The sequence below is a fragment of the Homo sapiens genome, chromosome 17 (assembly GCF_000001405.40).
Source record: "Homo sapiens chromosome 17, GRCh38.p14 Primary Assembly".
NCBI lineage: Eukaryota > Metazoa > Chordata > Mammalia > Primates > Hominidae > Homo > Homo sapiens.
The window spans coordinates 70,405,446-70,549,624 of record NC_000017.11 but is presented as its reverse complement, the minus strand read 5'-3'; the positions used below and the strand labels follow the sequence as shown (position 1 = coordinate 70,549,624).

Below are 144,179 nucleotides of genomic sequence, written 5' to 3'. Positions count from 1 at the left end.
GAAGCCTCAGGAGCCGATGCGATCAACTGGAAGAAAGGGTATCAGCAATGGAAGATGAAATGAATGAAATGAAGCGAGAAGGGAAGTTTAGAGAAAAAAGAATAAAAAGAAATGAGCAAAGCCTCCAAGAAATATGGGACTATGTGAAAAGACCAAATCTACGTCTGATTGGTGTACCTGAAAGTGATGTGGAGAATGGAACCAAGTTGGAAAACACTCTGCAGGATATTATCCAGGAGAACTTCCCCAATCTAGCAAGGCAGGCCAACGTTCAGATTCAGGAAATACAGAGAACACCACAAAGATACTCCTCGAGAAGAGCAACTCCAAGACACATAATTGTCAGATTCACCAAAGTTGAAATGAAGGAAAAAATGTTAAGGGCAGCCAGAGAGAAAGGTCGGGTTACCCTCAAAGGAAAGCCCATCAGACTAACAGCGGATCTCTCGGCAGAAACCCTACAAGCCAGAAGAGAGTGGGGGCCAATATTCAACATTCTTAAAGAAAAGAATTTTCAACCCAGAATTTCATATCCAGCCAAACTAAGCTTCATAAGTGAAGGAGAAATAAAATACTTTATAGACAAGCAAATGCTGAGAGATTTTGTCACCACCAGGCCTGCCCTAAAAGAGCTCCTGAAGGAAGTGCTAAACATGGAAAGGAACAACCGGTACCAGCCGCTGCAAAATCATGCCAAAATGTAAAGACCATCAAGACTAGGAAGAAACTGCATCAACTAATGAGCAAAATCACCAGCTAACATCATAATGACAGGATCAAATTCACACATAACAATATTAACTTTAAATATAAATGGACTAAATTCTGCAATTAAAAGACACAGACTGGCAAGTTGGATAAAGAGTCAAGACCCATCAGTGTGCTGTATTCAGGAAACCCATCTCACGTGCAGAGACACACATAGGCTCAAAATAAAAGGATGGAGGAAGATCTACCAAGCCAATGGAAAACAAAAAAAGGCAGGGGTTGCAATCCTAGTCTCTGATAAAACAGACTTTAAACCAACAAAGATCAAAAGAGACAAAGAAGGCCATTACATAATGGTAAAGGGATCAATTCAACAAGAGGAGCTAACTATCCTAAATATTTATGCACCCAATACAGGAGCACCCAGATTCATAAAGCAAGTCCTGAGTGACCTACAAAGAGACTTAGACTCCCACACATTAATAATGGGAGACATTAACACCCCACTGTCAACATTAGACAGATCAACGAGACAGAAAGTCAACAAGGATACCCAGGAATTGAACTCAGCTCTGCACCAAGCAGACCTAATAGACATCTACAGAACTCTCCACCCCAAATCAACAGAATATACATTTTTTTCAGCACCACACCACACCTATTCCAAAATTGACCACATAGTTGGAAGTAAAGCTCTCCTCAGCAAATGTAAAAGAACAGAAATTATAACAAACTATCTCTCAGACCACAGTGCAATCAAACTAGAACTCAGGATTAAGAATCTCACTCAAAGCCGCTCAACTACATGGAAACTGAACAACCTGCTCCTGAATGACTACTGGGTACCTAACGAAATGAAGGCAGAAATAAAGATGTTCTTTGAAACCAACGAGAACAAAGACACCACATACCAGAATCTCTGGGACGCATTCAAAGCAGTGTGTAGAGGGAAATTTATAGCACTAAATGCCTACAAGAGAAAGCAGGAAAGATCCAAAATTGACACCCTAACATCACAATTAAAAGAACTAGAAAAGCAAGAGCAAACACATTCAAAAGCTAGCAGAAGGCAAGAAATAACTAAAATCAGAGCAGAACTGAAGGAAATAGAGACACAAAAAACCCTTCAAAAAATCAGTGAATCCAGGAGCTGGTTTTTTGAAAGGATCAACAAAATTGATAGACCGCTAGCAAGACTAATAAAGAAAAAAAGAGAGAAGAATCAAATAGACACAATAAAAAATGATAAAGGGGATATCACCACCGATCCCACAGAAATACAAACTACCATCAGAGAATACTACAAACACCTCTACGCAAATAAACTAGAAAATCTAGAAGAAATGGATACATTCCTCGACACATACACTCTCCCAAGACTAAACCAGGAAGAAGTTGAATCTCTGAATAGACCAATAACAGGCTCTGAAATTGTGGCAATAATCAATAGTTTACCAACCAAAAAGAGTCCAGGACCAGATGGATTCACAGCCGAATTCTACCAGAGGTACAAGGAGGAACTGGTACCATTCCTTCTGAAACTATTCCAATCAATAGAAAAAGAGGGAATCCTCCCTAACTCATTTTATGAGGCCAGCATCATTGTGATACCAAAGCCGGGCAGAGACACAACCAAAAAAGAGAATTTTAGACCAATATCCTTGATGAACATTGATGCAAAAATCCTCAATAAAATACTGGCAAACCGAATCCAGCAGCACATCAAAAAGCTTATCCACCATGATCAAGTGGGCTTCATCCCTGGGATGCAAGGCTGGTTCAATATACGCAAATCAATAAATGTAATCCAGCATATAAACAGAGCCAAAGACAAAAACCACATTATTATCTCAATAGATGCAGAAAAAGCCTTTGACAAAATTCAACAACCCTTCATGCTAAAAACTCTCAATAAATTAGGTATTGATGGGACGTATTTCAAAATAATAAGAGCTATCTATGACAAACCCACAGCCAATATCATACTGAATGGGCAAAAACTGGAAGCATTCCCTTTGAAAACTGGCACAAGATAGGGATGCCCTCTCTCACCGCTCCTATTCAACATAGTGTTGGAAGTTCTGGCCAGGGCAATCAGGCAGGAGAAGGAAATAAAGGGTATTCAATTAGGAAAAGAGGAAGTCAAATTGTCCCTGTTTGCAGATGACATGATTGTTTATCTAGAAAACCCCATCGTCTCAGCCCAAAATCTCCTTAAGCTGATAAGCAACTTCAGCAAAGTCTCAGGATACAAAATCAATGTACAAAAATCACAAGCATTCTTATACACCAACAACAGACAAACAGAGAGCCAAATCATGAGTGAACTCCCATTCACAATTGCTTCAAAGAGAATAAAATACCTAGGAATCCAACTTACAAGGGATGTGAAGGACCTCTTCAAGGAGAACTACAAACCACTGCTCAAGGAAATAAAAGAGGACACAAACAAATGGAAGAACATTCCATGCTCATGGGTAGGAAGAATCAATATCGTGAAAATGGCCATACTGCCCAAGGTAATTTACAGATTCAATGCCATCCCCATCAAGCTACCAATGACTTTCTTCACAGAATTGGAAAAAACTACTTTAAAGTTCATATAGAACCAAAAAAGAGCCCGCATCGCCAAGTCAATCCTAAGCCAAAAGAACAAAGCTGGAGGCATCACACTACCTGACTTCAAACTATACTACAAGGCTACAGTAACCAAAACAGCATGGTACTGGTACCAAAACAGAGATATAGATCAATGGAACAGAACAGAGCCCTCAGAAATAATGCCACATATCTACAACTATCTGATCTTTGACAAACCTGAGAAAAACAAGCAATGGGGAAAGGATTCCCTATTTAATAAATGGTGCTGGGAAAACTGGCTAGCCATATGTAGAAAGCTGAAACTGGATCCCTTCCTTACACCTTATACAAAAATCAATTCAAGATGGATTAAAGATTTAAATGTTAGACCTAAAACCATAAAAACCCTAGAAGAAAACCTAGGCATTACCATTCAGGACATAGGCGTGGGCAAGGACTTCATGTCCAAAACACCAAAAGCAATGGCAACAAAAGCCAAAATTGACAAATGGGATCTAATTAAACTAAAGAGCTTCTGCACAGCAAAAGAAACTACCATCAGAGTGAACAGGCAACCTACAACATGGGAGAAAATTTTCGCAACCTACTCATCTGACAAAGGGCTAATATCCAGAATCTACAATGAACTCAAACAAATTTACAAGAAAAAAACAAACAACCCCATCAAAAAGTGGGCGAAGGACATGAACAGACACTTCTCAAAAGAAGACATTTATGCAGCCAAAATACACATGAAGAAATGCTCATCATCACTGGCCATCAGAGAAATGCAAATCAAAACCACTATGAGATATCATCTCACACCAGTTAGAATGGCAATCATTAAAAAGTCAGGAAACAACAGGTGCTGGAGAGGATGTGGAGAAATAGGAACACTTTTACACTGTTGGTGGGACTGTAAACTAGTTCAACCATTGTGGAAGTCAGTGTGGCGATTCCTCAGGGATCTAGAACTAGAAATACCATTTGACCCAGCCATCCCATTACTGGGTATATACCCAAAGGACTATAAATCATGCTGCTATAAAGACACATGCACACGTATGTTTATTGCGGCACTATTCACAATAGCAAAGACTTGGAACCAACCCAAATGTCCAACAATGATAGACTGGATTAAGAAAATGTGGCACATATACACCATGGAATACTATGCAGCCATAAAAAATGATGAGTTCATGTCCTTTGTAGGGACATGGATGAAATTGGAAACCATCATTCTCAGTAAACTATCGCAAGAACAAAAAACCAAACACCGCATATTCTCACTCATAGGTGGGAATTGAACAATGAGATCACTTGGACACAGGAAGGGGAATATCACACTCTGGGGACTGTGGTGGGGTCGGGGGAGGGGGGAGGGATAGCATTGGGAGATATACCTAATGCTAGATGACACGTTAGTGGGTGCAGCGCACCAGCATGGCACATGTATACATATGTAACTAACCTGCACAATGTGCACATGTACCCTAAAACTTAGAGTATAATAAAAAAAAAAAAAATTAAAAAAAAAAAAAAAAAAAAGAAAGGCTTGGAAGTGTGCCTTCTTAGCAACCATTCTACACCATGAAAAAGAAACAGAAATCTTTGATAGGCAGGTGGTCACCCTGGCCATGACTAGTTGTGGTAATCTTGTTACCCTTTTCCAAAGATGTATTGATGGTAGCCATGTGACTAAATCCTGTCTAGTGCGACTTAAGAGGAAAGTTCCTAGGAATGTTTTTTGTTTTTCTCATAAAAGGGAAAGACTCCACTAACATGACTTTTAACCCCTTTTTACTTCCTCTTTTCTCCTCTCTGGAAGGAAGATGCAGTCATAGAGACATAACAATCATCTAGTAACCATGAGGGAAATGTAGAGAAGCCAACACACAAAACATAGTGTAGTTTAAAAAAATAAAGAAAAAAATTCTGTTCTTGATTGTGTCTCTCAGCTACTTAGTCTTGAATATTTATCCCTAGAACTTTCTATCCCTAGAATTAATCCTGACCATTACTTAAACATATAACTCCAATTTTTTAAAATATATTTAATGTATTAGTCCTAGAAGATGGTAGTCGACAGATCATAATTTGACAAATACTGATCCAAAGCATTTCAACCCACCCTGACATCCAACATGTGGTAGACACGACATGGGAAATGCTACCTAGCTGTTCTATGAAATACACACAGTGCAGGTCCATGTACAAAGCTTAAGTGGCCTAAAAGGACATCTTATCCCAGCTATAAACATCACTTCCTATTGACTTTCTTGACTAACTTGTGATGCTATCCTATATTCCAGTGTTCCACTCCAAAAATCTTGGATGGGGAAGCCAAACAGATTGTCTAGGAACTGCAAGAGCCATGGAAACATCATGAAGGACTTGGTTTGCTGGGGTGGGGAGGAATGGGGGATTGAGGCATAAAATATTAGCAATCATGGGAAAAAAATCTTCATCATAGCAAATATTTGCCAGTAATCCTGTCCATTCAGACAACTCTGACTGGGATGAGAGTCGTGAGATGAGAGAGGATGCGTACTGAGTGTGGATATGTGTTCCTGTTTTTCCAAGGTGGACCTGGCTCCGTATTTCTCTGCTTTGTGGATCACATCCACTTTTGCTGTCAAATCACATAGTTACCCCTTTGGATCCACGGGATATGCCTTATATGTGCAGGGAAGACTCCATCTATATTTACAGAAACTATGTTTAAAAATTCCAAATCACATGCTCTTCGGTTCAGAGAATTCTTTCAGTCCTCCACATGCTAGCTGCATGTAGTTCTAGATGCCCTAGGCCAGGGCTTCCCATGATATCCCAGAGTAACAAGCAAACGATTTTAGGTACATGGTACCCTGTACTCGGGAAAAACAAATGAGACTGAGCAAGTCTCATTGCAAGATCCATCCCAAGGGCTGAGCGAATCAACATCTCAGCATATTTGAACCCGCACTTGGGCATCCTATGTACCATACGCACTGGAAGGAAAGCTGTGCTGTAGGCTCACATCTTGTCTCCACGTCCCTCAATATTTCCAGTTAGTAATATTTCTCCTGAAGGCCTGATTCATAGTTAGAAATACCCTAAGTAGGGAACCATTACCAGAATAACAGACTTCAGACTACTCAGGCCACCACCTTGCCCTTTCCAGACATTATAACCCACGTAGGTCTCCAGCTCTGGCTGATGAAGGAGGTCCAACGAAGCCAATTTATGCAACGGTGCTGCAGGTGTTCCCCTTTCCTGCCAAAGTTAAAGAGTAGCAGTGCCTTTTGAAGATAAAGCTTCAAAGGAATAATTCACTCAAAGATGGTTTTTCAGTTGCCTTAGGCAAGGCTGAATTTGTCTCGCACCATTTACATAAAACTAAATAAAAATGTGTCTTCCTTCCTACTCATAGGGACTATTTTACAACTAAACTTTTCAAAAGGCCAGAAGCTCATCATTTGGCTCTAACGGGGCAAACTTTGTTACTCCTTGTCTATTTCAGCAATCCCTGCGCCTCAGTTTGATCCTCTGTTGATTTAAGGATTGGATTAAATGTTTCCAAAATTTGTGAGAGGAGGTAGAGTGTATTTGGGCTTGATTTCAGTTTTGCCATTTAGTCAGATGGTATGTAACCCTGGAAAGTCACTGAATTTCTTTAAGTGTCCATTTTCTCATCAGTAACAAAATGAAGATAATCCACATACTTATCCTATGGATATGTAAGAATCATAAATCAATTTGCTAAATTGGCTGAATGTAATAGGACACAATTGTTACAGGAAAGGGGTCCCAATCCAGATCCCAAGAGAGGGTCTTGGCTTTCGCTCAAGAAAGACGAATTCAGGGAGAATCCAGAGAGTAAAGTGAACGCAAGTTTATTAAGAAAGTAAAGGAATAAAAGAATGGCTACTCCATAGACACAGCAGACCCAAGGGCTGCTGGTTTCTTATTTTTATGGTTATTCCTTGATGACATGCTAAACAAGGGGTGGAGTATTCATGCCTCCCCTTTTTAGACCATATAGGGTAACTTCCTGATGTTGCCTTGGCATGTGTAAACTGTCACAGCACTGGTGGGAGTGTAGCAGTGAGGATGACCAGAGGTCACTCTCGTGACCATTTTGGTTTTGGTGGGTTTTAGCCAGGTTCTTAATTGCAACCTGTTTTATCAGCAAGGTCTTTATGAACTGTATCTTGTGCCGATCTCCTATCCCATCCATCATTTAGAATGCCTAAGCATCTGGGAATGCAGCCTAGTAGATTTCTGCCTCATTTTACCTAGCCCCTACTCAAGATGGAGTTGCTCTGGTTCAAACACTTCTGACACAATTGAAAAGGAGTCTCTAAAACTATACACCAGGGGCCAGGTGCGGTGGCTCATGCTTGTACTCCTAGCACTTTTGGAGATCAAGGCGGGTGGATTGCCTGAGCTCAGGAGTTCAAGACCAGCCTGGGGAACACGGTGAAGCCCCTGGCTCTACTAAAAATACAAAAAATTATTCGGGCAGGGCAGTGCGCACCTGTAATCCCAGCTATTCAGGAGACTGAGACAGGAGAATTGCTTGAGCCTGGGAGGCAGAGGCTGCAGTGAGCCAAAATCACACCATTGCACTCCAGCCTGCACAACAGAGTGAGACTCTGTCTCAAACAAACAAACAAACAAACAAAAACTATATGTAGGATCTTCCTTATGTCTCCCTTACATTTATCATTATGTTTAGCTCTAAGAACAATAACATATTTTAATTGTTAGAAATTCCTATCCAGTGGAAAAAAAATAAACAAATGAATAAATAGATATCACCCCCACCAACACACACATATATAGATACCAGTTCAGGCCCAGTTTGTGGTCTGTAGGTATTAGGGAGAACTGTAGCTCTTCCAGACATGTCTGACCCAGAGTAACTTTGTCTTTAGCTGTTTTACATTTAAACTCCTAGGAAAAATGTTACTTCGATAAATGTTGCTGTAGCTAATAACATTCGGAGTCTAGAGAATTAAGAAGCATCACTATATAACATATCACCTAAGCCAGGTACTTTTGAGGGTCCTGGGAAGTAGCAGAAAAATTACAAGACATCACTGTAATTCAGGACTGTCCCAGGTAAACTGGGAATTACACATCGTAGGTTGAAGTGGAGGTATCAGAATAACATTCAGCAGTGAATCTCAGAAACCCAAACTAACAGTGGCTTAAACAAAATAGAATAAAATTTTGTTTGTTTCTATGATTAATTTTTAACAATCCTTTTCTCAAATGATATTGTCCATGGCTGATAATATGAAGCCATGCAGATCCCATGTTCATTTCTGGTCCGAAATGATTGATTGTACCCCAGCCATAAAGGATGAAGATCTTGCCCTAAACCTTTGAAAAAATGTTGCACATAACACTTTGCTTACATTCCATTAGCCAGAACTAGTTACAATACCATATCTAACTATAAGAAAGTGATTCTCTGGCTATAAAAGTAAAAGAGACAATATTTGTAGAAACTAGTATTTTTTTTTTTTTTTTTTTACATTATAACATTTACTATTAGGTATGTGAATGGGCCAGATGTCTACTCAATATTACAGAAAAAATGGCAAAACCCTGTCTCTACTAAAAATACAAAAAAAAAAATTAGCCAGGTGTGGTGGTGCGTGGTCTGTAATCCCAGCTACTTGGGAGGCTGAGGCAAGAGAATTGCTTGAACCCAGGAGGCAGAGGCTGCAGTGAGCCGATATCACGCCACTGTACTCCAGCCTGGGCAACAGAGTGACTCCATCTCAAAAAAAAAAAAAAAAAAAAGGCAGGTAAGAAAGTGTAATTTGGTCCTTTTAATTATTTTACAATGTTCACTCTAACATTTGTTGCTACTCTCAGATGTTCAGTAGATGATAACTATTATTGAAATATAGTTCTTTTTGTTCAAAAAACTTAAAATACTTGTAGTGAAAGAAATTAACAATGCATAACAAAGAAGCATACACACGCAGACCACAGACACACACACACACACACACACACACCGTGCACGGAGTGTGCGATGTATCCTAGGTATTCCAGGGATGAGATAACATATTGTGTCCTGAAAAGGAAAGTGTCTGCTAGTCCTTGGACTTTATTTTGGACCTACAGAGAGAATGCTTCGGTTACAAGAAGAATAAGGAGGCAGATAATAAAAACGGGAGCAATAACTGAGTAGAAGTACAATAGCAAAGGGAGCCCAGTGGGAGAAAATAATGAACTTAGAGCATAGAGTACTTGTTAAGAAGTGGAGGTGAGGCCGGGCACAGTGGCTCATGCCCATAATCCTAGCACTTTGGGAGACCAGCCTGGGCAACACGGTGAAAACCCATCTCTACTAAAATACAAAAAATTAGCCGGGTGTGGCAGCGTGGGCCTGTCGTCCCAGCTACTCGGGAGGCGGAGGCAGGAGAATTGCTTGAACCCGGGAGGTGGAGAGGTGGAGGTTGCAGTGAGCCAAGATTGTGCCACTGCACTCCAGCCTGGGTAACAGAGTGAGACTCCGTCTCCAAAAAAAAAAAAAAAAAAAAAAAGAAAGAAATAAGAAGTGGAGGTGGAAGTAAAAGGAATGTAAAAGGAATGCATGGATAGAGCAGACTTTGATTCTCCCACAAGTACCTGTTGGCAGAGCTTTTGCATATATCTACATAAATTATGCAACCATTTGTGTGCATTCTGGTCACCAAAATAAAGAAAATAACTTATCAAACATTTAAATATATGAGAAAATTCCTAACGTTTTTCATCAATGGAGTTCTGTATCCATTATCATGTGAATAACTTTATGTACAGTGATCTCACACACATTTTTTAAGTAAAACATTCCCCTCTGCTATTTTGGAGACTCATATCTTCTAAGACGTGTTCTGAGATGAAGAAAAAGTTGTAGGTTGAAGGTTCTGAGATGAAGAAAAAGGTTGTAGGATGAAGCCGAGATTCTTCAATGCCTTTGCTTGGCAATTTGTCAAACATGTTGTGCAAAGGAAAACTTCTCAAGATGTGGTTGGAGAAACTGATTTTGTAGAGGAAGCAAACAGAAATAACTCCCACATTCAACGACAAGAATAGTTAGTTCAGTCCTCTCAGTCCTGTTTTTGCTCATTCTGCCAAAATCAAGAAGCTCCAAGAAATACATTTTTGAAAACCTAAAGAGAAATCTCTCTTTTTTTTTCCTACTGCTTTACATTTGAAATTCAATTCCATCTTTTCTTAGGCTAAGTAATTAAAATGCTACACGCAAACATGGATAAACCTAGCTTGATATTTTGGGTCAATAAAATCAGAAATAGGAGAACAACATTCAAATACTAACTTTAGGGTCACACTTGTATCTTCTATGAATATTTGTCTACATTACTTTTTAATTTCCACGAAACATGGTCATATTCTTTCCTTAATGGATCAGATACTTTTCCAGGAAATAATTCCCAGCTATTAGCCAACAAGAAAGGCAAAAGTGAAATGGCAACATCAAAGAATCTCAAATAAGAAATTACATTTTTCTGCTGCAGATCAAATAAAATTAAGTCATTTGACACACTGCATTCTGAATTATGATGCATATCTTTTTCTCTTCCTGGTTTAAGAAGCGGTTTTTTGAAAAATATTACAAGGCCAGGCACGGTGGCTCATGCCTCTAATCTCAACATTTTGGGAGGCTGAGGCAGGAGGATCACTTGAGCCCAGGAGGTCCAGGCTGCAGTGAGCCATAACCACGCCACTGCACTCTAGCCTGGGTGACAGAGTGAGACTGTCTCAAAAAAAGGAAAATAATTTTAAAAGAAATATTACAATATTTTAATTTTAATGTTATTTTTGCTTATTTGTTGTTCAAGAGGCAATTATAGCAATTTGTTTCTAAATGTAAAGGTTATGCATGTTATTCAGTTTCATGTTATCGTTCAGTTTCAAAATCAAGACATCTACCTCCTTTTTCTAAAGATGATTATTTTGCAATAAATATCCTTAATGAAGAGGGATTTAGTGGCAAAATACATATGAAACTAGTAAACTCTCAGCTTTTTAAAAATGTATTAGATTAAAAAATTTCACTTCCTATTGAATTGTCACCTAAACCAGCAATATGGTTTTTTCTAGTTTAGAAGCAAAGTATACATGTGTTTTCAAAAATGTATTTGGATTTTGTTTTGCATAAGGTATTCTGAAGCATTTATTTTAATAAAACAAAATGAAGTAAAAATAATGAATACCTGCCTGCTTTGAAGCACAATATGTATGAAATACTGGAATTTAATGACCTCCCTATAAAAAGGTTGGCTAAATTTTCAAACTGCCAAGTTATGTGGCAGAGTTTCCTGAAATGGCAATGCTTATCGGCTTTTACTATTATCTTGGATTACACCCCCCTTTCTCTTGCACCCCTCTGCAAAGCAACTTCAACATTATCCTCTGGGGCAATTGAACCATGCACTATACACCTGAAATTGTCCATGGATTTTTAAGGAATTTGCCTTTTAAATTGAGGGATAGAGAAAGAAAATCTTGCAAAACAAAGACAAATACCTATGTGGGAAGGAAACAGAAATGATAGCTTGCATCTTTGGTCTAGATGAACATCATTTACTCCCACTGAGAAGTTACACTGGGAAAGGTATGCAACCAACCAGAAAGGGAATCAACCAGAATTTTAAAGATATTAGCTACATATATCTGCATCAGCCACCGCTATGGTGAAACAATAAATGCTTTAGCTTATCTAAAACACTGTAACTCTGGCTTTCTTTTTGCTTTGTCTTTCAGTCTTTCTGACTTCACTAAATTGTTGAGAAAAGAAGATGAGTTGACTGACCTGCCTGTTCATGAAAGGAAGGCTCTGATAAGAACAGACCTATAAAAGTTTTCTTGGTTGCAAATGACACTGGCGGCCAAGTCCTCCAAAGAAGAAAATCTAGGCTGAGAGTGGCTTATTGTTTTTTTACTGAGTATAGGTCCCAGAATACCTTCTTAGTCATGACAACTTGCCAAGTCAACAGCTATGTTTGCCCTTCAGCTTCCTTCAAATTTACCACCATAATATGTTCTATCAGAGCCAATATATAAGCTCATTTTCCCCATTTTTTTAATTACACAGGAAACTACCATCACATGCAAATATACTTGCAAGATATTAAACATCACGTTTATTTAGCCAGATTTCAGAGTGAGAGAGAGACATGGAAAAAGTTGTTTGACTCAATGAATTCATTATAGTCAAAGAACTCTATGGCAAAGGCTGATAAACATGATGTATGATTCTGTTTTTATTTTTCTCCAGCTTAGAATGCATCAATCTGCTGAGGCATTTTAAGGATTTGAATTGCTTTGCCAATATTTATTTGAGATGCAGCTAGAACCTAAAAGTGGATTATGAAGCCAGGAAAAGTAGAACAGCAACATTTACTGGGCTAAATAGATGCAGGACAAGTCAACCCACAAGACAAAGACAAAAATAAGTGAAAATAGGTCGGGTGTGGTGGCTCAATCCTGTAATCCCAGGACTTTGGGAGGCCAAGGCAAGCGGATCAACTGAGGTCAGGAGTTTGAGACCAGCCTGACCAACATAGGGAAACCCTGTCTCTACTAAAAATACAAAATTTGCCAGGCGTGGTGGTGCATGCCTGTAATCCCAGCTACCTGGGAGGTTGAGGCAGGAGAATCACTTGAACCCGGGAGGCAGAGGTTGCGGTGAGCCGAGATCACACCATTGCACTCCAGCCTGGGCAACAAGGTGAAACTCCATCTCAAAAAAAAAAAAAAAAAAAAAAAAGTGAAAATAAACTGTTAGTAACGTGTTATTTAGTTCACAAATGCAATTGTACGTTTTCTTAAGTTGAATATACAGCATTCTATACCAATATTACATATATCATTATAATTTTTTTAGGGGTGAATATTATGCACACTGAAAATAATTGTGCAGTGAAAAGAAATGAGGTTTTATGCAATTTTGGATAAAAAAGACCTGGGGATACCTTCTCAGTATAAGATCTTCTTCTAAAATGTATTTGACTGAAATTAATTTAAAATGTCTTAAAAAATAAATAAACCTAGCACTTTGGGAGGTCAAGGCAAATGGATTGCTTGAGCTCAGGAGTTCAAGGCCAACCTGGGCAACAAGGCAAAACCCCATCTCTACCAAAACCACAAAAATTAGTCAGGCATGGTGCCACATGCCTGTGGTCCCAGCTACTCAAGAGGCTGAGGTGGGAGGATCACTTGAGCCTGGGAGGCAGAGGTTGCAGAGAGCTGCGATCACACCACTGCACTCTAGCCTGGGTGACAGAGTGAGACCCCACCTCAAAAAAAAAAAAAAGACAAAACATAACAAACTCTTCTGTCTATTGCTGATCTGTTTTCTCAGTTTATATTACTGTAATGTCATAGTAATTTGGTGGAACATCCAAAAAGGAACCCTATGTTAAAGCCCCCCAAAAAAAATCTAACTTTGCTGAAAGAAATGGAAGGTACCCAAAAAATAGTGATATAGTTTGGCTCTGTGTCCCCACCCAAATCTCATCTCAAATTGTAATCCCTACATGTCAAGGGAGGAACCTGGTGGGAGGTAACTGGATCATGGGAGTGGTTTCCCCCATGCTCTTCTCATGATAGTGAGTAAGTTCTCACAAGATCTGATGGTTTTATAAGGGATTCTTTGCCCTTCACTCACTCTTTCTCTCTCTGGCCTGCTACCAAGTAAGATGTGCCTGCCTTCCCTTCTGCCATGATTGTAAGTTTCCTGAGGCCTCCCTAGCCATGCGGAACTGTGAGTCAATTAAATCTCTTTCTTTATAAATTACCCAGTCTCAGGGAAGTTCTTTATGGCAGTGTGAAAACAGACTAATACAGATGGAGACAGATGTCAAGAGCAGTTGGCTGAGATGGACTTCATTCCTTCTGGGAAAATAGAATGTTGTGATTTTTCTATGTCTGGAATTGGAAGAACTGACTATGAGAAATAGCTTTTACCCTAGCCAGGCATGTAGAGGTAGTGTTCTGATTAAAACTCAGTAATGGGGTCTTCATCCAGTTATACAGAAAGGAAAATGTGGGCAAACAGAGCGCTGATGTGGGAAAATGTGGGAAACCAGAGCACATCAGAGCTTTGCAAGGCAGGGCACCCTGCAGAACCCAGAACCAGCCTTCAATGGTCAGGGAGAGACCTCAGTTTGGTTATTAGCCTTTGTCTACATTCTAAATGGAATGAGAATTCCTGAAAGTTATTGTAATTCAAAGATATTGAATTTTCTTGCAAAGCGTTTTTCAGGGTTCCTACCCAGGCCTAGCTTCCACCTGGTATGTATGTGGCCAACATATCCAGACCCATTATCTCCCACTCATATTGAGTAGTTATATTTCGGTAGCAATGGTCACAAAGCATTCCTGAGACTCTTTTAGGTTAATGATCCAAGAAGAATTACCACTGCTATTTGAGAGTAAGAGGCCACTGAGAGAGATGGAGACAGGAAACTATAAAGCACCCCAAACATCCATCCCCATTCCATACTTAATTTAAATTCCAAGAGTTTATTGTTCCAATTGTCCAGTTGGTGAATTATAATAATTACAATAATAACAATTAGAAGAGTTTTAATTTAAATCTCTGTTGTAATCTTGAGGTTCTGTGGCTTGGACAACGCTTCTTACCATAGATAGAAGTTATAGCTAGTGAAATTCTTGAATTCATTCAAAGTGCAATTAAAACCAAAGAAACTTCATATAAATCCAATTAACATTAGCATTAGAGTTGGGCTCAGTCACTTTTCCAGTACAAGTCAGCTACCACCTGAAGTAATAATTCCATATCTAAGTGGAATATAATAAATAATAACTACTCATAAAAAGTTAATATATGTAATACATCCTGATATTTATAAACATCTACTGAGGACCTGCTCTGGACCCAGTGTTGTGAGTCTGGGGATAAACACACCAGATTTGAATACTCTTGTTCTGAAGCTTATATTCTGGTTGTAGAGACAGAAAGCATGGGAAGAAATATATAAACCAAGACATTTCTAATTTTGCTTAGTGGTATAAAGGAAATATATGTGTAGAGAAAAATTGGAGGTAAGGCCATAGGATGATTGAAAATTCTGAACTGCCCCAGTAACTTATATTTACTGGTTTGGCAATTGGGTAGGACTAGAGATAATTTACCTGACTTGTAACAGAGACTATGAAAATAAAGAATAACAAAAATGTTTACTGAGAAAATATTATTTGCCAGGAGCTGTATGTTATCTCATTTAAATGTATTATTACACCCATTTCATAGATGAGTAAGAAGCTCAACAAAGTTAAGATCCGAGGTACAAGAGAGTACGTGATAGAACTGGAATTTGAATTTTGGTCTATTTTATGTCCAAATTCTTCACATGATTCCTCCTTTCCCATGAAAAAGAAAGGAAACAGTTTCATCAGTAAATCTTATTTTAAACCTATAAAAATGATGACAATTTGGGGTTTCCAGCACAGTATATATTTATGCAAACATATATAAATTAACCACCTCACTATCTGACAGCATAAAACTTAATTGAAAAAAGTAGTCAACAAATTACGTTATGAAGTTTGAAAATTGTAGACTACAGCTGTTCTTCCTACTTGGGTGCCCTTTTCAAAAGACAAATGATAAAACTTCTATTTGCAGACAAATTCCAAAGAGATAGCTCTGAGATGACGCCTGGGTTGGTTTATGTTAAAATAAACTGTTTTAAACAATTCTTTCTTTATTGAGGAGGCAAGTAATAAATATAGACCCAGAGGTTCCCTCTCTTTCTTTTTTCTCTTTTTATGTTAAGTATCACATTTTAATTGAAGTGTTAAATCCCCAAGGTTGACAAACCAAATATGGAACTTTTTATTAAGTAAACTACTTTAGAAGGATATAACACAAATTAGAAGTAACTACCGATTATAATAACCCTTTTTCATTGTTCAAGATGATTTCAGGACTTATCACTAAATTTCCTTAGAAATACAAAGCTCCAGCCAGGCGCGGTGGCTCATGCCTGTAATCCCAGCACTTTAGGAGGCCAAGGTGGGTGGATCACGAGGTCAGGAGATCGAGACCATCCTGACTAACACGGTGAAACCCCGTCTCTACTAAAAATACAAAAAATTAGACGGGCATGGTGGCGGGCACCTGTAGTCCCAGCTACTTGGGAGGCTGAGGCAGGAGAATGGCGTGAACCCGGGAGGTGGAGCTTGCAGTGAGCCAAGATCACACCACTGCACTCTAGCCTGGGCGACACAGTGAAACTCTGTTTAAAAAAAAAAAGAAAAGAAAGAAAGAAATACAGAGCTCCTCCACATCTGAATTTTCATCAAACAAAAACTTTGCTGACTCTACCATCTTTTCCCTAATTAATTCATGATATATCTGATATCTATTAATTATCCTCAAGGAAAGCAATGGAAAGTTGAGGGAGCCAGTAAGCATTTCAGTCACCACAGAACTTTTAGAAACTTTCATCAGCTACATTAGCCTAAGTCTCTCCAAATATACCTATTTTATTCTCCTTTACCAGGCATCTTTATTATGTATATTTCCTCTCCTCTGGTAATATTCTTTTTCATATGAATTAATTCCATAGGTGACAACAGAATAGAACAACATCAAGAATAACACCTATTGCATGCCCATTAAGGCAAGCAGACTGCATATCTATGTACCCCTCAACAACAACAAAAAAGAAAAAGAAAAAAAATGTATAAAAGAAAAGGCAATAAAATTTGTTTTCTATAGTAGGGTTTATTTCTACTATTTTAGTTTTTAGGCAACTGAAGCTCAGAAAATTTTAAAAGACTAAGTGATTTTCCCAAGAATATGTAGCTAAAGTGTTATGAAATCAGAATTTAAATCAACATCTGCCTGGGGCCAAAGACTGACATTTTTAAATCATACTGAACTGTCTTTCAGATCTGTAAAATATATATAATAATGTGCCCCTTGGGTAGTTGTTAAGATAATTAAGATGTTTATAAAGCACTTAGCTTAATTCTGGAAAATGGGAGACATTCAAAAAATGGTAAATCGATTTTGGTATCTAGAAATGGAGAGTTGCTATATGAAATAAATGCCAAAAATGTAGAACTGGCTTTGGAAATGGGTAAGGGGCAGAGGCTGGAAGAATAATGAGGAGTATAGTAGGAAAAAAACTTGTATTATCTTAAAGAATGTCTAGATCATTGTAAACAGGGTCGTTAAATTGCTGACGGTGAAGACACAGACAGAAGTGAGGAGTATAGTAAAGCTGTATCATCTTAGAAAGTAACTAAATCATCACAAATAGAGTTTTAGTAGAAAGATGAGTGTTAAAACACTACTAGTGAGGGCTCAGAAGGCGACGGAAACTATGTATTGTGAAGTGGAGGAAAAGGCATCCTTGCTACGTAGTGACAGGAAATGCAGCCAAATTTTATCATGAGGTTAGGTGGAAAGCAACACTTGTAAATGATGACTTTGGATATTTACCTGAAGAGATTTCCAAGCTGTGTAGAAGGGGCAACCCAATTATTTCTCACTGTTTATGATAAAGGATGAGAGGAAAGCATAAGTTAAGGAAAAGTCTGTTAAGCAAACAGGAACCAGGACTTTATGATTTGAGAAATTATCAGCCTCTACAGACTTCAAAATATCCTAAAATTAGTTTTATTGCCAGGAACATGAGCTCTGAAGAGAAACTCAAGGGTCGAGCTGGATAACACTTTGCCAGTGCCTGACAAGGATCTGAAAGAGTATTCAGTCAAATAAAAGGATCTTTGAAGAGATTAGGCGTGTGGATAATGAATTCCACCAGCCATCTCAGCAGAAGCCAAGAATGGAGATGTGATTATCCAGAAAACATTGGTGAAGAAGCCTTGTGTCTAATGAAGTGAATCTCCAGATATAAATGGGAGATCCATAAAGCTTTTGATAATGTTATAACAACGCAAACACTGCAGGTTGTACAGAAAGGGACAAAGTGAAGATGAAATGAAAGAAGGCTGCGGAACCACCCCACTTCCCCCCATCCTCCACCCCTCCGCCCCCACCTTCCACCCCCCCCACCCTCCAGCCCCCACCCTCCACTCCCACCACCCTCCACCCTCCACCCCTCCACCCCCAACCCTCCACCCCACCATCCCCACCCTCCAGCCCCCACCCTCCACTCCCACCACCCCCACCCTCCACCCTCCACCCCTCCACCCCCCACCCTCCACCCCACCATCCCCACCCTCCAGCCCCCACACTCCACTCCCACCACCCCCCACCTTCCAACCCCCACCCTCCCATCCTCCACCCCTCCACCCCCCCACCCTCCAGCCCCCACCCTACACCCCCACCCTCCACACCTCCACCCCCACCCCCACCTTCCACCTCCCCGGTCCCTGGCTATTGGCAGGAAACAGGCTGATAAAACTACTCAGCCGCAAATACCCTTCAAAAAAAAAGCAAGGATAACACCAAGGGCAGAGCCACAGGCCCAAAAGGCAAATACTCAAGCTATGGAGGTTTATTTCCAGAAACTGGATTCTTGTGGTATTTGCCCAGCTGGATTTTAAAATTGCTTGGAACATGTGACTTCTTTTTTCCTTCTATTTTATCTCCTTTGGATCAGAAATGTCCATAACTGTTATCCTATGCCTGCTCCACCATTGCATTTTTGGGAGCAGATAACTTGTTTTTTAGTTTCACAAGTCTACAGATGGAGATAAATTTTTCCCCATTATGCTTTATACCCAGAACCTCATCCAAACCTAATTTAGGTGATGTAGATGATGAGATTTGGAACTGCAGCGACTTTGAGAATTTGACCTGAAAAGACTTAGATAAAGATTTTGGATTTGAGTTGATGGTGTAATGCATTGAGACTTTGGGGTACCTTGGGAAGGAGCAAGTGTATTTTTATGTGGGGTGAACGTGAATCTTTTGGGGCCAGATTGCATCCTGTGGAGCAGGCTGAATAATGATTCCCAAAGATGTCATGTCCTTTTCCCTGAAACCTGTGAATACATCACATTACATTATAAAACGGGCTTTGCAAAAGGGATTAAACTAGGATTTTGCGATGGGGAAATTATCCTGGATTATCCAACTGGTCCCAATTAATCATGAGTCTTTATAAGCGGTAGGCAGTAATTCAGAATAAAAAGGAATGATGTCATGACAGAAGTAGAGATTGAAGTGTTGTGTTTTGCAAATGGAGAAAGGGATCACAAACCAGAGAATGCATGTGATCTCCAGAATTTGGAAGAGTTAAGACAACAGATTCTCCCATTTAGCCTCCAGAAGACACGCAGCTCTGCAGATATCTTGATGTTAGTCCGTAAGACCCACTTAATAAGACTTCTGACCTCCAGAACTGTAAGACAATGAACTTGCGTTGTTTTCAACCCCTAAAGTTGTAGTAATTTGTTGCAGTGATAATAGAAAATGAATACAATATAATTGTTATTGTGCCTTGTAATTAATACACTTAGTGATTGTGATTGATATCCTTTTATATACATTATTCAGATTATTATTTTCTTTCTTTCTTTTTTTTTTTTTTTTTTAGATAGGGTCTTGCTCTGTCACCCAGGCTGGAGTGCAGTGGTGCCATCACAGCTCACTGCAACCTCCGCCTCCCAAGCTGAAGCCCTCCTCCCACCTCAGCTTCAATGAGTAGCTGGAACTACAGGCATGTGCCACCACTCTGGCTAATTTTTATATTTGTAGTAGAGATGAAGTTTTGCCGTGTTGCTCAGGCTGATCTCAAACTCCTGAGCTCAAGGGATCTGCGAACCTCAGACTCCCAAAGTGCTGGGATTATAAGCATAAGCCATAACACCTGGCTTACTATTTTATTAAACAGAAAATACTGAGCAGAAAGGGGACATTTCATTATGAAAGATCCTGATTTTGTTTATTGCCTGATATATTGTGCTGCAATAAAGTGAGATACATATTAATTGGCCCCAAATAGAATATTTTAAAGATTTAATATTTGGTTTCTGTAAGTTTTTTAAAAATATTTTCATCCATATCAGTTCAAACTTCTTGCTAACATCATTTTGCCTCCAGTAGTCCCTTTTTCCCCTCGCAATTTAGAACAAATCTACAAGTATTTGAGTAGCTACAATAGCAGAGTTACTAATTATTTTTCTAAAATTGAAGTGGAAATACAATTTTATAAGGAAATTTTTATTTGACTAAATAAAATTGACAAAAATGTGTGTAAAATAAAAAATAGACATGGTGAATTTTTGAAAGATATCTGTATATGGAACTTTGGAGGTGGTCTGAATTACAGAAGCTAGATGTCTTAATAGCTGAAACGTTCTTCTTAAAACTTCTTGGATTGCACATTCCTACCACTACATACTTCAAGCACAACAGAATATATAAGAATGTAAATTCTTATATTTACATACTATATACACTTATTATGTTATGCATATTATATCTCATATACACAAAAATTTAATGAAAGAAATAAAGAAAAATTGAAATGAACCTCTTTCCTATTTTCTTCTCATACCCCTACAGCTCATGTTAGAAACCTACAGGAATGTACACAGCCAGTTGGAAGATTGCCGTTTGTAAAACTTGGAGGTAGAGGCAAGCAGTTCTTGTTTTATATTGTTTTTTTGAGCGAATCAATTCACTAAAAGCAGATCAAAGACTCAGCATTGTTTCTGGAAATTAGAAAGAGCTTAACAAACTTTAAGGTAGTAGTTGTGGTTATTATTTTTGCTTAAGAAAACTTATGAGACTTTTTAATTGTGATATTTTTCCTGGGTTTCAGTTCTACTTGAGGAAAAAAAGTGACTTTAGGAGAAGCCAAAAATTCATCATTCTTGAGTAATGCATTTATTTTAAATTTTGACAGACTTTCCCTACCTACGGTATCTATCTCAGTCACACTGACATTGTTCTGATCACTCTGCCTTCCATCAACATTTGTGATTTTCTTGTTAGTTCCGTTCATATTTTAATATAGGTTTTGTATTTGCGTGTTTTTCCATGAGATAGTTCTGAAGGACAGAAAAGCATTTCTTTATTCTATACACTCCCAGTCCTGTTTGTAACATAAGCTAAAATATAAATGTTTTCTTAGTCAGGTTTTAAATTATAACAAGCATTTCTTAGGATGATGAGATACTATTGCTTTAGTGAGAGGCACACTTGACATTTATGAGAAGAAGAGAAAAAGGAAAGAAAAGGTATTCTCCTCTTTTCTCCATCTTCCATGCCTTCTAGGTTCTCAGCAAGCACTATCAATAAACCGTTATTTATTTTTAAAAGCTATAGCTCTTTATTAAAAAATTTCTGTAATAGTTTGCAATTTATTAAGTGTTTTCCTTTTGTGGTAAGAGTCCCATCAGTTCACTTAATGGTAGCAGAATGTTTTAGTGGAAAGAGAGATTGCTAGCTTCTAATACTTGAGTCTAAGAGATTTTTAGTCCTTTGTGTTTTGAAACTAGCATTTCCTTCTTTAATCTTCCACCCCCTCCTACAAACACACCCACTCAGAGCAGTCAGGTGTAAAATTAGAAGGAACAGAAATAATAAAAGAATGGAAAATATGAGATAACATTTCTAAAAATAATTCTTGTTACAGAAGCAGACCATTTTGAAACCAGTAAGAGGGCGTTAAGCCCTCTCCAGACTGAATTTCTCAATTGTCCTTCATGGGTGCTGCCATTAGTGGTAGACTGGGACCTTGCATTTCTCAATAACCTTCCGGTGTCAATCACCTGTGATTTTTTAAGATTGCCTAACATGTCAAATTTCTTTTTATATCCAAGTTAAGTACATGTTCCCACTGTACTTCCTTCATTGCTTCTTTCTTCCTCTTACTGCCACTCTTTACCCCTGCCTGATATGCAGCGTCAGCCTTTAGTGAAGTTGTGAAATTTGTAAATTATCTTTAGACTTCTTCATTTTTTAGCACTTCCCTACAGCAAGTTGATGAGATGTCCTATAGGAAAATTATTAAGCTCGTTTTCTGTATTTCCTAATAATTACAACTGAATAAGTTGTAGAGAAGTGTTTTTTGTTGTTGTTGTTTTTGTTTTTTGTTTTTTTTTCTTTTTGAGACAGGGTTTCATTCTATTGCCCAGGCTGGAGTGCAGTGGCATAAATATAGCTCATTGCAGTCTCAACTTCCAAAACTCAAGTGATCCTCCTAAGTAGCTGGGACTACCGGCACACACCACCACGCCCAGCTTATTTTTTATATTTTGTAGAGACAAGATCTTGCCATGTTGCCCAGGCTTATCTCGAACTCCTGGACTCAACCAGTCCTCCCATCTTGACCTCCCAAAGGGCTATAATAGGTTTGAGCCACTGTGTCCAGGAGAGAGAAATTACTGGAAAAGAGAATTTAGATTAGAAAGAGAAAACCCTGTTTAATAACAGACACCATCCAAGAATAAGAAGCCTGACCCAGGTAAAGTGAGAACACAAAAGAGTTTCCAAGTGACTACTTAAAAGGGTAGCTGGGGAGGGTTTATGTAACACATGTGAGCTGGAACCCAGGAAGTTAAAAGACATATACATTGCACTGTACTTATTAGGATAGTAATGCATTCTCACTGAAAAAAGTAAAATAAGTCAAGAGTTGCAGGAAAAAAGGGAAAAAATAAAAACTAAAACATACATTTTCTTTTTTCTGTCCCCTGAAACTACAACTCATTTAGTGTGTATCAACTCACCCTTTTTCTTTTCTTTTTTTTTTTTTTTTTTTGAGATGGAGTCTCACTCTGTCACCCAGGCTGGAGTGCAGTGGCGGGATCTCGGTTCACTGCAACCTCCACCTCCCGGGTTCAAACGATTATTGTGCCTCAGCATCCAGAGCAGTTGGGACTACAGGAGCGTACCACCATGCCCAGTTAATTTTTTGTATTTTTAGCAGAGATGGGGTTTCACCATGTTGGCCAGGCCGGTCTTGAACTCCTGACCTGAGGTGATCCTCTTGCATTGGCCTCTCAAAGTGCGGGAATACAGGCGTGAGCCACCATGCCTCGCCCATCTCACCCTTTTTCTACGTTTATATAAATATATCATATTACAACAGCTAGAGGAATCATTGTCAAGCACAGTTTACTAGTCTTTTGTTCAAAACTTCCCTATGGCTTCCCGCTGCATGCAGAATACAAGGCAAAGTCCAGGGAGGAGTTGGCCTCCCTACTACAAATGACCTCATCCCCTGCCTCCCAACCTCACTTCCTCTGCATTAGCTGCACTATTCCTCAAGGTCTGGGACACACAAAACTCTCTCCAGGCATCAGGCCTCCTGCAAGTGTTGTTTCACTCTGCCTGGATTACTCTTTACTCCAGTATTCATCTTTATCTTTATGTAACCCCTTCATCTTTATGTCTTTGCTCAGATATCATTTTATCATTGATTTTTTGGTTTTCCTACTCTTACTGTTCTACCTATTTTTATAAAGGGATTCAAAACCTGTGTCACTGCTGCAACCATCTTCCCAGAAACTTACTGCTTGCTTGCTTGCTTTTAATTCAACCAATAGATAGGACTCATGCTAATATAATTCATGTTCTGAAATCTTTTCTTCCAGCAAACCCTTTTACAATTTCACTTGGCCTTAAGATTTTATCATGGAGTCATTCACTTGGCAATATCTTCCTTTTCTCTCCTTTTTATTGACGTTCTCGGCTTGCCATTTTTCCTGACCAGAGCCCCTCTGATGGTGATGAAGGGCAAGTGAACCCCCAAATTGAGACTCGGCATGGGAGGGATTTTGCCTCTGCCCAGGAAGGAATTCAAGGGCAATCCAGTGGTGTTAGACAGCAACTTTTTTTTTTTTTTTTTTTTTTTTTGAGACGGAGTTTCGCTCTTGTTGTCCAGGCTGGAGTGCAATGGTATGATCGTGACTCACTGCAACCTCCGCCTCCTGGGTTCAGGTGATGATTCTCTTGCCTCAGCCTCCTAAGTAGTTGGGATTACAGGCATGTGCCACCATGCCTGGCTAAATTTTTTTGTATTTTTTTAGTAAAGATGGGGTTTCTCCATGTTGGTCAGGCTCGTCTCAAACTCCCGACCTCAGGTGATCCGCCTGCCTCGGCCTTCCAAAGTGCGGTGATTACAAGCATGAGCCACCACCGCACCCAGCCTAGACAGCAACTTTTATTGAAGTAGCAGTGCGCAGCAGCAGCAGAGGTCCTGCTCCTAGCAGAGCAGGCCTACACCATAGCCCATGTGCCCAGGGAAGCAGCTCAAGGGCAGTTCTGCAGTCAAATTTATGCTCACTTTTAATTACATGCAAATTAAGGGGCAGGTTGTTCAGACTTTTCTAGGAAAAAGCTTGTATTTTTCAGGTCATTGGCTTGGAAAGGGGTGGTAAACTCTGGGTGTTGCCATGACAATGGAAAACTGAGATGGCACTGGTGGATGTGTCTCCTGGAGAGATGCTTTCACCTCTTCCTTGTTTCAGCTATTCTTCAATCTGGTCAAGAGTCGAGTCCCCACCTCCTACCTCAACTGTGTGTTTTGTGCTAGTCTTGCTGATTATGGATTATGTCTTTCTGTATTTTCCTTCCTATCAAGTATATCTGTTTCTGTGGAAAACTTTTCCCTAATGACAGATCCATTGAGGAAAAAAAAAAATCTCAAAAACTCACCTATTATCTTAATAATCCAGAGGAATGCATTTCAAATGGTGGGATTCAGACATCAAAAGCAGGCATTTCTCTTGCTTCCTATAACGTATTTTTTTGTACCTACCAGCCAAGGAATAGAGAAAGACCTTCAGTCTTGGAAAATATTTCCTCTTTCATTACATCCTTGGAAATTCACAAGATTTGGGATCCATCATGATTTCTCAAATATTCGCTATCACTTAAAGTACATGTTGCACACAGATATGAAAGGTCAACAAGAAAGATGGCTTTCCGGTCCTTAACTCTTTTGGAGTAGTTACCTTTTCATCCAGTTCCTGAAAGCAAGAAACCAGAGAGTAAAAACAGTGTGTGCTCCTGACAGCTGCAGTACTGAGATAACTGCAATTCCTCAGGAAGAGACACGTCATAAGAATTGATACAGTGACTTGAATTAACTGAGGTAATCTTGACACTGATCATCGTGTTATCTTCCTAGAGTTACATACTGCTGAATTCCTTTTCTTATATTTTAAAATGTTAACTAATTTAATATTTCTTCTTTGCCAGAGCAAAATTAGAGAGAAGTAAAGTTTTCTTTGACCCCTAGCATCTCTCTGCTATTCTTTTTGATAATATTTATAGTTCTGTTGGCCTCCATTACAATAATACCCCCTATTTTTTTGGGTAAATGAAATAGAAGATCTAATACTAATACACTGACATCCATGATGTTTCCAAGATAGGGAGGATTATGAGAGAATTTATAAATGTTTTAAAATTAGGCAATAATACTTAAGATTATTTTTCTAAAAAAAATAGAGCTAATACCTTGATTTCCTAATATGAAGTAAGAATTTTTTTTTTTTTTTTACGTTTCAACTGTCAAATAAAACTCTCAAATTTTCCTGGTGTGTTAGTTCAAAATAAATGTGCACTTGTTTCATTATCACAAGATTCTCTAACTATCCTCTCCATATTTATTTCACTAATATGATAAGCATTGACGTCAATACTCTTTCCTTGCTTCCAACTCTATTCACTCCATGATGGTATCAAATCGTTTCCTGAATGAGAGAAAAAATCATAAATATTTTATTGTGGTCGAATCATGATGTCAAGTGCTTCCTGATTGTCTCTTTGAACTGTTTATTTTTTGCTTTTTAATGGGCCGTGGTTTGGTAAGAGTGTGTTGAATGAATGAGATTTTTGGATGTTGACATTAGTCATGCCATTTGGAATATTTCAAACATGAGTTTAATTTTACCTGGCCTAATATTTTTATTTTCTGCAGGTTGCAGTATATTACTTCTAATATACAGCAAATATTCATTTGTTTTATACTTATGAATTATATTTTCACTTTGTATCCAACTTAATGTCTATTGAGGTATAAATTAGTTGTTTTTAAGGTACTCTGTTCAATGGCCTGTACCAGCCAAAGAAGGCTTCTAGCTATTTACCTTTGACTACGGTATTTTACTCCAAGAAATTTCAAGTTTAGTTTTAGGAGAAACAAATCTTCTAGACCCTTGATAGCTTCTAACGGAATTGTTCAGTATCATAATATACTAGCTAATTCTTAAAAGGCAGTTTGGAACATCTTAGGATTCAGAAAAAGACTATTTAAAATGCAAATACTAAATACTACTCAGCATTTATCTAACGTTAATGCTAACACTAGACCTCAGCATGAAAGTTCATGCAGCCAAGCTGGGACTGAAAATACCTGTAAAATATTCACAGTAGTATAATTAATAGGATGATTTTTAAATAGGGCACATTTATTTTAAAATTATAATAATAATAATTATTACTTTTCAAATAAAGCTCTCAGTTTTGCTAAATCATAATAGTGGATTCTTCTACAATAACCTTCATTCGAAAACATGTACATGTCTAAGAAGTAAATTAGATTTCTGTAAATTACTCGGTTTTCACTTTATTGATATAAACTCTAAAATTGATAATTAAATCAGAATTCTCTGTTAAGAACTATATCTAAATTAGTGATGGCCTGTTTGATGGAAAAATGGACTTTTTACTGTTCAAAAGCAAAACATAAATTTTAAAGGCTATTCTCACAAAGCACATAAGTCATAAAATACAGTACAGAGTCAAATATCCAACTCCAATCCATATCAGTCCTCTAACATAGTTAAAACTCAAAGATCCAAGTTTCAATTTGTAAAACTCTGGGGCCCCTTACAGCAGTTTTAGGGATTATTTGAATTTTAAAATGTTAAATTCTGACTTTACAATACTAGCAAGAACTGTAGTTTATGAAAAATAAATTGAAATTCTGGTGTGCTTGTCCACCATTATTATTCACTCCTTATCCCTCCCAATTCACTCTCTGCCTGCTTTCTGCCTAGGGAGCTTAATTCTAAGGACCGCACAACCTAGGGTCTTTTTCATTGGTTTTTGCTGAGATCACCCAGTGAGAGTTACCAGGCAGAATAAATAGTAGTCATATATCCCCTTCCACTTTTTGGCTGGGTTGTCTGTCTTTAACCGTAGCTTTTGCAGGATAACCCTTCTCCATCGTCTATAACTGTCATAAGATTTGAGTAACACAACTTTCTCCCCTCTTATCTGCAGGCTTAGGAAGTTTCTGGCTGAGCTTCCTACTATTGGCGAGTTTCTGGGCACTCTGCCATCCCCTCATGATTCTGTTGAACCTACCCTTACATCAGCAAATATTTCTTTTATTGAACTCTCTTCAACTAGCTCTTTGAGTTAATTAATTGTGTCATCTGTTCCCTGCCAGAACTCTGCCTAGTATACCTGGTTTGGTCTTCCTCATTGCCACCCCCAGATAAATTGGTCACTCAGCCACTCAGCACCATTCCTTCCATCAGTAGTGTAATAATAACAATAATACCAGCAAAATGATACTAGCTTACTACATGCCAGAGTGAGTGGTTCAGGCATGCTAGAAAATCTGCCAGGTATTTTATCGTTATCAATTACATGCTCACAGGCATCCTAGGAAACAACTACAATAGTTATTTCCAATTTACAGATGAAGTAAGTAACTTAACTGAAGTCTTGGCCAGTAAATTGTGAAGCAGAGCTTCAACCCTTGAACACTGACTGTAAAAATTATACTTTGAACTGCTTGACTCTCATTCTTGTCTGTAACCAGCTTCCTAAATGGCTGAAGTGACTGGTGAAACGAGGAGATTTTTACCTTAAAATCTGAGCATTCACTTTGAATCTAAGCATTCCCTTTATCTTAAAAAACCAAGCATTCCTTTTATCTTAAAATTTTATACCTCCATGATTAAAATATGACATCCAAAATACTAAAATTAAACGAAGAAGCATCTCTACTATGAATAAGATATATTATCTACAAATAGTTGGTAACTTGGAAGCACAGAGTGACTGGCATACAATCTGAACATATGTGCTATTGGACAGAGAAGATCTCATAAAAATGACTATTTCTGACATAAACAAGGATGGCAGCGACGAGACTCAGACTTGCGGAATGTAGCTAAAGGCTCCAAAGTTGTAGGGGAGTAGTGGAAAAAGGAAGGACAGACCAAAAGAGAATCCATCAATAGCAGCTCTTCAGAGTTTGATAGCCTGGGTCGGAGGATACACACCACCTGTTTTGCATACTTATCCAAGGCCTGTCTTTCTAATTCAAGCTTCCATTTTATTTTCCCCAATATCATCCACAACAGTATTTGTGAGTTTAATGAAATGCTGAAGGACTATATTCTTTAGAGCAATGGCCCTGAGAGATTTGTATTATCATCACCAAGAATCACTTTTAGCCTAAGGATTTTAGAAACAGAACCAAAATTATCCACTGCTTTGGGTTGGACTGGTATCATCTTTTTAAAGAGTACCTTGCAATTCTGTACTTTAAGACTTTCCTTATTCATTGCATTCTTTCAATTTTTATTTTCCTTTCTATTTTTTTTCCTTTCTCTGATTTACTTATTCTCTCATCTTTAAATCTTTCTTTCCCTGAGCCTCAGCTGATAGGAGTTTCAGGAATCGGAGCTATCTATCAGTTGAACTCTTCACCGATGACAACAGTAATGACAAGAGCACCTGGAAGTCCTGTTCTCCAAGGTGAGTAATGCTATCCCTTATTGTGTTCCCAGCCTTTTATGTTCTCTCTTCTTATCAGGAAACAATGTTTCTCATTCAATTTTAAAAGTCAACAGATTAGAATGGAAGTCAGACAAAAGCAATGCTGTGCGACCGTCCAGTTCCAACTCAGCTTTCATGACAAGGCCTTCGTACCCCTTGGACAAAGGTGTATTTAGAATTTGAATTTAGAAATGTGCCTGTACTAATACGATTTCCATCTGATGTAAACAAGTATCGTTCCCTCAAACAGCACTTCTCTTTAAAATAAATAGTAGCATGATATATTTAAGGATTTTTTTTTTTCTGCTTTGACTATTAGAACAAAAAACAAAGAGCTGCCTAGATAGTCAAAAAACAGTGGGACATCCGTTCTTGCCAGTTAAGGCATCTCTTTAATCACTTAGGAAGAAAAACACTGACGATAATTTTTAAGACACGTTGTCAAAAGTGTTCAAATGAATAAAGGCTTGGGAGTACCTAGTACTAAGGAAAATGGCGTGAGAGCCTAAATCAGAATGGAGACTCACAGAGAAAACCTCACTTCTCCCATCATGTGTTAACCAAGTGTTTCCAAAAAGGCATAGATATGCCTTTTTGATTATAATAGGTGTTTATTTTAATGAGTTTAAGAAAATATTTAAATAACCCACTGAATTTAGGATTTCACTCTACTGAGGTTATGAGACAAAGAAATAATTTACATTACATTAAAAGTTTCACTTTAGAGAGAATGTCAGTACCCACGACATTAACATAGAGCAAACACATGATTGTATATGGTTGACAGAAATTTAGGCACCATGTTCTATCCTAAGCATTAGATATACATTGCCACCTAATTTTAAGGCAAAACAAACCTGCTCTATTATAGGAGCATATATTAAGATATTCTCCAGTGAACACACGTGTTAAAGCCTCAGTTGCATTGTCATGCTTTAGTGTTTCATTGGTTCACAAATAGTGATTCACACACAAAAAGTCATTCATTTTAAGAGAAAATTATGTTTTCTTTAAAAAAAATCAAAAACAGGAAATAAAAACATTTTATTAGAAACAACAGCAACAAAAAATTTCCTTGGTGGAATGCTTGACTGCTGGTCTTGTCATGACGTCATAAAATCACTCTTGCTTTTGTGGAAATGGTTTTTCCACAGTGCAAAGATCTGATCTGGTTTATTTCAAAAGGTCAGGCTTGATTTTTGAACACCAATGTCTGTCTTTCTGTCTGTCCACCAAAGCACTGGACTTCATTTTTTATGTGAACAAAATGAAAATGAATGTGGAAGAAATGTGGAAAGGGATGAGCGGTACGTCATTCTTCGCTCTTCCAAGAAATAAAGATATTCTTCCACGATGGTTGAGGGGCAAACAGTTGGTAAAATTCCAGAATACCAAGTCACAAAGCAGAGGTACTGGGGATTTTAGATGTTGATAGAATCCGGAGTGAAAAAAAAAAAAGTTGGCTGCAAAGGAAGAGGAAAGGAAAGAGAATCCTGTGACAGTTACTGTTCCAAATAATTCCAGTGGCCACCCTTTCCTCACCCACCCTCGTGTAGAAAAAAATGGGGAAAAATGCAGACCGCTGGGCAGCTCATCTCAGCTTCTTTGGGCTGAAAATCTATGGTGGAAATTTCATATAAAAGTGTTATTTTATGAGATTATCTGTCTTTTATTTTTATTAAAGTGGCCAAACATTCCCCTAAATAGACCTTTCCCTGGAATCTTGGAGTTTGGATTCCTGTCCTGGAAGCAAAATGCATAGAGACTGATTAAAGTGGAAGACACACACACACACACACACACACACACACACACACACACGCGTCTCTAAACATTACCCAAACTTTGATTTTTTTAAAAAATTTTCTGTCTTAGATAGTTCCACTTCATTCTTTTTCATTCAAATCCTGAAGAATTCTAAAATATTTTATATCATAAATTGGCCTGAAAGGAGTCTATGTTGTGTATATTAGTTTGGCATTATACAGAATCCCAAGAAATAAGATGTATTTGCATTTATTTCTAAAAGGTACTTATACTTCAAGGCTGGGCACAGTGGCTTGCACCTGTAATCCCATCACTTAGAGAGGCCAATACAGGAGGATTGCTTGATCCTAGGAGTCTGAGACCAGCTTGGGCAACAACGTGAGGCCCCGCTTCTACAAAAAATTTAAGAAACAAATTAGCCTGGCATGGTGGTGTACGCTTGTAGTACTAGCTACCCAGGAGACTGAGGCAGAAGGATCAACTGAGCCCAGGAGGTCGAGGCTGCAATGAACCATGATGGCGTCACTGCACTCCTGCCTGGGCAACAGAGTGAGACCCTGTCTCAAAAAAAAAAAAAAAAAAAAAAAAAGTACACTTTCAGAAAGACTTCCAAAATTGTATCAGGCTTCCTTTGTTTTAGACCTTTAAAAGGTAGAATGATATTTATACATTTTAATTTGTGATCTGTTACTACCAAAGCATTATAAAGACATAAAGTCCTAGTTTCTATTAATGTCTCTTTATTTCAGCAATGATTGATTTTTCTAACTTTAAAATTCCCCAACACAATAAAAGACACACTGTCTTGTCATGAGTCATGTTATCACTGTGATTCAGGAAGTTTATTACAAAACTAACTAAAGACACACAACATATACAAGGAAATGATATGCTTGTTTAAACAATTGCAGTTAGGAAAAATGGGGAAAATACATTTGTTTGTCATTGGTAAACAGCAGTCTCAAAACACAGATGATCAATCTTTGAAATAAATAGTAATTCTGAGAACTATAAAGATAGGAGAACAAATTTTCTTTCCATCCATCCTCTGGACAATCATTTTCCTAGACTCTTCAGAAAATAATATGTTGGATGTTGAAGATGGATGTAGTACATATGGGAACCAATAAGGCTAGATTGGAAAATGATCTTAGACTTTTTTCACATTGGGTATTGAACTGTCCTGTAATGTCATAAAGAAGGATGTGTGAAATCCAGCTGCTGAAACAACGTCTGGTGGCAGGACTACTCCTGCACTCCCCTGCTATCTCTCTACCCAGTTCTTTTATGCACTTGCCTCTTTGATCCTCTCATTTTTAAATCCCCTTCCACTTAAGGTATCTTTGCATCATGTCTCTATTACTTATTAGTGTTCATCTTGGAATATCTCAGTTTTGAATTGTGTGTGTGTGTGTGTGTGTGTGTGTGTGTGTGTAAAAGAGAAAGAGAGCAAGACAGAGAGAGATTCCTGCAGTATATCTAAGGTCCTTAATATGACACCTGGTCTGGTTCAGAGCAATGAATAAAGAGGGATCATACTAAATCCCGGAACAAAGCAACAGAGTGTGGTGCTATAACCACGTGGCATGAAATTTCTTTCTGAGCACCCATCTTGAAAGGGTGGGAACATAATTGATAGTATCTTTATAAATCAGGGACCTAAGTGCTGGTGGAGTAACCTTCCTCATGAAGATTCCTGGGAAACAGAGAGTGAGGTATTCATTGGATTTTCATTGTATAAGTATGTCAAATGATGGTGCTAAAACCAAAAATCACTACCTGGGTTCTTTTATCTTTCTTTTAATTTTAATTTTTAGTTTTGGGGTACTTGTGCAGGATGTGCAGGTCTGTTACACAGGTAAATGTGTGCCATGGTGGTTTGCTGAACCTATCGACCCATCACCCAGTTATTAAGTCCAGCATGCATTAGCTATTTTTCCTAATGCTTCCTTTCCCCACCCCACACCCCAACAGGCCCCAGTGTGTGTACCTGAAGTTCTTCAGTGTTATAAGGGTTAGGTACATGACCTGATAATTCCAACAATACTTTCCCACTTGTTTCCACTCTAATTTTTACTATTTTTTGCTGTCCTTTCAACCTCTATACCCCACTGTCTCGGTTAGGCAACCTAAAATAACATACTGGAGGATGTTATTAAAGAAGAATTAGACCACTGGGAAGTTTATATTCACATTTACTGTGGGGTTCTTTGGGAATTTAAAAGCTGATAGATATCACTGGATGCCACTTCAATTTCATGGATGCTCTGTAAGTTACTGCAATTTTTCACCATTTATATACAGCAGGGACTGAGTGGATCATGGCACAGAAAGCCAAATAGTAAAAGTAATAACTTTTTCAAGGTAGTTTCATAAGACCATTTTTTTCCCCACTAACTTCCCAGAGGCAATGATCTTACCAATCTGCTCCTTCAATCTTTGCTGTTATGTCCACTCACTTCCCCTGTCTGCAGCTTTTCCTTCCCAGTTTATAATTCATCCCTGGGCTTACAGATCTCATGACCAATCAAGGCTTATAACTTTTTTTTTTTTTTAAGCTGGAGTCTTGCTCTGTCTCCTAGGCTGGAGTGCAGTGGCACGATCTGGGCTCACTGCAACTTCCAGCTCCCGGGTTCAAGTGACTCTCCTGCCTCAGCCCCCTGAGTAGCTGGGATTACAGTTGTGTGCCACCACACCTGGCTACTTTTTGTATTTTTAGTGGGGATGGGGTTTCACCTGCCAGGCTGTTCTCGAACTCCTGGCCTCAGGTGATCCACCCGCCTCGGCCTCTCAAAGTGCTGGGATTACAGGCATGAGCCATCAGGCTCAGCCCAACGCTTATAACTTTTGCCAAATTCTCCAGTTTATCAACTTTGTATCTACTTCAAGACTTTTTAATCCATAAGTAATGAAGATATGCAATAAAAGAATAATGATCATCATCATTGTTATATTAATATAAGATTAGCTGTATGAGTTTTAGGAAACATATTTAGGCTCAACGGGTGGGACCACATGCTAATATATCCCTAATCACTCACAGAGAGTCTTTAATTCACAGTGGTTTCCCAGTGGGTCTTGTTCATTTTAACGTGATTTCACTATTAGCTAGCTGCAGAGTATGCATTATACATTATTTACCTGCTACATTACTTAAACTATTACTTTTAATAAACATTAAAACTGGAAGAGGGCAGAATGCAAAATAGTATGTAGTCCAAAAAGGCTGTGATAAAAGCATTAAGGAAATACATAAAGCAGTGGCTTACAGTCCAAATCTCTATACCATCTATGTTCCGATTTATGATACTATTTAAATTGGTAATTTGTTCAAAGGAACAATTCTGGGGGGTTCTAACTTGCGAGGTCCAGAAGGGAAGGTGTAGTTTAGAAATCTGTATTTGGAAGTTTCCAAGTTTATTCTAATTACAGTCATTCAAGGAAACGCTGGTCTCAAGTAAAGGACAATGCCGAGGCTGAGTTAGAAAACACACTGGTAGGTTTTAATGATCCATTGTTTAACAAGAGAGGACTGGATGCCTGGAGAGGCGTACCACCCCCAAAAATAGCAAAAGCAAGGAGAGGTTAAATACTGACAAATTTTACCTAATTTGTACTTTTCATAGTAGCTGATCTCATTATGTTATGTCAATTCTTTTGGTTTACATAGTTTCAAGGATGAAAGTGAGCCTTAGGTTTAGCTACTTGAAACTCAGATACTATTCAGCCTATCATACCAGTCTGGGCAAATTATTCATTTGATAAGAAAAAAAACTACCAAATGATCACATAAAATGGAATATTCTGTAAAGTGCACTTAGCATATTATGTCCCTGAATATAATCCCACTGGAAAATGTAATCAGAGGGCCTTTTAGTAACTAGAGGACCAAATAGCAGAAGCTTGTTTAATGGAACCAAAATAGGCATAAAATTCTTTAAGACTCTGTCTCAAATGCACCATGCAAGGATGCACTCTGCTCATGTATATTTCTTTTTATTTATTTATTTTTTTAGAAGGAGTCTCCCTCTGTCGCCCAAGCTGTAGCACAGTGGCGCGATCTAGGCTCACTGCAAGCTCCGCATCCCGGGATCAACGCCATTCTCCTGCCTCAGCCTCCAAAGTAGCTGGGACTAGAGGCCTGCGCTACCATGCCAGGCTAATTTTTTTTTTTTTTTTTTTTGTATTTTTAGTAGAGATGGGGTTTCACTGTGTTAGCCAGGATGGTCTCAATCTCCTGACCTCATGAACCACCCGCCTCGACCTCCCAAAGTGCTAGGATTACAGGCCTGAGCCACCGCGCCGTATTTCTAAGACTCAATTTCTTCCGTGTTCTCAGGCTGAACATTTTTCGTTGTTCTAACTGATGTATTTTTTATATAGATTTTAATATTTTATTTTAATTTGTTTCTTTTTCCCTTCTTAAAAAATGTCCCATTCTGCTTATGTGTAGATTGTAATATTTTATATTAGACTAGTGGTATGGTCCATAGAAACATTCTGACTTGTAAATATCTCCACCCTGATTTATTTTGTATTTCTCTGAAAGCATAAATCTCTTTGTCATGTTAATTTACCAACATCCCAAGGTTAAATTATCTCATGTGCTTGTAAAGAGAACATTAAGGATAAATCCCAGAGTAACTCCCCTCTTGGCTTGACATGGTCCCAAATCTACCAGGCAGGACCAGCTACATAATTTGCAAGGCCCAATGAAAAATGCAAATGTAGGAGCCCTAATCAAAAAGCAGAGAAAAAATGCCTTGGAGATATTAAAATAGAAATTTTTTTCTTTAAAATATATAAACTTACAAAATGTAATAGGGATAATAGCGATACATGAGTATATCATAACAATGTAAACTTGTGAATTACAAAAAAGTGATTTTGAGGTCATAATTTTATATAATAAACTAAATAATAATACTTTGTAATGTGGTATCTTAATAAGAAAATGTTTTTGGTTCACTTTTCTGCAAAAATATTTGTTCCTTAAAATGTAAATACTTTTAGCAGCTACATTTTTAACTGGTATGATTGAAAGCAGCATTAGTTCCTCTTGGAAAATTCAAGTTTGCAAATATTTTTTGAAAATTTTTAATTTTGAGAAGAATCTCTCTGCTAGCGTAACTATTACTGGAGCTGTTAGAAGTATTTTGTAGGCTGTGACAACTTGAGGATACTTTTAAAATAAGTTATTTCAAAATATAAATTATCCCAGAAAAATCCTCCTTCAAAAATTTAACTATTCAGAGAAATCATTTTTATGGAAGTTTGAATTTAATTTAAATTGTGAATTTTATTGTGAATTTATTCAATCGCCTTGTAATATATTTCCTTTGATGTCCTACAATTTGTTGAGTCTTATAAGCTGAAAGTGGCTTCATGATTTGCATATAATTCAAAATTCCTACTTATGCATTCTATCACTTTATCTTGATTAAAGGAAAATATTAAGTTGTCCTTCTTGTTAGTAATTGATCCATAGGAGCTTCAAACAAAAATAGTGCTCTTTTCAGCTGAATGCAATAATCTTTCAATTTAATTTCTGTTATTGGCAGAATCGTGTTCCCTCCCAAATTTACATGTTGAAGTCATAAACCCTGTAATTCTTAATGTGACTGTATTTGGAAACAGGGCCTTTAAAGAAGTAATTAAGGTAAAATGAGTTCATATGAGTCCTTAATTCAATATATTTTGTGTCTTTATAAGAAGAGATCAGGACACAAGCACACACAGAAAGAAGATCAAGTGAAGACACAGGGAGGGGAAAATGGCGCCTATAAGCTGAGGAGAGGGGACGTAGAAGAAACAACCCTAAGGATACCTTACTCTTGGACTTCTTGTCTCCAGATTTGTGATGACATACATTTTTGTTGTTTCAGGCACCTGATTTGTGGTACTTTATTATAGCATCCCTAGCAAACTAATGAAATTTCTATTGCTAAACCTATGGATATTTGCTTTGAAATGTTGCAGCAGTTTGCAAACCTGAAGATTTCCTACCTTCTTTAAAGTAACAACTATATACTGTTTATGTTCTTAGAATCTTGGTTCTTAAAAATAACAGTGCAGTGTCAAAAGAATGTTTTATATGTTCATTTTCTCTGACACTAAAAATCATATTTTATTCTTGTTAGCATACCATAAAAATTCACACACTGCTGATATTTATATTGAAATTGCACTGAATCTATAGAAGAAACTGGGTAGAATAAACATCATTAGAATATTGATACTTCCTATCAGTGAGATTGTCTCCCTTTATTTAGGTTTATTTTAATATCTGCATATTAGTTTTACAAATTTCCCCTTAAAGGGCTTTTGTAGGATCTATACATAGATAACTGTTGATTCTCTGAACTACATATCTTGAATTTTTTTGTCTGTCTCAGGTGTATACAATTGCATTTGATTTCTCTCGTCAGTTATAGATCCAACAAAATTGTTTAAGTCTCTTTTCATAATTTTCCTATGCTTTTTCTCCTATACTTTTATATAGCCAATTATAGAATGTGTTAATATAGCAGATGCTATTCCTTTTCATTTTTATAACATTTACATTCTTTTTTATTTTATTTATTTTTTCAAGATGGAATCTTGCTCTGTCACCCAGGCTGGAGTGCAGTGGTGCGATCTCAACTAACTGCAACCTCCGCCTCTTGGGTTCAAGCAGTTCTCCTGCCTCAGCCTCCTGAGTAGTTGGGATTACAGGCATGAACCACCACACCAGCTAATTTTTGTATTTTTAGTAGAGGTGGGGTTTTGCCATGTTGGCCAGGCTGGTCTCAAACTCCTGACCTCACATGACCTACCCACGTCGGCCTCCCAAAGTGTTGGTGTTACAGGCGTTAGCCGCCGCACCTGCCTTTTTTATTTTCTTAAGTGCCTTAGTTAGAACCCCAACTAGAATGTCAAATAGAAATGATAATGATAAACATCTTTGTTTTGTTACATATTAAAAAGGAAATATTTTTAAAGTTTCATTAGTAAGCTTTTTATTTCTTAAGATATAGGTTATACCCTGTAGCATGTTTTAAGATTTTAACGTTTTCCCTAGTTTGAAATCAGAATTTTCTTCCATGATCTTTAAGTTTTCAATTGACATATAATTACTGTGTATATTTATGGCATACAGAGTTATGTTTTGATACATACAAAGTACAGTGATCAGATCAGGGTAATTATTTTTTTTCTCTTCTTTTTTTTTTTTAGTATACCCATCATCTCAAATTTTTATCATTTGTGTGGAAACATTTAATATCTTCTAGCTATTTAAAGGTATCTATTACTGTCAACTACAGTCATCCTAGGATGCTATAAAACACTAGAACTGGTGCCTTCAGGACCTTTTATTCTTATTGTAGAACTGAGGGGCAAGAGGTTTAAAGAGATTACATGATTTGCCTGAGTTGAAACCACAATTTCAAAAGGATATTTTCAAATGCAAATCAGCCATTCATTCTTGGGATAAACTTCAATTGGTCTTGATGTTTTACCTTTTTCACTTAATGTTGCATTATATTAGCTATTTTGTAAAAATTTATGAACTTATGTATATATATACGATTGGCCTATCTACCATAGAGATGTCATTTTCTCTTTTCATTTTGTTTATTATATTCTTCAATGCATTACTAGTTTATATTTTATGATTCAAAGTCTATCAGTATATTCCTTTTTAAAATCCATTTGGATATAATGCTTATAAAAGCTCTCTGAAGTCCAGAATTATAAATTCTACTTTTTTTTCCCAAATACTTTGGTGGTTTTATATTTCTCCTTACCATTTTTATCTATATCAGGTCTGTAATTTAGTCTTTGGTGAAACAAAATTAATGGATAACCTCTTTATTCCCACTGAAGCGCAATCCATATGATTATTAACCCTTATATATAGTCATGTACTACATAATGACATTTTGGTGAACGACAGACTGCATATACTACAGTGGTCCTATAAGACTGTCATATCATATGTTTACTGTACATTTTCTATGTTTAGATACACAGATACTTGCCATTGTGTTGCAATTGCTTATGGTATTCAGTACAGTAACATGCTGTACAGGTTTGTAGCTTTGGAGCAATAGGCTATATCATATAGCCTTGGTGTGCACTAGGCTATATCATCTAGGTTTGTGTAAGTACAGTCTATGATCTTCACACAACAAAACTGTCTGCCAACACATTTCTCAGAATGCTCTCCTGTTATTAAGTTATGCATGACTGTGTATACCTGGGTATATTAGTTACCTGTTACTGCATATAGCAAGTGATGCAGAAGAAAGCGTGGCAAAAGCCATAATGTCTTTCATGGCCTAACACCAGAAGCCACATGGTCATTTCAACAATATCCTATTTTTCACGTGGTCAGCACTATTCCAAGTGGGAGGAGAAGACACCAGAACATGAACAAACACCAAGAGACAAGGAGCATGTGGGGGCCATCTTGAAGGCTGGCTGCCATGTTGTATTATTAATGACTATCCATTCTTTTCCATTAAACTGAATACCCATTGTGAGTCCAAACATACAGTATTTTATTACTTAATAAGATAATTTCTCTCAAATTATTTCTTTGTTGCATTATTCATTTACTTAGTCTTTTAGATAAATTTTAGAATCATTTTGTCAGTTGTAAAAACTTGGGAAGAAGTTCTTACATATAAAATTCACATATTTTAAGTGGGTGAGGATATTTATTGGCACTGCTCTGACCTATATTAAAATATGAAGAACTGACATCTTGAGAACATTATGGCTTCCAACCCACAACTCGAATATCTTTCCCTTAATTTTTCTATTTGATTTTTCAGTTCATTTTATTTTCATTAGTTAAATGAATTTTTGTTACATTTATTCCTAGGTATTTTGTATTTGCTTCCATTGTGAAGGAGATTTCTTTCATTATTTTTGTAACCTTTAATATTGTTCTGCAAAAAAAAAAAAAAATCTATTGCTTTTTCAACTGCTTTAGCGTTTGGAATGGCTTCACGTATAAGCCTTTTGAATTTTCCCAATAACTCTATTATCTACAAATTATGATAATTTTATCACTGACACTTCATTTTTTAACCTATGATTTAATATTAAGTTCCCATAAATTGAACAGCACTTTAGGAACAAAATTAAATGTGTTTACCATCTGCAACTTCCTCTTTTCTGTTATTAAGAGGTAATGATTACAACTGAGAAACACTCACATAGCACTTATTTTCCAGGAGGCACTTCTTTAACTACTATACGTTGGTTAACACTGTATTCCTAACCATAACTTTAGGAGGTGAACACTCCCAATTTTACAATGAGAAAATGGGGGCACCGAAAAGTAAGGTAATTAATTAAAGTCACAGACCTATTAAGTAGCAGAGACAAGATTCCAGTCTTAGCAATCTGGCTCCTTACTTGGTTCCTGTAACCATTAAGCTATGTCACCTCTCAAGGAACTATCTCTGTGGCATCTGAAATCTTAAGAAAGGCACCCAAACACTCGTTTGGGTGTAAAGAAGGTGACAACTCCTGCTTTGTTAGAAAGTTCATTCCCATCTTAAAGATGTATTAGATCAGAAACTGAAACTGAAGGGAACCCTAGAGACCAACTAGCCCTACCAGGTAGACTACAGATGAGGGAGAATTAAGAAGAAATCCACAGGGAAACTGTTTTTCCTAAAGTCTTACAAGTACCTAATGGAAGCAACTGGGCTATTTAAAGATGACTGAGGTGGAATTATAACTCATGCATTTCTACTGATGTGTAATTAAATGCTCTTCTCCTATTCAGAGTGATAAGTAATCAATAGAAATGATGGGAGACTGAAATCTAATGGAAAAGGATGGAAAGATTTGAATTCGTGTTCCCAGAGAGAATAACCATAATCCCTGGGTCCTTAAGAATGGGCAGCACAAACACTCTTAGGAGATTTTAAAGTTATAGCAGTCTCTACTTGTGCAGAAGCGTCAGCTGTTTCCAAAGTATGTGAATGTTGCTTTTATTTTAGGCAGAGGATACAAAACAAAAATAAAATACAGATAAACACAAAACTTTTAAGTTGTCTTAAAAAAAATCTGCGCTTATTTAAATTTTCAGACAGAGCTAAGCTTGATATTCCAGCTTTCAATAAGGTTCACAGTGTTGGTTGTGATTCTTGATTTTTTTTTTAACTTTTTAATCACAATTTTGATCATTGTTTTTTTGTTCATAGTATTTGGTGAGGAGGGGGAGTTTTACCAGTCCTACTGGAAAGAACGTGTTGTTCTTTCATAAACACATGGAAATTCTTATTTTCACTAACTTGCTTTTTCTTTCCATGGAAGACTCTTTGGAAACATAGCATCTCATTTGGAATGGCAACTAGTGGTGGAAATCCGTTTTTAGCCTTTAGCCCATCATTTCTGCATGGCCAATATTCAACTCTGGAAAGATGGCATCAACCAATTCCTCAAAAAGCAGCCCATGTTCCTTAAAATACTTCTAGGTTACCAATCTCTTGTTACCATTTATTCTTATAAGAAGGAAGGGGTTAATTATTTGACTCTATTTTCTTTGAGTCTTTCTAATTCAATTTCCAGGTGTACAAAATTGGCTCTTAATAAACAAGTACTGCAATGATTACTGGTTTTCCATAACCTATTTTCTCCCTTTACTCTAATTTGGATTATAAATTAAATAATAAACCTATTAGTAATCTCACTAGAAACAAGTGTAAAATGGTCAAATGACATACAGTTTTGATTTCCTCAGTGCATAAATTAGATCAAGTACGTGAATTGATTGGAATATTCTGAACTTTTCCCCTTTAAAAAGTATATTAAGGGAAAACAGATTTGGATAAAATTCTATGTTTAAAATATTCTGCATTAACAATTTAGACAACTTCTTTGGTAAAGAGAATGGAAAGTTGGCATGGAGCTCCAAAATATATACTGCAAACCGTGGCAAAATATCCAGTCTATTTTACACGTTGTCCACATATGGACATGCAGTATTTTATAGAGTTTTATGAAATTCCCAACATTAGAGGCAATGTATATTTTTGTAAGTGACAAGTAATAAGTCATTCTTTGCATATATTATGAAAAAGAACATTAGAAACTGGATATTGTGGGTTTTTCTAAACTCTGGTCTGTATAGAACTGCAATAAATATTCAGTTCATTTTTCAGGTAAAAAGTAACTCCAAAATGAATAAAGTAAACCACAAATTAAAAAATTCACTAGAAAATTTGAATTGTGTAGGCAATTGATCTTTCTCTTTGTAAAACCACTTCCTTCACATAGTTTAGACTTTTTCAATAATTTGGTTGTGTATGTGTGCACATATGTACATGTGCATGCTTTAATTAGCATCAGCATTAGCATTTTCAGCAGATAGAGAGACTTGTATTTGTTTTGGAGAAATATCTGTCAATCAACAAATATAATTAGACTAAATATTCTCTTAGATCAATATGTGTATGTGTATACATTTAATCTGTTTGAATATCAATTTATTGGTATGTCAAATCCTTAGCAGAAATCACTTTGCTTTAATATAGTCCACTTGTTATGAGTCAGATACCTTTACTTTAATGTTCAGTTTATAATGTGATATGAAGGATGTGGTGAACAATCTCTTTTCACAGATCAATGGTAGGCTAGAATAACATTGTGTGTGTATATACATATATATACACACACACACATGCACATACATATACAATATTTTATGTATATATACGTATATACATCTGCCTAAGTTATAGGATTTGTTATATAAACATATAATTTTTATTAAACATGTAAACATGGAGAATTTACAATGTTTTTCAGAATTTCTAGTGATTTGTTTGCCCTTTGTGCTCATTAATATTCCCCAAACACAGAAATGTAGCTATTATTCCTAGTCTTAAAAACCAGTAGTCTGTTACATACACTTAGCAAAATACAAAGTATAAAATGTAAAGGGATGAAAATTAAAACACAATGGAAATACCCCCATTTTTCTATGCTTTGGAAGATGTGAAACAAAGAAACAAACAAACAAAATAACAACACTGTAAGAGTCCCCACTTCTATAAACATTACTGACAAGGTAAAGATGTTATCATCAGCAGTGCCATCACGTTTATACAGAATTGGAATGGAGGTATAGATTGATTTTTTTAATTGTATTATCTATAAACAGAAACTCTTAACTTCCCAACATAGTATCAATAAATTAAAAGAATCAAGTAAATCAAATAGTAAATTTGATTTTCTATCTATATAATATTTCCTTTTACTTTCCAAGGTGCTTTTATGTAAATCAGTTATTTTGTATCAGCTTTCTTAGATAAGTAATATAGATATTATCAATATTCTGGATTCTAGGTATTGTAAGTGGATTAAAGCATCTTTATAAAGTAAAGCAATGTAACTATGATTGCTGAACTTTCTACAATTATGTGACAAGGAGAGAGAAGGTATTCTCTTGTCTTTAGAGAAGAAAACAGAGGTTTTGAGTAGAATAGGTTGTGTGGTCATGTGTGGCCAAGCTAGCACTAGAAATGTAGTCATCTAACCTCCAGTCTAATTTCCATTCTCCAGAGTTTACCCAAATTTCATTCCATATTTCTCCAAAAGTGTATAACCTATGTTAGCCAAAGATAAACTAGCTTCTTCCTCAGAATCCTTTAGGCCCTCAATGTGCATAAGAATCTCTGAGAGAGGGAATTAGCATGAAATGGGATCTTAAAAACTTTTTTTTCTCCTTCTCATTGACTTCCTGTTAAAATCTTGTGGAACTGGTGTTTAGCTAAGAATGATTTGAGAAAGAAAGCACTCTATCTTTGGAAGTAAAAATAGAAAAAACCATTTTTTCTTTTAAAGTGTTTTGTTAAGGTTTTGGAAAAGTAGTGTCTGACGTGCTGAAAGCAAATAATGAAAGCTCAAGGGCATTGTTCCCACTTTTTCTGGAGCTGTTGTTTTCTGAGAAATCCTGAGAGTTCCTTGGAGATACTTTCAGACTCCTAGACCTGGCTCCGGAGTCCAGAGAAGCTCCTCTTTTGTAGAATTTATTCTTATTATTACCTTTTTTCAGCATCTGTATTGTTTTCCTAGGGTTGCCATAGCAAATTACAACAAACTTAGTGGCTTAAGACAACAGAAATTTATTCACTCATAGTCGTGGATTGTAGAATCCGAAATCAAGGTGTTGGTGGGCCCACACTCCCTCTGAAGGCTGTAGGGAAGAATTCTTCCCTGCCTCTTCTTAGCTTCTGGTCGATCCTGGCAATCTTTGGCTTTCTTTGGCTCCTAGTTGCACCTTTCCAATCTCTGTCACTGTTTTTGCATGGGCTTCTTCTCTGTGTGTCCTCTACTCTTCTTATAAAGACACCAGTCTTGGATTTAGGACCCACACTTACCCAGTGTGAACTCACTTTAATTGGCAAAGGCCCTGTTTCCAAATAAGGCCACATTCTAAAGCTCCAAGAAGACATGAATTTTAGGGGACACTGTTCAACCCACTACAGCTTCCAAAATGCATAATTAAAGGAAAGTTGCAGCAACTAAAAATAAAGTTTAAAAATGATAGTTTTAGACAGAGAAAGCAGAGGCAACTTCTTAAATTATCATGCAGCAAAACAATAACAAGGAGAATTCATTTAACTACATAAAGAAATGGGACATTGCTGGATATAATTCTGTTCATGTTTTGCTTAAAGGAGAAATATAAGTTCATACTAAGATCCACATTATCTTTGCCTAAAACTTTTCACTGATGTCTTTGAATGGCAAGTAACCTGTTTTTTGCAGTGATTTTCACATTGCTTAAAAATGGACACTATTGTCCATCAGTCATCATGTTATTTGCCATGTCAATAAAAATGATTTACTAATCCAAAATGCATACCAGAAGAGCAGAATTTAACCCTCTCTTTCTTAGATAGATAGATAGATAGATAGATAGATAGATAGATAGATAGATCATAGATAGGTAATGGAAGACGTTGTTGTGATACAGTTGGTTCAGATACAGAAAAGCCATCTGCACAAGCATTACAGAAATCTTAGCATTGGGAGTTATTTGCATAGAAATATAAATCACAAATAAATTATTGGGGAATTTTATTGAATAGAAACTGTTATTTCCTATTATTTCTTGATATAATTTCTCATAGAGAAACATAAGGGAGTATAAATACATTATGTTTCTTGTTCTAAATCAGTGGTTTTCAAACTTGAGCCTGCATCAGATTCATACAGAGAGTTTGTTCATGACAAGATTGCTGGGCCCTACTTCCAAAGTTTAAGATTCAGTAGATCTGGAGTGGAGCTCAACGATTATTTGCCCTTCAACAAATTCTTGAGGTGATGTTGATGTTACTAGATTGGGACCACACTTTGAGAACCACTGGTTTAGCTGCATCAGTTAAACATCAAATTAAATGGAATAAAATAGCCATGAAATACCAACTTAACTTTAACCCTTTCTGAGGATTTCTTAAAATTGTCTTTCCTCCATCGAGATGATAAAAACTCTAAATTGCAGATGTCAATACTCAATAGTAACGCAACTCAAGAGCTGCACAGAGACATTTGAAAAGGATACTCACAGGGATTAAAAAAAAAAATAAGAAGAAAAACCTCATACAATTTCCACATTTTGGTGAGATCTTTATGTTTCTTTAAAAGTTCCATAGGTAATTTTTTTTTTTCCAGATAGAGTCTTGCTCTGTTGCCCAGGCTGCAGTGCGGTGGTGTGATCTTGGCGCACTGCAACCCCTGCCTCCCAGGTTCAAGTGATTCTCCTGCCTCAGCCTCCCAAGTAGCTGGGATTACAGGTGCACGTCACCACACCTGGCTAAATTTTTTTTGTATTTTTAGTAGAGACGGGGTTTCACCATGTTGGCCAGGCTGGTCGCAAACTCCTGACCTCAGGTGATCCACCCACCTCAGCCCTCAAAGTGCTGGGATTACAGTGTAATGTTTTTTAATGGTATTAACTGTAAATTAACTCATTATTGAGTGAATCATTAGCAAATGCATGAATACATGCAAAGTACTAAGAAGGGGGTCCGGCAAATAACGAAAACTTTGTGTTAATTCTCATTATGGAAATACTCATACAACATAGACTATTAAATAAATCCTTCCTTCGATTTCTCCTCTGCTTCTGCCAATCCTGCTTTTCATATACAGAATGTTGGAAGTCTGCCATGTATGCCTCTAGATTTTATCACACACTTACACACACACACACACACACACACACTTGTTTTTCTATAGTTGGGTTATTTAAAATATTTCTATTTTTGCACCTTGCAGTTCTCACTTAAATATCATGACACCCTTACTTGACAGTAAAATGTTCTTTTTATGTAGTTTTATCATTATTTTTATGTAGTTATTATGCTAACTTTATTAGTATTACATAAAATCAATGTGTACATATATTTTTAAAAATAAGTGTGAGGGGCCGGGTGCAGTGGCTCACATCTGTAATCCCAGCACTTTGGGAAACTGAGGTGGATAGATCACGAGGTCAGGAGTTCAAGACCAGCCTGGCAAACATGGTGAAACCCCGTCTCTACTAAAAATACAAAAAAAATTAATCGAGCATGGTGGCAGATGCCTGTAGTCCCAGCTACTTGGGAGGCTGAGGCAGGAGAATCGCTTGAACCTGGGAGGCAGAGGTTGCAGTGAGCTGAGATCGCAGCACTGCACTCCAGCCTGTGCGACACAGCGAGACTCTGTCTCAAACAAACAAATTAAAAAAAAACATAAGTGTGAGGGCTTATATAAAATGCAATAAGTTTCCTTTCTCTTCCACTTCCTCCCCAACCATGGCGCCAGCCTTTCTGACAGAAGCAACCTCAGTTTTAGTTTTTTTCTTTTCTTTTTAATAAAAGCAATTAGCACACTGATATTTTTCTTTTTTAAAAAAATATATTGGTGATATACCCTAATTTCCTGATTTTGTAGAATTTAATCAGCCAATGTTGGACTAGTGTAATAATCTTTTTTGGATGGCCATATAACTTTAGAAATGTAACCCCTCTGGAGAAAAACTGCCAATTCCAAACAAAATAAGCTCTCCATCGCCATTTCAAATAGGACAAAATCCTTTGTGAAAGATACTTTCTTAGTGTAGACAGAAAAAAGAATCAACCTTATTCTTGACCACCCAAGCAGTTAAAAGTAAGAATAAACTTTGAATTATACATTAATGTTTATAAACCTTCTAGATGGACTTATGTGTCGGGTTCGTGTGAATGAAGAAAAATAGAATCAAGCTTTTGTAAAAAACCAAAAACATGATATAGATTCTGTTTGGCTTCCAGAAAGTGAATAACAATTACACTGCAGCAGAACATAAGTGCAATAAATCTCAACTTTATTTCAAGTTTAAACTTTCAACCAAACATGGCAAAGTATAAATATAATTGCTCTTCAGGCCTTAAAACCTTGTTGGTTGAAATGAAAAAGAGGAAAAAACAAGTCTTTAATTTTGTTTTATAAACATAAGGAGAAAAATGGAAACCTTTTATCTGAAATTATTATGACATTTTTACGATATTTAAAGTGGGGGTTCTCAAATGCATGACTGAAGTTCATTCCAGCAAATCGAGGGTTTACACAGGTTAAAATGTCTGTGAGATTAGGATAGTCTCTTAGACACTCAGGTTTATCTTGTAATGTTCAGGTAAATTTACATAGCAGAGTTCCTTGAAATTTCTAGATCGTCTTTTTCTTTCATCCCAACCTCAGTGGAATCCTTTCATATCCACTCCAACCCTCTTTATCTGGACCTGCATGATAGAAAAGCTTGATGTTTTGACAATGTCTCCTGTTAGATACAGAAAAGAGAGATTAAAAAAAAAATCAGAGCTGGATGATACATGGGGGAAGGGAAGTTGTCTTAGATCTAAAAACCACAGCTCAATATTGTAGAACATAATGGTTTAAGACCAACATTTTAAATAAAACTTTGTTACACTTTTTTTTTCCCCAATAATATATGTGCTGGTCTATAGCTATATAGTCTTCATAGTAGTTTAGTTTCTTCTTATCCTTTCTTCCTGTAATTTAGTCTAATTGTTAAGAGTCTTATGATGTCAGAAAAATTTTCCAGGTCTTGGAAATAGGTGGGCATGAGAGACTACTGGGTGCCCTTTCAGTGGAGATCTGGGCATTGTCTTGAGGCCCCTCCCTAGGGATTGTCTGATTCTACAAAGGTGTGCATGTGTGATTGATTTGCCATTATTAGCTATTTGACCATTTTGAAGGGGTAGAAGTTAAGCTGTGGGAAATCAGAAGCAATGCAAATGTTTCCTGTTCATTGCAATGCAAATTAACTTTCTCTGTTAGAAAATATGCATTCCACGAATCACGTTCTCATTTGAACCAGTTTTAACCTTTTAGTATTTTCATCATTAATTAATGAGTAGAATGAAATCTTTTATATGTGTTTACTGTATATGTAACAATTTAACTTTTTAAGAACACATACTTTAACAGTTGTCAGTCATTGGAGGGTCTATATTTCTTGAAGGTTAGAAATCACTTACTAAGCAGCTAATTACAGGACACAGAAATCATAAAAGCTGAACTTCTCAGTTATTCTTTGGACTCAGCATTTCTTGTCTTTCAGGAATACAATTGTCTAGCACATTTATATTTGGAAGCAATTCAAATCTTAATTTCAAGTTTCTTTAGAAAATGAAAAAAGGAGGCTACGACATTCTTAATGCACAGCTAAACTTCTAAATATTATCTTTCTTCTATCTCTGCCACAAAGGTGAGATCTCTGTCTTTTTGCTCCTCCTCCCCTCCTCTCTGCTTTCAAGTCCAAGCCGTTGCAGCAGAACAACTTAGAACTCAAGCACTAGCTCTAGTATCCCCACACTCCAGGTCTGGCTCTCAAAATCAGCATTAGTTTGGTGCAAAAGTAATTGTGATTTTTGCATTAGTAACAGCAAAATAAAATACCATAGTAATGGCAAAGCAATTACTAATGGCAAAACCGCAATTGCTTTTGCACCAACCTAATAGCTGTAAGTCTTTAAGAAAACTGCTTAACTACCCTCTGGCCCAGTTCCCTTTCTGATTTATAAAAATGGGATGATGATGATAAAAATAATAGTAACAATAATTCTGTTGTCAGAAAAATTTAATCAGCTACTAAATGTAAGTGCACTTCGAGAAGTACTTGATGCATTGAACCTCGATGAATGGGAACTGTGGCTTAGGGCTCTTCCACTAGTAAGAATAGACTAGAATGTATTTTCCATACAGGATCTTCTAATGTTCTATGTCTGAATATATGACTCTAATCTTGAAGAGGCATCTTTCAAATTTAGCAATACTTTTATCAGTCCTGGATCAAGATTGTGATTTCTTAAAGTATTTAACCAAAATAAATCAAAGCTCCACAACTTCTAAACTAATGCCCAAACCCTGACAGGTAACTTCTTTATGAAGCATCACTCCTGTATCTTAGTGTCTTGTAAGTGCAAAGCTCTTTAACGTTAACAAAATTTTCAACACTTAAAAAAATTACTGCACCAAAAATAAAACCAAGATTTTCTCATTATCTTTGACTCCACATAAGTTCTGCAATTGTGCCTTGGTTCTTTAATTTATATTTTAAATAAACATAGTTTCAGTCACATGGTTCCTCTTGCCTCAAATATTCAGTATTAAGTCTTCTGCAAGTTTTCTGTCTACTTCTTTCTCTATGCTCTCAGAAATCTTTGTACTTCTTTAATTCTAGCATATAACAGTTTTTCTTCTTTGCATTCTCAATAAGTTTTGTTGCTGATTCCCTAGGGTGAGGACTTTGTTTTCTGATCTGCACATAATAGCAATAAATATTTGTAGATTGAATACAGAGAGGAGAAGGTGGATACATGAACTATGGGACTAACATGATTTCTATTCCTTTTCCTATGCAAATCTCATCCTCCCTTTGATGTCTTTTTGGAATTTCAACTCGTAAATGAAGACCTCCTTGTTTATCTCAGACCTCAGGAATATTTTTTCCTAAAAATTTCTCCAGAATTAGAATCCACATTTATTTTTCTCCTTCTCTTCCTTCTTTGTATTATTATGATGATGCACTCTTGAACTGAATAAGTCTTCCTTCTACCCAACCCCTGGGAAGGTTTATAAGACTATAAGATTCAGGTGCATAAGGACAATGAGCTATAACTTGGTACCATCCTCAATTACTCATGCAGTATTACATTCAGTGTAGGCATTCAATAAGTTCAGGCTTAGTGAAGGTTGTCACTGAAATCCCATCAGCTCAGCAGGGAGCAAGGAGCCTCTTTGAAAGTAAGTAGCCAGGACTCAGGACCCTCCAAGGAATGTGTGATTTAATTAAACTTTTCAAGCTTCAGAGTAATTAGTTGCTGATCAGCAATATTACTATTTTGAGTTTCCAAATTATAAGCACCATTAACTACAAACAACTACATTCTTAGAAAAAAATAGAGGAGGAAGTACAGGAAAATAATGCAGAAGTTAAGAACGTAGGAACACACAGGCATTCAGTGCAGATGAAAAGACAGAAGGCGCAGAGTACATTTGAAACTAACATTGAGAAAGTGACTGCTGATAAGCAGATGTGCACAGAGCCTTACTCAATAAAAAGAGAAAGTTATGTTTTGACTGTAGGAACATTTGTTTTACAGAACTGCTGTACTTTTGAAAGTCTTGGATTATTATTTACAAATATACTTACATAGTATAAAAACAAAATGACACACAGGAAAAAAAGCTAAGAAGTAGTCTGGCTCCAGAGCCCAGGTCTAAGTTCTGATTCCTAAGCTCTCTTTTGTTCTTTGGGTTTAGATTGTTTTTCTTTCAGCCAAGGGATGAAAAAGAGTAACAGACAGGCAAGCTTCCCATTTTCCCCACAAAATGTAGGATACCCCACTACCATTAACTACAGTATACTTTCTGTATTTCTTTTTCAAGAGAAGTGTTGGATTAAGAAATGTACAGGCTCATCAAACAAAGACAGAATTCTGGCTACCATTTGGACCTCACAAGATATTTTTGGAAAGAAATCCTGGAACTGTGAGTGGAAAAAGGACAATCTAAGAGCAAAACCCATCAATGAAAACCAAATCCACAAGCACGTTTGATTCTGAAATCCCATCTCCGGTCTATAAAGTTTTTTTAAAAAGTATTTTTCATTTTTCTTGTAGTATGTCAATCACTTGTTAGACATCAGAAAATAATTACCCTTTTTATTTTCAAAGTTTCTGCAATTATAAAGAGAAAACTGAGTAAAACAACAACAGGCCTGTTATTTGGCAGAGGATAAAAACATGACTTCGAAAAATAGTAAGACCTTTAAAAAATGTGAAAATGAAAACAATGCCTAGACTAGGACTGAGACACAATCTTTCACAGATAAACAATTTCATAGGCTTGACTGCCCTAACATTCATCATTTTCTTAGGTTGGGCCTCAAAAGTCATGGTAAATATAAATCTATGTCAGCCTTGCAGCAAAATGTAATTTTTTAGAAATAAGTTAAAAGTAAAGCTCTTCAAATTTTTATACTTTATTTGGCATAAATGACAGCATGCGATTCTTTTGAGTTTTATATTTTATTTTACACGTTTCGGTTTATTTATCATTGAGTGAGTACCCATTGCTTCTATTATTACTTAATTGAAGAAAACTTTTAGACATGTGTGTCATGAAACCATTACAATATTTCTTATGCATCAATGCCAATTTCAAAAGCTTCAACTGCCTGAATTTGGATAAAAATGCAGTTTCAACATCATTACCATCATTATTACAATCATTGTGTTTAAAAAGAATTAAGATACCGATGTAGAAAGAACATTTATGAAAGAACTGAGAAAGTGGCAGCCATTCCTTCAGATCCCACTTAAGATGTTTCTGCTTTTGAGATGCTGACTTTAAAGGTGTATTAGTTGATTATGTTATTAATCTGTTTACCCTTCCACCCACAGTTGAATGTAGAGAGAGCCTCAGATCTAGTGACCTGTTCACCCATCCTTAAAATAGCTTCCTTATATTGCTTTTAGAATGAAAAGCAATAGGAACAATGTACTGGAATGAGGATGTGCTATGGGGTCAGACTGACCTGGAAGCAAAGCCCAGCTCTTTTAACAATTACATAATCTCTCTCAACCTTAGTTTGTTCATCCGTGAAATTGGGATATGAAGACTGGCCCTGCTGCAAAGTTTCAAGGGTTTGAAATAATGTAGGTAGTGTTCAGTAGATAATAAGCAAGTTTTAAGATAGCATTTCAATGTGTTTGGTCACAACAATTGATTGATTAGGTAGAAACTTCTGTTCTCCATGATTCTACTGTGCTTATGTCGGTCTAGGGTTTCCTAGACAAGATAGTATATGAAAGTCATCAAACATCCCTTCCTTAAAGATGAGTTTCCTCTGGAGATGTATGGGAATACTCCCCTGAACACTGGTACCTTCAATTGCTGGCAAAAAACCATCAGACTCATTTTATCAAAATAATGAAAATAATGTAATCTAGAAAGAATTTCTGTTTTCCCCAATGCCTCATTCCCTAGAAAAGACAAAATCTATTGCCAAACTGTAGTATTGCTAACAAGCTATGGGAAAGAGAGGAAAATCCAGCACCTTCCAGAAGATATTTTACAGATAGTGGAATCACTTTAATTATTTTCAAAACAAAACAAAAGGTCTGCAATATTCCCAGGAAGTATATTGGGTGGGAATATTTAACCCACTTATTGAATGGATAGTTTGGACCTTTGCATAATCTTAACAAAAAATTTAGGTGTACTCAAATTTCCAAGTAGAAAACGTGGCATAGGAATTCTACCTAAACTTGTGAGGCACATGAGCAAACTTTTGCAAAGAATAGCTAAATATATCTAAAGAAATATAATTTACTGCATGTTATAACATATATTACATAATTCTTGAAAACAAAAATATTTAGATTTGCCCAGCACCTATGAATACCTCTAGGATTATCACAAAGACACAAAGATGTATCATTTTCTTTGTTTCTCAGTTTAATAATATAAAGGTAATTGGCATCAAATGTCAATCTCATCAAACATAATTGATTTGTTTTTCAATGCCTATGATAAGAACGAACTAGTGCACACATTTACCTCTTTAATTCATATTGCCCTGAAATTTTCAGTCATGTGTATTGCTATTTCAGAGCAATTAATTTACATCTAAGATAATTCCTAAGAGTTATTGAGAATTCTCAAAATTGATGTAGCCTATCAATCACACCACCTTCCAAAAACAAAAACAAACACCTTAACATTTGCAGAGTATTAGAAGCAGCCTAATTTTAGAGAGATTATCCATAATCCTTTATGTGAGTTGTTTCCCTCATAAAAAAAAAAGAAGTGAATTACTATATTTCAATGGGTCAGTGAAAACTTTCTCTGAAAACTGTGTTGCTATATAAACAAAAATGGGTTTATCTACTTAATTGGCTTAACATATATTTTTATCTTTTGTTTTTTTATTCAGTGTTATTAAGGTATAATTGACAAATAAAAATTGTAGACTATATATTCAGGGTGTACAAGGTGATGTTTCAGTATATGTATATATTTTTTAATGATTAACATAATAAAGCTAATTAACATATCCATCACCTTACAGTTAACTTTTCTTTGGGTAAGAATATTTAAAATAGAATCTCCTAGCAAAATTCAATTATACAATACACTATTATTAACTATAGTCACTACTTTGTAAGCTAAGTTCCCAGAACTTATTCATCTTGTTAGTGCAAGTTTATACCTTTGACCCAACACGTCCCCTTTTCCCCCACCCCTCAGCCTCTGGCACCCCCCATTCTACCCTCTGTTTTCTATGAGTTAAACTACTTTAGATTGCACATGTAAGTGAGATCCTACAGTATTTGTCTTCCTGTACCTGGTTTATTTCACTTAATATAAGGTCCTCCAGCTTTATTCATGTTGTCACGAATGTCGGAATTTCCGTCTTTTTCTAAAAGACTGAATACTGGTACAGCCATTATGAAGAACAGTATAAAGATTTCTCAAAAAATTAGAAATTGAACCGCCATACAATCCAGCAATTCTGCTGCTTGGTGTGTGTCCTAAAGAAATAAAATCACTAACTTGAAGAGATATCTGCACCTCCATGTTCATCGTAGCATTATTCACATTAGCCAAGATATGGAATAAACATGAGTGCTCTTGAGCACATGAAAGGATAAAGACAATGTGTGTGTGTTGTGGGGAGTATGTATGCGCAGGTATAGAAAGATTACTCAACTTTAACATATACTTTAAATGAAGTATAATTTGCAAACCTGAAGCAGACATTCTATTTAACTGTGTTTCAAATGTGGTCCAGAAAAAGAGAAATGGAAGGACAACTGCATGAAGGATAAGTGAAAAGCATCCATAGAATAAAGGTAAAGAAGGAGAAAACTAAGTTCACTGCAGAATGACATTTTTTTTTTGACCACGTCTTCAGAGTTTATGGATTTAGGAATATGCCAAAGGAGAAATGTTACCATTTGAAATGTCCATGTCGGTTCTCAGCCTGCAGGTGCCTGTTCCTCAGAGAACCTCATGTAGATTTATGTCCTCCTCATTAGGCCACATGATGCCATGTTCTATTATGACTAACATCCTTATAGTGTGTACAAAATATGTGAGACAAAAGTCCACACCCCCTCTTTGATTCTAATTAACTCTGTTGCCTGGGACTTAGCATTAAGACTCTGGCTTAACATCCCTACTTTAAAATGGAAATAATGACGTATCCATAAGACGTAGGGACCACTCTGAGGAAAAACTGTAAGTATTCTCTAGTTCCAGAGACCAGTGACAGTCCCCTGTTACAGTTTCAATGGGATTCTTTTATCCATTTTATTTTTCCTACCTAACATTAGGATTCAGTTCTCATTTTCCCCATGGACACCATTTTTTATAGTGACATAAATATATTTTCTCTTTCTTTTAAAATTGTTTTCAGGTTTTTTGTTTGGTTTTTGAGATAGGGTCTCACTCTGTCACCCAGGCTGGAGTGGAGTGGCATGATTATGGCTCACTGCAGCCTCAACCTTCAGGCTCAGGTGGTCTTCCTGTCTCAGCCTCCTGAGTAGATGGGACTACAGGCATGCACCACCATGCCTGCATAGTTTTTATTTTTTTATTTTTTTTTATTTTTTGGAGAGATGGGTTTTGCCATGTTGTCCAGGCTGGTCTTGAACTCCTGGGCTCAAGCGATTCCCTTGCCTTGGCCTCCCGAAGTGTTGGGATTACAAGCACGAGCCACCACACCTGGCCCATTTTCAGGTTTCTTAAGTTGCAATTAACAAAAGTTATATATATTTATGGGGTACAATGTGATGTTTTGCAACATGTATATATTGTGAAATGATGAAATAAAATTAATGAACATTCATCCCTTCACATACTTAAATTTTGCAGTAATAACATTTAAGATCACTCTCAGCAATTTTCAAATATACGATACAGTATTACTAACACTAGTGACCATACTGTCACTATGTGAATAGATCTCCAGACCTTATTCACCCTGCATAAATGAAACTTTGACGCCTTTGACTAACATCTCCCCATGTCCCTCCAGCTCTTTGCCAGCCTCTGGCACTCACCATTCTACTTTCTTTTCATGAATTAGACTTTTTAAGATTCCACATACAAATGAGGTCATGTAGTACCTGTCTTCTGTGTTGGCCTATTTCTCGAATAACGTAATGTCCTCCAGCCTCCTCCATGTTGTTAACAATGTCAGGATTTTCTTCTTTGTAAAGGATAAAAGTATTTATTCCATTGCATACACACACGCACGTGTGTGCACGTGCACACACACACACACACACACACACTGCATTTTCTTTATCCATTCTTCCCTTGATGAACATTTAAGTTTACTCCGTATTGTGGCTTTTGTGAATAATTATGTAATTAATGTGGAAGCCCAGGTATCTCTTTCAGATAGTGATTTTATTTCCTTTGTATGTATACCCAAAAGTGGAATTGCTGGATCATATGGCAGTTCTATTTTTAATTTTCTTTCTAAATTCTGTACTACTTCTCCATTTCTGTGGTATACAAATTACAATAGTTCTCTTGGCTGCTGAGGACATTTTCTTGGATTCATTTATAGATTTGACAACGCCCACCTTCTTCCCCAGACTCTTCATATATATTGCACACCATGATAAAGCATTTTGAGCAATTGAATGGAAGGACTCCTAGATAACGCAGCAGGCAAAAAGGAAACTCATCTTGGATGGAAAAGAAAATGAATCATCAGAGACAAGATAAATGCATACAATAAATATAATATTGTACCCCAGGGGACAACAGAGGCATTGCACCTAATGGCCATAGAGTATAATAAAGCCATAAAAATAAAATAAAATGATGCACTATTCCCAGTGCATCGACCCACCCACAAGTTGCTAGCAGCACTACCAGAATAGATGACATTTCCATGATGCATGGACCACCAATGAGGCTCACAGAGATATGATGTATTTATGGTTTTCTCATTTATCTTTTAAAGACAGCATAGGAATGTGACTGTGAATGTAGAAAGTACTTTCAAAATCCTAGGAAAACTTAAGCTGCATAAAATTTATAGTCAAACAAGCATGCTACTACTAAGACCTAAACTGGCTGTTATTAAAGGAGAGGTAATAAAATGAATGCGTCTTAAGGATAATTACCTCTTTTCAAAAAAATATATAGTTTCCAAATACATGTATATACACATACACACACTTTAAAAATTTTGAAATATAATAAAGAAATAAATATTGCATAAACATAAAATAGTGTCATATTCAGTTTAATGGACTGCAGAAAAGAAAATCTGTGTAGCTTACACCCAAGTCAAGGAACAGAACATTTCTGTATTCCAGAAGCTTCCATGGGTCCCTTCCCTATTATAAATCACTCCCTCTCTCCTAGTGGCAACGACGTTCCTAATTTTTTAATAGCTTCATTGAGATGTGATTAACTACACATATTTAAAGTCTGCAATTTGATCAATTTTGACTTGTAAATCACTGATCATAATCAAGACAATAAACATATACATTAGCCCTAAACCTTTATTCATGCCCCATTATAAACCTCACTATCCCTTTTCCCCCAAGTCCCCCAGGTATTCAGTAATCTCTCTTCTGTCCCTATATTTTAGTCTGAATATCCTAGAATTTTCTATAAATAGAATTATACAGTTTGTACTCCTTTCATTGTCTGCTTCTTTCACTTGGCACAATTGTTCTGAGATACAATCATGTTGTTGTATTTGTTAATAGTTCATTGTTTTTCATTGTTGAATGATATTCTCGTGTGTGTGTGTATGTATGTATGTGTGTGTGTGCATGTGTGTGTGTGTATTATCCATTTACCTGTTAATGCGCAAATGTATTGCTGCCAGTTTGGGATCCTTATAAATTTAGGTATATATGGACACATGCTTTCCCTTGGGTAAATACCAAGGAATGCAATGGCTGGGTTATATTGCAAACTAATTTTTAAATATTTAGATAACCATCAAATGGCTCTCCAATGTAGTTGTATCTGTTAACATTCCCAGCAGCAGTGAATGAGAGTTACAGTTATTCCACATCTTTGCCAACAATTGGTATGGTCAGTCTTTTGAATTTTAGCATACAATATGAAATATTTTATTGAGAGTATTTTTTATTTCAAATGTAAATGTAGTCCTAATTATTCAGTTCTTTTGAAGCCCAGATCCTAGTAGAGAGATTCATTCTTTGCTTCTCCCACCTACTGTACATAGCCCTGTTCCAAGTGGATTACTCTTGCCAGTCCACCTTTCCAGACAGATCTCTTAGTTCTAAGTTTTAAAATTTAAATCATTGTTCTACCTCCCTTTAAAAAAATCTCCTGTCTCACCAATCACCATAGCTCTTACAGTGTGTGGGATGATGAATTCACTATTTGCCGTCACATCCTATAAGTCTCATAAATCATCTGTACATATATCATATTATTACAACAAAAATTTGTGGATGAAAAATATAAAACAATTTATCATCTGGCTGTATAACATTTATTTTAATATCTCAAAATCAGAATAATAATAACACTAGTGAAAACATGGAGATGATATATTAGGAGAATAGGAAGAGTATTTTAATTTTTTCTAAAACAATTGCTATTTTAATAGAAATATGACTAAAATGTATTTGGTTCCATATATTGAGTGTATATTGATATTCACACATTTGCTCATAATTACTTTCTAAAACTACCTATAAAAATTTAGCCACTGTATCAGATTATTACAAGAGTTGGACACTGCAATTAGTAGAACAGTGAAATTATTAAGTGCAGAGAACATATATACCTTTTTTTTATCAAGAGAATAATGAAGGTTCAGTTTTATTGTTGCTATAGAGTTTCCATTTGTTGGCTTTTGATAAGAGCTTGGGTGATATATTCTGACCTCCAAAAGCAGGGTATAAATCTTCATTTCAAAGCTCATAGCAACAAATGTTATTGTCCTACATATTTAAAAAGCTTAGGAAAAACAAGACAAAGTTAAATTTCCTCATGATAGAAAAGAACATATGTGCCCTTCCAAACCCATAAAACTGAGATGAAGAGGCTAAGAGAAAGCAAAGTCTTTTTAAATTTAAAAGATAAAAAAATTCACGTTCACAATGCCAGACCATATTTTCCTGCATTCTGTAAATTATTTTCCTAATTCATATAAATTTTACCAGAGTTATTCCTTTTTAATATTTGTGATAAAATCATTTACCTAATCATAACTATGAAAGGAGGGTCCAATGACCCTCCTTAAGATATATAAATCTTAAGACATTGTGATGTCCAAAGAGATGCTAATGTTAAGTTTGTACATGTTTGCTTATTGTTGATGAGTCCATTTAGCCAGTAAATAAATTTCATTTCTCTACCTTTGATATCCCAATTCGTGGGCTACTTAAGTGTTCTATACTTTATGTGATTTGAAAAGGAAAAACCAATATATAAATCTTGTCCAGGATTTATATATTTGTCCAGGATATCTTAAAAGTTAAAAGATACGCTTAAATTATTAAATTTTTCTCATCTTACAAAGGATTACAACAAAATACAGATAATGGGCTTTTTCCTAACTTAAAAAATTAGTAGGATTTTTTTCACTGCCGCCTTCATTAAAACTAGCATGTCTAGAAAGAACTGTCTTATCAAATATCTGAAATAACCATAAACTTCTGTATTGTTTTTAGTCATATTAACATGAAAATATTTAAAAAGTAAACGGACTAAGCACTACTGTCTATTTCTCCAGAATAACACTTTCATAAACAAGAAATGCAAACAAACATCTTTAAAATCTGAGTTTCGTATACCACTTGCTTTATGCACATTCTTTCAGTAAGTTTATTTTAGAGCTAAAATGACGATAGGAGAATATGTCTCCCTGGAAAACAAAATAAAGCACTATTTTGCAATTGTAGGACTTTTCTGGGGGAAATGCACGAGAAGAAAAAAACAAACTGTGATAAAAAAGTTGACAAGAAATTTAAGGTCTACTGAAGCAAATGTGAACAGACGTAAAAAGTGGTATTTTACTGGATAAAGATGTATTTTGGTAAGATAAATTGAAATACTTCTGTTAAAATAATTACATCCCATCTAAATGAGTAATATTATTAATTAATGTGAAGAACATAAACTTTTGGAAACAAAAGACCTAGATCTGTAAATCGTCTTTTATTATCAGTTGTACAGTCTTGACAATTTATTCCAGAAAATATAATTACATCAGTGCATGTAAAGAAAAAAATCACACCTCAAATTGGTTTGAATAAAAAGACCGAAAAAAAAATCACCAACAATTTAGAAATAAGAAAATCCTAGGGTGGGGTTGGATCAATTTTCAACAATATCAGGTCAGATTCTTTCCAGCTCATCTGACACACTTCCATTCTCAGAGTGTCAGCTTGTCTTTAGGAAGGTTTCCAACAAAGACAAATCATCACTACAGCAGTTTAGAGAATCATATCTAGAGTTAACCATGCCCAGTGAAAGAAAAATGAACACTGGTCAATAAAAAGATGAATAATGTGTTTTTAAGTCAAAAATACTCTCTGTGAGCACTGAATTCAAATTAACTATAGTCCCAAGGTTAAAACAAATGGACAATTGTAGTTATAGACAGAAAGTAGATATAGACCAAACAGCACAGAAACAATGAAATGAAAACCAAGTTGGGAGGGGGTGGGGGAAAAATTGGGGTTGAGAACATTTATAATATTTTTTGTTTTATTTATTAGGTTAGCCTGGTATCATCTGAAAGTGATCAATAATGCAAAAGATGTATATGTTAAGGTATAAAATAGAACACAAAAATAACTGAAGATTTGAGTGGCAAGTAAATGTCTAAATGGAAATATTGTTTATCTTATTGCTAATAGAAGAAATCAGTATATATTGTGTAAAGATATAGAATATAAACTGCATCATGTATAATGTACTATATATAATTATACTTAACTATTAAAATGCTTTCCAAATTATCAGAAAAAAGCCACAAACAAAACATTATAATCAAAAATTTTTAAAAACAGAATATATAAAAGGGGAATTAAAAACAGAAAGCAAAGCATAAATGTGATGACTGTCATAAGATCAACTGTGTCTGCTTTATCAATATTTTATTAAAATGATAATATAAGAAAAAATAGATTAAGTCTCAAAGTGAATACTGTATGTGATAAGCAGAGGATCTTTTTAAAGGATTTTGACTTAGAAGGCTGGGAATAAGAGTTTGTACAGAGGCCTAAGAATAAAGACGTGTCAAAATAAGCAGCAAATGCTTAAATTCTCATTTAGCTCTCCATCTTAATCTACCAATTAATCTTAGCAATAACTGCACGATTTTAACCTAAACCAAAACATAATGTATCTTATTACTTCTAAGTAGTTCAGTATTTTCATATTATAAAAAAAAACATAATCTCACATAATACTTTTTCCAAAAGAAAAAATGGAAGGAAAATGCCTCTTCATTGCTCAAATAAAATGTAGTCACTGCACATGATTTAGGAAGTGGTGCATTATTCATTTTTTGTGGTGAAATATATATCATTTATACCATTTGCTTCTATTGGCTTATGAATATTTTTGTTCTTCTTGGATTCTTAAAAAATCCCTCTATTAGATGAATGATGATTGCTAGGAAATTCTAATAAGAAGTAACATTACAAATGGTATTACAATTGTAGTGATATGGATCTAAAATTCCTATTGTCCATTGATCTAACAAAATTGCTTATATTGACATTTTGATGATGGCTGTAGTCTCACATCTGTTGAAAAATAAAACAAAAGTAGGAAAAAAAAACCTCCCCAAACACATCCAGTTGCTCCCTTATTTGAATGTTTACATTGAGAAGAAGTCAAAAAAGAGCACACTGAGCGGCTCAAATTTTAACATCTCCAAAAGCTGACCAAAGGCAGATATTAAGAAATTCAACTATGGGGAATCTCTTGTAGACTCCATGCTATTAAAACTCATTTTTCCGATAATGCTCATATTATGTCTTTGGTCTTATGAACATAAATCAAGCTGGACATAAAGAATTACTTTATGACATTGCTGTATATATGTAGTTCAAGCCCACTAGAGACATTTCTGCCACTCATTGTTTTCCAGTGATAAAAATAAATGTAATTACTTTCTTGGCTGCAGCTCACTATATGTATTTTTTTCTAATTGTCAGGGTAATACGCTTTTCTAATAATGAGTTCATGCTCCAATGGTGGTTGGTTCTAGACCATTTCTTGGAGAACACAGGAAATGATATACAATTTACCTATGTTGGGAACTCAGAAAATAATTTTGTGAAATGACAACGTTAAGGTCCCAATGATAGCAAAAGTCTAAATCTATTGGAAGGTTATCATATTGTTGAAACATTGGATGCATCATCATTATCCAAATAAGAGTGTTTTTTTAAAAAGACTAAGGTGGAAAAGAGTCAATGAAAAAAAAAAGTTAAATTCTACAGCCTAGAAGAAAAGCAAGAAAACATAGAGAACAAAAAAGTGATGATCATCATATCCTATTACATTTATTTAGGGATATTATGTATTTATAATAAAAGTAAACCTATTATTTCTCCCAAATTCAGAGTGGCAAAAACTAAGGCATGGAGAAGTTATGTGTCATATAGGTTTTATTGAATAGAAAGAGAGCCTGAAACAAGGATTCTGGTGTATGTAATTTATGGAGGAGTGCTCTCAGAACAGGGGTGAACAAATTAAGAAAGGAAGGAAAAAAAAGAGCCAATCAAGAATGTGGTGTCGCCCAGAGATGAATTTTAACATGATCCTTAGTGGCCTTCTGGGGCATAAATTACAGCCCAGAGATGGACTTAATTTGAAGCATGAGCACTAGTCTTATATGTCGCCATCTCAACCATCAGGTGAGATGGCTCTCACTTATCTGAAGGCAGTTCTACAGAGAAGGGGCAGCTTTGTGGTATTAGTGGCTAATGCTCACAGTAGCTGGGGACACTGGCTCAGAAAAGGAGATCTTGTTGGTGGCACAGACAAAATCCATTCCATGAGATGATTTGCTCAATGCCACCAGCTAGTTAGCAGTGGAGTTAATATGTAAGTGAAGCATTCTGACTTCAGATCTTGAGCTCTTAGCCACCAACGTAAATACAAAAAGTCCTTAATAGGACTTAATTCTTATCAGCATACAATTTAGTAATTGTAAAAAAATGACTTTCTAACAGCCAGATGCTCATCATCAATGGTATATAAAAAATTACCAGGAGGCTAAATGTTCATGTGCATTTACGTGATGGCAGGAATAATTTAGATCAGAATTTATCTCATCATTATTTAATAAGTATTTTTTATGCATCTTCAATATATTATGCACCATTCTGGGTACTGGAGATTCCATGGTAAACCAACTGACAAGGTTTCTCCTTTTTCTAGAATTTATATTCTATCGAGAAAACAATAATAAGTCAAATAAATACATATATGCAATATAATATAAATAAGATATTTTGAATCAAAATAAAACAGTGTAAGGGGTTAGAGAATTACTGTGGATTTTTAAATTTTAGGAGTGAGAAGAATATACTAGGAAATTTTATCTTTGTTTTCTTTCCAACAACTCTGGGCCCGATGGAAATATATTTTCCCCCCTAGAGCAACGCCTAGGAAATTATTTTATCTCAATATCCCGAGTGCTCAATTCCCTATCATCAGCAAGATAAAGGTTATGGATTCTTGGAAATAGTCAAATGCAGTGTTTCACTATGGAACTAATTTTTGGTGGGAGTTTTCCACCAGCTGTTGACAGTATTTCATCAATGCATTCAGAGTATTTGAGAAAAAATATGAAACTCTTCTTTCAATCAATTAAAAATAAAAATCAAATTCCAATTTCTCTTTAGGGAAAATAAAATAGATTACTATGTCCAGTAATCTACCTTGGAACTAATGCTGTTTCAGTTGGAATTCAGGTTTCAGGCTATTTATGATGATCCAAGACATCGGTGATGATATGATCAAGTTGTCTTTGAAAGAATATCATGTATAGCTATTTTAAGTTGATAGTGTCAGTAGCCGTATTTTTTTGTTGTTGTTTCAAATAGTTAATCTATAAAGTAGTGAGGTGAAAACTGAAGACAGTGTGCAAGGAACAAGAAGAGTAGAAAATGAGTCTATTATCTGGACCTAAAATTATTTAACTATGTTAAAGTAAATATTTATTATATTCTCTTTAGTTTGAGAATCACGTGATGTTATGTAACAGAAAACCGTAAGCTTTTAGCCCATTAATTTAGCTTTGCTGAGAGATCATCAAACTGAAGCCAGAATGAAAAAACACATACACAAATGCACACACACATGCTTAAGAAAACAGATTATGGCATAGGCACTTTAAAGAGGTAAAGCCCCGAGCTGTAGCCTGCTTATTATGGTTAAAAACTAGAAACGTTTGCAAACTATTCACCTTGAAAACACTAGGCATACAAAATAAAATCCCTGTTGGAGTCATTTCCTATCCAATTAATATTTGTTCCATATCTTGTTACCATGAAAGCTTTACAGCTAGTTTACAAGATGTACCCTTGAGACATCTTGGTTTTAAGAGATTTTTAGTAGTTGCTGTGAAATGTAACCTACTTTTTATGACTCCACTTATGGGACTCTGTGACTTAGCTAGTATATACATGATTTGAATTTACCTACTCAAGAAACATCAAAGGGCTTTTTCTCCCTTTTTCCATTCATGTTTGATTGTAATAAAAAGTATATTCTTAGCAGATCCCTTTTCTAAAAACACAAATAATAAAATATTTTATCCAACAAAGTAACCTTTTAGATACTCTATTTACTATTTGTTTGCATCTATTGGTGTAAACATCTTATGATAAGGGATGATACTCCATAAGAAAATATGTTTAGAAATAATTAGATATAGAGAAAATGTTTCTTTCCTAACAGAATGTCAATAAGGAAGAGTCAATTATAATCTATGCTGCTTCAAAAAGCCAGAAATAAAATAATAGTTAAAAGAACTAGAGCTAAGATAAGAGGATCATTATTTAATGAAATCATGTTTGCAGTGCCCTGACCAGAATCCCAGATTCAGGACCCAAACATATTCCTGGTCTTCATTCTAGGTGTTGGATGCGATGACTGCAGAACAACTGAGTTCTTTCCCAGGATGGCCCTTGGCTGAAGAGAGCTGCCTCACCCAAGTTTATACTTTCTCCCTGGGAAAGCTCATTCCAGGGATTTATCTATGCAGTAGGTCTGCTCTCTTTGCCCTGACTTCAGGTTATCTTTTCTTTTTTTTAAATTTATTTATTTTTATTTTTTAAATGGACAGGTAAGATTCTATGTAATTATTGTGTACAACATGATATTTTGAAGCATATATTTACAAAGTCAGATGACTAAAACTAGCTAACTGACATGTGCATTAATCACCTCACAGAATTATTATATTATTTTGGGGGGAGAACACTCAACATCCACTCTCTTAGCATTTTTAAGAATATAATATGCTGTGATTAACTACAGCTACTGACGGCAGCGGCGGGCCATCTGGAATGGCCATGACGCTGGATGCAGACGGGAGGCATGGCCGGGCCCCCACTCTCCACTGAGCAGGCAGAAGCCTCGTCCTCCTCAAGTTCCACTGAAGATGCCCTGGTGGGCTCCAGACTTTGGAGTCTCTGAGCTTTGGGGGGCCTGGGAAGTCCCCCCCTTCCCCCCACAAGCTTGGAAGTGCCTGCTCCCATTGCCTGGTTTCTCCCTGCTGTCAGTGCCCATTTTGATTTCAGAGGCATGGTCAGAGCTGTACACTCCACAGACCCTGTGGGAGCCAGGGACAAGAGGGAGCCCTGCCCTTCTAAGTTGGCTGGACAGGAACTCCCCAAGTGTGGGTGCAGCTGCAGCCTATCCGAGCACAGCTGTGGATCCAGACACTTCTGTGCTCTTGGGGCCCCAGGAAGGACCCCCTTGCCCCCCAGCAACAGGTTCATAAGTGCCTGCTCCCACAGTCTGGCCTCTCTCCACTCCAGGTGCCCACTCTGATCATGGAGCAAGGTTGGGGCCAAGCCCAGTGTTGTCACAGCCCAGCTGGGTAGGCACACACTCAAGATAGTGCTGAGACACCAGCCCTCAGCTGCCTCGTCTCCCTCTGGACTTTGGGCACCAACAAGCGTGGGAAGTACCTGAGGGCAGCTAGGCACTGGCCTGCAGGTGCCCCTTGGTGCAAGCAGCCTGGGTGCCACGGACAGCGGCAGGAGGCAGACAGGCTCCTGGGCAAAAGTGGGTGGTCCCCAGTGAGGCCTGACCTTGAGCCCAGGGAGGGCCTGAAGGGGCTGGGGGCCAGGCTGCCAGTCCTGCAGACTGGAGTGGGAACTTGTGGTGCCTTTTGAGCATGCCCATGGACCAAGTGGCATGTGCTTCCACCCCTCTGAGGCCCATAAAAGCCCCAGGCTCAGCCACAGCAAAGCAGACATCTGGACGACCAGCTGCAAAGAGGAGCTACGCTCTCCAGGGCCTCCTCCCTGCTGAGAGGAGCAGATATTGGGACAACCAGCTCCGGAGAGGAGCTACCCTCTCCAGGGCCTCCTCTCTGCTGAGAGCTGCAGATAACAGGATGGCCAGCTGTGGAGAGGAGCTGCCCTCTCTGCTGAGAGCTGAATACTTGGGAAGACCTGCCCACAGAAAGGAGCTACCCACTACAGGTCTCCTCTGGGCTGTTCTAACATTCAATAAAGCTTCTCCTCATCTTCCTCACTATTCACTTGTCCGCATACTTCATTCTTCTCGGATGCAGGACAAGAGCTCTGGCAAAGGTGCCACCAGCCACAGAGGCTTCCAACCAGAAAAGCAACACCCCAAAATCCCAAAACATTACCATGTTGTATAATAGATCTCTCAAACTTCCTCCTATCTAAATGGAATTTTGTATCCTTTAATTAACATCTCTCTAACCCTCCTCCCCCAACCACCCCAGCCCCCGGTTACCACTATTCTATTCTCTATGTCAATAAGATCAGCTTTTTTAAGATTCCACACATAAGTGAGATCATGCAATATTTGTCTTTCTGTGCTGAGCTTATTTTATTTAACGTAATGTCCTCCAGGTATATCCATGTTGTCCCAAATGACAAGATTTGCTTCTTTTTATGGCTTCAAAATATTCCATTGTGTGTATATACCACATTTCATTTATCCATTCATCTGTTGATGGACACTCAGGTTTACTCTACATCTTGGCTGTTGTAAATTATGCTGCAGTAAACATGGTAATCCAGATAGCTCTTCAACATACTGATTTCATTTTGTTTGGATATATACCTAATAGTAGAATTGCTAAATCATATTGTAGTTCTATTTTTAATTTTTTAAGAAAAATCCATACTTTTTTTCATAATGGCTATACTCTTTTATATTCCCACAGTGTGCAAGAGTTCCTTTTCCTTCACTTTTTTTTTTTTTTTTGGAGACTGAGTCTCACTTTGTCACCCAGGCTGGAGTGGAGTGGCCCAATCTCAGTTCACTGTAGTGTCCACTTCCCAGATTCAAGCTATCCTCCTGCCTCAGCCCCTCAAGTAGCTGATAATACAGGTTCACACCACCACGCCTGACTAATTTTTGGATTTTTTTGTAAAGATGGGGTTTCGCCATGTTGCCCAGGTTGGTCTTGAACTCCTGGACTCAAGCAATCCCCCTACTTGATCCTCCCAAAGTGCTGGGATTATAGGCATAAGCCATCATGCTCAGCCCTTTTCTTCATCTTTAAGGAGTCATTCAGGCTTTGGAGCTCCTGTGGGGTTGGTGGAAGCCATTGTTGTACCTACATCTCTTTTCCAACTTGCCTTCTGCTTACTCCTGCTATCCTTGTTTCTTACAGGTGACAATCTCAAGAGATGTCCCCAGTAAATCTTTTGAATACAAATCTTCATCTAAGAGTATGTTTCTTGGTGAATTTGACTTACAAAATATGAATTATATGAAACAGGCAGCACTTAATCATAAACATATCTGACTCACTTTTCATCTAAGATTAAAAATATCATTTTTGTCATAGAGCACTTGTTTTAATCAGTATGCAAAAATTGTGCTTGCCACCATTCTCTACATCAAGTTTTCATTCAACTCTAAAAATTGTGGTAAATTTTATGACCCTAAGAGAAACTAGTGTTTTCAGTGCTCTGACCAGAATCCCTGTGTCAGGACTCAGACTTATTCCTGACACCCATTCTAGGTGCCAAGAATGATACCTAGGTTGCCTTAGTTGTAGTCAAATGGCTAGAAGCCAGTTGCAGGTCCCAACTGTACTACAAGAGTGCTAATACTAGAAGACAGTAGTTATTAGGGAGAGAGGATTGTTCTCAGGGTCTGTCTACCACAGAGACTATGGTTCACTATGTCACGATTCTCCATTTTTGGATTTGAGTTCCACCCCTGCATTCTTAGAGCCTCTCAGATTTGTTCAAATATGAAACTCTAGCCTCTTGGTCAGGGTTGGGTTGGGGAGGAGGGCGAAAGACCATTACCTGATTCTGCAAGCTTTGGAATTTCAAAGGTTTTCTGTCAAGTGCAACCACTTTCTATATATTCAGTATTACACCTTAACTCACCCTAGGAATTACCTGTTTTCTCTAAGAGGCTGAGTTTGCATGAGCTTTTTAGGGTCTGGTGGCCTACTTCTTTATCAAATTCCCATCAGACACCTAATATTGTAGATTCTTATTCCCTGCTGAGTCAGTTCCTCTCCTGCATTTGTGATTTAATCAAAGTCTGCTGAAATTTCTGAATTGTAGTTGAGTCTACTTCAATTCCCTTTTGTCTTTGTGGGGTTATTCCTTCTTTTTATGTTGTTTTGCCATTATTTTAAAGAGGCTAGTGGTGGGGGAGACAACATAAACATGTATGGTACATGTGTCCTATTTAACTGGCTGTTTCTCTTTCAAATGTTGTATTTTGTCTTTCTTCATGCTGCTCCAGTTTTCCCTGTACCCAAATGACCCCTGGGACAAGACCAGGATCATTTCTACATAACCCCACAACACAAGAAGCATCTTTAAATATTTTTGCCTTATCAAATACAGAAGTAAAATTTAAACAAACAACAATGACAAAGATGAATAAATAGCTGCAACTGGGTGTGGAAATATTTAGGGCAAGGAGCAGTTACGGTCAGAGCCAGTATCATCTTCAAGAGGAATGTGATGGGGAGCTTTAAAGCCTGCAATACCTATGTCCTTCTGAGGAAGCCCATTTCTAAGCCAAAGAGATAGTCCTGCCCTCTGGCCTTCAATAGGTCACTATTACATATGAGGCAATAGTTTGTCATATTTCACAAAATTAAACTATGCAAACTTTGTAACAACACATGATATATCAATAAGGTTGAACTGTTACAAGCGGACTGCTATCCTTTTCTAAGTACGAGAGGATCAATAGGACTGCATTCCTTTTTATTGTGTATCAGCAGCTCTGCTCAAAATCACAAATGACCAAATGTATAATATGCTCATAATCATGATCTTCCCTTTAAAAAAGGCAATATAATATCAGTAAAGGAAACGCAAATCAAGTAAGAGGAAAAATGTTTGTGCAGACTTAGTTCTGATAAACATAACCAACTTAAAGTGCTAGAAACTCTGTATAATATGTCCTGAGTACCCTCTGTTTTGGTCAGTTTGGGCTGCAACAATATGCCATAGACTTACAAACAACAGAAATATATTTCTCACAATTCTGGAGTCTGGGAAGTCTAATATCAAGGTGGTGAAAGACTTAGTGTCTGGTGAAGGTCATCGGTAACTTCAGGTGGTAGAAAGGGATAAACAAGCTCCTTTGTTCCACTTTTAGGAGGGCACCAATCCCATTCATTAGGAGACACCTTCATGATCAAATCGCTTCTCAAAGGTCACACTGCTGATACCATCACCTTGAGGATTAGAATTGCAACATATGTATTTTTGTGGGGACATAATTATTCAGACCACAGCACCTTCCTCACTCCAAATCAACTGGCATGTACTGGGTTTGAACTTACGTAACTAAAATCCTATTGAGGTGAAAGTTTCATGGTACACAAGCAAGCCAGGTGTCCCAAAATAAATTCAAGTTTCCATTTCTTGGGCTAGAGAGAATGCTTACAGATTTAACATGGCATTTTTTCTAGGTCCCAGTATTAAGGATTTTTAAATATATTGAGATCCATTCTCATTCATTGTCTTAAGAGTTATGGTAATATATGCAACATATGGGAGTATGCATGTGTGTGTGAGTGTGTGTGTGTGTGTGTGTGTGTGTATTTGAGGAAAGTTTATCTTTCAATTATTTGCTGACTATGCATCTAACAACAATTATCTGCATGTTTCATATGAGAACAAAGGAAGAAATTCAAGAACATGATTTGGCCAAGTTGGTGCTACTCTGATTAAGTCCTCTGGTTCCAATATTTATAGTCTTATCACAAATAGTTCAAGGCTCCTAAAGAGATGGGTCTAAAAAAAACCCACTATTCTGCTTTTGTAATTAACATAAAGACTTATAGGGACCATAGATTATTCTCATGGTACCCTTGTGAGTAAATAGTCTCAGACTGATTCAGCTGACCTGTGGCAGAAGCTCAAATTGAAACAAGAAATTATGACCCCAGGTCGGCATCTCTGTTAAATTGAGAACGTTCTGTTTTCTATTTGCTGTAAGCTACATCTCAAAACTTCAAAATGTACTTTAAAAATTTCTATGTTCTTATTCAGCAATTTAGAAACCCTCGGATGATTTTTTTTTCTGTTGACTATCAACTTCATACAGTGAATACTAATCTTAGTTTTAGAAAAAAATGCAAATCCTAGCATTTCTTTAATCTGGTATGTCTTTTAAGTGAGCTGTTGAAACTTAGGAAAAAAAGTGACTGCACCCAGTGATTATTTGGAAAAAAGAATGACCTCAAGAACTTGAAATTAAATGCATGAAAGGAAATACATCATATATTTTTTTCCTCTGGGTGATGACAGGACTTAAAATGCAAAATGCTACACTTGCCTGGAAAAACTACCTATTTAAAAAAAAATTAGATTTTAAACGATCTCCTGGGTACTACTATGTTACTCAGGACTGTCGACACAGAGAAATGAGGCATTCTACTTACTGAAATGTTGAGAAATGGCCCAAACGGTGCCAAGTGCATGTCCCTTACTGTGAACCATTCCCCCATTCCCTGCACTCTGGCCCAATTACGAGGAATAGCCATTACTATGCCAAATTTGGAGAGTTGAGCTGCCAGGCCAGAAGTGTCCCTTGATGGTTTCCTGCGTACTCATTCAAGAGAATGAACATACAATTGTTTACTGTGATAAGATGATACTTTATTCACTCTTGTAAAAGCCATCTAAAACAATCTTCAAACTTTCCAGCACCATTTGAATAGTGATATGTATCATTTAATCTGTGCCAAACTCAAAGTTACAAAGCCTTATTCCTGGCAATGACTACAAAAAATTTCCATTTACTATGAAAACTAAAAGAACACACAAAGTTTCAGTCTTCTTCTCTGGGGTGTTTTCAATGGATTAATACAATGTGTTATTTCTGAATAAATACATCCTTCTGTTCTTTTATGTAATCCTTTTTTATATTAGAATCACAAATAATGTATAAGGATAGTTAAAATTAATATTATTTAGTGCATAAAACTCTACTCATAGAAAGAATATTAAAATATGTATTTTGACTGATTATAAATGATCATTTAGTATGGCAAATTTAGAAAACAGAGGAAAATAAAAATATGACAGCAAAATATAACCTGAAATTCCTACACTAAGAATTAGAAGCCGTGTCATCATTTCTGTGCATTTATTTTCAAATGTGTGTGCATGTGTATGCACACATTCTTTGTATATATGCTTCTATGTATTTACATCATCACAATTTTTAAAACCACACTGTGTAAATTAATATTTAAGTTTACATTTACAAACAAAATTTTTAAGGTACCTGAAATCTTGTGTGCAGATAAATTTTGCAAAAAGCTTTAGTCAGAAAACATTTATTTATAATCATAAATAATGGTCAAACAATGCAATAAGCATTGGTCAAGCAATGTTATAGAGTAATGTATATGTAATGACTTAAAAAGTCTTTATATCCTAAGGCCATTTTATTCAGATCAGAATATTTGATTTAATGTATAGAAGTTCTGACCTTCATTTATCTGCTTCTGTAAGATAAATCAAATAAGTTGAAGACATCACATATTTTTCTTACTAGGCCTCAATAGATTCAAAACATTTCTTTATTATTATACAATTTACATACACCAAATTGCACCCATTTTAACTATCAGTTCAATGAGTTTTGACATATATGTACAATTGTGCAATCACCTCCCTTACCAAGATATAGAATATCTCCATCATTCCAAATAGCTCCCTTATGCCTCTCTGCAGTGACTTTCCACCCACGACTAGCCCAACGCACTACTGGGCTGCTTTCTGTCATTATATATTAGTTTTACAAAGGACTTGTGAAATGCAGTTTATTTTATAAATAGTCCCAGATGGACCCCTAATCAAGAAAGAATTTCAGTTAAGCCAAGAGGTCACTATGAGAATTAAATTCTAAAAGTAAAGAGAAATATAAAATTTCTTACTGTTCTTTCCAGCATCAGATATTAGCCATTAGAGAAAAATACCATTTTGTGAATAATAGACAAGAATATAAGGATTTGCCTTGTTCTTATTTGTAGTCTCCTTTAATACTTAATGATGAAACAATGCATTATTTTAATAGTCTACAGATAACATATAATCTTTATTTCTTCTCAATAAGTTGAATTTTGAAAATTAGTAATTTCAATTATTACATTAGACAATGGTGGGAAGACATGTTTTGCCTCTGGTTTGTCCAAGTCTAAAGTATTTCACCTTTAGTAGATACATTTCTCAGCGACAAATGTCACATACACACACACACCCTAAAACAGAATGCAACACTTTAAGGCAACGAAAAGAAACGTTTGTTTGCTTTGGGAGTATGATTTCTAAACCATGGATCCGTTTAAATTTTTGATGAGATAATTCTTTGTTGGGAGTTGAGGGGTTGAGGAAGGCAGGAAGTTTACTACATGCCTGGTCTCTACTCACTAGATGTCCATAACTAACAAGCCCCCACCAGCCACGCTAATCAAAAATGTCTCTGGATACTGCCAGTTGCCCTTTGATAGCAAAATCACCCCTTTGGAGAACTACTTTATACAGTGTTGGGAGTGTACTTTTCCTTTTTTTAAAATTATATTAGGATAGCAATAAGCCAGGAAATGTATAGAATCAACATGCAGCTTATAAAAGTATTACATTCATGTTCTCATACATTAACATTCTTTGCATACAAAGATACTAATGGTATGCTCATAAATACAGTGGCAATATGTACTGTGGGAATGACAGATAAAGCTGGAATTATTTAACTTATCTATTTGCTTTTTAATAAGAAGTGTGATGGAAAGATTTACTGCCTCTCTTAAAATTCATTAGGAAAAGCTTCCAGAAGGCAGAATAATAATTTTTTTTTGTGCAGCAATAATATACAATAAGACAATCATAAGACAGCAGATTTCCCCTGACTTGGCCCACTATGTACAAAGGTAACACGTTCAGTCATTGCAGCGCAAAGCACTTGGAGAAACAAACAAACAAGAGCAAGCCACTGAAATTTTGCGATGGAGGAAGCCCTCTATTAGATCACAAAAGTCAGTATCAGCAGCTTATATTTAGCAAATTGTTCAGAACAGTGCTTGTGACTTCATATCAGTACAAACTAGAGATAACCTTTCACTATAATAAAGAAGCAATTAGATCATCACTCCTGAAATACACATATGAAATTAAGATTAATGTCCATATTTTAAATTCCTTTAATACATCTCTATTTTTCCCTTGACTCAGAATTCAAATTATTTTACCATGAGAGGAAATACTTCAGGACAATTTACACTCTTGTGATTGATAACTAAGGTCTTCTGAAATCCCCCATTGGAAATTGACTTATTCCTTACCAAGTAAATAGGGTGCTGAGAAATGTATTTTACCCTTTTACTCAAGATGATCATGTTTACCCTCAGCAATTTCCAAATAAGAACTTACTCATCTTGGCCGGGCGCGGTGGCTCACGCCTGTAATCCCAGCACTTTGGGAGGCCAAGGTGGGCGGATCACGAGGTCAGGAGATCGAGACCATCCTGGCTAACACGGTGAAACCCCGTCTCTACTAAAAATACAAAAAATTAGCCGGGTGTGGTGGCAGGTGCCTGTAGTCCCAGCTACTCGGGAAGCTGAGGCAGGAGAATGGCATGAACCTGGGAGGTGGAGCTTGCAGTGAGCCAAGGTCGCGCCACTGCACTCCAGCCTGGGTGACAGAGCAAGACTCCATCTCAAAAAAACATAAAAATAAAAACAAAAAAATACTATGCTCCTATGCTGTTGTCATAGTTGCCATCTCAATATACCGAGAGTAGAAGTGTCCACATCATTTTTTTCGTAGAGTAGCCTTTTTAGTAAGTTATTTTCCATTTAAGTCTTCATAATGATCTTAAAGTTGCTACATGGGAAAGAGTTCAATGTTCCAACTTTATTTTTCTTCTAATTCCTGATAATATTCTATTAATAAAAATAATTTAAAGAGCATTTCAAACTTCCACCTCCAGTCACACACACACACAATTACAATTTGATAGTCTGTTTTCCCTTCTCAACTCTTTTGCTTGTATATACTAATTTAAATACCAAATTCACAGACTAAAGAATTAATGGTATGCATTAATAAATGTATTAATTATTCACTCCTTCATGAAAAACTAAGACTATTTCTTTTACTCTTAAAAGCATAGATAGCCTTAAATAGAATGGATTTATATCAAAGGGGATTCCCTAACATGTGACATGACACTTTACTCTGGCTGTTTTTAGAATTTCCTTTTTGTCTTTGAATTTTGACAGTTTGACTATAATGTGACTCAGACTGTACCTTTTTGGGTTGAATCTGTTTGGGAATCTTGAGTTTCCTGTTCCTGAATGTTTATATCTCTCTAAGACTTAGAAAAATTTCAACTATTATTTTATTAAATAGGTTTTTGATATAGTTTGGATATGTGTCCCCACCCAAATCTCATGGCAAATAGTAATCCCTGATAAAAGAAAAACTTTAGCTGAATTAAATTTAAAGGAGTTTAATTGAACAATGAATGATTCACAAATTAGGCAGCCCCAGAATCACAGCAGATTCACAGACTCCAGTGCAGCCACGTGCTGGAAAAAGATTTACAGACACAAAAAGGGAAAGGACATACAAAAATTGGAAATGAGGTACAGAATGGCTGGACCGGTTACAGGGTGGCATTTACCTGATTTGAACACAGTTTGAGCACTTAAAAGTGTATGAATGGTTGAAGTACGGCCACTCGGAATGGCCAAGACTCGGCTATTGTTACAGGTGCATACTCCTCAGTTAAGTTTTCAATTTTGTCTACCTATTAAGTGAGATTGCCGTTCGTCCACAAGGACTCAACTATAGAAGTAGAGAGTCCTTCTCAGGCCATAGTTTACTTTAACATCCCCAGTGTTGGAGGCTGGGCCTCATGGGACGTTACTGGATCATGAGGGTGAATTTCTCATGAATGGTTTAGCACTATCCCCTTAATGCTGTTGTCATAATAGTGAGTAAGTCCTCATGAGATCTGATTATTTAAAAGTGCGGACCAACTCCTCCCTTGCTCTCTCTCTGTCTCCTGATCTGGCCTGTAATGTGTCTGCTCCCCCTTCACCTTCCACCATGATTGTAAGTTTTCTGAGGCCTCTCCAGAAACTGAGCAGATGCTACTATGTTTCCCATACAGCATCTGGAACCATGAGCCAATTAAACTTCTTGTCTTTGCAAATTACCCAGTTTCAGGTATTTCTTTATAGCCACGTGAATATGAACTAATACAGTTTTCTACACATTTTTTCATCTCTTCTTTTTCTGGATCACCCAAAATGCAAATATTTGTTTGCTTAATAGTGTCCCATATGTCATGTAGGCTCTTTTTTTTTTTTAATTATTTTCTGCTTTTTTTGTCTGACTGTGCTATTTCTAAGGGCCCATCTTCAAGATCAAAAATTATTTCTTCTGCTTGATCTAGGCTGCTGTTGAAATTCTCAATTTTATTTTTTATTCCATTCTTTGAATTCTTCAGTTCCAAGAATTCTGATTGGTTATACTCTCTTTCTCTCTCATACACATATATATACACATACACACACACACACACATATATATACACATATATACATATATATACACATATACACACATATATATACACATATATAGTGTGTGTGTGAATATATCTATCTATATATATATATCTTTGTTGAATTTCTCAAATTATAAATTGTTTTTCTATTGTCACTGAATTGTCTATCTGTGTTCTCTTGAATCTTGCTAAGTTTTTTAAGATCATTATTTTACATTCTTTTTTATACATCTTATAATTTTATTTTCTTTAGGGACTATCATTGAGAAATTATTAGGTTGCTTTGGAATTGTCATGTTCTTTTGCTTGTTCAAGTTTCTTATAACCCTACATTGACACCTATGCATCTGATGTAATAGTCATTTCTTCCAGTTTCATGAGGTAGGTTTTTTAGGGAAAGATTTTTTCCTGTATATGTGTTTCATGGTGTCTGTTAGGTAGGATGTTTTTGCTTTGGTTCTGGGTAGACAAAGTAATGTGGTATCCATAGAATTTTTTCAGCTATAGTCAATGTCAATAATGTTTGTTAATGCCTCACAGTGGCCTAAGCTCTGGTTTTTTGGTGAGGGTTGTGGCCCAGCTTTGCTGGGGATGGGAATGCCAAGTAGGCTGATCCTCAGGCTCCTGAGTGGCATGTGTATGTGCTGGTGGTGGCAGTGCAGGCCCAGGGTAGGTTGGTCCTCAGGCTCCCGGGTGTCACATGAGGATGCAGGGCAGTCCAACTGCTGGAGGGGCAGGTTCACTGGCAGTGTCGGCAGCAGGCCCTGAAGCCACTGTTTGGTTCATGCACATGCTGGTGGTGCAATGGAATGCCCAGGCATCCAACTTCTTGTGCCCCTGGGTGGTGTGCATGTGCACTGGCGGTGTGGCAACAGGCCCTGAGAAGCTGGTCCTTGAGCCTCTGGGTAGTGTGTGTGGGCATGCAATGTTCCTGCCACTGGAGGTGGCAGGTTTGCAGGCAACGGTGGTGGAGAACTCCAGGTAAGTTGATCTTTAGGTCACTGGGTGACATATGTGAATACTGGTGGTGGCAGTGGTGGGCCCAGATAAGCCAGTCCTTGGACCTTCAACCACACACACAGTTGTGTAGTAGGTCTGCCACTGGAGGGTGGGGCCTTGGTGGCTGGCAATGGTGAGCTCTGGGCAGGCAGCTCTCAGGCTCTGGGGAGCCAGGTGTTGGCTCCCTCTATACTTGGGGCAGCCTCCCTGCTGTGCTGGACCACCTATTTCCCTAGGTGTAGAGTGCCGTGGAGACTCAAGTGTTGTTGTAGATGTACCTCTACGTCCAGCTGGTTTCACAAGGCCGCAGCCTTCCGTGTAGATGTGAAGGAATGCTGGTAGGGCCCCAAAAATATGGAGATGAAGGAGATATTGGGCCCAGGGTAGGATGCACTCTGGTGGTGCTTCTGTTCCCAAAATTCAGACGTGCTACAGCAGCCTGGATCCTGGGTGTAGGAAGGCCTATCATGAATTTCTTCTCTGAAGAAATGCAGTTGCATGAACTTCAAGCAGCTCCCTGCACTGGTCCCAGGGCCATGAGCATTGAGGGTCTCACCCATAACTAGGATTGCTTGTCTCTGTGGCAGGAACTGGGTTTCTGTGAATCTCCTGCTTATCTTTTCCCTGTGATGGGGAATCCCTCAACTATGCTGCCATTTTGAATTTTTGTGCCTCAGGGAGTCTTGTCACTTCCTTGCTGAATTTCAGTGTTCTCCCCTAGACACTCAATTCAACCTGTGGTTTTCTGTTTCTTCTTTTGGTCTTTGCGGAGAAGGAGATGCACGCAGGGTGCCTCTAGTCAGTCATCTAGATCTTAGAAATAATTTTTTAAATTTTACCAAATTAGATAAACCAGAAGTGAACTGGAAATTATAATGTGTCAAAAACAGCAGCCATAATGGGGTCACCCTTTAATAAATTTTTATCTAACCTAGTACCTATGAATGAGAACCATTAACACTGCCATGATAATTCAGGTCTGGGAAGACACAGCTGTTGGTTTGAAATTTTAAGAAAAGTTTCATGGAGGTAATTGGACCTTAAAGAATCATAGGGATTTCAAAGTATCAAGAAAAGATGTTACGAAAGTCTTGGAAAGTGGCAGGTAAGAAGGAAATAATGAAATTTTAAAATCATACCAGGGCCATTCAGAGGGCAGATGAGGGGAGGAGGGAGAGGATTAGGAAAAAATAACTAATGGGTACTAGGCTTAAAACCTGGGTGATGAAATAATCTGTACAGCAAACCCCCATGACACAAGTTTACCTATGTAACAAACCTGCACTTGTACCCCTAAACTTGAAATAAAAGTTAAACTATAAAGCAAATACATTCACAGAAACTAAAAAAAAAAAAAGCCTGTGTTCTACTTGAGAAGATATTAACTAGACTTTAATTTTTGGCTTCTTTTATAACCTGTTCACGATAAGAGGAAAACTTGTTAAAATTAAATCTTCTAAGCATAGGACTTGCAGATGTGGAAAAAATGTAATAGAAAGATATTTTCAATTCCTTCTTGGCTAAATGTACATACTTGTAGCCAATATTCAAGAAAGAGGAGGAAAGAAAAAAAAATTGTTTTCTTATGCCTTAGAGTAAAAAGAATTATCTCAATGTTCTCTCTTCCAACAAGTGGTGACCTGGCAGTATAGAAAGGTGCCTCCTGGTAGAACACATTCTGCAAGACTTTTGTACTTACATAAAATGAAAAAGAAAGTCTATGGTTTAGCGACTAATGTTTATATGAATCCAGATTTTATGATGCCACATGAATTACTGCTGAGATGACAATAGAACTCAACCTATGTAAATACATTTTACCCCAGTCCTCTGAAACAGAAATTTGTCTCAAATTAACACACTGACTTTGTTATCTGCGAAGATCCATCATCTTTGAATTAGATGTTATCATGGCTAACTAGGGAACTGAATTCAAAATAACGTCATTTCTGAAGCAGAAAAAAGAAATAATAGAGACCTATGTTCGTTTCCACTACACCGTGTCATCTACAAACAATGGAAAACAGCCCACAAACTTGAATTTAAAATAACTTTTTAAAAAAATATACAGGTAACTAGTCAAGAGAGAACAATACCAGACAGGCCAGGAGTGTTAAAAAAAAAACAAAACAAAAACAAGAAAATTACTCTTTTGGAAAATGTAACACCTAGAAAATAGATCTTATAAAATAAAAGACACAAGAAATAAAAACCTAACTAGACTAAATCTATACAAGAAATAAAAGCCTAACCAACAGTATGGTGGCTCCAATTGGAAAGATCATATGTCGCCTTTCTACAGATTTTAAAAGCAGAAATTTCAGGGAATGTAGGTTGGGAAGAAAAGGATTCAGTACTCGTCACAGCAATTAGACATAGATCAGATTAATATTAAAGTAGCATTCCCCAAAAAATTTGTGGTTTGACTTACCAATTAATTGTAACTTTTCAAGATATTCTACCCAAATATAGTATTTTAAATTATAACTCTGATGGATTAATATGATTTAAGATGGATTAACATGATTTAAGAATTATTCAATAACCCTTACTATGTGCAAGTTATTGATAAAACTATTAATTGTTTAGAACTTGTTACTCAAAATTGCCACTATGTATAACATTTTTATTTTCATTTATAAAAACTGACTTAAGTCAAAGCGATTAATTATTTTCTACAATGACCTGTGTTAGCGAAGTATATTTAGGTTATTATCAAATAACCTAAATATAGTGTAACCTGAATCAAGTGTAACTAGTTTAAGGTTAAAATAAAAAATAAGAGTATCTTTGGGAGTCCAGAACTAGAATGTTGCAAAATGGAACTAAGCAATAGAAACATTAAGGAGGTGAGGGAGACATTTGTTATTTTTCTGGACTTGTTTCTCATTTTCACTTTTTTACAGATAGGCATTTTTTGCTGCTATTAAATTGAGATGAGACGCCATACCATCTCAGAATTGGGACACGGCAACCTCAGGAACCCTTCCTCGCCTCTCTTCTGATAGCAGCCCAGGCTGGAGATAACCTCAGAGCCCTCATTTCAAGCTTCACAGGGAGTAGGTCTCTACCAGCTCCACTTTTGTCAAGTGCTACTTTCATCCAATCAACTATGTTCTACTTTGGATGGGGAGACATACTCCAATGGGTAACAGGAACAGAAAAAAAAAAAAAAAAAGCTATTTGTAGCTAAGCAAACATCACCAATAGTGTCTCTTTTTTTTCAAGTTGAAAAAAAAATAAGACTCAGGCATTTATATAATTGGTCAAGACCCCACAGTTGGTAGCAGAGTTAATTTTAGTCTAATATTCTTACTATTACAGCTCCAACTTCAAGATGCCTGTTTATTAGTGAAAGAAATATGTAAAATCATACCTAACCTAAGATAAATTGTTGCTCCTGCTTTCTTTTGTCCAAAAAGTTGATATCTTAATATTGTACAAATTTACTTATTATATCAGAAAGATTTAGCTCTTTTTCCCTCCCTTTCCCACTCGTGTCTGTGTGTGTGTGTGTGTGTGTGTGTGTGTGTGTGTGTGTGTGTGTGTGTGTTATGGTTGAAGAGGAAGAATGTGGCTGTTTTGAAATATTTATCATTGAAATAATATTTATCACGGCATTATCAGCAGGTGACCTGTTAGGTGTTCTTATCACCAAAGTACAATTCAATTTCCTTTAGACTTTAATGCAAATGTGGAGTTTCTATCCTCAAAATGGTATTTCAAACATATATTTGGATATCTTACTACTTATTTAAAAAAAGATGAAAAGACAAATTCCTTGACAGCACAATTTAAAATTCTAAATCCTAAGGACATGATCCTGAAGCTCCCTACTAAAAAAAAATTTTCCTAGGGATTTTACAGTATTTGGTAAATCCTCTTTGCCTTTTAACATGGTGCATGAGTCTACATTTCTTAGCAATTCTGCTTCTACGGATATTGGGGATTTAAGAATGTAAACATAGGAATGGACAATAAGTATAGTTTGTTAAAATATCCAGATCTTGAAAGGTAATTTTGAAGGATTATTCTGCCAATTAGTAAGTATTTCTGAAATGACACAGCAGACAGGAGATAATTCATTGAAATGTCATCCATCCACCCTTTCCCCTTGTGTCACGAGGTGTTTAAATAACTTTGTGAAGGAAGGAGGAAACAGCTGTGCTAAAATTGTGGATTTTATGTCTTTCACTGTTGTGTGTGAAGCTGCCAAAATGAAAGTGTTAATGAAATTAAGACTATGTGAGATTAGAGTATGCAAACGAGCTCATTCTTTGGGTGGGGGCTCCAATGTGCTCTTTTTCTTTCTCACTGTTCACACTGAATACTGAGGGCTAATATGACAAGAACTGTATTTTTTAGCTTAACTCCTAAATCTGGAGTCATGATTGAGCAAAACTAATAGAATAATTCAGTATAGAGTCTGGCCAGTAGCTTATTTTCCCTATGGCTATTCTACTCATTGAATATAAATCGAAAGCATGTAAAACACTTTCAGTGTATTTGGGTGGGTGGGGTACAATTTAGTACAGGGACAGGAGAATAGTTTCTAAGTAAAATAATAGATCTCAAGATACTCTAGGGTTTTAAGATCAGAACCACAAAACTAGACACATAAGATACATACATACATATATCCATATATACATACATACATAGAAAATGAATCAATGGAGAGGTTTATAATGATCACTATAAAATGAGAGTATAAGAAAAGTGAGGTCCCAATCTCAATAGAAACAAGTTTAGCTTCCTGGAATCTTAAATCGCATCTCCAAAAACAACATTCAACACCCAGTGAAACAAACATATTAGCCAATCTTCAGTGCGAATACACAAACAAAAATAAAAGCATTTAATTTAGAAACTATTTAGAGAAGGCATCAGCAAATTTTAGACTAATATCCAGTGGTTACAGGATTATAGACTTTTAGCACCAATAAAAAGCTTAGAATTTAAGCCACCACATCATTGAAGATGGGGGAACCATAATTCAAAGAATTCGATTTACTTAAACAAGATCATACAGCTGCTGAATGACAAAGCAAAATTTATATCTTATGTCTATTCTATTTCCAGTGTTGTTTCTATAAAACTGGTTGATGTTTGATGTCTGGCACTACACTTTCCACTACAAGAAAGGCAATACTTCAAGGAGAAAATATATCATATATCTTTTACTACTGAGATTTAACAGACATGGAGGAAAGGTGATTTTTGTTATCAAATTTACAATGTATTTGGGTATATAAAGAAAACAAAATAAGTACTGGTAGGATCCAGAAAAATGAGTATCATAAATCTGTAGCTACATTATAATTTGTTTAACATTATTTTGTTTGCCTTACTTTCTAGTTATAATCAGTGTTTAGAACTGAAATACTAATCTAGTAGCTAGGTGTGGTTGAGTGAGTAATTCAAAGAAGAAATAGAGAGAATACTATAATGATGTCAATGCTTACAATTGACCAAAAGAAAAATGAAAAAAAAATTAGCCTGCTAGAAGAAGTTGATCTGGAATTCATCCCACAAAAACTAACATGCATTTATCCTCTTCATTCCTTCTTCCTTTTAACACTTAGAAAATATTGCAAAAAAATACATATACAATAATTATCTAAAGAAAGACATTGGGATTACTGCCTAAGAAAATGACCAAAAGTACATTTGCAAACATAAATCAACAGAAGGCTTGTAAAAACACAAAAGAAGGACTGCATTCTTGGGCATCAAACCAGAGGGGTGTTGGTTGCTTCAGAAACTATTTCTCCATTGTGTCTTTTAAATTACCAATGACCCCGGCCATACACTTTTCAAACATCAATAACTAAATGCACATGTTAATGTAATCTTGAAACACGAGAAACGAAATCAGGCAGTTTGATATACAACATACCTTATCTATGCGAAGCAAAAACAGAAAGGGTAGATTTTTAAAAAAAAAACTAGCAACCATTAAGTATATACTATATGTCAGACATTTAGTCCTCAAAACACCAACTATAATATCCACTTCACAGAGAAAGCTCAGAGAGCTTGCGGGTTTTCTTTCCCCTAGAGTTCATATAGCAGAAAGTTGATGTCAAGATTCAAACCTAGGTTCACTTGAGTCCAAAGTATAAGGTCTTTTCAGTATACTTTTTTGTGAAATGATAGATAAATTTCTGGTCTCTCTCTGTCTTTTCTTGCAGGCTTGAAATGACATGGTGATATTTTGAAAAGAAGTTATTTTATTCACTCTAGGTAAATTCACAGTTAATAAGATTTCCTTACCAGAATGATGGAATTAGGAAGCTAACAAATCATTTCCTCAAACAAATGTGAACCATAAAGCTGAACAAAACTGTCAATCATTTCAGATTGCTAAAAATCTGGAAATCAAGCAAAGCTGTATATTAATGTAAGAAGCATTCATGCTTGAGTTCTACTATATTTGGGTAAGACTGGCGTGAGCCTGTGGTGCTCTTGCCCAGGACTGCTCCCATGCCCCTACTATCTCTGTCCATGATATTCCAACTAGGGAGGGACAGGCTGTGAAAACCAGCAGTGTCCCTGTTCTGCCAGTAAGGGCACACAGGATTTAGAGCACTTAATTATTAAAGGTGTGTGATGGTTAATATTACATGTGAAGTTGACTGGGTCATGGGGTGCCCAGATAGTTGGTTAAACATTATCTCTTGGTGTGTCTTGAGGACATTTTCAGAAGAGATTAGCATTTAAATCATTAGACTGAGTAAAGCAGAGTCCTCTTTAATGTGAGTGGGCATCATCCAAGCTGGTGAGGGCTTGAATACAACAGAAGGTGGAGAAAGAGAGAATTTCTTTTCTGCCTGATTGCTTCAGCTAAGTCTTTAGTCTTCTACCCTCAGACTGGGATTGACATCATTGCTGCTCCTTGTTCTCAGGCCTTTGGGTATGAACTGGAACTACACAGATCCTGGAACTCCTCAGCCTCTGAAGTCTGGTAAAACACTCCTTACAATAAAGCTCTCTCTCTTCCTTTCTGTCTCTGTCCCTGTTTCTCTATCTCCATATATATACAGATGGATACACAGATAGATAGATATGTGGAGATATATAGAGTAAGTCCTCACTTAATGTTGACAGGTTCTTGGAAACTGCTACTTTAAGTGAAACAATATGACAACACCAGTTTCTCATTTACATTATAACTAAAAAACATTGAAAAAATGAAGTTCTTTGAGAATCTGCTATATGTATTCAAGGACCACTATATATATAAAATGTATATCTATATATATGTCACATGTATATACTGTGGTACATATATATCTCACACACACACACATATATATACTGTGATATATATGTATATTTATATATATGTGCAGGTGTGTAGGTGTGGTATGTGTGAGATATACATTTAGTCATGCACTGCATAATGATGTTTTGGCTAACAACAAACTGCATATACTATGGTGGTCTCATAAGATTATAATGGAGCTGAATAATTCCTATTGCCTAGTGACTGTAGCTATCATAACATCACAGAGTTACACATTACTCATGTTTTTGGTGATGCTGGTATAAACAAACCCACTGTGCTGACAATCCTAAATAGTACAGCACATACAACTATCTACAGTACATAATACTTGATAATGATCATAAACAACTATGTTACTGGTTTATGTATTTACTATATTAAACTTTCAATCATTATTTTAGAGTATACTCCCTCTACTTATTAGAAAAAAAAGTTAACTGTAAAACAGCCTCAGGGAGATCCTTCGGGGGATGTTCCAGAAGAAGGCATTGTTATTATAGGAGATGACAGCTCCATGCACGTTATTGTTCCAAAAGATCTTCCAGTGGCACAAGATGTGACAGTGAAAGACAGTGATATTGATGATTCTGACACTGTGTAGACTTAGGCTAATGTGTGTATTTGTATCTTAGTTTTAAACAAAAAACTTTGAGAAGTAAAAAAAAATAAAAAAAGTTCATAGTACACAAAATCTTTTTTTTTTTTTTTTTTTTTTTTTTTAATTTAAAACTTTTTTTTTTTTTTTTTTTTTTTTTTATTATACTCTAAGTTTTAGGGTACATGTGCACATTGTGCAGGTTAGTTACATATGTATACATGTGCCATGCTGGTGCGCTGCACCCACTAATGTGTCATCTAGCATTAGGTATATCTCCCAATGCTATCCCTCCCCCCTCCCCCGACCCCACCACAGTCCCCAGAGTGTGATATTCCCCTTCCTGTGTCCATGTGATCTCATTGTTCAATTCCCACCTATGAGTGAGAATATGCGGTGTTTGGTTTTTTGTTCTTGCGATAGTTTACTGAGAATGATGGTTTCCAATTTCATCCATGTCCCTACAAAGGATATGAACTCATCATTTTTTATGGCTGCATAGTATTCCATGGTGTATATGTGCCACATTTTCTTAATCCAGTCTATCATTGTTGGACATTTGGGTTGGTTCCAAGTCTTTGCTATTGTGAATAGTGCCGCAATAAACATACGTGTGCATGTGTCTTTATAGCAGCATGATTTATACTCATTTGGGTATATACCCAGTAATGGGATGGCTGGGTCAAATGGTATTTCTAGTTCTAGATCCCTGAGGAATCGCCACACTGACTTCCACAATGGTTGAACTAGTTTACAGTCCCACCAACAGTGTAAAAGTGTTCCTATTTCTCCGCATCCTCTCCAGCACCTGTTGTTTCCTGACTTTTTAATGATTGCCATTCTAACTGGTGTGAGATGATATCTCATAGTGGTTTTGATTTGCATTTCTCTGATGGCCAGTGATGATGAGCATTTCTTCATGTGTTTTTTGGCTGCATAAATGTCTTCTTTTGAGAAGTGTCTGTTCATGTCCTTCGCCCACTTTTTGATGGGGTTGTTTGTTTTTTTCTTGTAAATTTGTTTGAGTTCATTGTAGATTCTGGATATTAGCCCTTTGTCAGATGAGTAGGTTGCAAAAATTTTCTCCCATGTTGTAGGTTGCCTGTTCACTCTGATGGTAGTTTCTTTTGCTGTGCAGAAGCTCTTTAGTTTAATTAGATCCCATTTGTCAATTTTGTCTTTTGTTGCCATTGCTTTTGGTGTTTTGGACATGAAGTCCTTGCCCACGCCTATGTCCTGAATGGTAATGCCTAGGTTTTCTTCTAGGGTTTTTATGGTTTTAGGTTTAACGTTTAAATCTTTAATCCATCTTGAATTGATTTTTGTATAAGGTGTAAGGAAGGGATCCAGTTTCAGCTTTCTACATATGGCTAGCCAGTTTTCCCAGCACCATTTATTAAATAGGGAATCCTTTCCCCATTGCTTGTTTTTCTCAGGTTTGTCAAAGATCAGATAGTTGTAGATATGCGGCATTATTTCTGAGGGCTCTGTTCTGTTCCATTGATCTATATCTCTGTTTTGGTACCAGTACCATGCTGTTTTGGTTACTGTAGCCTTGTAGTATAGTTTGAAGTCAGGTAGTGTGATGCCTCCAGCTTTGTTCTTTTGGCTTAGGATTGACTTGGCAATGCGGGCTCTTTTTTGGTTCCATATGAACTTTAAAGTAGTTTTTTCCAATTCTGTGAAGAAAGTCATTGGTAGCTTGATGGGGATGGCATTGAATCTGTAAATTACCTTGGGCAGTATGGCCATTTTCACGATATTGATTCTTCCTACCCATGAGCATGGAATGTTCTTCCATTTGTTTGTCTCCTCTTTTATTTCCTTGAGCAGTGGTTTGTAGTTCTCCTTGAAGAGGTCCTTCACATCCCTTGTAAGTTGGATTCCTAGGTATTTTATTCTCTTTGAAGCAATTGTGAATGGGAGTTCACCCATGATTTGGCTCTCTGTTTGTCTGTTGTTGGTGTATAAGAATGCTTGTGATTTTTGTACATTGATTTTGTATCCTGAGACTTTGCTGAAGTTGCTTATCAGCTTAAGGAGATTTTGGGCTGAGACGATGGGGTTTTCTAGATAAACAATCATGTCGTCTGCAAACAGGGACAATTTGACTTCCTCTTTTCCTAATTGAATACCCTTTATTTCCTTCTCCTGCCTGATTGCCCTGGCCAGAACTTCCAACACTATGTTGAATAGGAGCGGTGAGAGAGGGCATCCCTGTCTTGTGCCGGTTTTCAAAGGGAATGCTTCCAGTTTTTGCCCATTCAGTATGATATTGGCTGTGGGTTTGTCATAGATAGCTCTTATTATTTTGAAATACGTCCCATCAATACCTAATTTATTGAGAGTTTTTAGCATGAAGGGTTGTTGAATTTTGTCAAAGGCTTTTTCTGCATCTATTGAGATAATCATGTGGTTTTTGTCTTTGGCTCTGTTTATATGCTGGATTACATTTATTGATTTGCGTATATTGAACCAGCCTTGCATCCCAGGGATGAAGCCCACTTGATCATGGTGGATAAGCTTTTTGATGTGCTGCTGGATTCGGTTTGCCAGTATTTTATTGAGGATTTTTGCATCAATGTTCATCAAGGATATTGGTCTAAAATTCTCTTTTTTGGTTGTGTCTCTGCCCGGCTTTGGTATCAGAATGATGCTGGCCTCATAAAATGAGTTAGGGAGGATTCCCTCTTTTTCTATTGATTGGAATAGTTTCAGAAGGAATGGTACCAGTTCCTCCTTGTACCTCTGCTAGAATTCGGCTGTGAATCCATCTGGTCCTGGACTCTTTTTGGTTGGTAAACTATTGATTATTGCCACAATTTCAGAGCCTGTTATTGGTCGATTCAGAGATTCAACTTCTTCCTGGTTTAGTCTTGGGAGAGTGTATGTGTCGAGGAATGTATCCATTTCTTCTAGATTTTCTAGTTTATTTGCGTAGAGGTGTTTGTAGTATTCTCTGATGGTAGTTTGTATTTCTGTGGGATCGGTGGTGATATCCCCTTTATCATTTTTTATTGTGTCTATTTGATTCTTCTCTCTTTTTTTCTTTATTAGTCTTGCTAGCGGTCTATCAATTTTGTTGATCCTTTCAAAAAACCAGCTCCTGGATTCATTGATTTTTTGAAGGGTTTTTTGTGTCTCTATTTCCTTCAGTTCTGCTCTGATTTTAGTTATTTCTTGCCTTCTGCTAGCTTTTGAATGTGTTTGCTCTTGCTTTTCTAGTTCTTTTAATTGTGATGTTAGGGTGTCAATTTTGGATCTTTCCTGCTTTCTCTTGTAGGCATTTAGTGCTATAAATTTCCCTCTACACACTGCTTTGAATGCGTCCCAGAGATTCTGGTATGTGGTGTCTTTGTTCTCGTTGGTTTCAAAGAACATCTTTATTTCTGCCTTCATTTCGTTATGTACCCAGTAGTCATTCAGGAGCAGGTTGTTCAGTTTCCATGTAGTTGAGCGGCTTTGAGTGAGATTCTTAATCCTGAGTTCTAGTTTGATTGCACTGTGGTCTGAGAGATAGTTTGTTATAATTTCTGTTCTTTTACATTTGCTGAGGAGAGCTTTACTTCCAACTATGTGGTCAATTTTGGAATAGGTGTGGTGTGGTGCTGAAAAAAATGTATATTCTGTTGATTTGGGGTGGAGAGTTCTGTAGATGTCTATTAGGTCTGCTTGGTGCAGAGCTGAGTTCAATTCCTGGGTATCCTTGTTGACTTTCTGTCTCGTTGATCTGTCTAATGTTGACAGTGGGGTGTTAAAGTCTCCCATTATTAATGTGTGGGAGTCTAAGTCTCTTTGTAGGTCACTGAGGACTTGCTTTATGAATCTGGGTGCTCCTGTATTGGGTGCATAAATATTTAGGATAGTTAGCTCCTCTTGTTGAATTGATCCCTTTACCATTATGTAATGGCCTTCTTTGTCTCTTTTGATCTTTGTTGGTTTAAAGTCTGTTTTATCAGAGACTAGGATTGCAACCCCTGCCTTTTTTTGTTTTCCATTGGCTTGGTAGATCTTCCTCCATCCTTTTATTTTGAGCCTATGTGTGTCTCTGCACGTGAGATGGGTTTCCTGAATACAGCACACTGATGGGTCTTGACTCTTTATCCAACTTGCCAGTCTGTGTCTTTTAATTGCAGAATTTAGTCCATTTATATTTAAAGTTAATATTGTTATGTGTGAAGTTGATCCTGTCATTATGATGTTAGCTGGTGATTTTGCTCATTAGTTGATGCAGTTTCTTCCTAGTCTTGATGGTCTTTACATTTTGGCATGATTTTGCAGCGGCTGGTACCGGTTGTTCCTTTCCATGTTTAGCGCTTCCTTCAGGAGCTCTTTTAGGGCAGGCCTGGTGGTGACAAAATCTCTCAACATTTGCTTGTCTATAAAGTATTTTATTTCTCCTTCACTTATGAAGCTTAGTTTGGCTGGATATGAAATTCTGGGTTGAAAATTCTTTTCTTTAAGAATGTTGAATATTGGCCCCCACTCTCTTCTGGCTTGTAGGGTTTCTGCCGAGAGATCCGCTGTTAGTCTGATGGGCTTTCCTTTGAGGGTAACCCGACCTTTCTCTCTGGCTGCCCTTAACATTTTTTCCTTCATTTCAACTTTGGTGAATCTGACAATTATGTGTCTTGGAGTTGCTCTTCTCGAGGAGTATCTTTGTGGCGTTCTCTGTATTTCCTGAATCTGAACGTTGGCCTGCCTTGCTAGATTGGGGAAGTTCTCCTGGATAATATCCTGCAGAGTGTTTTCCAACTTGGTTCCATTCTCCACATCACTTTCAGGTACACCAATCAGACGTAGATTTGGTCTTTTCACATAGTCCCATATTTCTTGGAGGCTTTGCTCATTTCTTTTTATTCTTTTTTCTCTAAACTTCCCTTCTCGCTTCATTTCATTCATTTCATCTTCCATTGCTGATACCCTTTCTTCCAGTTGATCGCATCGGCTCCTGAGGCTTCTGCATTCTTCACGTAGTTCTCGAGCCTTGGTTTTCAGCTCCATCAGCTCCTTTAAGCACTTCTCTGTATTGGTTATTCTAGTTATACATTCTTCTAAATTTTTTTCAAAGTTTTCAACTTCTTTGCCTTTGGTTTGAATGTCCTCCCGTAGCTCAGAGTAATTTGATCGTCTGAAGCCTTCTTCTCTCAGCTCATCAAAATCATTCTCCATCCAGCTTTGTTCTGTTGCTGGTGAGGAACTGCGTTCCTTTGGAGGAGGAGAGGCGCTCTGCGTTTTAGAGTTTCCAGTTTTTCTGTTCTGTTTTTTCCCCATCTTTGTGGTTTTATCTACTTTTGGTCTTTGATGATGGTGATGTACAGATGGGTTTTCGGTGTAGATGTCCTTTCTGGTTGTTAGTTTTCCTTCTAACAGACAGGACCCTCAGCTGCAGGTCTGTTGGAATACCCTGCCGTGTGAGGTGTCAGTGTGCCCCTGCTGGGGGGTGCCTCCCAGTTAGGCTGCTCGGGGGTCAGGGGTCAGGGACCCACTTGAGGAGGCAGTCTGCCCGTTCTCAGATCTCCAGCTGCGTGCTGGGAGAACCACTGCTCTCTTCAAAGCTGTCAGACAGGGACACTTAAGTCTGCAGAGGTTACTGCTGTCTTTTTGTTTGTCTGTGCCCTGCCCCCAGAGGTGGAGCCTACAGAGGCAGGCAGGCCTCCTTGAGCTGTGGTGGGCTCCACCCAGTTCGAGCTTCCCTGCTGCTTTGTTTACCTAAGCAAGCCTGGGCAATGGCGGGCGCCCCTCCCCCAGCCTCGTTGCCGCCTTGCAGTTTGATCTCAGACTGCTGTGCTAGCAATCAGCGAGATTCCGTGGGCGTAGGACCCTCCGAGCCAGGTGTGAGATATAGTCTCGTGGTGCGCCGTTTCTTAAGCCGGTCTGAAAAGCGCAATATTCGGGTGGGAGTGACCCGATTTTCCAGGTGCGTCCGTCACCCCTTTCTTTGACTCGGAAAGGGAACTCCCTGACCCCTTGCGCTTCCCAGGTGAGGCAATGCCTCGCCCTGCTTCGGCTCGCGCACGGTGCGCACACACACTGGCCTGCGCCCACTGTCTGGCACTCCCTAGTGAGATGAACCCGGTACCTCAGATGGAAATGCAGAAATCACCGTCTTCTGCGTCGCTCACGCTGGGAGCTGTAGACCGGAGCTGTTCCTATTCGGCCATCTTGGCTCCTCCCCCCACAAAATCTTGTAGAATAACAATATATGGAAAGAAAATATTTTTGTACAGCTGACCATGTGTTTGTGTTTTAAGCTAAGCGTTATTACAAAAGAGTGAAAAAGCTTTAAAAATTAAAACATTGATAAAGTAAAAATAAGTTGCAGTAGTGATATGGCTTGGCTCTGTGTCCCCACCCAAATCTCATCTTGTAGCTTCCATAATTCCCACGTGGTGTGGGAGGGATCCAGTGAAAGGTGATTGAATCATGGGGGCAGGTCTTTCCCATGCTGTTCTCGTGATGGTGAATGGGTCTCATGAAATCTGATGGTTTTAAAAATGGGAGTTTCTCTTCACAAGCTCCTATTTTGCCTGCCACCATCCATGTAAGATGTGACTTGCTCCTCCTTGCCTTCCACCATGATTGTGAGGCCTCTGCAGCCATGTGGAATTGGAAGTCTAATTAAACCTCTTTCTCTTGTAAATTGCCCAGTCTCGGTATGTCTTTATCAGCAGCATGAAAACAGACTATTACAAGTGGCTAATTTATTATTGAGGAAGAAAAATACTCTTAATTTAGTGTTGCCTAAGTGTACAATGTTTGTAATGTCTACAGTACTGTATAGCAATATTGTAGGCCTTCGCATTCACTCACCACCTACTCACTGACTCACACAAAACAACTTCCAGTTTTGTAACCTCCATTTATGTTAAGTGGTCTATACAGGTGTACCATCTTTTATACCATATTTTTACTTTACCTTTTTAATGTTTTGATATGTTTACATATATAAACACTTACCATTGTGTTACAATTGTCTGCAGTATTCAGTACAGTAACGTACTGCATAGGTTTGTAGCCTAGGAGCCATAGACTATACCGTACAGCCTAGATGTGTAATAGGCTATACCATCTAGGTCTGTGTGAGTACGCTCTATGATGTTTGCACAACAAGGGAATCACCTAAACAACACGTTTCTCAGAGTGTGTCCCTGTTGTTAAATGATGCATAATTGTACACACATACATACACACATATATGTGTACATACTATAATGGTTAATTTTATGTGTTAATTTGATGGGGCTAAAGAATGCTCAGATGGCTGGAAAAATGTTACATCTAAGTATCTCTGTGTGCGTGTTTCTAGAAGAGATCAGCATTTGAGTCAGTAAATTGAGTACAGAAGATCTGTTGTCACCAATACTGATGGGCAGCATCTAATCTACTGAGGGCCCAAATAGAACAAAAATGCAGAATAAGGACAAATCCTCTTTCTCTCTCTCCTCTTGAGCTGAGAAATCCATTTCTTCTTTCCTTGGACATTGAACCACCCGGTCCTTGGGCCTTTGGACTCTGGCTTACACCAGTGCTTCCCCCAGTCCCCATTTTTAAAGTCTTTGGACTTGGACTGAATTACAACTCCACCAGATTTCCTCTTTCTTTGGCCTGCAAATGGCATATCATGGGACTTCTTGGCCTGCATAATTGTGTGAACCAATCCCCACAATGAATTCTCTCTGTCTGTGTGTCTATCCATCTAGCTATCTCCTATTGGTTCTGTTTCTCTGAGAACCCTGACTAATGTGAGTGGTTATCTTGGTGGCAAGTGAAAAGGGAGGGCCAGTAGCTCTGCTAGCTTAAATTTGAATAGCTAGACATTAAACAAGGAGCTCCAGTAAGTAAGGCAGACTTAATGGGATTGGTAAATGTTCTGCATAACCAGCTTTAACCAGAAGTTGTGTGCGTGTGCAGTAGAGGCTAGAGTGAACTCAAGCAACTCACATATCCCTGGCTTATGAAGCCAGTGCACATGCTCAGGAGACACACAAGTGAGCTCGATGGAAAGTAAAATGGGCAGACTTCTTAAAACAGCCTGATGTTTGAACGTGCTCTCCAGCCCATACAGAGTCATCAGCAGGCAGTGGAAAGCTTTCCTGGCTTTAGCTGTTTGAATGTAACCTCTAACTAATCTTCAGCAGAACAGTAAACTGTGCAGACACCGGGCCACCCCAGGAAAAAAGGCTTAAACATAAAAACCAGACAAAATAATAACATCAGAAAAAAATTCCAGTAGAAACAGCAGCCATACATTTTGGCAGAGACAGACCTCTCCGATTTAAAAATGAGAAACAAATAAAAGCCAAAAAAACACTAATGAAGGAAAAAAGTAAAAATCAATAGCAAATATTAAAAGAATCAAAAAGCAATATTATACTGCTATATTATCTAAAAATATAATCCTCAATTAAAATTATGTGAAGAAGAAAGTGTGACTCATACTCAGGAAAAAACAAAGCAATCAATGGAAAATGTGTGACTGAACACCCCACCACCACCAACCCACTGATTTTGGATTTAGCAAAGACGTCAAAGGACCTATGTTAAACATATGTTAAAATAACTTTATAGTATGGCTATTTTCATGATATTGATTTTTCCTATCCATGAGCATGGAATGTATTTCCATTTATTTGTGTCCTCTCTGATTTCCTTGAGCAGTGGTTTGTAGTTCTCCTTGAAGAGGTCTTTTATTTCTCTTGTTAGCTCTATTCCTAGGTATTTTATTCTCTTTGTAGCAATTGTGAGTGGGAATTCATTCATGATTTGGCTTTCTGCTTGTCTACTGTTGGTGTATAGAAAAGAAGACATTTATGTGGCCAAAAAACATGAAAAAAGCTCAGTATCACTGATCACTAGAGAAATGCAAATCAAAAGCACAGTGAGATACCATCTCACACCAGTCAGAATGGCAATTATTAAAACATCAAGAAACAACAGATGCTGGTGAGGCTGTGGAAACAGGAACACCTTTACACTTTTGGAGGGAATATAAATCAGTTCAACCATTGTGGAAGACAGTGTGGTGATTTCTGAAAGACCTAAAACCAGAAACACTATTTGACCCAGCAATTCCATTACTGGCTACTCACCCAAAGGAATATAAATCATTCTACTATAAATGAACATGCACGTGTATTTGATTGCAGCACCATTTACAATAGCAAAGACATGGAATCAACCCAAATATCCATCGATGAAGACTGGATAAAGAAAATGTGGTACATATACACCATGGAATACTATGCAGCCATAAAAGGAATGAAGTCATGTCCTTTGCAGGGACATCGATGGAGCTGGAAGCCATTATCCTCAGCAAACTATTGCAGGAACAGAAAAGCAAACACCACATGTTCTCACTTAAAAGTGGGAGCTGAATAATGAGAACGCATGGACACAAGGAGGGGAGCAATGCACACCGGGGCCTGTCAGTGGGTGGGGAGAGGGGTAGGGAGGGTGCCAGGAAAAATAGCTAATACCTAGGTGGGCTTAATACCTAGGTGATGATGGGTTGACAGGTGCAGCAAACCATCATGGCACACATTTACCTGTGTCACAAACCTGCACATCCTGCACATGTATCCTGGAACTTAAAATAAAATAAAACAAAATAAAAATAAATAAAGTAACTCTAAAAAGCATGTTTAAAGAATTAAAGGCAAGTCTAATGATAATGACTCAATGAATAGAAGCTCTTATGAAAGAGATAACAATTACAAAAAGCAAATGGAAATTTTGATGTGAAAAGTAAAAGGAAAAATTCAAAAGAAGCTCCATTAATGATTCATGTGGTCAGGAAAAAAAGAACCAATCATTCTGAAGACAGATCAGTATAAACTATCTGAAAATAAAACAGAAGAAAAACCAGGAAAAATAAACAGAATCTCAGAGATCTGTGGAACATTATTAGGCATACATATGTGTAATAGGAGTCCCATAACAAAAGAAGAGGGTGAAAGCAGGGAAGTATTTGAAGAAATAATGGCCCCAAATTCCCAAAATGTAAGGAAAGTCAATAATCTGCCAACCCAAGAAGCTCAGTTAACCCTTCTTTTCTTCTTCCCTCCCTCCATCCCTCTGTCCCTCCCTCCCTTCCTTCCTTCCCTTCCTTTCCTTCCTTCCTCCCTCCCTCCTTCCTTTCCTCCATCCCTCCCTTCCTTCCTTTTCTTTCTTTCTTCCTTCTTTCCTTTTCTTTTCTTTTTGTTTCTTCCTTTCTTTTCCCTTCCTTCCTTCTTCTTTCCTTCTTTCTTTTCTTTCTTTCTTTCTCTCTCTCTTTTAATGTAAACTTTACATTTTTATAGGCATCTGTAAAATAATTCAGGCACGTATACCAGGCTTACAACTATTTGCAAAATATGTAGGCAGATATATTATTGGATCAAAACACTCAATGTCAAAGAAATAGCTATTGAAGAGGTAAGATCATGGTACATCTGTTTATCTGTTTCCACTGGACATTACCACCAGCTTTTCCTAACGTTTCCTCTTCAATGCAGAGGAGGAACTGGGAGCTACATTTTCCAGAATTTGCTTATGCATATGGTTCCTGAAATAGAGCTAGAGTTTATGAAAGGCAGAGGTTGAAGTCCAGTTGGGAAGTCTGGAAAGAATAAGAGGCAGGCGGATACGGGACTAGACAGAATGTTTGAAGCGGTTTCCAAGTGAACTTTTGATAATCATCCACATTGGAGCCTCAGACTGATAAAAGTACATTAGGAGATACCCAGGAGTTCTTGAGATTTGCAGAAATTTTATGTTAAGCTATTGAGAATCACTTACTTTGATGCTGAAGCTAAGACTTTGGATAATAGTTTCTTTAGGCTTCATTTGTCTACCCCTTCACTAGTTGTTTAAGCCTCTAATCTCTTATATTAAAACTCTTCATAATTTGAAAAAATGCAATAATACTTCAGTCTTAAAATCATAGTTTATTTTACATTCACATAATTCATACAATCCCTCAATTGTTAGAATGCCTCTAAGTCACCATTACAGGAATAACCATCACTATACTTTCCACATGTAGGATAGAAAACTCCATTTCAATAAAGATAAGATCTCCAGATCTTGTAACGAATGCCATCCTTAAAATGAGGCAACTTAAGTCACCATATTTTTTTCTCCTGGAGAATATTTATTTTTTCTAAACATAGTATACAAATGGCTGCTCTAATTCTTCACTTCATTTTATCTCACCATGTAAATTTTGGCCACAGGAGTTTTTTTTTTTTTTTAACTATTTGAATTTACCCAGAGATGCTAATTTTGGAGATGACTAGAGCTAGATATAAGCAAGTAGCAAAGGCAAAAATCTGAGTTCTACAAAAGGTACAGGTTTTAAAATAAAACCCATTGGTGAGAATTAAAATTCCTTTTTCCACAATATTTTAAAATACATTTAAATTTTCAATGTCCTGTAACTATCAACTCTGTTTCATTTGCCATCTCTGTATTAGAATGCAAGTGAAGAGAAGGCAGATGTTGATGCGTTTGTGTTAGAGAAATGCATAGGCAATAACCAGAATAAACACTCCATAACGCATCTACTCATTGCCAGCTTCTATGAAAAGGAATGCTATTATTGTAACTCTGTTGCTTAATAATTTTGAATAATTAATAATTTATAAAGTTCTTGAATTCTCAAAGCTAGTACTTTATTCCTTCATCATAGTGTGATAGAAACTGAGGTAATAAAAAGGTGTTTTTTCAATGACTTAAGGACAATGTGCAAGGAAAAATCTATTTAACCACTTGGACTTGGAGAATCTGGTCATTACTTCTCAAGACAGGTTGACAGAGGCCAGGCGCGATGGCTCATGCCCGTAATCCTAGCACTTTGGGAGGCCGAAGTGGGCGGATTGCCTGAGCTCAGGAGTTCGAGACCAGCCTGGGCAACAATGGTGAAACCCCATCTCTACTAAAATACACAGAATTAGCCGGGCGTGGCAGCGTGTGCCTGTAGTCCCAGCTACTCGGGAGGCTGTGGCAGAAGAACTGCTTGAACCCAGGAGGTGGAGGTTGCAGTGAGCCAAGATCGCGCCACTGGACTCCAGCCTGAGCAACATAGTGAGACTCCGTCTCCAAAAAAAAAAAAAAAAAAAAAGGTTGACAGAGAGAAGTTAGTAGCATTCTCTTGCAATTGCTATTTATTATGAGCATGTTGTGAAGACTTTTTTTCCCTTTTAAATAGACTTTATTTTCTAGAGTTGTTTTAAGTTCACAGAAAAAAATGAGCAGAAGGTACAGAGATTTCCCATATATCCCTGCCTTCACACACACAAAACTTCCATCACTATCAACATCCTGCATCACAATGGTACATTTGTTACAACTGATCAATCTACACCAATGCAGGATTATCACTCAAAGTCCATAGTTTACGTTAGGGTTACCCTTGGTGCTGTGCATTCTGTGGGTTTTGACAAATATACAATGATGTGTATCAACAATTTATAGTATAATACAGAAGAGTTTCACTGCCTCAAAAAATCCTTGGTGCTTCACCTATTCATCCCTCCTTCCACTTCCCCTGGAAACCACTGATCTTGTTATGGACTCTACAGTTTTGTCTTTTGCAGAATATCGTATAGTCAGGATCACACAATATGTTGCTTTTTCAGATTGGTTTCTTTCACTTAGTAGTATACATTTTAGCTTTCTCCATGTCTTTTCATGGCTTGACAGCTCATTTATTTCAGCACTGAATAATATTCCATTGCCTGTATGTACTACAGTTTATTTATTCATTCAGCTACTAAAGGATATCTTGGTTGCTTCTAAATGTTGGCAATTATGAATAAAGCTGTTATAAGCACCAGGTTGATATGTAGACACAGGTTTTCAGCTCCTTTGGGTAAATACCAAGAAGCATGATTATTGGATTATACAGTAAGCATATGTTTAGTGTTGTAGGAAACTGCCAAACTGTCTTCGAAAGTGGCTGTACCATTTTGCCTTCTCACCAGCAACAAATGAGAGTTCCTGTTACACCAAACCCTCACTAACATTTGATGTTGTCACTGTTCTGGGTGGCCATTAAAAAACAGAGGTTAAGAAATTTTAATGAATTCTAAAAACTTTCAAATTTTGCCATGTTTCTACTTTTCTTTAAATCAGAAAGAATTATAGAAATACCCTACCCTCAATCCTTGTATAAAGGATTGTATAAAAGTAACATATTATCATAGGAATGTCATGTTTCCTACCCCCAAAAACCTAGGAATCCAGGTTATGGTAGTTTGGCTGTTAGGAACTTGAAACAAGTTTGCTTTGTAAATCTTCACATTCTAGAATATTTTACACAGAAACACTAGCTTAAACCTAAAACAAAAAATAAAAAATAAAAATAAAATTAAAAAAACTTCCATAAATTATTAAAAAAAAAATAACCACAACCATGGCTGTTCTGACTCAGTTTGCAATTTATGAAAGATGTCAAAATTTTATCTTCCAGCCAGGAACTATGGCTCATGCTGTAATCCCAGCACTTTGGGAGGCCTAGGCGGGTGGATACCTGAGGTCAGGAGTTTGAGACCAGCCTGGCCAACATGGTGAAACCCCGTCTCTACTAAAAATACAAAAATTAGCTGGGCATGGTGGCAGACGCCTGTAATCTCAGCTCCTCAGGAGGCTGAGGCAGGAGAATTGCTTGAACGTGGGAGGCAGAGGTTGCAGTGAGCCGAGATTCAGCCACTGCACTCCAGCCTGGTCGACAAAGCAAGACTCCCTCTGAAAAAAAAAAAAAAGTATCTTCCCTACCATATATAATTCATTCTCCAAACAGCATAATAGTAGTATAAAATCAATACTAAAAACAAATATTATTATGTGTATATATGTATATATATTTGAAAAAAAAATTCTACAAAGCTATCAGAAACTAACATTAAGAAACATTTAAATCCCAGCTATGTCCAACCCTATTTTGAACACTTCCTTCCAAAAGAGAATGACTAGGCAGGCATTCAGAGCATACTTTATAAGTATCAAAAAGATGTACAAGACCTGCTCAAATAAAAATTACTTTTCTGGAAACTGCATCAGGTATGAATAGGTGGAATATCACTTATCCCCTAAATGGCGTTATAAACCTCAGGCTGGTGTAAATTTAGTAAAATTAGCTTATACATTTAAGGAACAGTGTAAATTGGTAAAGCCCTTTAAAAAACAATTTAGAAATGTATATATGCAGCCATGAAAGATGCAAATTTGTGGGGGGGGGGCAATAATTTCACTCTTGTTCTCTTCCAAAAGATTCAGATTTGAAAATTCTAGAGTGTAAATTAAAATTCTCCCATCCTCCATGCTGCCAGTTACCAAGGCTGTCATGCTATTTGGTGTTACTTCTATTACCTTTCATAAAAGATTTGACTTAGCAAGGAAGCACATTTCTTAACTGCTTCACTTGTAAGTAGGGTAAGTTGTGGTACTTTGCTATTAGAATGACAGTGGTACTTTCAACATTGCCATAAAGACAGATTTTGTATAAGCATAGCTACCATATAGAAAATAGGGCACTTCTGTTCAATGGCCCTCAGAAATCTTTATTTACTAAGGTTTATCATTTATTTATAATTTTTTTCAAAAAAAATCACAGAACAATACTTTGGAAAGAATAAAGTCCAAAAATTCTCAAGGCTGAGCTGAAAATTTTGCCTTCTCAATGGATCCCCTCCCCTCCCCCACTTCCCACTCCCCACTTCTTTCCCTTACCTCTCCCCTCCTCTCCCCTCCCCTCCACTTCCCTCCTTTTATTTTTTGGATAGGGAGCTAGGAATGTGAGGCAATTCATTTAATTTCTTTTATTTTTTTGGTTGAGGGGCTGGGATTGTGAAGGCAAGTCATTTAACCTGAACTTTAATTTCTTCTCCTGTAAAAGGAGGTAACAAAATCCACCCTGAGCAAACTTGTTGTGATGGTCAATAAGCTATTAGTTCTGAACTCACTGTGATTATTCTTAAGAAAGTGAACATTTAAACGTTTCTAAGTAAGCAAACTGGACGTTTTGCAGTTATACTGTGCTTATAAAAAGTGTAGAGAACTGCTGTAGGTACTCAGTGTCCTTAGCAGATTATTCCTTATCATCAAAGCTAGGAAATGGTGCAGAATTCCAAATACAATTGTTTCCATTTTTTTAAATTTATTCTTCCAGGAAAGGCATAGTGTTGCATCTGTCATTAAAAATTAATTAAAATTTTTTTAAAAATCTTAAGAAACATGGGGAGCTAATATGCAAACACAAGTTGTTTTAAATAATTCCCTGATTTCCCCCTCTGCTCTTCAGCTTTAGGAAAGCAATAAAAGGTCTAAATCCTTTGCCCAAGAAAAACTTTCTATCCCTAACGTCCCTTTGACAGTGACATTGAGATTCAACTGTGACGAGGTATATTAGGATGTCTTTTATCATGTAGAGTTGCTGTACTCATTTATGTGGAATCCTAGAGCAGGCTCAGGCAAAGCTCACAGGACATCTTGTTCTTTCTAAAAAGGCTTCAATTAAATGTTGGAAATGTAAAGGCAATAGCTCAGTTCCCTTAGATGTGGCAGTTCTCATAGCTATAGGGTTGGACTCACTGTTCTTTAGTACATAATACCATACTTACAAAGTTATAATTTTCAGGGTTCTAAGGACTGATTTCATATTAAACTGTTTCCATGCATTTGTGTTAAAATAAACACTTTAATTTTCTGATATTTCCAAGGAGCTTCTATATACAGTCTAATGGGAAAAGATAACAAAATTCAATAAATTCAATTAAATTCAATGTAAGAAGGTCCTGGGGCATAAGCCTATCCAATATAATATTGGGAGATAAGGAGAAAGGGTATTGGGAATTAAATAGACCTGATTTCAATATGGACTCTATGAGGCTGTTCTGGTTTATCAGGTGCTATGGGGCTGAATGTTTATGTCCCTCCAACATTCATATGTTGAAACTTAACCCCCAAAGTATTAAGGTGTTGGTTTTAAGAGGTGGTACCTTTCAAAGGTGATGTGGCTTGGCTGTGTCCCCACCCAAATCTTATCTTGAATTCCCATGTGTTGTGGGAGGGACCCAGTGGGAGGTAATTGCATGGGGGTAGGTCTTTCCTGTGCTGTTCTCATGATAGTGAATAAGTCTCACAAGATCTGATGGTTTTATAAAGGGGAGTTTCCCTGCACCATCTCTCTTCTCTTGTCTGCCCCCATGTGAGATGTGCATTTCACCTTCCACCATGATTGTGAGGCCTCCTCAGCCATGTGGAACTGTAAGCCCACTAAAGCTCTTTCTTTAGTAAATTGCCCAGTCTCGGGTATGTGTCAGCAGCATGAAAATGGACTAATACAGAAGGTGATTAGGTCATAAGGGCCCCATCCTCATGAATGGGATGAGTGCCCTTATTTTAGAAAGGCTGAGGGAGCTTGTTTTTTCTTTCTGCTAAGTGAGGACTCAGAAAAGAAAGAGCCATCTGGGAGACCCGGGGTCTTACCAGACACCAGATCTGCTGGTGCCTAGACCCTGGACTTCCCAGCTTCCAGAATTGTGAGCAATACTTTCTGGTATTAAAATTTCTCAGTCAAAGGTATTTTAATACAGTAGTCAAAATGGACTGAGACCCCAGAGATTAAAATTTCCTGGAAAAAAATTTTCAGTGCTAAAACCTGGAAAATTCTAAGCAAATCAGGATGAGTTGGTCACCAAAACGGCACCACTTTCTTGGGCTTATCTCTTAACCTCTTTGAATGAAAACTGTTCTTTCATTTGTTAAATGGCAATGAAGTATACTTTTGTTTCCTTGGGTGATTTTGAAGACGAGATCAAACTAATAACCACAGTCATTTATTACGTGCTGTGTATCACGTTCTGTCAGTATTTATGTCCTTAATTTTATTTAAACCTTAAAGCTTAATAAAGTGGCCAAGGGCTCCATTCTCTCTGCTTGTGTTTGAGTTCTGGCTCCACCAGTCACTAGCTGTATAATCTGGGCACAGCCTCTAGCCTCTAAAACATTTTTCTCAACTGTAGAATTGTAAATCTCAACTGTAAAATGGTAATAGTTTCAACTTCAGTGTTGCTGTTTGCACAGAGAAAACAGACATGATCCCCATCCTATGAAGCTTACTTTTTCATGGGGAGACTAACCCCAAAAACTAAAAAGTAAATAGGTAATTCTGGAATGTGATAAGCACCTTGAAAAAAACATACGTTTTGTAATAGAAAACCACTTCTAATGATGCAGTGGAGGGAGGGGCTACTTTAGAGTGTCATGTAAAGAGAGCCTGTCTGAATAAATAATATTTGTACTAAACTTGAAACATGAGAAATGGACTGGTTATAGGAAGAGCAAGCTGATCATTTCTGGCAGAAGAAATGGCAAGTGAAAAAGGCCTGAGGCAAGAATACTTTTACTGTAGCACAGGAATGTCAAAGAAGCTGGTAAGGTTTGAATGTTGACCAAAGAAAGGAATGCCATGCCATCTTGGGAATATGGTTTGGCAACGAACAGAAGCACTGATATTTAATGACACAAATCATAGGCAACAGAGGATCAGGCCTTCTTTCTGTTTATCCCAGACAGTGAAATAATTCTCAAACAAGCTAGGTAGCCAAGTGTCAGCAACATCTAATATAAAATGGCCCAGAACTATCTACAGAAATAGATACAACTTATCAAACTTACACACGCAGCATTACCTAAGCATTTGGGGAGGAGAGTGGGTGGGATGTGTGGTGTGGGTGAAGGAGCTATAAGAACCCACTCTCCTCTTTCACTTAAATATGCTTAACTCTTTTTACCAGGATAAAATAAAAGCACTGGCTACTTCTGAGGAAGCAAATAGAAATTGATGTTTTGTTTTGCTTTCTTAGAAATTTTTCTGATTTTAGGGCTGGACACAGTGGCTCATGCCTATAATCCCAGCACTTTGGGAGTCCGAGGCAGGCAGATCACTTGAGGTCAGGAGTTCGAGACCACCCAGGCCAACATGGTGAAACTGGGTCTCTACTAAAAATACAAAATTAGCCAGGCGTGGTGGTACATGCCATTAATCCCAGCTACTCAGGAGGCTGAAGCAGGAGAATCACTTGAACCCAGGAGGCGGAGGTTGCAGTGAGCTGAGATCGTACCACTGCACTCCAGCCTAGGAGATAAGAGCAAAACTCTGCCCCAAAAAAAAAAAAATTCTGATTTTATAAACTATGAACTTTAATGCCTCAGGCTTCACTTTTTCTAAAGAAAATATCATTCCATTGCTCCTCTCTCTGCCGAAAAATTAGATTTCCAATAAAAAGCAAATATATGTCTTTTATTATGGAGGTATGTGCTCTTGGGGCTAATATGCAATAATTAGCTCTCCCCTCAGAAATTTACATCAACCAAATATTACAGCAACTGCCATTCCACCACTAGCGATCACCTGAGGCTAACAGAGGATTCTCCATAAAAATGCACATAGTACTAAGTTGACACCTAAAATCTATTTTTAGTTCTAGGCCAAAAATAGATTTTAGGTGTTAACCTAGTACTAAGTTGAAAGTGAGCTGCTCTCTGATGACAACAGTAGGTTGGAAGAAGCTGAAAGAAGAATGAGAAGCATCTTAGAGAGATGGTTTAGATAAAGAGTGCATAAAACACATTTCAGAAAATGAAGGTAGAGAGTGAGTCAGATGGTTCTTAAAATGAGGGCAGCAGATGGGAGATTAAAGGAGATCCAGGGCAAATGGTTAGTGTTTAATTATTCATGTAAAATCTTATTATATCAGGCAAAGCTGTTCTAAGGTTCCTGACAAACTTGAAGTCTCTGATACTGTGATTCTGTGAATTACAAACTCTCATTTCCAAAATCCTCACTGGGTTTTAACCTTCAGATGTTCCTATCCTTTACCAAAAAAAATATTAGTAGCAGTGATTAACATGACCTAGCCATTTCCAGAACCACAGATACACACACACACACACACACATGTATGTACATGTGTATGTTTTTATGTGTATTTTTTGAATATCCGTCATTCTAATACCTGTTTTGACTCTTCTATGTTCTTTTAAAATTTTTATCCAAATGTTAAACACCAATTATTTAGTTAGCTGTAGATATGATAAATCATAGTATGGATTCATTTTTAACTTTTGACTATGATCTAATTTCAGACTTTTAGAAAAGTTGTAAAATTAATACCAAATCTTCCCATAACCCTTCACTCAGCATCCCCTAATTTGAGCTTCTTACATAATCATATTAAAATGATCAAAACCAAGTGTAATACTATCAGTACAATACTCTAACTCAGAATCCCACATCATACGGCTCCTTCATTACTTCCAGCTGTAACAGTGCTTCATCTTTTCTTGTCTTTTGTCATCCTGACACACTTGACGACTACTGGGCATTTATTTTGTAGAATGTCTCTAATTATGAGTTGTCTGAAGCTTTTCATGCTTGGAATAAGGCTATACACTTTTGGCAGAAGTAAAGTTGTGTCCTTCTCAGTGCATCATATCATGGGATTTGTGATACTATGTCTTACTGGGTGATGTTAACCTGATCTCTTCGTTAAGGTGTTATCTGCTGGGTTCATCCACCATAAAGTTACTATTTTCCCGTTGTACCTTAGGCAAGATAATAAATAATCTGAGGAAGATACTTTGAGGCCATGTAAATATTCAGTTCTCAAAAATGTGCTCAACAATTTTAGGATTCGTAGATTGGTCTTGTCTGCAACAATAACTATGGTGTTTGTCCAGTGGTAATTTTTTGCTTTTCCTCTTTTTATATGTATCAATAGAATTTTTCCGTGACAAACAACAGACTCCTTTCTGCAATTTCTTTACTTGTTCAGTTATTCAGATTAGTATGGGCTCATGGATATTTATTCTGTCCTGTGGCTTATGGTCCAATACTATTAGTTGTTTTGTTGCTCAGATTGTTGTTCCATATTTGGCCATTAGAATTCCCTTCAAGTTGGCTCCTATGTCCTTTGCAAATGTCTCATCATTTTCCAAAAACTCCCTTATTATGGCATTGCAAGTTGTTCCAGCTCATCTTGTACTTTCCTGGCCCAATCCCTGGAATCAACCACTTCTGCATTGAGCCCTGGTTCCTTTGACAGAAGAATGGTGTTTAGGGACCAAAATCTGGATGCTAGTTGTGCTCATTGTTCCTGGAGTTTCATTGCTCCCAGGCCTCTCAGCAGAGCTATGAAATGTATGTGTGTATGCCAACCCACACATGCACACACACACACAAACACATCTGTATTTGTGTGTACATATGTGTATCTATGCACATATATTTATGTTTGTGCAGATGTGTTATGTGTGCATATTTGTTATTTGACTATGATGTACACTTAAAGTTGTTATAGAAATGCTAACCCACACTTCTGTGAGAAATATAGAGCATTTGTTTATAGATCTGTTTATCTCTTGACTTACAGAATCCAGTCAAAACATTGTTTCTAAAGTTATTTATGTCAGTTATTGTCTTCTCCATTTCCCCAGTGTGGACTGTATTTGTAATATAGTCAGACTCATTTGGTACTGTTTTATTGCATTTCTAGGTTCTTGCTCTATATTGTGGTTGATTTTAATAAATACATAATTGGGAGATATGTGACATATTACTGTAATTCTAAGAGCCAGAGCTCTACAAAAGAATACACACAAAGTTGTGCTACTACCTCCTCCTCTCTACTACCCCATACTCACTTATCACTTTTTTCTATTACTTTCAATGACCCCTCTTTATGTACCAACTTTTTAATTTCTGGTTTATTTTTTCTATATTCTCTGTTGTGTAAATGAGTAGATTCACGTGTAGTTTTTTCGATTTTCTTCGTTACAAAAACAGTAGCATATGCAAGGTAATAGTTTATGTATTTTTTCCTTATCAGTCTATTTGGAAATCATTCCCCCCATTAGTCCACAGAGATTCTGCACATTTTTTTAAATAGCTTCATTGCCCTTGATTAAGTGGATATACTGTAATTTATTCAATCATTTTTCTGGGTATGGACATATAGGTTTTTGCAATATTTTGCAATCAAACAATGCTGCAAGGAATAACCTTGGATATATGCATTTTTCAGGGTCGGTTCCTAAAGGTGTATCTTCAGGGTAGGAAGATATACCCCAGAATCGGAATTGTTGAGTCAAAAGACAAGTGCATATGTAGTTTTATTAGATAGTGCTAAATTTGCTTTCAGAGTGATTGTGCAAAGTTGCATATTTGTCAGCAAAGCATGGCAATGCCAATTTCCTCATAGCCTCTCTCACAGAGCAGTTATGGGTTCACAGCAAAATTGGACAGACAGTTCAGAAATTTCCTGTATCAGTGGTCCCCAACCTTTTTGGCACCAGGGACCAGTTTCCTGGAAGGCAATTTTTCCACGGGGGTGGACGGTTTAGGGATAAAACTGTTCCACCTTCAGATCGTCAGGCATTAGATTCTTGTAAGGAGCATGTAACTTAGATCCCCCGCATGTGCAGTTCACAATAAAGTTTGCATTTCTATGAGAATCTATTGCTGCCGAGGAACCGATAGGAGGTGGAGCTCAGGCGATAATGCTTGCTGGCCCACTGCTCACTTCCTGCTGTGCAGCCCAGTTCCTAACAGGTCACAGACTAGACCTGTCTGTGGCCCAGGGGTTGGGAACCCCTGCCCCATATAACCTCTGCCTTATAGACGAATAGCCTCTCCCTTGATCATCATCCCCCACCCTAGTGATACATTTGTTACAACTGATGAACCTACATTAATACATCATTATCACCCAAAGCCCGTAGTTGACATTAGGGTTCACTTTTAGTTTTGTATATGGGTTTGGACAAACATACAAGGGTATGTATCCACCATTATGGTATGACACAGAAGTTTCACTGCCCTAAACATCCCCTGTTCTCTGCCTATTCATCCTTCCCTCCCCAAAACCCCTGTCAACCACTGATATTTTTACTCTCTTTATAGTTTTGTCCTTTCAAGAATGTCACGTAGTTGGGATCATACAGTGGATAGCCTTTGAAGATTGGCTTCTTCCACTTAGTAATATGCATTTATGTTTCCTCCATAAATGCATTAATGAGAGTTTTTAGCACTGAATATTATTCCCTTGTCTTGGTGCACCACAGTTTATCCATTCACCTACTGAAGGATATCTTGATTACTTCCAAGTTGCTACACACATTGTGTATAGGATTTTGTGTGAACATGTTTTCATCTCCTTTGGGAAAATACCAAGGAGCGTGATTATTGGATCATATATTGTATGTGACACTATTTTAATGTCAGATAGTCCAATAGATAAAAATGATATCCCTGTTTTAACTTATACTTCTCTAATTATCAGCAAATTTTAATATTCTCTTGAATGTTGGATGCCCATTTTAAATATTATTTTTGAAATTGTTATTTCATATCTTTTTCCTATATCAGGTCATTTGCCCCTAAAATATTTGTTCCTCAATTTTTCAGAATTTTTAATACAAAGAATATTAGCCATTTGTCTTAGATATATGTTGCAATTATTTTCTCCCTGTTTACAAATTGTCTTTTTTGACTTTGCTTTCAGTGGTTTTTGGCATGCAAATTTTTCATTTTTATGTAGGGAAATTTATCAATCTTTCTTTTACTGCATTTTGATTTTGATTCACAGAAAGTCTTCTTTTATACCAAGGTCAAGAAGGAACTCATCCATATTATCATATATAAATTAAACAGTTTTGTTTTGTTTTTTACATTTATATCCTTGTTTTATTCTTATATACGGTATGAAACATAAATGCAGTTTTATTAATTCAATCAAAATGGTTATCCACTTACGCCAGCACAATTAAAAAAAAAAAGACTTTCTTCACCACAGAGATTTGAGAGGCTACCTTTATCATTTATTAAATTTCCATATGTATTCAGTCTGTTTCTGAACTTTCTGTTCTTTCCCACTGGTCTATTTGCCTGTTCATGTACTGATACCACAATTTTTAATTAAGGCAACTTTACATCTGATTGTAGCTAATTCACCTAGTCATTTTTTCCCAATTTTGTGTATATTTTCCTGGATATTTTTGCATTTTTTAATCTAAATAAACTATTTTCAGCTTATCTAACTCTATACATAACTTGCTAAATTTATAGGATTTATAAATTAATTTAGGAAGTTCTGACATACCTGTAATATGTTGAATTTTCCCAAGCAAATGTTTGCAATGTAATTACAAAAACTTGTAATGTTGAATTTTCCCAAGCAAATGCTTTTGCATTTGTTTAAGTCTACTCTTACGTTCTTCAATAGTGTTTAAAATATTTTCTCACATGGGTTTTGCACATTTTTTGTTGTACTTATTCTGAATATTTAATCTTCATTGATTCTACTTTATTTTTAAATCTTTTTAACGTTTAAGCATTTTCATATTGTCATGCGGGGTACATTATAATTATTTCAATAGTTTTGCAATATTATATTAGATTTATGTGATTCTAATGTGAGGAATTTTGCTTCTTCTGACTCTAACTACATATAATGTTGTATTAAGCTACTTTCTATAATTTTTTTCTTATCTTAGGAGAACTTCCAGAAACAGGTTGTTATTTTTTGAAATGCAATTTAAAGGGTTGTATCAATCTACAGTGTCAATGACATTCAATAACTTTTTCAGCTTTTTCATATCTTTAGCATTGATCAAGGATCAATTTTAAATTTTGTTGATAGGGACAAAATATCACTTATTTTTAGCTTTGAATAATTTTGATGTCTAACATTGCTTATCATATTTATGACTTTTCTGTCTTCTAGCTTGAATGGTTTATTAATTTGGTCTAGTTTAAAATTTTTATGGCACTTAATGTAATTTTAAAAGGCTAAACAATTTGTTAAACTTAACCTAATAAATTTGTGCTTAAAAAATCAAATATTTTCCCAGAAATATAAAAACAAAACCATCATTTAAAATGTGTTCTTTAATGTGTGTTATATATAAATATATTCATATTTTAGATATGTGAGTTTAGTTTCAAACTGAAATATAGCCTTTGGCTCCATTCTTGGCCCTTATCAATATTTAGCCTTGTTTTGAGTTACTGCTTCTAAACTACTGAATTTTCTTCTGCATATAAATTATCTGGAAAACTTGTTCATATGAATTATTTCACTTCATTCTGAATCTTGTTTCCCTATTCAGTCAACTGTTAATGTATTAGAGATGAACTGTTTTTGGTCCTTTATTAGTCTGTATAAAATCTAAACAAGTGCTGAAGTTAAAACAAACACCTTGAATGTATGCTCCCTATTATACATGTGATGTGTGCAATCAAGGTAAGTTTTGGAATGTCCTAGTTCTTCTTCACTGCTAGGTAAGTCAGTTAATTATTTGCCACTCTGTCTGTCCCTTAGTCTATGGGTCCCCAAACCTATAAAAATTAGTTGTGTATCTTTAATATAGAGTTAATGCAGTTTTATCTATATCTCTGAACTAAACTTTGCCTAGGATCAGCCTTTATGCCACTCATATCAGAAGGAACAATCTGTTTTGGAAGATTACGGTATTTCAGAACTGAACAATGTGTGTTTTTCATCCCAAAGGACTGAAAATGTCATCTGTTCAAACTGAAATTTTTCAATCCATTACACTGTTAAGCCAAGATTTTTCTGTTGTACACCAAGGTGGAAATACCATGTTTCTACACACCAAGATGAAGGAGAGACTGACAGTTGCGTAGATTTGTTGGAGTGTGTGTATGTGTGGGGTGTGTGTGTGAGAGAAAGAGTGTGCTCACAGGAAAACATTCTTCAATTCACACAGAAGGAACAATAGTTGGAAGTGTTCTTACACACAATAACTTGTGTAGTCGCCAACCAATGTCCTTCAAGAACACTTTCCCATGCTTCTTACCAATAAAGGCTAAGAATTTTAAGCTACCCACGAAATAAATGAATACAAGTATTGAAGCATCTCTCTGCAAATTTATTGCTGGCTTCTTTGTGTTATTACTAATGTGTCATGAGATGATCTGTACTATTAATGTGGCACTGCACATTTGTGTAAGTCTTTATAGTTTACTAATGTTTCGCATAACTCACTTCATTTCATCTTCATAAAACTATCAAGACACTTTATAAACTTGATTACATATTTCAGGAAAAATTATTTATTCATTCACTCATTTAATCATCTATATCCATTGAAGCATTAGTCCATTTAATCATTAAATATTCATTCATTCATCTTTTTCTTCATTCAGTTATTATTTATACCATGCCATATATACAACTGATGTAAGATGACTGGAAATATACATTATTTAGACCAGTGCCTCTTAAGTTTTAATGAGCACATGAATAACCTTGAGAAGCCTGTTCAGATTTGTCATTTCTAATAGGCTACCTGATGCTGTAGATGCTGCTGGTCCATGGGTCATCCTTTGATTAGTAAGGCTTAGATGGTCTTCTCTCTTCTTGAGGGGTCCTTAGGAAAGGAGATATAACACATACTGGACATTCAGTAACTAAAATTAGCTTCCCAAGCTCCCACTTGTGTCTGAGAGAGTGTGGTTTGGGAAGTGTTTAATACTCTTAGACATGGTATGTAATGTTTCTGTATAACAGGATTTTATTTTCAATTCTGTTTTCAAGAAAAAAGTAGATTTGCCAACTAAAGTTGCTATATCCATCCAACTCACCTTCAGAATACAAATAAACACTGAAAATAAACACTGATCCAATAGAGAGACGAGAGTATTCCCAAAGACCACAGTCCTATAATGTTAATCTGCTGCACTTGTTTCAGCAATAAATCGGCAAATATTAAGAAGCATCTGTGGTCAATGAGAATTATCTTGATGCCAGAAACTGTGCTCTCCAAAGCATGTGGGTCACACAGCTTGAATGTCCCAGAGCTACTCTTTATCACCCAGCTCAAGAGCTGGCTCCAGTCACTTAAAGAAGGAAACAGATTCTGAAATCAGCTCTATGTACCTTGTCATGTATTTTTAATAAATATGTGTGATTCTTATCATAGAGGATGGTTTCAGTGAATTGAAAACCACCTGTTATTTTGCTTTTCCTTTTCTTATTGTTGTTTTTTTAATAAAGCTTCATTTTAAAGAAAACTTCTGCCAATTATTACATGTATATGCCTGGAGAGTCACACCCCTAACTGAGTATAAGAATCAAGCTCTGCAGTTGGGAAACTAGAGGTTGTGGTCCAAACGTGGCCAAGCACCTGTGTTTGCAAAAAAAATAAATAAAGAAAAAAAAATAAAAAAAGTTTTATTGTAACATACACACATACATTCATTTACCTATTGTCTATGACTTCTTTTATACTACATGCCACAGACAGCATGTGGTCCACAAAGCAAAAATATTTACCACCTGGCCTTTACAGGAAAAGTTTGCTGCTCCCAGTCAAGATAATGGTAAAAATCTAGATTAAATAACCTTCCTTGTAAAATTCCATATCATTAGGGCTGTTGCTGCATGGTTGGCTAATACACTGTAAACACTGTGTATGTTTGCACATGCACACACACACTCACTCATACCCACTAGGAGAAGACACATATATATTCCTAGTAAATAATAATTTTTTGATCTTTTTTTCATTGTATAAATAATAAATCTACTTCCAAGGAATCATCTTAAGCAAAAGGGTGGGATACTGAGGGCTTTTAAAAAGTCCTTTGACATTCAAAGTGAGTTATCACAATATAGTGTTCCCGGAGATTATGCATATGCATGAAGCAATTAAATACACAAATGAAAATACAACTGCCACAGATTTAACGCACAAATCCTGGGATAACATTTAAGTCTGATCAATGCAGCACAGGAAACAAGGCAGAATTCTCCGTGCCCTCTTACCAACTCTCCTTCCTCTTACCCACCTTCCCAACACCTAAAAAGTGATTCTGACTCATGTTTTTAAGGTGTCTGGGAACAAATACAGGAAGGGTAATAACAACAAACAACAGGAGGACAAGAAACATAATTGAGGTGCATTTAACCTAATGGGAACATGAATGAAGATTGTGTCCTTTCTGTTATAATGCGATTGTTCGCGTCCTTCAGAGTATCCTGAAAACACAACCAGGGAAAACCCATGCTAAAGAAGGCAGAGAATCCCACGGGGTCAGAAAAAAATAACATTGCTTTGTAGAGGTTGAGGAATACATGGGAGGAATGAGAGTTTTGTGGGTCTCTAGTCACTGTCAAGATCTAGTAAATTATGCACCAGTGTTACACGAATCTTCTGCTACGATGTTATTATCCATGCGACTATATCAGACTCAAGTTGAGCTATGACGTAATCACCACTGAAAGCCAATTTGTTTACTAAACTAATAGCTTCTCTGCTGCAGTTATCTAAGTGTCCTTTTTTGTTGCCCTCCTAATATCAATACATTTTATCTTGTTGTTGTCTAAATCTGACATTAACTCTGTGTGTGAGATTCAGAATATTTTCAGAATGCCTTCAACCTGCTTGAATCCAAGAGTATTCAAGTACTAAGACAGGCCTGGCATGGTGTTCCAAAAAGAGGACAAAACTTGCATGCTAAAAGGATTTGTTTCCTAGTCTACTGAGAACATTTTGCCCAGCTTCTATTATCTTCATATGAGAATACTATCAAGATATTGATTAAGCAAGGTGCACATCAGTCACTTTCATCTCAAACCCTGGCCAAATGAAAGAGAAGACTCCTTCTACCTGGGGCTCAACTTAGCTCAATTTCAAAGTGATTGCAAAAATTAGAGTACAAACATCAGTTTACCAATGGAGTAGAATTAATATATCTGGCATCTACTCAGCATCTATTTGACTGTGAGTGATTCTTCTGTGCCCCCAAACTTCTTCATTTCCAATCTGCTGGCTCAGGCAATGAGATGGGTCTGGTCCCCTGGTTTCCTTGAAACCCCTGAATTGCTTTTGGCACTGGAGCAATGTTGTGATCTCAAGCCTGCTTGCCACCTTCTCTAAGTAGCTGAATTCTGCTTATTGTGCTTCCAAATGCAGCTTCTTTCCTATGACTGACTTGATTATCTAGGGTGAGATAATAACTAGACAATACCGTTCAAGACATAGGCATGGGCAAAGACTTCATGACTAAAACACCAAAAGCAATGGCAACAAAAGCCAAAACTGACAAATGGGATCTAATTAAACTAAAGAGCTTCTGCACAGCAAAAGAAACTAGCATCAGAGTGAACAGGCAACCTACAGAATGGGAGAAAGTTTTTGCAACCTACTCATCTGACAAAGGGCTAATATACATAATCTACAAGGAATATTAACAAATTTACAAGAAAAAAACAACCAACCACCTCAAAAAGTGGGCAAAGGTTATGAACAGACACTTCTCAAAAGAAGACATTTATGCGGCCAACAATCATATGAAAAAAAGCTCATCATCACTGGTCAATAGAGAAATGCAAATCAAAACCACAATGAGATATCATCTAATGCCAGTTAGAATGGCGATCATTAAAAAGTCAGGAAACAACAGATGCTAGAGAGGATGTGGAGAAACAGGAACACTTTTACACTGTTGGTGGGAGTGTAAATTAGTTCAACCATTGTGGAAGACAGTGTGGTGATTCCTCAAGGATCTAGAACCAGAAATACCATTTGACCCAGCAATCCCATTACTGGGTATATACCCAAAGGAATATAAATCACTCTACTATAAAGACACATGCACACATATGTTTACTACGGCACTGTTCACAACAGCAAAGACTTGGAACCAACCCAAATGCCCATCAATGATAGACTGGATAAAGAAAATGTGGCACATATACACTGTGGAATACTATGCAGCCATACCAAAAAAAAATGAGTTCATGTCCTTTGCAGGGACATGGATGAAGCTGGAAACCATCATTCTCAGCAAACTAACCCAGGAACAGAAAACCAAACACTGCATGTTCTCACTCATAAGTGGGAGTTGAACAATGAGAACACATGGATACAGGGAGGGGAACATCACACACCTGGGCCTGTCGGGGGATGGGGGGCTAGGGGAGGGATAGCATTAGGAGAAATACCTAATGTAGATGAAGGGTTGATGGGTGCAGCAAACCACCATGGCATATGTACACCTATGTAACAAATCTGCATGTTCTGCACATGTATCCCAGAACTTAAAGTATAATTTTTTTAAAAAAAGTAATCTTTCTCCCCTAGTCTTCTGCTGCTGTATTTCACATTCTAAATTTACCTTCTCAGTTATCAAGATTGCCCAACCAAAGCCTAGTTCTACCATTGTTCTAAGACTTCTATATTGATTCCCCTGTCATCTGCATAAAGGGCATTCCTACCAGATTATCAGCTGTCTTAGCTCCTACTTGACCAATGAAGCTGTGCCAGTATTCTGACAACTTGTTCTTTACTCCAAGTTTCCTAATTTATAAATCAGGCTTTCTTACAGAGAGCAAGCCATTGAAAATAAAAATTTCCTGAAGGATCTTACTCAAAAGAATATTCTTGGTTACAATAAAGATTCTTGGTTACAATCCACAGAACCTGATTATGGTCAATTTAAGAAGAAAAGAAATGAATTACAGGGATATGGGTAGTTCACAGCTTAGAGAACCAGGTGCCAAAAATGACTGACAATCAATGTAGGCAAGAAATATGAGTATTGCCCAAGGTGGAAGAAGCATGGGCACAGTCACCCCGAGAACATTCTCGTTAGGTGACTTTTGGTGGTACCACACTTCTGGTACTGCCGCCATTAAATGCTAAAGCCCATCACATCTAAAGTCCTGGTGCTGCTGCCTTTGCCACACACCTCACAATTCTCACAGCAACTATTACCACTGTCACCATGAATAATGTTTATCCCCATAAAATTAAAGTGCTCTGCCAAGATTCAAAGTCCAGGGTGGGTGCAGCTGGTTGGCTTGTGCTCTAGCTGTCAAGGGTGAGAGGAGTGGCGTTTCTAGAAAGGGAACTGGGGTTCTGGTTTTTACCCAGATTCAGACAATGGGGAATTTCTTAGAAAAAGGAGAATGGTCTTCAGATGGGGTACACCCACTCATTCCCTCCCAGACCAATACTACAATTGGACTTGTGGATGTCAGAATAATGGCCCTCAAAGATGCTTATATCCTAATCCCTGAAACCTGTGAGTATACTACACATCGTAACATATGTAGGATACATACTACATGGCAAACGGAAATTAAGGTTGCAAATGGATTGAAGGTGGCAAGTCAGCTGATCTTAAAATAGATTATCCTGGATTCTCTGGGCAAGCCTAACATAATCATAAGGGTCTGTAAAAGTAGAAAAGAGTCAGAAAGGAAGGTCACAGTGATTGTCACATGAGGAGCTCTTTGAAGGTGGAGGAAGGGGTCTGTGAATCAAGCCATGCAGACTGTTTCTAGAAGCTGAAAAGGCAAGGAAGCAGGTCCTGCCCTATAGCTTCCAGAAGGAAATGCCGCCCTGTCAACACCCTGAGTTGAGCCTAGTAAGACCCATGTCAGACTCTGACTGCAGAACCATGCGGTAATAAATTTTGTGTTGTTTTAAGCCACTAACTTCGTGGTAATTTGTGACAGCAGCAACAGAAAACTAATGCAGAAGTCTTTGACTTATGTTCTTTTGGAGCTAATTAAATTTTCTATCCCAGGTGGCATTTTTTGTTTTCCTAAACAGCCATTAACTTACATTTAATTAACAGACAAAGACTTAGGCTATTTTGTTGCTATGGATTTTCCCCTTATAATTGCGAGAAGGGATTCCAGTTTTAATACCTACTCAAAAATTATATTTCTTACAATAATATTTAACCAATGTATGAAAAGAGCTTAGCACATTCAAAAAGCAAAGAACAGCTTCAGATAACAGTGATGCTAAACAGGCAATCAAAAGATTATTTCAAATACTCAGTACTATAGGGCAGTCTAGCTCTTAAAATTTTTATTAAATGTTTAATTGACTAAAAATAGCTGTATACATCTATGGGGTACAATGTGATATTTTGATATATGTATACATTATCAAAAGATTAAATAAATCTAATTAATATATCCATCAGCCCACCTACTTATCTTTTTGAATGATCTTTAATATCTACTATTTCATTAATTTTGAAATATACATTGCATTATTATTAACAATGGTTACCATCCTGTGCAATAGATCCCTAATTTTACTCCTCTTAACTGTAACTTTATGCTCTTTAATCCCTTTCAATGAAAGAGAGCTGTGTTTGACCTTATAGACTTTTAAAATTTCTCAATTCCTTTGCAAGTTACTGATTTTTAAAGGGCAGAAGGGGGCAGGTAATGATTTCTTATAGAGACCAAATAGTGAAAAATGGTGAAGACAGTTTTTCCTGCTGCCCCCCCACAATTGCCCACCATAAGTTATGAATTGTGGAGTGCGTGATTTGGTAAATTAGAGACACATATGTAGTTTTAGAAAGCTATTCATCCTTGGTTTGATTCACTATTATGGTTTCTTGATCAGTGATCAACAAATTTTCTGTAAAAGGCCAGATAATAAGTATCTTTGGCCTTACATGCCAGAAGGTCCCTGTCATAATACTCAGTTCCATTGTAGCAAGGATACAGCAATGTTCAGTACACAAAGGAGTTTGAGGTGCAGCCTAGATGTCACAATTTCTAATAGTTCCCATGTCATTCTAACTTGCACCCAGGGTTAATAAACACTGCCTTAAGAAATGGCTCCTGGCCAGGCACCGTGGCTCACACCTGTAATCCCAGCACTTTGGGAGGCCAAGGCTGGTGGATCATCTGAGGTCAGGAGTTCGAAACCAGCCTGGCCAACATGGTGAAACCCCGACTCTACTAAAAATACCAAAATTAGCCAGGCATGGTATTGGGCGCCTGTAATCCCAGATACTTGGGAGGCTGAGGCAGGAGAATCACTTGAACCTGGGAGGTGGAGGTTGCAGTGAGCTGAGATTGCACCACTGCATTCCAGCCTGGGCAACAGAGCAAGACTCCATCTCAAAAAAAAAAAAAAGAAAAGAAAAGAAAGAAAGAAAAGAAAAGAAATAGCTCCTAAACCAGATGAACAAACATCAGAATAATCTGGAGACATACAGGTACAGTGAGAAAATATGCAGAGTCATACAGGATCTTGCCATATCAAATGACTCAATTTCTGATGGAGAGGTCAGGCAATATGTAGCATTTTCAAATTCTCTATACGGAAATAGGATGTTTAAAAACCATGTTCTTAAAGAAAATGGAATATGTGCCACTAATCATTTCTTTCTTTGCTGTTTACATGTATCTTCTGCATTAAGTAATAATTTTCTCCAAGCACCTGCAGATTATAACAAAGATAGTTTGGAGGTGATAGCTTAAGAATTTAAAAATCTTAAATTCTGTTATCTGGATTTTGAAGGAATATCGGGTGCGTGGCTGGGCTGACTGAGTTATTTTCCTGAAGCAAGGAGAAAGTTCAGCCTATCTTTATTTTGATATAGCATTCAGAAGGTCTATAAAATAGTATCTAAGGACTGAAAATGGGCACAGAAGGGGAGGAAGAATGGCTCTTTGGAATAGATGCTCCAATCTACCTTGAGAAGACGGAGGAAAACATTATCCTGCTGTGAGTTATTTTAAAACATATTGGTCTTGGCCGGGTACGGTGGCTCGCGCCTGTAATCCCAGCACTTTGGGAGGCTGAGGCAGGTGGATCACGAGGTCAGGAGTTTGAGACCAGTCTAACCAACATGGTGAAACTCTGTCTATACTAAAAATACAAAAATTAGCCAGGCATGGTGGTGTGTGCCTGTAATCCCAGTCACTCAGAAGCCTGAGGCAGGAGAATCACTTGAACCCAGGAGGCAGAAGTTGCAGTAAGCTGAGATCCCATCATTACACTCCAGCCTGGGTGACAGAGCCAGACTCCATTTCAAAAAAAAAAATATATTGGTCTCTGTGTTATCTTTAACAAACTTTTTGTTGTATGTATGTATGTCATATATTTTTTTAAAATTTAATCATAGGACTTAAAAAAAAGACCACTGGAGATGAGCACTGCTTTTTGCATCTGTAAAGGCCAGGGATGGGGTCTTATTTATTTTTGAATACTAAACACTTAATAAAAGTACCTAGAATATAGTAGGCACAATGAAAGATTACTTAGTGAATGAATTTAGGAAGGACAAAATTCCACATGGAGGACAAGATGCATTTTTAGAATGTCAAAATTCTGGAAGAGTTTTAGGGGGCTGAGTCATGGATATTTCTTTGTCCAAAAGAGCAGGTTTCCAAACAAGTTCCACACATATGTTGCATTGTCCTTGGGAGGAACATAAATGTAACATCAGACTATACAGACATGGCTAAATAGCCTGCATGGTCCCTCTTGCTGACTGACATTCCTGGAAATCCCACGCAAAGCATCTCTATTTCTTCCTCTCCATATCTTTAAGATAAAAACCTACTCAAGATTTACTGTGAAGAATTTTGCAGAACACTTGATTGAATAATAGAGTTCTTAGTTACTTTCATTTGATTTTCGAAAATGGGTAGTTAAAGCTCTCTTCCTTTCAGGCTGGAACAGTAGCTCACTCCCATTTGGGTCTTGAATCATAGGGAAGAAATTGACCCATTTTCAGAATTTCAGTGTCTTAGTTATTTATGGCTGCCTATAAACCCATTCTTCTTCACCTCCTTGGACAGCAATCGCAAGGCTCAGGTGCCAAACTGGGAAATGTAATGTATTTTTCCAGGAGCAGCTGGCTTCTTGGGAGCACTCTGGCAATGATATGGTCCCCTTTGAAACTGCCTACTTCACTGACTTGTGTTTTTAAGATGCATGATAAACTGTTTGGGCTGCTGTGCTGTTGTACATGCTATTTTCCTTTGACTCACCTCAAAATAATGAGGAACTGATATCCATTTAATCCACATGGAGAAAAAGCTACTGAGTACAACTGAAAAAACAGTCCATATATGGAATATCCACATATTTATATGCTGGAAGGGACATAGGGGCCACCTAGTCCAACATCCTACCCAGTGCAGGAATTTCCTCCATAATGACCCTGAGCAGGAATCAATCAACATCTGCTTAAAAGTTTCTGGAGACAGGGCAATTACTACTTCTTAAATCAAACCATGTTATCACTGGATTCCTCTAATTGTTTAAAAGTCCTTCCTAATACTAAGATGAAAGCTGCCTCCCCACAGTGTTTTGCACCAGTCCCAGACCTGTGTTTAGAGCAGCACAGAATAAATCTGATCCCTCTTCAACCTAAAAGTTTCCCAAATGTTTCTCATCCTGTATTCTTCATTTTCGAATGTCACCATCTCCAGTTATTTCAACTACTCCTATTGCCTAGTCAGAAAAGCTTGTCGGTGTACATTTTTAAATATGTCATCTACTTTCAGAATTTCATTGGGGTTTACTACTGCTTGTCATTGGAACATTATAATTCTATCAGTCTAGATTCTTAACACTTGAACTTTCTGTTAGCAGTCTACACATTGCTGGCTTCAGTTATTCAGGAACTATGCTAACCTCTTGTATGTCTTCTACTCTCTAGTAGTCTCTCAACACCCTCAAGACAGGTACCATTATAATTCTCAATTATATTTGAGAAAAGTGATGGTCAGAGAGATTCAGAAATCTGCTCACAGCTAGTTCTTTCTGACTATAAGACCCTTAATTAATAAACTATATTGTCTCTCTTAAAATAAATGACAACTAAAACTGAGTTATTTTTAAAATAAGTTGCTGTCAGACCAGAATCTGTTCTTCCTTTTTATTGCTTCCTGTGTGGTTCCTTAGTGGCAATCATATAATAGGAAACTTCATCATGATAATTCACTTCCACATACAATTAATGAATTTAATTCTTACAGCAAATCTATAGGATTTAGTCTCGTTTAACTGTATTTTCTATGTTGAAACTTGAAGCTCAGAGCTTTCCAAAGTCACACAGCCAGTAATGGGATCATCACTAAGCCTGTTTCTATTGACCATTTTGTCTTTTGATTATTAATTACTGTTTGCTGCTTCTTTGCACATATATAGTACTTTTAATTGATTGTTGGATATTGTAGGTGGGACATTATGGATGTTCTGTATTATGTCATCTTCCTATAATTATTGTCAAGTTTTTTTTCTGGCTGGCAGTTAGATTGCCAGTGAGTCAACTTGACCTGTCATGTCTTGGTTTTAGACTTTACTAAAGATGAGAGGCTAGGTGTGGTGGCTCACAACTGTAATCCCAGCAATTTGAGAGGCCAAGGTGGGTGGATCACCTGAGATCAGGAGTTCAAGACCAGCCTGGCCAACATGGTGAAACCCCGTCTCTACTAAAAATACAAAAATTAGCCTGGCATGGTGGGAGGCACCTGTAATCCCAGCTACTCAGGAAGCTGAGGTGGGAGAATTGCTTGAACCTGAGAGGTGCAGGTTGCAGCGTGCCAAGATTGCACCACTGCACTCCAGCCTGGACAACAGACCAAGACTCCATCCATCTCAAAAAGAAAAAAAAAAAAAGATGAGAAATTTTGGCTTTAAATTTACATATAGAAAACTGTACTTTCTCATAAACATGGCTCTTCTGGGACCTCAAGTATATTCCCAGGGAGTTCACCAAGGTGTCTCTACTATAACTATGGCTGAACTCTGTATCTTCCCAGATGGTCCAACCGTGAAATCTCTTCCCAGTTTTCTGGCACACAGCAAATATACTCCCTGCTAGGTGTTGCTGAGTGTTGCCCTGAACATGCATATGTTTTGAGTTGTATATGATGTTAGCTATAGGATTTTTGTGGATATTCTTTATTGAGTTGAGAAAGTTCCTCTCTATTACTAGTTTACCTAGAGTTTTTATTGTGAATTGGTGTTAGATTTCATCAAGTGTGTTTTATGCAGCTACTGATATGATTATGTGATTTTTTTCCTTCTTGAGCCTGTTGATGTGATGGGGTACATTAGTGGATTTTAAATTGTTGAACCAGCTTTGCATATCTGAAATACATCCCACTTGGTCATGATTTATACTTATTTCTATATATTGTGAAATTTGATTTGCCAATATTTTATTGAAGATTTTTACATCTATGTTCAAAAGCTAACTTTTTAAAACTTTTATTTTAGGTTTGGGGTACATGTGCAGGTTTGTAATATAGGTAAACTCATGTCATAAGGGTTTATTATACAGATTATTTCATCACTTTTATTCCATGTCACAGATTATTCCATGTCTTTGTATTGTGAATACTGCTGCAATGAAGATACACATGCATGAGTTTTATAGTAGAATGATTTATATTCCTTTGGATATGTACCCAGTAATGAAATTATTGGGTCGAATGATAGTTCTGTTTTTAACTCTTTGAGGAATCAGCACACTGCCAGAAGCTCACTTTTTATACTCATCTAGAAATCAGTACATCCAGTCTTGGAGCATAATTGTGGAGGGTTTCAGAATGACAGAAGTATGACAAGCAGTGTGTGTCATCTATTTATATTTATTTGAGTGGGATTATTGAGGGCTATTGGGGAGGGAAAGAAATGAGTTCATGAACAACAGCCATGCCCTATTTGAAGAATTTAAGGAGATAAACCCATATATTGTCTGGAAATCAGTCAAAATTTCAAAACATTAGAAATATAATACATAAGAGAATTCAATACAAAGGTACAAGGATAATATATTGATGTAATCCAGCCAATTAAGTGATTATTCACATAAATAACTAAAGAATGATAAAAAGCTGTTAATGAGTATTACATTTAGACATAAAAATTTTAAACTGGTAGAATTATTATCATAAAAGAGAATGTAAACATACAAAACTTGAAAATATAAAATTAAAGGGCCCAGCCTCTTAGAGTTGTTTCTATTTATTAGAAATAACAATTCCATTTTGAAAAACGAGTAACTCTTGTCCTAAAAAAATCATTATGTGAAATTATCAAATCCTTCAGCTTTATTTGTATTCTTTCCTTCTAATAAATTCCAGAAAACTAAATTTAATGCTCACTGATAAAAATAGCAAGGATATTTTGCCGGACACACTATCTTCCTTCTTCCTCACTGCCTACCCATGATCCTGTTCACCTTCTTTAAGAGGGCACCTGTTCCTGAGGGTGCTAGGCTCATCTTCTGCTTTAAGGAATTCCTTGTTTGATATAAGGCAATCTATGGTCGTCTTATCATCTTTGTGAAGTGCCAAGAAGACCCGATTTGGGAAAAGTCTGCTGGGGAAAAGTTTTTATCCCATTCAAAATAAACAAAAGATGGGAAATTCAATTTTCTGTTTGTAGTACTTAGAGCCCCATACTATCTCAGCTGTGACACATTCAAACACCATGACTTTGAGTAAACTGTGGTTGTTTTAACTTCTCTGTACTTTAATTCTTCATGTAACTGGTGATAATACCAAAAACCTATCTCATGAGGTTGTAATAAATATTAAACATGTAAAACGCTTAGAAAAGTACCTGGCAGATACCAAACCCAATGTGTTTAATACTATTACTATTACAATTATTATGAGCATTCTAGGAAACTACCTGAATTAATGATCAGCTGTTACTATATCTTCCTCTCAGGCATTTTAAATTTATCTCTGTGCCTTCCATTTTATTTATTTATTAATCTTTGCTAAAAGTGCTGAAAATAAAATTCAGTTTTAATGGCTCTGCCTTTTCTCTGTCATATATGAGGCTGACACCAGCTTCTAGGCAATGCTTTTAAAATCTTATTATTCTCCTTTGGAACTTTTTGGTCCTTACTGGATTTTCCTCTGACTCTATTTCACCTCCACCCTCTCAAATTTATCTTTTTTAAAAATATGAGGTCAGTCTGTGCTTGGATTATCTTCTAAAAAGTTTTTCAGAATTTATCTAGTAGCTATGATGACTAATCCTTCTGTCCCTAATTCGTTCTCATTGGAATTGTGATTTTTAAAATCAGAATTATATCTCTTTTTTTTTTAAGAATCTCTCTGCCATGGGATCATACCTATTTTTTCTCTATGAACATTTTGAAATCTGCTTTCCCAAAGCCAAGGTCACATCCAAATCTGCCCAGCAAAAATAATTATAATGATTATAGGAAAAGCAGATGTTTGAGAAAATAGAAACCATTTTAGAGACCTGTCAGTATGTCCAATAGGAGGGTAGGAGGGTAAGAGAGGGACATGCCCGTCAGTTTAACACTGTCTGCAGGTGGAAGTTGAAGATGAATGAGTATTGAATCACTGACTTGTCTGGCTTGTAAAAAAGCATCTTGAATGGGTGACAAGCTCTAGCTATTCTCTGTATTACAAGCTCCTTTAGCAACCAAGGTCGGTGGGGGAGGGGGCATTGCAATATGAATGGCAGAGAGTCTCTCTATTCAGAAATATTCCACAAAGAATATTCCCCATTTATCGAATCCTTACTATATGCCAGGCATTGTAATGAGAACTTGACATCAATAACTCATTTGAACCATTTTACAAGTGACACAGGATCTGAAAAATATTTTCAGGGGCACACAGCTAGTAAGTCAGGAGCTGTTGGATTTGAACTTCTGACTGCTTAAATCTAACATCTGTGCTCTCTGCATGTGTCATGTGTTTTATAAAATACTCATTTTAGGTGCACTTTCAAAATAAAGTCTTTTCTGGGAGTGGCAGAAGTGCCAAAGGTTTTGCACATCTTAGGTTCTTGACATTTTAGTTTATATTTCTGACACCAAGTTTGAATTTTCCAGCATTCCCTGATACAATGGTGAGCTCTTTGTATACAATGTTTCCGAAACACTAAATTCATACACGCAAAAAGGGGTCTCTCCAATCCACCACTAGCCACTAAAAAGAAAAAATACAGAACATTTCTGTTCAGAATGACTTTGGAATCACGATTTTTCCTAAACATCTGAAGAGTAAACTGATTTTTTGGGGAACATCCCATTTAATTTTTTTCCCCTGACTTCAAGGGTAATCAACAAACCATCACAAAGAAGTAATCAGCATGTTTTCATCTCCTAAGGCATATACAGCAGGTACAAAGGACAAGACAAAACACCAAGGAAGAGAATACTATATAAACACATCAAACACCTTGGAAAAATTACAATAATTAAAGTTATATTAAATGTTAGTGCATTTTGATTGTGGGGTATATGTTAGTGTATCCTCAAGTACAAGTATATACGATCTTTTTAAATTAGTGTACGAAAAGGAAAAAAAAAACCAACATTAACATGCTTTTACAAACAAACACCTGTATTCATTTTCCACCTTGAACATTCATGGCCAGAAAAGCAAATCTCACCAGAACTACCGTTTTTTGTTTGCTCTTTGTGCCTATTGTGAAGAGAAAGTAACAAAGTTGTTTGCTCCAGGATTATGGGAACTGATTGGCGTTTTTATATGAAAAATGAAGACTGTTTTCCTTGTTTCTAGGCTGATTATATTTACTAAACTGTAATGATACACACCAAAGTATTGTTGTGTATCAAACTGTAACTGGAGTGTGTGTGTGTGTGTGTGTGTGTGTAACAGGGAAAAAGAAATAGATGGGCAGAGAAAAATAATCATACATAGCTAATTTTAAAAGAGTGATACTGCTGGTTGGGCAGATGAAACAATCTTTCAATACCAATTGTCCTGAAATCTGGTTTTAACTGAATATAACTGAATGGTATTCTCTTGATAGATAACAAATATTTTCAAGCATTTTTAATCTAGCTTCCTCTGACTGCTATAGTAACTCACAAATAACTGATCAGTTCTTGCCTCTTACTTGGAATTGCCATGGAATTTATCATCTAAAATGGGACACTTTTGAGCACATGTATGAGGGTGCTATTTTTAACTAGATTAATACAATAAGCTTAAACTGCAACAAATCCAGAAAATCAAGCAGGCTGGCTCACTCTACTCATGTTAAACTTTTGTCTTGTTACAGCTTTTTTCTGCAACATAGAGGTAAAAGAAGCATTTTATATTCTTTCTTATGTTTGCCCACATACATGTGTTGTGTGTATAGGGCGTATCTTTTGATATGTTTATACTGGAACTGATGCTGTATGCCCAGAGCATATAAAAATAGATTAACAGACACATAAAAATACAATGCATAGGTAATTTTTTCCTAAGCCTTAATTTAGCTAGTGGGCTGGAAAATGTCAACATGCAAGGGGTTAAAGAACAGCTGATGCCTCATGGAAACTTTGTAAAACATTCTATTTATAAACAATTCTATTTGGATATCACATTTTCTATAATGCCATTGGCTTGTTTTATTTTTATACCTTAGAAAGTTTCCATGAAAGAGTATGGGCTCAAGGTTATCTTTCTTATGCTTATTTTGGCTTATTTGATTCTGAATGCATCAGGCTTTTCTAATTTGTTTAACTGCTCTAAAATAAAATGTGTTTTCATATGAATTCTACACAATAAACTCACAATGAATAATATCTACAAAAATATTGAAACTACACACTTTTGTTTTTGTTTTAACTAAGGTGTATCACATCTACAACATGTAAAATCTTAGAAATCTTATGTTACATAAGCACAAACAATGGCTTCTAATCAAGCTTCAAATAATAAGACCTAGTGCTTGATAATTAGGGTAGCTATAGTTTCCAGTAATCGATTATATGTTTCAAAATAGCTAGAAGAGAATACTTCAAATGTTTCTAGCATAAAGAAAAGCCAATTTAAGGTTATATCACAATTCCACTGATTTTATCTTTACAAATCATGTCAATGTAATAAATTATCACGACTTCAAAAATATGTACATTATGTATTACAAAAATAATCTAAATAAATTATACTTCTCAGACTTTGTGAAGAATTCTGTACCATAAAAGCAGATCAATATGAAATGTAAACCACTGATTACAGAAAGAATGCTAGCAACTCAGAAAACTGCTAGGACCCTGATTTTTAAAATAGATTTGAAAAATAGTGTGATTGCTTAGAAATGTATGTTATCAGCACCACTTCAAAGGACCTTTTGAAGTTTGACAACCTGTGACTGGAAGAACTTCCCTATATGAGTATAATAATCCAATTTCTGAATGGGTCTCACTGTATATAAGGAAGGCTGCATTTTGTTGTTTTAGGGAACTGTGGGGTAGAATCACCCAACTTTTGCTCAGTGAGACCCTCTTAATTTTTTCCTTAATTCAGACAACCAGAAGAGCCTAACTTTAAGTTTGGATCTATGGTTTTATTTTCCATTATGACTTATATTAAAGTTTCTTTATAATCTTGGCCCCAATTTCTCTTGTCTTATTTCTTTCACTTCTCTTTATTCACCAAACATGATGGGTAAAAATAAACTTCCCCTAATTCGCAAACAGACACCCTTTTATCTCTATGCTTTTGCTTAAGCATTCTTTCTGCTGGAAAATATGTATGTCTTTATCTCCTACTTTTATCTTTATGTCAGGATGTCTGGAATTAGTTAGGTGTCCCTCCCTCACAAAGCCATTTGTGATCACAGCACTTGTGTTTTCTCTAGGTTCATCCTGAACATAGATGAGTTGCTAAGACAGTGAGCGGAAATTAAAAGGGGTGAAGATATTATGGAAATAGCATAGATTATTCTATTGAAAGCAATAAAGAGCAAAATCAACTTTCTAAAACTGCAAATAAGTCCACAGAAGGGCAGTTTCAACGAATTCTACTTGAAGCTAGAGAAAATGACAGATAAGACTGGTACACATGGAGAAATGAAGATAGATTCCATGTACAAGAGATTCTCCTTCCTACACGAAAGGGTGCAAAGACTGGAGCAGTATCAAATATAAGATATAAAAGTTCCCTCAATTGAAAAATCTGAAGTAATACAAAGAACTCTCTATGTTGAAAGAGAAAATAATCTTGCTTTTCTCTGGCTCTCTTTCCTTCTCTCTCTCTCTCTCATACACACACACACACATACGCACATATACATACATACAGACTATATACCAAATTAAGAAAAAAAGATTTATATCCTAGTAATAGACCTTGGGAATTTCTTTTATCTTTTTACCTATCTGGACTGGATAACTTTTTATCCTTCTCTACTAATTTTATTAATATTGAAAATTCATAGTGAAAAATTCAAAGTCTATTTCAGATCTTTTAGGAAATCCATCAGTCAGCATTTACTATAAAAATAAGTCACCCAAAGTCAGATTTTTTCCATTTTTGATACTCTTTGTCAAAACCTCTAAAATCCAAATAAATATGAGGACTTTGTTTTTTGTTAGTGTGTGGTTGCATGTTTGAAAAGCAAGTCCTCTGATCTAAATCCAGGCCCATTTCTTGGGGAGTTGCAGTTGTTAATACCTTTTCTAAAGTTCCTTTGATACGGCTTAATTTTTATTCTTTAACATATTCATGTTCGAGTATAGATTCCGCATAAGGCTACTTTTCTTCCCACTGATGTCTTTATTTTGTATGATTATGGAGTTTTTCCTTGAGAGGACCCGTATTGTTTGGCACATTGTTCTTTTTGTTTTAAGATTTCCTTTTGCTGAGATCCCAAGGGCTTAATTTAGAGTTTGCAGAAATTGAATGAAAATGATTTGCCACATATATAAAAGAAAATGCATGAAAAATAAATGCTACTTCCTGTCATAAATATTGTTGGTGCCTTCATATACCCTCAGAATTCACCTTAGTTTGTTTACTATAAATACCTGTGAACTGTTGCCTGAGGGTTTATTTCTGGGCCAGGATAAGCAGTCTGCCTGTACACAAAGTAATGAGTTCCCAGAAGCAGCCCTTAACCAGTAATGTACAGGGAGTTGGCTTATTTTATCCCAGATTCCCTGCCCTAACTTGGAATAACTTTAAGGTACATCTTGTATGTTTTATAAGCATTCCCCAGAAGGAATGATCTGCATGCATCCACAGTGGTAACAGGCTTGATAACACATCATTTACTGGCTTTTGGTTTTCTTCCCTTCCCTGTGTCTACTCTCTCATCAGTGTTTCCTGGGAATACCTATCAAATAAAAGTACTCGCACTATAATTTTTGCCTCAGGGTTAGATTCTTGAGAAACCCAAGCTGAGCAGCTCGCATTAGAAGTGGTCTTGGGAAGTAGCCCTTCAAGATGAAATTCTGGAACTGGACCAGGCACTACAGCATAGAGATGTGAATGGCACAGAGCTATACTGCTTGGTTTCTAGGGCAAATTCCAATAAGAGTGACTAAGAAAACTCATTGGCACACTGGTAAACTAGCTCTGTGGGGACAAAAAGATCCTATTTGTAATGTTTGCCAATGTCCATGTTTTACATACTCCTGTCATGGCCAGCTTCAAGCTATCAATGTGATGCCACTGAAAGTGAAGCTGGGAAGAGTTGCACATCTCAGCTTTCATGGGCCAGCAGGGCTCATGAAAAGCAAGGCTCATTTCAGGAGCAAGGTCACACCATCTTCAGCAGAGAAGTACTCACTGTCTAGGAAGCAGTCAAAAACTTGAACTGGCCCTTGTTAGAAACTGAGCACCTAACCATGACATAAAAGGACTTAAAAAACAACTGCCCATCACGCACTGGTCATAAGATTGTTCAGACATTAGTCTAATCCAGAATGCACAAAAGAAATTATATCAACCAGTTTCCCAGATCTCCATGTCACCTAAAAAGTTTGCACTAGTACCTCTCCCTCAACCTCTATGGCCTTGTTGATGGAGGACATAAACTCAGGTCTGACCTGTTACGTTGGCAAAAGCCAGAAATGCACTGAGGATATCCCATCTTGTGGTATCTGTGAAAGACAGTGGTAAAGTGAAGTTCCATAAAGAAACATATCTTTGAGATGCACACCTGGTCATGAATTTGGTATGGAGAAAGAAGCAGACTTAGGTAAGGACATAAATGGTCTTCTGGGCACTGATGAATGGCTTAGCTGGTTGAGCAGGCACCTGGAAGGCACAGTGTTGGATGATTAGCTACAAAAATGCCTATATAAAGGCATGTGGCTAGACCTGTCAGATTGGACAGAGTGTGTGAATCTTTGAGCATTAAGCCACAAAGAGTTCACTGCAACCAGGAGTTACAGTGATTCATAAAGGGAGGGCACCAAACCTCTGACCTTGACTACCCCAATACTTGCACTAGTCACTCAAGAGCGGAGCAATAGGGATGGAGGCAATGCATGGGCCCAAAATCATGGTTTTCTTTTCATCAAGGCTGATGTTTTCATAGCCACACAAATCATCTGACCTGTCAGCAACTAAAATGTGCTGTTATCCCTTGAGAAGACCTAACAGTCACTAAGATTGAGTCATATTCTAAGGGTAGATTAGCCTTTGGTGCGTGTAATTCCTAAGCCAGCACCATTATCTGGGGAATCACAGAGTGTCTGATTTATTGTTGTAATATCCTTCATTTCATCATTTCTGATCACAGTCTCACTTTATAGAAAGGAGATGTGATAGTGAGTATAAAATCATGTCACTCATTTGCCAACTACATACCATGTAGCCTAGAAGTTGCCAGTCAGATGGAAAGGACCACATTATGACTATCTTGGACCCAAAATACTTACCTCCAATAGAAAAAATATATAGACTCACAGACACATGTATGTGTATATATTTTATTATTTTGTTAGTATAAATATGAATATAGTCAAGACTAGATTCAAGATTATATATTCATTATTATATTGTTTCTTCTGATTTTAAAAGATATTAAAATTAAAGCATTTCATGGAGCCCTAAATACTGTAGGCCCTAGGTACTGTACTTATTGTGCCTTATAGATAAGCTGACTCTGCCGTTAAGAATATTGGAATGGCTCTGAAAAGTATAGCTAAGGTGCCACGTCAGGGAAGACACTCTGCAGGGCTGCAATTTTTACATTTAAGAAACAGTTTACTCTTTTAACAAATGGCCAGTATAAGGGGCTGTGTCCCTGAAGACTGAAACACACGAATCTGGGAACCAAGGATGCAAATAGGAGTAACATCTTCTGCCAATGACACACACTATAGTTTACCTGTGATTTTGGAGTGAGAAGCATGTTACAGTAGAGAATTTTAAAATATGTGAGGGTTGGAATGGCCTTTAAGGGTATGGGAGAAATAGGTGAACAAGTCACACAGTTACTTAGTGATGCTGGGTCCATCTGAGATTAGATAACCTTTCATCACAGCACACATTTGCTTCCTTGAGTAAAATTTCCTTGAAACGCACTCACAAGGTCTGGAGTGAGAGCGGAAAATTCAAATGTCCGAAGGACTCACTGATGAGATTTTGAAAGTCAATAAAACCGGTTATTAGCCTGAACTAATCTGACATGATATATCATCAGTATTGGCTACATTGGGGAAGAAGTAAAATTAGGAGAGAGTTGATAAAAGAAAGAACTTAATGAGGTAAAGGATCTTGGTAAGGTAAATGGGGTCAGAGAGTGAGTTACGTGGATGCCTAGAAGGAAAGTGGAAGAATAACTGAAGTGAAAGTATAGATTGGAATACTGGAGATGAAGAATTCATAAGTGGGTAGTTTTATATTTTAACAATATTCAAAGTATGGTGATGAGAACGGGTAACGGACTTTGCCTGCATAACACCTTAGCTATTCAGGTGTTTGAATACCCTATTTACAATACTTAGAGATAAGGTTCATTTGTAAATATGAAATTAAAGGAAGTGTGTGCCTAAGGTGTTAATGGTTAGTTATATGAAGTGCCCTGGGATGTTAAAAAACATTTGGAAAATTTATTAAAATTCTGACAGTCTACCAACATCAAGATGGTTTAATTCATCATTTAAGAAATCATATATTGATCAAGAAACAATTGTTGATCCCTCGAAGAGATGTGAGTCAATCCTGAGACTGAAATGGAACAGCAAGGAAATTTGAAATACACAAAAGTCCACAAATGAACCAAAGTTCAATTTCTCAATGAGTAGTGTGAGAAGAAAAAATAACTGCCTTGCAGGATTGTTACACAAACCAATAATATAAAAGCTTCTGAGAGAGCTCATAGAAGACATCTAACATTTTAATTTATGTATTCATTCAATAAATGTCTTCTCATACTTCCTATGCCCAGCAATATAATAGGTACTTGTGACATGCAAAAAGGACTCCATTCTTAAATAACTTGAAGTCTATCTAGGGGTTGAAGTGGACAGTTTTCATATTAATTATTCGTGACCCAGCATGGAGCACCTCTTTCTCAGGGAAGCCTCATCAACTGAATACGTTGAGTCCCTGGGTGCATGCTTCTATAGCAACCTGTACTCCTGCTTTTATCACATTTTAAAATAATTACTTGTTAATGTCAATGTTTCTCATAACCCTTGTTCTGTCTATTAGGATATGCATTCTGAAGCTGGGCTACACTGGTGATCATAGGCAAGTTACTTAAACTCTCTGGGACTCAGCTGCCTCATTTATACTATGGTGATAGCAAGAGTATCTACCACTTCATAGAGTTGTTGCTCAGGTCAATTAATTCATAGATGTGTATTGTTCATAAGAAATAAAAGAAATAATATATTGACCATGTAATAATTGTTGATCCCTCTTAGGAAACTCTTTACTAAGTCAAGTTCAATGGACAAAGCATTGTATTCAGAGCCAGAAAATTCATATTCTAGACCTCATTGCTCCAACTCAGTTGTAGGTATCAGAAAATCAAGTTTACTTGCTTGATAAAATATTGGGGCTTTAGTCTAATCTGAAACTCTGAAAAAGTGCCTTTACATCCCGATAGCTAACTCAAATAGCTCGTTTAAGTGGAAATACTTTAACGAAAAGGATCATTATTTCATGCATCTTTATAATGTCCTCTGTCCTAAGCACTGTCTGGCCCATGATGGGTGCTCATAAATGTTTGTTAAATCGAACAGAATATCATCAGATCAAGCTTCACAGAAGGTCATGGGCTTAGACCCAGGTGCAGACAGTGTAATATAAACCTCATGGGAAACTGTCAAAGCACAGCTCTCATGCTATGATATAAGAATTCTTTGGCAAATGACTTTCTCCATGATCTCTCATGGCTTATTTGTAGAAAGGGAAAAACCAGGTGTCCTGACTACTGTTCCACTGACTCCAAAAGGAGTACATCAAATACATTTTTCAGACAATAACTTGGAACATAATGATGGCCAAAAACAACTTCTGTGATAATAACTTGATTCTATGATAGCAAATATTAAGGTAATACATACAGACAAGTCAAACTGACAAATTTCTACCCTCTCTCTAATAATAAATCAAAATGGCTAACAGGAGAAAAGCAATCATGAGTTAATGACTTTATGTCATGGGTCTCAAAAAGGTTGATCATTATACAACCTTCTCTACCTAAAAGAATATTGAGTAACGACATCTTCAACAGTTGCATTGCAGATACGTACCATAATTCATTTAATCAAATCCTCTATATCAATAAACACTTAGGTTACTCTTAATTTTTTAAATGTAAACATCCTTAATACATAAATAGCTTTTAAAAATTAACAGTAAAAACAAAAATATTAATACTGAAGAATGACCATCATAAATAATTGCATGCATATATTTGAGCATTGGTTCTATTATGTCTTTAGGCAATAGTCTAGAGATATGAATGTGAGTTGAGGAATATTCAGTTTGCATTTTTGTTATTTTTATTTTAATTTTGATAGTTTTGGGGGAACAGGTGGGTTTTGGTTACATGGATAAGTTCTTTAGTGGCGATTCCTGAAATACTGGTGCACCCATTACCCGAGTGGTATACACTGTACCAATTGTAGTCTTTTATCCCTCACACCCTCCCACCCCTTCCCCGTGAGTCCCCAAAGTTCTTTCTTGTGCGTTTGCAACTTCATAGCTTAGCTCCCATTTATAAGTAAGAACATAGGATATTTGGTTTTCCATTCCTGAATTACTTCACTCTGAATAATAGCCTCCAAATCCATCCAAATTGCTTCAAAGCCATTATTTCATTCTCTCTTTTTTTTTTTTTTTTTTTTTTTTGAGACGGAGTCTCGCTCTGTCACCCAGGCTGGAGTGCAGTGGCACGATCTCGACTCACTGCAACCTCTGCCTCCCGGGTTCAAGCAATTCTCCTGCCTCAGCCTTCTAAGTAGCTGGGATTACAGGCACCCGCCACCACGCCCAGCTAATTTTTGTATTTTTAGTAGAGACGGGGTTTCACCATGTTGGTCAAGCTGGTCTCAAACCCCTGACCTCATGATCCACCCGCCTTGGCCTCCCAAAGTGCTAGGATTACAGGCGTGAGCCACCGCGCCCGGCCCTTTTCGCTGAGTAATATTCCATGGACTATATATATCACATTTGGCTGGTTCCATATTTTTGCAATTGGGAAATGTGCTGCTAACTTGTCTCAAGAAATTTCTCCTGGAAGAGACTGTATCTCCATTCTCCTACCAACACTTTTATTATTTACCTTTTTATTGTGTCAATCTAATAGACTAATTAATCATCTTAGTTGGTTTAACTTGCTTTTATTTAGTCACCACCAAGGGTGACTATCTTTTCATTAGGTTCTTGTTTAGGTCTCAGCTTAAGTATCAGCTCCTCAGAGATGCCTTCTCTGAGTCTTTATCTAAAAAGCAGCCTCCTTGGTGTCATAGTGTCGTTTTCCTTTTCATTTTAAAAAATTATATGCTCATGTTTATTTTTCTCGAGCATTTTTTATGATTGATAAGTATTTTAATAAGATTTAATCACCACATCATATTACCTTTAATAATGATAGGCTCACATTGTTGAGAGCTATATGTTTTTCCTGTTACCATTTCATTTAATCCACTTAGCAACTCTGTGGGATAGGTACTATTATTATCTACATTCTACAGATGAGGAAACTGAAAGGTTACCTGACTGGCCAAAAATATCACAGCACTAGAATACAGTGCAGATGTCTGTGGCCTAGAGAAGTTAAGTTGCTTAAAAGGACACACAGCTAGTAAACTGAAGATACAACTCAAACTCCAGTCTGGGTTCTTCAGCTGCAATTTAGCCCACTCACTGACTAATCATTATAATTTATCTGCAGATATCTCTTTTCTAGATGTTTTCATTAGGATTCAGAATCAGGTTCTTAGAGCCACTTCCAAAAATTCCCTTTCACTTCAAACCACAAGGCTATCCTCAATTAGGAACTAATAATAGACTAGCAAAAAGGGTAAGAATATTTTACTTAGCCCATTATTCTCAGAGAAAGAATGGTAAAGGGGACTCAGTTTATTCTATGAAGCATTCCTTATGGAAAATTATGTACATGTGACATTCAACAACATAAGGGAATTTTCAAATGTAAATATTCAATCGATCATACATATGGCTTTCTCCTATTTTTTGGTTTCTCTTTCACTGACTGCTTCAATTCATTCTAAGTAAGCCTGGGAAAATATTTTTTTTTAATTCCTATTAATCATAGTGTTAACCCTAGGGGTTAAGACAGAGTATTTTGAAATGATATTTTTCCTAACCAGGGGGAAGGCCACAGGAGCCAGAATGGCTTGGGTTTCCAAACACAAAAAGCATAAATAAAATCAAACATTATCACACTATCAAACATTCATAAATCCTTTCACAATCCTGCTGCCATATTTCCTTTACTCTTTCATTTTTTTCCTGTTTCCTCTTTAAAACATTGCCAATAACTTAACTCCATTACTTTGATTTTTTCCATACCAAAAAAATTCCATGTGTACGGTTTTCCAGCATTTATGATTTTGACAAGTTTATTTCTTTGTCATCTTTTCTCCCTCATGGCACCTGTAAGAACCCTTTACCTTTAAATCTTACCATCATTTCTCAATGGTAGCTTCTTTTACTACCTCAGGCTCCCATGCAAAACCAGGTGGAAAAAGAAAACCCTCTAGAGTTTTCTTGATCATATCACTTTTAAAAGTCTTATTTGGATATTCACTTAAAAGAAAGTGTTAATATGATGATCTAGAAGTTTGCAAATCTCACTTAGGCTATTTAATATTTAGTGTTTAAAAATCTTCATCTCTAGGGGAGGTCTAAAAGTACATGATGCAAGGAAAAGAGAGTCTTACTCTTTGCCTTCCCATATATTGACACTGTCAATCCCTTAGGGCCACAAAGAAAGAACAGTATCCTCTAAACTACCCCTTCTTTATTCTACCACCTCATTGCTCATTAAAGTCACTTTTAAAACTATCTGAAAATAGCTCATTAAAGTCACTTTTAAAACTATCAGAAAATAGCTAAATGTTCCACTCAAAAGATTATGTAATTATATACTTCACAACATAGGCTTTCCAGGTGAGTGGATAAAGAAGCTTTGCATAGTAAATCCCATAAGCAGACCAGCAAAATCATCTAAAACAAAATTAGATGATAATTCCTCCAGCCCTGTTAGTGGAATTGCTTTAGTTTTAATACAGCACAATGTGTTCCGAATTCTAAAACATAATTCAAAATAAACAAAATATTATCAATAAGTAATTTTCCCTGAATCAGTTCTCTGGATCCAGACATGTCATTTGGTCTAATTTATGCTTTAACCTACCCACCACAGGATGAAGAGTGTTTCCAGCAAGCACATTTGTTTTTAGACTTTAAATTCAAAAAATGCAGCCATCCAGGAGTTTAAATGAATTCCCCGAAATGGACAGAGTCCAAACTGTGATGATTATAGAAGTAAAGCTCAAATAATCATCTTATAACCTTTATATCCAGTTTGGCTCAATTCTACTGAGAACTGTGAGAGACGGTTCTGGTGATAAGTAGATTAGATGATAAGCATCTGTTTGCCTGTCTTCTCTGACTTAGAAAAATACTGAGGAAAGACCATTTCTACGAATTTAATAATAATTGTGTTGCTTTTGGTTTCCTCCCTTTGCTTGTAACTCCAGAGAAAAACACCTCATTATCCTTAACCCTTCCAAATTCCTGTGGATGCTTCACAACCACTGGCTTCTATTTAATTTCTTTTGGATCTTTCAAAGTGTTAAGTATTTGGCTCCTCTATATATGAATATCTAATTATCCTAAGCACTGCTGAACTTCTAAAGTAACTACTTTTCTTTCTTTGATTTGCAGTTCTCTATACTGACTTCTTCAGTTCAACATCAAATGCCCCTGAATCCTCTTAAAAGCCAATCTACAATTGGAACTCAATTTCTCCCTTCTCTGGTTTCGTATTGCCTGCATTGTAGGTCTTTTGAAAGATAATTCTTTAAACCTCCTTGCATGTTAAGCAATAGACAAGAGCACAAAGAAGCAATTGAATTTGAGAAAAATTAACTAAAATAGCAGGCAGTACAACATAGTGATTAAGAAAATGACATTGGCAGCCAGGCGCAGTGGCTCACACCTGTAATACCAGCACTTTGGGAGGCCGAGGCAGGCAGATCATCTGAGGTCAGGAGTTGGAGACCAGCTTGGCCAACATGGTGAGAACCCGTCTCTAATAAAAATACAAAAATTAGCTGGGCGTGGTGGCAGGTGCCTGTAATCCCACCTACTCAGGAGGCTGAGCCAGGAGAATCGCTTGAACCTGGGAGGCAGAGGTTGCAGTAAGCTGAGATCGTGCCACTGCACTTAAGCCTGGGCAACAAAGTGAGACTCTGTCTCAAAAAAAAAAAGGAGAGAAAATGACATTGGCATTCACACTGTGTGGGTTCAGGTGTGGCTTTGCTACTTCCAGGCTATGTGATCTCGAGCACATTATTTTCTCTAGACTTTAGTTTCCTCATACCTAAAACAAAGATAATTATAGTAACTATCTTACAGATTAATGGTGAGACAAAGAAAATCCACGTCAATAACCCAGCAAATTTTCTGGCACATAACACACCTTTATCGTTTTTATTAATAATGGCAATATAGAACCAGAAATTCCATTTGACCCAGCAATCCCATTACTGGGTATATACCCAAAGGATTGTAAATCATTCTACTATAAAGACACATGCACATGTATGTTTACTGCAGCACTGTTTACAATAGCAAAGACTTTGAACCAACCCAAATGCCCATCAATGATAGACTGGATAAAGAAAGTGTGGCACATATACACTGTGGAATACTATGCAGCCATAAAAAAGAATGAGTTCATGTCCTTTGCAGGGACCTGTATGAAGCTGGAAACCACCATTCCCAGCAAACTAACCTGGGAACAGAAAACCAAACACCACATGTTCTCACTCATAAGTGGGAGTTGAACAATGAGGATACATGGGCACAAGGAGGGGAACATCACACACGGGGGCTTGTTGGGGGGTTGGGGGCAAGGGGAGGGAGAGCATTAGGACAAATACCTAATGAAGATGATGGGTAGATGGGTGCAGCAAACCACCATGGCACATGTATACCTATGTAACAAACCTGCATGTTCTGCACATGTATCCCAGAACTTAAAGTATAATAAAAAATTTTTAAAAATATTTCTCTCCTAGGTTTTTGCTGTCGTATTTCACATCCTAAATTTACCTTCTCGGTTATCAAATTTGGCCCAACCAAAGCCTAGTTCTACCATTGTTCTAAGGCTTCTACATTGATTCCCCTGTCATCTGCATAAAGGGCATTCCTACCAGATTATCAGCTGTCTTAGCTCCTACTTGACCAATGAAGCTGTGCCATTATGACAACTTATCCTTTGTTCCAAGCTTCCTAATTTATAAATCAGGCGTTCTTACAGAGAGCAAACTATTGAAAATAAAATTTTCCTGAAGGATCTTACTCAAAAGAATACCAATGAGTAAAGATTCTTGGTTACAATCCACAGAACCTGATTATGGTCAATTTAAGAAGAAAAGAAATGGACTACAGGGATACGGGTAGTTCACAGCTTAGAGAACCAGGTGCCAAAAATGACTAATAATCAACGTAGGCAAGAAATATGAGTATTGCATTGCCCAAGGTGGAAGAAGCATGGGCACAGTCACCCCGAGAACATTCTCGTTAGGTGACTTTTGATGATACCACACTTCTGGTACTGCCGCCATTAAATGTTCAAGCACACCACATCTAAATCCCTGGTGCTGCTACCTTTGCCACACACCTCACAATTCTCACAGCCACTATTACCATTGCCACCATGAATAATGTTTATCCCCATAAAATTAAAGTGCTCTGCCAAGACTCAATGGATGAACCTGGAAACCATCATCCTCAGCAAACTAACACAGGAACAGAAAACCAAACATCACATGTTCTCACTCATACGTGGGAGCTGAACAATGAGAACACATGGACACAGGGAGGGAAGCATCACACACAGGGTCCTGTCAGGGGGTGGGGGGCAATGGGAGAGAGAGCATTAGGACAAATATCTAACGCATGTGGGGCTTAAAACCTAGATGGTGGGTTGATAGGTGCAGCAAACCACCATGGCACATGTATACCTATGTAACAAACCTGCACGTTCTGCACATGTATCCCAGAACTTAAAGTAAAATTTTAAAAAAAAAGAAATTAATGAAAATATTAGGAAATGGTAAGTTTCTCTTTACCCGCATCATCCACTTGGAATCTGTTAAGTATTTCTATGTATCAATTACTTGTAAAGTATAAAGAAAATATATAGACTTGGCCCCTGTATTTGCCGTAATAGAAGTCTATTTGCAACCGAAAAGACAAATTAATACCTAATTCAAGACTACTTTGTTTTGTGTGTATCACATGCACTTTAAGCCACTAAAAGTCAGAGCAGGGAACACATAGAATGTATCTGAATATTAACTTGATTCACTAACAAGAAATTCATGACCTTACCTTTTCAAAAATCCTGGAATTTCAATAATTGTAACTGGATAAAGAACAAGTGGACATTTAGAATGTGTTATGTTTGCTAATTTTCAGTGATATTGTTGAACCACATTGAATCTCCAGCAGTCCATACAGTAACCGAATCCAATAGAGATCGGCATTCTTGTTATTTTAACGACAGGCAAAATAATCACTGCCGGGTTAATACTCAAGGGTCGGAAACGGCATGTCACTATTTGTTCCACTTGGAGTGGAACAGAAAGGAGAATACCCTGTTCTGAGGCCTGCAGTGCTTTATTAGGGACACAATTATGAATATAGAATGATAAATATTACCAACAGCTGTATGGTTATTTTAATTTATAGTCATGTAATCACTAAGAGTGCTATTCATGCTTTCCAATGCTTGCATACATATATTCTTGTTAATGCCAAAAGAAAAAAAATTATCCCTAACAATATATAGATATACTATGGCCTAAAAGAACATTTAACGGGAAATTGAACTAAAATGGCTTTCAATTAAATTAGATTTTTTGTACTAAGAATATTTTTGGTTGTGGAGAATTGAAATTGGCTCTATTAAAATAATACCAAATACCTAAACAACAGAAAAATATTTTTGGTTCTCTTGAATCATCTTGGAATCTGTTTCATATAGAGATATTTACATGCATAAGTATTTTTTTAAAACTATAAAGATGGTAGCAGTTTGAGCACTGATGGTATCAGGTGGGCACTGCTTTCTCAATACTTTACGAAGGTGCATGCTTTTATGACACTTTACCTCTGTCCACATCTTCTGGTGTAATGGGATCTTTTCTATGCCATTATTTATCAAAGAGTTCATTCTCCAAGTGTACTCCAGATATTTAATCCCTAAATTATGATTCCCACCTATTACCTGCCCATTTTTCAAAGGCACCAGAAACATTTTAGTATTAAACTGTCTCTATTTGTCAAGTAATAATATGGAAATAATATAATGATTGTCATCTTTGAGATAACAAAAAATAGGCCATTTTTCTTTGTTATACGGGGAACTTACAACGAACTCAGTGTTCATTCCCAAATAACACCAATGTCATATGTTAATTGAGGAGGCCTTTGAGTGGAAATATGAAGTCACAGCCTTGTTGCTTCCTGTTTGTAAATACATGGAGTGGAATCTAATTAGACTCCAGAGGAAATGTTGCCCAGGGAATTTATTTGTAATACATGAAGGTGCTTAGACAATTCAAGGCTGTGCTGAAAGAGGTTGGCATTGTCATGTTATGTGATATGCTTATTTTTATTTCTCTCTAAAGCTTACCAAATAAATGAAGCTCCCACAAAGAATATGGACAGCAGGATGATTTCAGTTACATGTCTCAGGTATAAACAAGATGAATTTTTCTAGCGTAAAGCACCTGCTTCATTGTGCTTAATAAACAAAACTAGAGTGCTATTAAAGTGCGTTCATTTTAATTGTGATTGAGTGAACATGATCTGCTGTGGTATTTGCCTTTGTATAAAAATTTCTCCTTGTAATGATACTTAATCATTTTGGCATACAACATTTCAGGGGACATTAAATTACCATGGTGGAAGATTGACAATGGCCCCTGAGTCATCCAAACAAGAATTGGAAAATATTTTTCAAGCTACCTTTTCATTCTGCTAATTAAATAGAATTATAATAATCTTCTGCTATAATATATAAAACCCACTAAAGGTGAGTGAGTTAAATTTCTCCTGTAATTATATGAACTTCAAAGACCAATACATCCCTGGTAATAAGTGGTTTTGTGACTCCAAGATACATGAGCCATGGTAAAGAAAAGAAATGAATAATGTTTTAATCCGTATGACATTATTAATTTTAAGATTAAAGAGTGGAATGTTATTTCAAAAGGTCATCATAATTCCATTGTACAGATGAGATCTGAAACTCTTGTCTGCTAACCACATATATAGAATACTGTTTATTTCATATATGACAAATGATATTATATAGCAGCACAGTAAAACACTCACATATAAAAAATCTACTTAGAACACATCATTTAAAGCTCAATATTTGTTTGCGTCTCCAGAGACTATATATAGAGTATTAAATTTTATAACTAATTCGTCTGATATATTCTGAGGTTTTCGAAGCCTTAATAGAAAAATTACAGTTAAATCCCATCTAGTTGGATCTTCCTAATTATGAAATTATAAAAATTTAGAAAAGATAAGCTAAAATTTACATTTGTGCTATATATGGAGGGGAAACTTTTCAATGGAAGTTAGGATAAAGATGGCAGGGAAATGTTTAACCTCTTTAACAAAGACTTCTTAATTTTTAAAGTTTGTGTTAATAACATTTTTTTCCTATCCATGCCAACAGCAAATGCAGTGTTAAAATCATTCTCACCTAAAAGCAGTTTTGGCATATAACACTATAAGCAATAACTGTATATGTTTAATAATATATAGTTAGAAATTACTTCATATTTTTGAAAATGACAGAAATATACAAATACACACAGAGTTTAAAACATACAAGTCAGCACTTTCAAGCACGATTTTTATTTCAAATCTTATGTTTAATTAGAAGTATATTTTTATTTTGTGGCTCAGTCTAATTTATCTATATCCAGGAGAATGAAAAAAGATTAGGAGAATGATCTCCAGACAAAAATCAGATTGCCTGAGTTTGAATCCTGACTCTGACACTAGCTAGCAATTTCACATTAAGCATGTTACTTAGTCTCTCTGGAACTCACCTTTCTAGTTCATAAAATAAAGATAATAATAATACCTACTTCATAGTGTTCCTATGAGGATTACATGAATATAGGGACAGCCTTAGAACAGGGGCTGAAGCATAATAAGATGTGTATTTGCTACTGTTATTAACTACTGGTAGTAAGCATTAAGGAAAAAAAAGAAAACAAAGTGAGAAGGAAGGCAGAGAAGATGGAAAGGAGGGAGAGAAGGAAAAAGAAAACAGCCTTCCTTTGAGTCATGACATTAAGAAAGGCCTAGAGGAAGATCTACACGTACTGGTGCCAGGATCAATATATTTTGTTGGAATCAGTCTCAATTTTCCATTTTATTTTGCTCTTGCAAAATAAGTCCAAGTTTCCATAAGGTGTGTTGAACTTCTGAGGAGAGCAAATTAAAAGGGTCTGCTGGATTCTGCTTTTGAATGTAATGTGTTTATTAAATCAGAGCAACAGTGCATGAAACATACTAATAGGGCTGTCAGATATAAAGAGATTATGGCTTTGATCAACCACCAGAAGATATATCTAAAACAGTGTGTATGTGTGTATGTGTGTGTGTGTGTGTGTGTGTGTGTGTGTGTGTGTGTGTGTGTGTTGCATCTATGTTCTCCTTCTTGGATCCTCTCTCAGGAAATAAAGGCTACATCAGAGGGACATGCGGCAGGGCTAAGGGATAGGGCTCTGGCCAAAGATAGAACAAAACGTATTGGTACGCACATGGATTGAACTTGCTGCCTTACAGTCATTGACATGTTCTTCCATCCAATGGAGCTAGACAGCCACGAGGCAATAAAATCCTAATCTGAGTTGCTTTAACTTATTTTGTATTTAGGTTGGTTCAAAAGTAATTGCGTTTTTTGCAATTAAAAGTATTGCAAAAACCGCAATTACTTTCATTTTCTTCCATTAAACTACATCAGTAGAAACAATTTCATAGTAGCTCATCTCAAAATATGAAGCATGTTCTTCATATACATTTGACTTATTAATCATCCTTTCACCAGAATTTAGATCACACGACATGTATGTGGTAACTCAAATGTTATTACAATGACATAAGCTATTGCTTAATGTGGGGTACTTTGTGTTAATACAGCTCTTAATAAATAGAAATAAAGAAGCAGATATCCAGACAGATTGAATAGAAAAGCCCTGAACACAAGCATAATTTACTTGTTCTGCTTTCATTTTGCAGACACATTTTCCTGTCCAGTGGCAGAAATGTAAATTATAAAGCCTCCACACAAAAATTTGTGTAGGGTTTCCTATAGTCTTAGTTTTATAAATAAACAGATGTCCAAGAGAGTCAAATCTTCTTTAGGCTTCTTTAGCAACAATTTCAATGAGAAACTACTTATAAGAGCCAATAAAGAAAAACTGAATAACAAATGGGGATTGCCCCTCTTTCTCTGACTTCTTTAACATTTTTCTCTTCCTTCTATCATTTTTTGAATATATATTTAATTCTCTACCTCCCATATGGATAAATGAAATTCAACATATTTTATAGATGATAACTACTGGGTAACTAAAGTATATAAATATTTTCACCAAATATATGTTTTTATTATTATTATCCTTCACCCAAGTACAGGGAACACATAGGTTCACTACCCCAGTGGGAGAGCATTAGATTTGCTGCTGAACCTTTCCCAAACATTCTGTGGCATTCAAGTGTGTGAGTAAGAAAAAAAAACTGGGGTACCTGGCAATATAATTGGTAAATGCTCATAATCAGCCTGCCATTTCATTTTTATCTTGAGAAAACAAACAAGCAAGTGAAAATCTCTCTCGTCCTTTCCTATTTAATTTGTTTTTATTTTTCTGCTTCTCTGCCAGTATACAATCAAGGACTTAATATTTTGGAAATGGTTCAAAATTCATCTACCCAAATATAGGTTAAGAAATGGTCCAAAATTTATGCATTCAAGAAAAGGCTTATGTATGCCCATAAAGTATGCCTTTAATCTAGGCTTATTTAAGTTTCTGGTGATGCAAATAGCACTTCAGAGAAAAATGGGCAAATGCAACATGTCATTCTGGTTGCAGAAATTAGAAAACTTTAATAAGGATTCTTTATCTAGTGTCAGCAAACCTCCATATCTGAGAGAATTTGAAGGACAAAAATATTGTCACTTGTCCAAGAAGAGAAGTCAGATTACTGTTTTATTCAAACACTTATATAATGTAACTGCATAAAATCTGTTGCCTGAATAAACTCCTCAGTTAGGTATTAGACTGTTATGTACAAAAAATTCTGTAAAGTTTACATAATCGCAAGAGAGCTGTGTAGATGTCACATAGGCCTTGATTATATTTGTCAGCAAGTTCATTTCCTCCAAATTTTTATTTTTTGGAAATTAAGGTACAAAACTTGATTTTTAAAAAATTATCTTGATGGTCAAGAAAAAAGAGTTTGGGATAGATAAAAGCGATGAGAGTAATTCTTAATACCAATGATTCCTGGACACCCTTTGGGGAAAATACTTGACATAGTTGACGAATAACATTAACGACACCCCCACTTCAAAGGACAGAGAATGTCACTAGCAGCTTTATTTTGCTGTGCACTGTTCTTTGAGAGTATTGGTTGCTTACTGATCCAAATTGCCTCTGTGTTGCTGTTATTAAGCTCTACAAGGAATGACTCATAATAGCTCCTTATCTAATGCTGTCCTACTGGGGTAATGAAGAGTTCAGTTCCAACCAATGGATCATGTTAAATTATTGTTTTCTTGGATATTGGGGCTACACTTTGCATAACAGGGTAGAAAGCCACTTTAAAAGCCATTAAACCAACTCATTCTCTGTTTCACTTGGAGCCTGAGTCATGATGCACCCTGTTGACTCATCCTTTACCAAGGGTTCAGCTTTAAGAAATGGCTAGTGGCCAAAAGAACATATTTCTGCAAAAGGGATGGTGTATCTGTGGTTTGCAAATTCCTAGGGCAGATCATATGATTCTAGGTTTAATATTTACTTTAGAGTAAAATTCTGTGATTCTTTCCCTCTGATTCAACTTTTTAAAGGACTGGGTCTACTTTTGTGTCTTTACCTCTGGGCCCTGGGTAAACAGAACTCTGTTTTACAAAGTTACCCAAAAAGTTCAATGAATAAATAAATAATGCTTCCTGAAGAAGCCACAGCTTAGAGGTCTATTAGGCAATAATGTAACCACTGGGCACATGTGACATAAGCAGACAGATGGACATGCAAACCAGCGAGCTCAAAATAAAACCAACTAATGAAAATAAATTCCTGAGTGTGTGAAGGGGCATTTTAGCTTCTTATTTCTCAG

General features: G+C 36.8%; 1 long non-coding RNA gene across 1 annotated transcript, besides 2 other annotated features; it reads right to left on the bottom strand.

Annotated features, from left to right (window-relative positions):
• Nucleotides 12,940–13,041: a silencer, noted in NCBI's record as "fragment chr17:68532725-68532826 (GRCh37/hg19 assembly coordinates)". NCBI's record gives its function as "represses an EF-1alpha promoter that drives an FKBP-Casp9 reporter gene in an ReSE screen in phorbol 12-myristate 13-acetate-treated (for megakaryocytic differentiation) K562 erythroleukemia cells {active_cell/tissue: K562(+PMA)}" and the evidence as "EXISTENCE:reporter gene assay evidence [ECO:0000049][PMID:32094911]".
• Nucleotides 47,108–109,923, bottom strand: LOC124904100 (uncharacterized). Its single transcript, XR_007065977.1, has 2 exons — nt 109,846–109,923; nt 47,108–47,582 (listed from the first exon to the last, which is right to left on the bottom strand). It is a non-coding gene; the product is annotated as an uncharacterized LOC124904100 (long non-coding RNA).
• Nucleotides 65,770–65,970: a silencer, noted in NCBI's record as "peak2978 fragment used in MPRA reporter construct". NCBI's record gives its function as "represses an SCP1 promoter by STARR-seq MPRAs in K562 erythroleukemia cells {active_cell/tissue: K562}" and the evidence as "EXISTENCE:reporter gene assay evidence [ECO:0000049][PMID:32103011]".
• Nucleotides 109,924–144,179: the final 34,256 nt, after the last annotated feature.